This window comes from Panthera uncia, chromosome B4 (assembly GCF_023721935.1).
Source record: "Panthera uncia isolate 11264 chromosome B4, Puncia_PCG_1.0, whole genome shotgun sequence".
Taxonomy (NCBI): Eukaryota; Metazoa; Chordata; class Mammalia; order Carnivora; family Felidae; genus Panthera; species Panthera uncia.
In genome coordinates, this window is record NC_064809.1 from 104805515 (window position 1) to 104949693 (window position 144179).

The 144179-nt window shown below is 35.9% G+C and overlaps 2 protein-coding genes, 1 long non-coding RNA gene and 1 other non-coding gene across 7 annotated transcripts in view; all 4 read right to left on the bottom strand.

The window, feature by feature from the left end:
• Nucleotides 1-9423: 9423 nt before the first annotated feature.
• Nucleotides 9424-54044, bottom strand: SLC6A15 (solute carrier family 6 member 15). Of its 2 annotated transcripts, none has more exons than XM_049626019.1 (12): nt 53898-54044; nt 36411-36878; nt 32259-32416; nt 31786-31912; nt 31097-31278; nt 29617-29727; nt 26344-26585; nt 26048-26240; nt 24851-25043; nt 15614-15773; nt 12098-12260; nt 9424-10776 (listed from the first exon to the last, which is right to left on the bottom strand). In XM_049626019.1, exons 2-12 carry the CDS (start codon nt 36697-36699, stop codon nt 10405-10407), a joined length of 2190 nt encoding a protein of 729 aa, XP_049481976.1. In that variant the 5' UTR covers nt 36700-36878; nt 53898-54044; the 3' UTR covers nt 9424-10404. The 2 variants fall into 2 exon arrangements, with proteins under 2 accessions (XP_049481976.1, XP_049481977.1); XM_049626020.1 differs by lacking the exon at nt 53898-54044 and adding an exon at nt 53174-53265.
• LOC125920570 (U1 spliceosomal RNA) lies at nt 13355-13515 on the bottom strand. Its single transcript, XR_007457146.1, has one exon. It is a non-coding gene; the product is annotated as a U1 spliceosomal RNA (small nuclear RNA).
• Nucleotides 54045-72865: 18821 nt separating the features above from the next.
• On the bottom strand, nt 72866-83205 carry LOC125920440 (uncharacterized). The gene is made up of 3 exons (XR_007457050.1): nt 83066-83205; nt 81561-81615; nt 72866-73047 (listed from the first exon to the last, which is right to left on the bottom strand). It is a non-coding gene; the product is annotated as an uncharacterized LOC125920440 (long non-coding RNA).
• A 40573-nt stretch (nt 83206-123778) lies between these two features.
• The window catches only part of TSPAN19 (tetraspanin 19), a 27981-nt gene continuing 7580 nt past the window's right edge, over nt 123779-144179 (bottom strand). For 2 of the 3 annotated variants that reach the window (XM_049626029.1, XM_049626028.1), the window contains 7 exons: nt 144044-144116; nt 141221-141345; nt 135300-135374; nt 131217-131327; nt 128915-129058; nt 127922-128005; nt 123784-126290 (listed from right to left, as the gene is read on the bottom strand). In XM_049626029.1, coding sequence (XP_049481986.1) covers nt 126222-126290; nt 127922-128005; nt 128915-129058; nt 131217-131327; nt 135300-135374; nt 141221-141345; nt 144044-144116 — 681 coding nt within the window. In that variant the 3' untranslated portion in view covers nt 123784-126221. Of the gene's footprint in view, nt 126291-127921; nt 128006-128914; nt 129059-131216; nt 131328-135299; nt 135375-141220; nt 141346-144043; nt 144117-144179 lie in introns of all 3 variants that reach the window. The other variant, XM_049626030.1, reaches the window with a different exon arrangement.

The following is a 144179-nucleotide window of genomic DNA, read 5'->3' on the forward strand; positions in this document are numbered from 1 at the left end:
TATTCTCTTCTGATGCTTCTTCCTCCTTCAATACCTCCTCCTCTCCTATTCCTCTTTCATTAAAAAAAAAGTTGCATGTCTATTCTGTGCCAAGAATACATAACTTCAGGAAATATAATTCTGAATAATATAAAACATCTAACCTTTGGGAATTTATAAACTAATGTGGGAAACAGAGGACTTGAATGTAATGTGATGAGTGTTGTTCCAAAGGGAAGTAGAACATATAAATAGGGCAAACAAATCCACAAAGGAAAATACCTTCTAAACTGAGAACTGAAAGATGTGTTGATTCTATCCAAAGACAAAAGGAGGAATGGGGAAGAATGGAGAACAGTCTGAATCCGTAAAACAATATGTACAAAGAAATGGGTTAGAAGGAATTTAGAACATTCAAAGAAGCATAAATATAGCAATAATATATGGCTGGGATGTAAAATGTGCTAGGAAAAATATGAGCCAGAGGTAAGGCAGAAACTTATGAAGAACCAGGTCTACCATTTTAAGTAGTTTGTAATTTATCCAAAGGAAATGCAGAGCCTTAGAAGGATTTTTAAGAGAAGGATCAGATCAGGATTACACTTTTACATGCTCTTGTTATCTGCATTTTTTCCAGAAATATGAAGGAAAATAGTGAAGTCTATTCTTTTATTATTACTCATAGCAGTATCAGATTTATATTTCATCAGGGAAACTGGACATAAATGAACACAGCCTCAACCTTCTCTGTTGTCAGTTGAATTGTGTCTCGCAAAAAGATATGTTGAAGTACTAACCCCTGCTCCTGATGAATGTGACCTTATTTGGCAATAGGGTTGTTGAAGATCAAATCAAGATGAAGTCTTACTGAATCAGGATGGGCCCTAATCTAAAAGCGCTGGTGTCCTTATAAGAATAGAAGATATACAGACACATGAAGGGAGAACATCATGTGATAAAGAAAGTAGAGATTGCACTGATACATCTTCAAGTTAGGGAGCACCAAGCATTGCTCAAAAGCACCACAACTAAGAAAAAGGCATGGAGTAGATTATCCTCTAGAACTTTCAGAGTTGAAGTTTCCACAACTTCAAGAGAATACGTTTCTGTTTTTTAAGCCACCCAATGTGGTACTTTGTTTTGGCAGCCATAGAAAATGAATGCATTCTCTCTCCTAGTTCTGCCTTGATACTGACTTCATATACAGAATTTGCCAAGGGATAGTCAGTTAATTGACTTATGTGAAAAGGCCATCATTATATTTTGCAAGGCATTTTTATATAGTATTTTCCCCTCTCTGAATTTTCAATGTGGCTATCTATTTAGGTGAATGCAATTATCTAATCACTCAAAAGTTTTTATAAGTTAAGTCTAGTGTCTTCTCATTTGCCTGCCAAGACAATAGCGTATGAAGAAATATTCCCTGGCCATGTGATTCCCAAGACTTTATACGGACACAGATGAGATATTGTGCATGGATGTAGTTATAAGCCGGCAGCCTGTTAGCACAGTCTGGCCTTCAGATATGTGTTATTCCTTTAGCACATGTGAATCTTAGTTGCTTTCCTTTTTAAAAATCATTTTGAATGATTTAGACATGTAATCCAGTCCCTAACATTCCCTCCTGCTCTGTAGATTATCAAATATGTTTAACTTGAAGTGTCTGAGTTTATCACTATCCAGCATCCACCTTGCTTTCCGTAGATGTACCTGTCATCCAGCTATATTATGCCAATAGAAGGCAAGGAGGGTTGGCACTGATCTGGTTTTTAAGCCAATGCAACAAACCATTGCTATTCCCATAGGAAGGGGACCTTGGTATCTCCATTCACAAAGCTCTGATCCCTCAGACCTTATTTTTTCTTCTGACTCTTAGCTCTCATTTCTTCCCTGGGGCTCTGATTCTTGACTTTTAGGCCACATCTTTAATCTTCAGCCCTGCATTCATTGGTTGGATATTATAACTTATTCTGTATCTCTAATTTGACTATAATTTACATGTGGCATGGGCTTGGGAAATGTATTTGTAATGTAACAGAATAGAAGTATGTAATGCCTTGGCCATTTCCAAATAAAGAAGCCTAATGTGTCTTGGCATCTCAAGACTAGTATTACACATAGGAAAAATAGGAAAATTTAATATATGGTTTGATTTTTAGGGATTCTGAAAAGCCTCAAGCTTGCAAAGGATAATCTTCAGCCTTTGATGAATGCCTAAATATAATGATCATTTCATATGGGCCAGCAACTGTGCTGAATATTGTATCTCATTATCTTCTTTAATTTTCAAAATAGCTATCTGTGGTAGACACTATTATCAATCCCACTTTACAGATAAGGAAACTGAGGTGTAGATTGGCTTGGTAAGTTGTCCAGAGTTACATCATAGTAAGCGGTAGAGCTTGTAATAAGAAAAAGAAAAATCCGACTCCAGAACCATAGTGTTATTGTATATGTGTGTAGTTTGCATATAGCCTCTTGTAAACTTGGAATTCATTTCTTTAATGAAATGTTGTCCAACTTAAAAACAAAACAAAACAAAAAAAGTGAAGCTGCTTTAGTTGAATAAAAGAGGGGAGGTAGAGTTGAGTAGAAGCCCTATCCATTGCCTCCCTAGGCACTAGGGGCTCTACGGATTAAAGGTGGAACTGATTTGGGGCACCTGGGTGGCTCAGTTGATTAAGTGTCCAACTTCGGCTCAGGTCATGATCTTGCAATTTGTGGGTTCCAGCCCTGTGTCGGGCTCTGTGCCGACAGTTCAGAGCCTGGAACCTGCTTCAGACTCTGTGCCTCCCTCTCTCTCTACCCCTCCCCCACTCGCGTTCTGTCTCTCTCTCAAAGATAAATAAAATGTTAAAAAAATAAAATAAAAATAAAGGTGGAACTGATTTAAGACTGTACTTGCTAGCAAACAGTAGGTGCCTATCAGAGTAGAGCTAAAATCTAAAATTTTTCTAGTTATTTATTCCCTGACTGATGGATAAGAGTTAAGGAAAAGAGGAGAGGAAAGAGCAGAGAACACTACCCTGGAAGTGGGCAAAGTAGGAGGAAAAAGCTGAGGGAAATTTGGTTAGCTTTGAGTTTAGGACTACCCAGCTAAACTATACAGATTGTCCCCTACCCAACGATGGTTTGACTTACGAGGGTTCAACTTTATGATGGTGCAAAACCATATGTATTCAGTAGAAACCATACTTCTCCTTTTGAGTTTTTTCCAAGCTGGCAATATGTAGTATGATACTCTCTCTTGAGATGCTGGGCAGTGGCCATGTGCCACAGCTCCCCATCAGCCATGTGATCACGAGGGTAAACTAATCGACACATGACCACTCTGTGCCCCTACAACCATGCTCTTTTTCCCGTTCAGTACAGTATTCAATAAACCACATGAGATATTCCACAGTTTATTATAAAATGGATTTTGTTAGGTGATTTTGCCCAACTGTAGGCTAATGGAAGTGTTCTGAACAGCTTAAGATGGGCTAGGCTGAGTTATGATGTTCAGTAGGTTAGATGTATTGGATGTATTTTCGACATATTTTCAACTTACAATGGGTTTATCAGGATGTAACCTCTTCAAAAGTCAGTGAATATCTGTAAATACCCATTTGAAGTGGTGTTCATAAAGACTAGGGATGCGATAGGTAAGTTCTCTATACTTAGTTGCCCAGGTCTCGATATTAGAGGTCTTACCTGGAATGTTTACACTTCACTGTTTCAAAAGTTTGGACGGTAATTTTCAGTAGCTGAGTCTCTAGCCTTTCAAATCCCTATTACCTAAAACATATTGTGCTTCTTAAAATGTGAGTAACTTGTGGGAGCTACTTTTCCAGAATTTCCATAGGTTATGCTAAGCAATGACCCTGATCTCAATTAGTTCCTATGTGCTTTTTAAGATGCGGCTGCTGTTAGGGCTACATTCCTAGTATTCCCTTTGTGTGAAACCAGCTGGACAAATCTGAAACCTGGACAGCAGAAGCCTCTGAGTTAGCCCTGAGAGTTAATCAATAAAAGCAGACAAAGCTGCCATGCCTGGCTGATCAGTGAAAGGTATCACGGCATGGGAAAGGAAAGCCAAGTCCCACAGTCTGTTCATCCATCTAGTGCGCACCAGGAAGCTCTTCAGCCGGAAATATCTCCCTATTTTCTCTGAACGGACCAGAGGCAATGTCTTTCTTTAATGATATCACATCGGCAATCCTTTTTTTTTTTCCCCCTATTAAAAGACAAAGACTCATTCACAGATAAATTGCTTTCCCCTCTGATGACTGGAACAATGATGTAAAGACAGAGATTCAGAATTCATTTCAGACTATTGTCAAATAATAATCAGCATTATTTTTATTCGGAAATGGGACTGTTTAATGCCAAAAAAATTTTCTCCCTATTATAAGAACTTCCTTTATGCCCTTGACATTACCTGAAATTATTTGATTATAGTAAAGAAATACTTGTGTCTTAATCATAAACAGCTATTAAATTCCAATGAGACAAGCTACTTATGAAATTCTGGGTACTTTTTCATTTAATCATCGCAAAATCAAGACAAATTCTCTGGACTAGTGCTTGTCAACACTGTATGCATTATGAAGTTTACTTTTGTAATAAGAATACCAAAAAAAAAAAAAAAAATGATGCTTCTATCTGTCACTCCTATTCTAGAGGTATTTTGCTTACTCTGCCTAAAATAGAGAACCAGTTTTAAAAGCCTTATTTGAAAAACTCTGAAATGCAAAAGCTTAAAACTTTGAAAAATTCAAGTTTAGGAGACGGACCTAAAATAAAAAGAAGGTAAAAATGTGTGTGCTGTTTTGCTATTGTAATTCATCTGTAAAATTCAAGAGGAAGGCAGCTTAATCTATTGTTTGGGTTGGGATTTGTTTGAATATAAATATTTTATGAAGAGGTGGGAAAAAACTAAAAGTGAAAGAGTTTTGGATGAGAAAATGCTCTCTATTTTTAATGGATATGAGTCATAACTACAAGTTAAAAAGTGAAAATAAAATAGATAAGAAATTCCATATCATGATAAAGGGTGCATTATATCAATAATTAGATTTATTCTATTGAATCTAAGTCTCAGAATGAGTTTATCAGTGACCTCACTTGGACAAGGAAATGGAGAGAAGACATACTTATTTAGAACGGCTGGTTGGATAGTTGTTTGGTTGTCTACACTGATACTGCGTTACTTCATACGGTAACCCAGAAGAAAAGGATTGAGATGATTAAATCTCATATGATTGTTTATAAAAGGCGGAATTGAATGATTCTACCCAACATTGTATTTAAAAAGTACATAATGAAGAAACTTTTATTTGATTAGCTAAGCAGAGAGATTGGGCCATCCGGTTCCCTCTTGCTCGGAGGGGGTATCTTCCTGGTTTAATTCTGCCAGATATTGACTTAACTGACCCTGAATATTCTCGCATTGATCCTTTTAATAATTATTCAAATTACAGCAAAGCTTTAAAATGAAGGGGGAGGGGAAACATAATCTTGATAAGAGAGATACTACGCTAGGGAAAATGAATATAAGCCAGGCACCTGCATCTATGAATTCTGTTGACCTGGTCAACAATGTGGGTGAGTGCCAGTGATGAGCAGATCAAATGAATGCCACCTTGCTACCATGCTTGAAAATTTTAAGCTTTACTCAATCTTTTCAGATTGGTCCTGCTTTTTTGCTTTTTATAAGCATTCCTTTAAATAACAGTAAAATTGGGGCGCCTATGTGGCTCGGTCGGTAAAGCACCTGACTTGGGCTCAGGTCATGATATCTTGGTTTGGTTCATGAGTTTGAGTCCCACTTTGGGCTCTGCACTGACAGCACACAGATACTGCTTCAGACCTCTGTCTCCCTCTCTCTCTGCCTGTCCCCTACTTGCTCTCTCACTCTCTCTCAAAATAATAAACATTAAAAAAAAGAAAGAACAGTAAAATGATGTTTTTGCCACACTTTTAATGGATTTTTCTTAAGAAAATTGTATTTTCAGAAACATTAGTGCCACTCTTCTCTAAAAACCTTTATCTTCCTTACTATGCAACTGAATATAGCCTGAAAAGGCAAATAGGGGGAAAGAAAAGCAGCAGGGATACCACCATTAATTCATCTATGAGGCATGGTTCTTTATACGTACATGGTACCTCACGTGGCACTGCCTGGGTACCACAGGGCATGTTTTTGCCCAGTCATATAAATCAGGTGTTTTGATTGTGTTATTTATTATTGGTGGTTGCGGTGGTGGTGTGTGTGTGTGTGTATTCTTTTTAAACGTTTATTTATTTTTGAGACAGAGAGAGGCAGAGCATGAACAGGGGAGGGGCAGAGAGAGAGGGAGACACAGAATCCGAAACAGGCTCCAGGCTCTGAGCTGTCAGCACAGAGCCCGACGTGGGGCTCAAACTCATGGACCGTGAGATCATGACCTGAGCCGAAGTCGGACGCTTAACCGACCAAGCCACCCAGGCGCCCCTGTGTGTGTGTATTCTAGTGGGAGTGCTAGGAGTGACTGGTGTGTTAAAGCAATAGCAGAGCCCAAAGGGCACTGAATTTAGGACAAGATAATGTCCCAGGCTTTTTTCTCTTTTAAAGAAAACCTCCACATGATAGACATCCTTTAGGCAATGTTTCAGATGGGGACATATGTCCAGTAACTAGACACAATGAGCCAATTTGGGAGTCAGTCATTTGAGGCAAAACAACATATGAAACCTTTTACTTCAGTGGTAATTATAAAGGTAAAGTATGCTATACTCAGTAATGACTAGCTTATGGAAAGTTTTATCTTTAATATTTCCAATAGTTTTCTAGAGTTTTACATTTTTTTTCTTTTTATCAAAACTTTATGGCCCCCAAAATTTATAAGTAAAATTTAGGGGAAAAATCCATATAATTGATATAATCAGTATTGATTTTATTCATATTCAATCGACATAGATATGGATCATTTCTGGGGAGTGTTCAGGCAACAGTGACTGGAATAAACTCAAAAGGAGAAAGATATTTTACTTTTCAAATTATTTTTCAAATTATGAATTCCAACTTCTATCCACCTAAATTATTTTTCTCCCCAGTTATCACAGCTATAGCATCTTCATTTTTATTCTGTTTGAGTGAAGACAATTAGAATTCACATTTACTTGTCCTTCTTCTCATTTTCTTCATATCCACGGTTCCTAACCAAGAATGCACACTGGAATAAGTTTAAAAACAAAAACCAAAAAAACAGTCATTGTCCTGCATCCAATCCCGAAAGAATTCACATTCAATAGGTTGGAAATAGTGTCTTCAGTAACTGTAAGGCATAATTACAGTTAAGAAGCACTACATCTTACTCTTAAACTTTCTGGGATCACTTGCCCATTTGAAGATTCTATAATGTATCTTCCTCCTTTAAAAAATGCACATAGACATAACCACATGGAAATGCAAATATACTTTCAGAAAATTACATCCCAAGACTTTGTCGCATCAAACTATTAGACTCCCTCCTTATGATTCCAACACCTAACAGTGAGTACATCTTCTCCCCTTCTTTTTGTCCCACATTGAACGTTCTATTAGCCTTACTGTTCCACTCCCCAGCCTCCTTTCCATTTAAAAATAGACAACCTTGACTATGTTACATCTGAGCACAATTCAGGCCAGAGCTTACAGACATAGTGAAAATAATACGAAAACAAGTAAACCTCAAATTTTAGGGCACAGAGAAGGATAACTCATACACACTACTGCTTATTGATTAAATACTGTGCTGTCCGGGAAAGCGTGGGAAAGGGGTCTCCCAGACAAACAGGAGAAAATAGGATCAAGATAAACAGTTCACGCTGATTACAGTAGTGCCTTGGCTTAGTACTAAGAACAAATTAGATGCTTGAAGAGATGCTCAAGAAAAAGTGGGCAAATGAGTAAATGAACGAACAGCTGAAGAACTGACGGAATAAAAGCAGCAGAAATGAGAGAAGACCTTGCTCTCTTCACTGTCTAGTTGCCTCATTTGCTAAGTGGGGGCATTAGAAACAGTTCAGATTCTCTTCTGTTCTACAGGATTCCTGCATTCTTCACATTACTGGGTGAATAGAAGAGAGGAGATCTATTCGCCAGTGGAAGGCAGGAATCCAAACTGTAGATAAATGGCTTATGGCAAGAGGGTGAGGAGCAAAGGGGGATGGTGCTATTTGACAATCTATAGTCACGACAAAGTAAAGGCCAGCAGGTAAAATAAGTATTTGGTACAAATTCTTTAATATTGGGGAAGCTTATAAAAACTATTGCTTCAACATAAAAATAAACAAAATTTATTACTTCAGCTTCTGAAATAATCAGGCAGATCTATGTGCTTTCACATGAAACACTGTCCAGAGTAAATTATTCACTGAAATAAGATCCAGAAAACAGAACACAGAATGCTGTTATTTACCTCTACATAGAGCATCTCCAAAAGGACACATAAGAAACTGGTAATGGTGGTGCCTTGAACAATGGAATCGGGTGACTAGGAGAACTGTTGGAAGGGAAATTTACACTGAACTGGTATCAATTTTGAGGTCTTTATAATGTGCATACATTGCCTATCTATAAAATATTCCTAAGTTTTAAAGTGATACAAAATATAATATTTACGAAAATGTAAAAACAAAACCAAAGTTTTGGTCACCGGCGGAATTATATTTTAAATGCTACGACGTGGTGTGATAACATAGTCTATAGCAGACCAAAAATATTTGGCCATAAATAATAGATATGGTAATGTGCCCTACCTCTCCTATTTTGCTGTTGTATTCATTGTTATTTTATAAATGCACTAATCTAGTGGTAGGACAGCTATAAATAAAAGCCTTTTAGTGAGATGGTACTCAGGGGAGCTCTGCTTCATCGAAATTCATATATGCAACAGTTTCATTAAAAAAAAGTCACAATTAGGGGCGCCTGGGTGGCTCAGTCTGTTGAGTGTCTGACTTCGGATCAGGTCACGATCTCGCGGTCCGTGAGTTCGAGCCCCGCGTCGGGCTCTGTGCTGACGGCTCAGAGCCTGGAGCCTGTTTCAGATTCTGTGTCTCCCTCTCTCTGCCCCTTCCCCACTCATGCTCTGTCTCTGTCTGTCTCTCAAAGATGAATAAACGTTAAAAAAATGTTTTTTTAAAGTCACAATTTCTTACATTTCAGAGACAATACTGACCCTGCAAGCGGTCAAGTGTACACATGGTTTCCTAGGAGACTACTTTTTCAAGAATTGTGAGACTGCATCAGAACACCGTTTAACCATAGCATTCTATTTCTCCCTAGTCTCTAAAGTGGTGGTAGCTGTATTAATCAATTTATTAATCCCTCTTGGAATGTGATGATTACTTATTATGAAATGCCTAAATCCTGACTGAAATGCAAGATAATCCAGTATAGGTGATACAAGAAAAATCAATGTGGAAAACAAACATCATTTTTAACTTCATTTATTTGTAGCTTAAAATGTAATGCCATACAATCTTAACAATCACTTAAAAAAGGATTTATATTTGCATAAAACAGAAGCAAAACAGAAAGATATGAAATAAAATGCCATCTTGCTTCAAGTTTTCAAATCAGTACTTAGAGTACTAATATACATATATACATTGCAAGTATATATAAATATACTATGAGTAATCTTGAAACCACAATAAATATCAAGTAGGTTTTTAGGCACACGGCATAGGAAAATGCAGAATCTGCATAATTCTTGAGAGCGCTGAGTGACTCATTCTTAGATCACTTTCACACATATATTTTACACAAAATATACAGCCATCGAGCACATGATCCCCAGTCACCTCTGAATCTAAACTGTCATCCAGCATTAGTGCCTTCTTATTCTTTGATACTATTGCTCTATACAGCTATTACATAAGAAAATATTTGCAGTCTTCTTCAGTTAATTGTCTAAGAAGGTATCAATGCTACCAAAATAAGTACAGCCTATCTACACAATATGTTCATGGAAATGTGCTTAGAGGCACCAACTTACAGAAATGTTTTTGTAATACTGGGATTTACCCTGAAGGCAAACTTATACATTTTAAATTATACCATTTTTGAATTGCCAATACTATTAAACCAGAAATCATTACAAACTGAGGTAACACCTGTTTTTTTTTTTTTTTTGAGATAGAAATGCTTGAAAAAACACCAAAAGTATTTTTAAAAATTCTGACACACATGGACCTCAGTCACTATAAGCTTTATCTGTAACTCTTTCTGCGCAAATGTAAACCAAAGAATCTGAAGGAATGCTCTAGTTGAATTTACATGTACTTAGGATTAAAGATCACAGCCAAGGAACACCTGAGATCACCCTCTGATAAGTGAAGCCCAATGCTTCTCTTAGTAGAGCCCATGTTCATTCATACAAATGAACCAAATAGAACCCGCTGACATTTTCCCCCTGGCTACAAGTCGGATTCTGGCATATCCGGCATATCTGCCATTAAGTATCCTATTCCATATCGTCCATTGGGAGCAGTATCCAGAGTTGGTGATCCACTCTGTTTTCGATAAATATTTTTACCAAAATTTGGAGATGACATCTCGCTGGGTATCTTTCCATGAATGAGGCTTGCATCATCTCCCTCTAAGTTTACAGGCTCTTTCAGGACCCTTCCTCTCTTATAGGTCACAGATGCTAAATTGCCAGAGCTATTGTCTATCAGGTTGCAGCGACGAATGACGAAGACAGCTGGGACAGGGAGTATTGCCAGGACCATCAGCAAGATACAGACAACCATTCCCCAGGTTGGATAGCTCAGAAATTCTTCAGATGCCTGTTAAAGTCAAAAAACCCATTATTGGTTATCTTGCTCTAAAAGTATGTGGAAAAAAAAAACACCTGTATTTATCTTGGGTTTGTAAGCAGAGTCTTCGGATGTGCTTTGACCAACAAAAGTGACATCAATCAACTTTCAAGGCTAGGCATTACAAGCCTTGCAGTTTCTGCCTCTGTTTCTTAGAATGCTGTCCTCAGTCAATAATGCTAGGAAGAAGCCAAGAATGAAAGATTACATGGACAGAGACCAACCCTCCAAGTTTAATCAACTGTATGAGTTAGCTCAGGAAAAACCTAAAGAAGAATTGCCCGGCTCAACTGCAGAACCCTGAGAAATAATAAATCAGCATTGCTGTTGGTCATTAAGTTTGGGGATAGTTACATGTTACATGTGCCACCTGTCTTTCTAAAAACTGAAAATCTAAATTTTGTGGGTTTTTTTTTCTTTTTAAAAGTTTATTTATTTATTTTGAGAGAGGGAAAGCACGAGCAGAGGAGGGGCAGAGAGAGAAGGAGAGAGAGAAGCCCAATCAGGCTCCACGCTCACCGTGGAACCCAACACGGGGCTGGATCTCACAACCGTGAGACTATGACATAAGCCGAAATCAAGAGTCAGACACTTAACTGACCAAGCCACCCAGGCACCCCTAAAAATCTATATTTTGGCCCCAAGATTTTTGTAAGAGTTAACAGACTTGTTTATGCCCCAGTCATGAATTTAATTGTTGTTATATAATTACTGACAATAGAAGAGTTAAAGGTCAGAAATATCTCTGAAAAATAAGGATTTTGGTTTTATAACAGCTAATATGTACCTTTATTATTATGTGGCTAATTTGCACCTTGAAAACAGAAATTGAAATAGTCTGCTAATATAAAGCAATTATAACAAAACTTTCCTTCAGTATTTACTTAAATTATGTGTACACGGCCACTGCATATTCTCTTATTATATAGTATCTGGGATATGATTTAATAAATTTATGTAGGAAAAAATATTCCTGGTGGTTTAGGCAATATGTTTTCTAGAGTCAAAGGCCCCATAATTATTGGTTCATCTGTGGTGACATAAATACAGTTACTTTAATGAGGACCAAATCAGTGTTTCTTATGTATTAAAAAAAAACAAAAAACAAACTACAATGTACAGCAAAATCATACATGTTTGGGGTCAAACAAAATATAAATCTCAAGATCCCTGCATAAAAACAACACCATTTATTAAACAGCAAAATATACTGTGAAGAAAGCAAAAGACAAAAACCCCTAAAATAATATTTTATGTATATTTTTCATAGCTTCCTTATTTTGTATTTTACCTTATCTTCAATCCATGCATTATAGCCAGGAGGACTTAATCCCATATTCACAACACTAGCTATTAGCAGTGATAATAGCATTAGAGGAGAAATATATTTCCACATATAGTAGTAATATCTGTTGGGAGCAAAGCCCAGCATATCTTTCAGGTCTTCCATAAACCTAAATAAAAAGAAAGTATTTAATTATGCCTCAGGTAATTATTTCTATGCCTTAAAAATGTGCATTATCAATAGTTTGACAGAGGTTTCATTGATGATACCCTATGACATTTTATACTGAATCAAAAAATCATATTGGAAGATTACTTACAAATTAAGAACATTTATAAAGTAAAATGGAACCAGTTAAGTACTGTGATTTTCATTTAGCAAAAGCCTTCTTAAACCAATTACTGAAAAGTCTCCTACTGGTGACTTTCTACTCTATAAACACAATATTTGCAATACATTAAAAATTCCTAGTCTCTTTTTTTACTTAGCAATAATAAATTAGTATCATTCAATATTCAGTCAGTCTTTATATAATCTAAACTTTCACTTCTTTTCATAGTCTGTTTATTTGAATTGAAAGAAGGTCCACACACTGTGACTGACTGATGTATTTCTCAAGTCCATTTTTCATCTCTAGGTTCCTCCTACTTCTCTTTTTTGTTTCTTCCAATTATTTGTTAAATCAGCTAGGCACTTTATCTCATAGTACTCCTACAGTCTGGATTTTTCTGATCACATCCCCAAGTGTTGCTTCACAACTACACTTGATCCTCCTGTTTCCTGTAAATTAGCACTTAGACCTAGTAATGATCAGGCTTATGTTGTTTTAAGTAAGGTTGTTGTGGTATCACTTACATGAAATAAAGTTCACCCTTTTAGGTAAATGATGTTACCATTGTCAAAGCATATAATCATTACATATTAGTCCATATCCCCTAGTATTTATCTAGAGATATTTACTGCCCACCCACCAGTCCTTGTAGCAATGTTTCTGCAGACTTTTTGATTTTGTAAAGATAGTTCTCTATTAGATTCTTCAAGGAGAGATCATAGTAGCTATATTCCCCAATTTCTTGTTAAGTTCACAACTGTCTGTGGTCACTACACTTGAATGTGAGTTTTGCAGGATTTAAAATCTTTGGCTTATGTTTTCTTTCCTTGAGAACTGTAAATATTTCTTAACTATATAATATTGTTACAAAAAAGTTTGTTGATTTTTCTCTTATACATAATTTTGATTGTTTTGTTTATTTGTTTGTTTTAAATGAGAAAGTGTGAACACAGTCCCCTGCTACTACAAATTATGCAGTTGAGTTTCCCACGTTTGGGGAAATCACAGCGGTCAGTGCATCCAGAGTGTGCTAAGCCTCTCCCTGGGAAAACAACCTTCATGATCATGGTATCTCCCCAGCCAGGTTAAGTATGATCGTTTTGTTTCTTTATTGTTTTTGCCTGGATAGCCCTTTTTTTTCCCTTCTTTCTATCTTTGTGGGGTTTTTTTGTTTTTTCTTTTGTCTTGAAGTAATAGCCTAGACTACGTCCTAGTGTTGGCTATTATGGGCATTTTTCCAAGTATATCATGTGCCTTTTCAACATTCAAGTTGTCACTTATTTCAGGCAAGTTTCTTGAATTACAGAGTTTGATAAGTTTCAGCCACTGCATTTAGAGGACTTCATTGTACACATGTTGAGTCATCTTTGTATAACTCCTGTCTCTATTCCTTCCCTTTGCTCCTTTGTTATTTCTTGTTGCTTAAAAAAATAAACATTTACTCCTTTCTGGCTTCTAATTCTTGTGGAACTAGTCACTGTGCTTATTGTTCTTGTGTTCATTTTAATTTGATCATCACTTTGGAAGTGTTTTTTTATTGTTATTATTCGCAATTATTTCCTGAGTTCTAGCACCTTGTTTTCAAATCTCCCTTTTCTCTAATTGTCATATTCTTTATTTTTAAAATATTTTGTAGCTTCTATCACTTAAAACAATTTATTTCAACTCATTTTGAAATATGGTTAGTTTTCCATCTATTTTGCTTGTGTATTTTTGTTGTCTGCAGGGATTTATTCTCCTCCTTACCTCTTTAAAAAAAAAAAAAATTTTTTTTCCTAACATTTTACACCACAATCAAGTGAAGTGAATTTTCCTGCGTTTTCATACACTAAGATACACACTAAAAGATGGCAGAGCATTTTTTTTTTCGGCATTTAAAAAAAACAGAATTTCTATCGTGAAGTTATTGTTAGCCTCATAGGCAATGCGTGCAGAGCACACTGCCTCACATACAGTAGGAATTTCGTAGACACAAGTTTAATAACTACTATTACTAGGAGTATCACTTCTCCTTCTGTTGTTAACCATTATTATTTAGGGACACTACTAAAATGAGATATTTTGTACTATGCCTATTGTAAATGACATACTGTGTAAATGGAAATCTACATTATGATCTTAATTGATCCACAGATCAGTGCAATAATAATATCAAATGCCAACACAATGCAAGTTAGGAGTTGAGGGTAGCTTGGTAGAGATACCTAGTTTTAAAATTAAGGTCTAAATTAAAGTCCTGGCTCTATAACCAACATACTGTGTTCTCCTGTATAAATAAGGCCAATTTTCCATTTGTAATATGGATATTAGTTACTACAGGGTATTTTTATGAGGATTCAGATTTTAATGCATGTTAGACAGCTATTACTACTATCGCTATATAGTACATGACTACTAAAAGTCCCTCCCCATGCTTGCCTGGAGCTTTTGACAATAAAAAAAATATTTTCCAACCTTTGTCACAAAACTCCTTCAATACTGATAATATTCTCAACGTTGTTTGAGAGGACTCTGGTCTTCATGCAACACACTCATTCTTACTTTACATATACTTCCAATAACCTAATGATCTTAGTGCCTTAGTCCATATATGTTAACTAGAGGCAACAACTTTAAAAAATACTGTACAAAGCCTCTAGTAACCCTTTTCTTCTGCAATTACTCTAATGCCTCATTTCATGCCAAGTATATATACTTTTGGCATTAAGCAGGTATATAATTTAGAGGTAATTAGGAAGTAATTAGGAAGATAGGATTTAAAGTTAAGCAGAAATAGCTATGAATCCCAGATGTGCTTCTGTCCAGGTGTGTGATGAGTTAGTCACTTGGCGTCTCATAAACCTGAGAAATGTGAAATGTGGACAACAATAATAACTTCAAACAACTTAAACTTGTTGGTTCTTGGACCATAGCCATTACTCATTAATCTTGGAAGTTACTATTTGATAACTAGAATTAAATCAAAGCTACGGAATCCTAGATTATATTACTATCTACACAATTCTATCTAATCACCTAATAGGGGAATATACTGTATTCAAGGGATTGAATGAAAAAAGAGCCTGCAAAAGATCTGATGTTGTTGCAAAGAATTTTCCCCTCTAATCATTCCCCTCCTCTTCTAAATGAAATAGGTATTGATGATTGGTCTTTCCAAAATAGAGATGAAAAATGAATGCACAGATACTTACTTATCTATGCCATAAACAAAGGATACAGCAATATTCTCCAAAATGACTACAATTAGCAGAGGCAGTGTAGCAGAATAATCATCAAACATTGTAACGAAGTAATTTCCAGAACGTTGCACAAATATCAGGCCAATACAAAATGCCAGAAGACAACAGATAACTGTACAAAAGAAATAGATGAAAAAAATTAAGCTTTTATTCACAGGCATCTTTTAAATTTAATTATGAATTACCATGTTCAAACAGTTTTGTTTTCACTTTTATAACTTGTCAATCATATAAACAGGCAACACCTTTCTTGATACTATGGAATATAATACATTGGGAGTTAGTTAGCTGGAGCTACGCCCAGATTTAATAGGAATCCATGGTAAGACTCAATTCATTGCCCTGACTCTGCAGAAACTTACTTACAAGCACAAATAAAAAAGACAGAAAAACTGAGAAGATTTTAAAAGCATAAATCTCTGTAATATACTTCTCTTTATTAATAACAAAGTGACCTTTTCAGGGGCTCCTGGGTAGCTCAGTCGGTTAAGCGTCCTGCTTCAGTTCAGGTCATGATCTCAGGGTTCATGAGTTTGAGACCCGTGTCAGGCTCTGTGCTGACAGCTCAGAGCCTGGAGCCTGCTTCAGATACAGTGTCTCCCTCGCTCTCTGCTCCTCCCCCACTCATGCTCTGTCTCTCTCTGTCTCTCAAAAATAAATGTTAAAAAAAATTATATATAAAAAAATAACATAGTGACCTTTTCAGGCAGCAAATGTTCATAGGTCTTTTCTGCTTTTAATAATGTTTTATAGTTTTGGAAGCTCTGTGGAAGTCTTAAATTAATAATGAGACTAATATAGCTCATAACAAGATTGTGATAACATATATATTTTTATATTTGACTGAAATACAGTTATTTTTAAAGCATAACTGAAGAAATCCGATCAGATCTTGCCTGAGCACCAACGCAAATCTCTATCTTGATATTGCATGAATAGATAAGTTGAGAATACAATTATGACAGGGTTGGGCAATCTCATTATCCAAGTAACAGAGAAGAACCTTCGAAAAGGAGTTTCTGGAGTAGTATCTAAGAAAGAGGCAAAAACTTCTGAGCACCTACAGTTAATATAAAAACTTAGAGAGGGGTGCCTGGGTGGCTCAGTCGGTTAAGCATCGGACTCTGGATTTTGGCTCAGGTCATGATCTCACGGTTTGCAAGTTTGAGCCCCGAACTGGACTCCATGCTGGCAGTGTGGAGCCTGCTTGGGATTCTCTCTCCCTTTCTCTGTCTCTCCCCAGTTTGCTCTCTCTCTCTCTCTGTCTTAAGTAAACAATAATAATAAAAAAAAAACTTTATAAAATTTTCTAAAAAAACTTAGATTTCTGGAATCTATATAATATTCCCATATTTTCATTAGACTATTCTCTCACACACTCAGCAAAGGACCTGTCAAAAGTAAAAGATGACTATGTTGTACTTCTCAACCACCTTTTAGCAGAGGTGAGTGCAAATAATTGAGCAGGTAATGGCAGTTTGGGAGGGGAGAAAACAGACATCCTTGGGTTCAATCAGATGAGGGTTCTCTAACAATCCCAGTAAGTATGAATTAAATGAAGTTCATTACCTCTATCTCTTAAGCACTATGCTAGTGGTATGAGTTACACCATATGGAAATGAGTATTATATATAAACATATAATGTAGAGAAGGAAAAGTAACATTTGTTTGGAGTCTGTCACACACTGAAATAGTTAAATGCTTGCCGTACTATTCTGTACTCAAAGTCTCTGGATGACGTAGCAGGGTTTGAACCACAGCCTGTGTCACTTTCACCCTCTCCTACCTACACCACAGTACACGGTAAATATGAAGAAAGCATATTGTAGGTCGTATAGATGGTAAAAGTTTTGCTGGAGATGTGAGAGGAAAATATTATAAATAATTGACTCATCTAAGTCCTACTGGACTGTCAGGGAAGACAAAAACATGCCTGGCAAAGGTGATGGAGGAACATTTCTTCAAGGCGAAATATGACTTTAAGTATAGGTATGATCCCAAAGGACAGGTAATGGAGCAAGAGAGGACATTCGCTTTGCTCTGAGCAAACAGGTCCTCTAGTGGGATCACCAAATACTACCTTGTGTGCTTTCCCTCTACACTGTTGCTTTTCCCTTAATTGTGCAAGCCCTCTTACTACAGAAGGGTTTAGATACAGGGCAAAGATGACGAAAGCAGCAAAACGTTATTTAGCATGAACACCAGGCAGGATATTGATAGCCTTGAATGAAATAGAAACTTCAGAAGTAGAGACTGCCTTTTGGGAGAAGATAAGGAAGTTTCTCATTTACGTTCAGCTGAGTTGAGGGTATTTAGATATAAATATTTCACAAACTGCTGAAGTTGCTTTACATATACATACACAAACTTAGCAGAGTAGTAAGTGATAAAGATACATACTTGAGAGTTATTTACACGTAAGTCATTACTAAATCTTTCAGAGCTAAAAACTGAACTTTGAGGAGCTTGTATACTACTGCCCAGCATTCAATATCATATATGTATTCTTTTCCCAATTTGTGTTTGCATCACTTACCAACACTGCTCCTGCATTCTGGTCTGGCTGGCTTCCTTAACAGTTCTCTTTATCTCTATTTATATATGCTAACCTAAAGCTATTACTAAAGCTATCCTCTGACCCCAGAAGACCTTCCCCCTTTCCAATTTAACTTCCATCACTTTTACTGATAGTTCCATCATATATTTAGATGACCTTTGTTGCTTCCTTACTCTTACAGCATGTTAAATCACTGTTATGCTATCTATCAGTATATTACCTGGTGTAAGTCTTATCTACCCAAACTTGGTTTTAGTTATCGGTACTATTATTTTTGGAGACAAGGCTCTCCTGTATCTCTGTATCTCTTTTCTAATTTCTCTTATATCCTTTACATTCTTCAAATGCAAGGATGATGCAGTACATAACTGGTATTTTAATAACTGCTTGCAGACTGGACTTATGAATAACTATAAATATTGGTAAACTGTTTTATTATCTTTCTTACTTAGAAGTATTAACTACTAGTAGGCCATAAGGGCTATTTTATATGAGAACTGAATTTAGATTTATCAATTTCAACTATGCATTTTTTGGAAAAGGAATATCAGATCTGAACCTTTAAAAATATTTGTCTTGGGAGGTTCCGGAAGATGGCGGCGTAGGAGGACGCGGGGCTCACAACGCGTCCTGCCGATCACTTAGATTCCACCTACACCTGCCTAAAGAACCCAGAAAACCGCCAGAGGATTAGCAGAAGGGAGTCTCAGGAGTCAAGCGCAGACTAGAGGCCCACGGAAGAGGGGCTCCTCCTGGAGTGGATCACCTAAGGAGAAGCGAGCTAAGCCTGCCCCTCCACCCCCCGTGCACCTTGCCTACCCACCCCAGCTAATACGCCAGATCCCCAGCAACACAAGCCTGGCAGTGTGCAAGTAGCCCAGACGGGACATGCCACCCCACAGTGAATCCCGCCCCTAGGAGAGGGGAAGAGAAGGCACACACCAGTCTGACTGTGGCCCCAGCAGTGGGCTGGGGGCAGACATCGGGTCGGACTGCGGCCCCGCCCACTAACTCCAGTTATACACCACAGCACAGGGGAAGTGCACTGCAGGTCCTCACCACGCAAGGGACTCTCCAAAATGACCAAACGGAAGAATTCCCCTCAGAAGAATCTCCAGGAAATAACAACAGCCAATGAACTGATCAAAAAGGATTTAAATAATATAACAGAAAGTGAATTTAGAATAATAGTCATAAAATTAATCGCTGGGCTTGAAAACAGTATACAGGACAGCAGAGAATCTCTTGCCACAAAGATCTAGGGACTAAGGAACAGTCACGAGGAGTTGAAAAACGCTTTAAACGAAATGCAAAACAAAACGGAATCCACGATGGCTCGGCTTGAAGAGGCAGAGGAGAGAATAGGTGAACTAGAAGATAAAGTTATGGAGAAAGAGGAAGCTGAAAGAAAGAGAGATAAAAAAATCCAGGAGTATGAGGGGAAAATTAGAGAACTAAGTGATACACTAAAAAAAAATAATATACACATAATTGGTATCCCAGAGGAGGAAGAGAGAGGGAAAGGTGCTGAAGGGGTACTTGAAGAAATTATAGCTGAGAACTTCCCTGAACTGGGGAAGGAAAAAGGCATTGAAATCCAAGAGGCACAGAGAACTCCCTTCAGACGTAACTTGAATCGATCTTCTGCACGACATATCATAGTGAAACTGGCAAAATACAAGGATAAAGAGAAAATTCTGAAAGCAGCAAGGGATAAACGTGCCCTCACTTATAAAGGGAGACCTATAAGACTCGTGACTGATCTCTCCTTTGAAACTTGGCAGGCCAGAAAGGCTTGGCACGATATCTACAGTGTGCTAAACAGAAAAAATATGCAGCCGAGAATCCTTTATCCAGCAAGTCTGTCATTTAGAATAGAAGGAGAGATAAAGGTCTTCCCAAACAAACAAAAACTGAAGGAATTTGTCACCACGAAACCAGCCCTACAAGAGATCCTAAGGGGGATCCTGTGAGACAAAGTACCAGAGACATCACTACAAGCATAAAACATACAGACATCACAATGACTCTAAACCCATATCTTTCTATAATAACACTGAATGTAAATGGATTAAATGCGCCAACTAAAAGACATAGGGTATCAGAATGGATAAAAAAACAAGACCCATCTATTTGCTGTCTACAAGAGACTCATTTTAGATCTGAGGACACCTTTAGATTGAGAGTGAGGGGATGGAGAACTATTTATCATGCTCCTGGAAGCCAAAAGAAAGCTGGAGTAGCCATACTTATATCAGACAAACTAGACTTTAAATTAAAGGCTGTAACAAGAGATGAAGAAGGGCATTATATAATAATCACAGGGTCTATCCACCAGGAAGAGCTAACTATTATAAATGTCTATGCGCCAAATACCCGAGCCCCCAGATATATAAAACAATTACTCATAAACATAAGCAACCTTATTGATAAGAATGTGGTCATTGCAGGGGACTTTAACACCCCACTTACAGAAATGGATAGATCATCTAGACACACAGTCAATAAAGAAACAAGGGCCCTGAATGATACATTGGATCAGATGGACTTGACAGATATATTTAGAACTCTGCATCCCAAAGCAACAGAATATACTTTCTTCTCGAGTGCACATGGAACATTCTCCAAGATAGATCATATACTGGGTCACAAAACAGCCCTTCATAAGTTTACAAGAATTGAAATTATACCATGCATACTTTCAGACCACAATGCTATGAAGCTTGAAATCAACCACAGGAAAAAGTCTGGAAAACCTCCAAAAGCATGGAGGTTAAAGAACACCCTACTAACGAATGAGTGGGTCAACCAGGCAATTAGAGAAGAAATTAAAATATACATGGAAACAAACGAAAATGAAAATACAACAATCCAAACGCTTTGGGATACAGCGAAGGCAGTCCTGAGAGGAAAATACATTGCAATCCAGGCCTATCTCAAGAAACAAGAAAAATCCCAAATACAAAATCTAACAGCACACCTAAAGGAAATAGAAGCAGAACAGCAAAGGCAGCCTAAACCCAGCAGAAGAAGAGAAATAATAAAGATCAGAGCAGAAATAAACAATATAGAATCTAAAAAAACTGTAGAGCAGATCAACGAAACCAAGAGTTGGTTTTTTGAAAAAATAAACAAAATTGACAAACCTCTAGCCAGGCTTCTCAAAAAGAAAAGGGAGATGACCCAAATAGATAAAATCATGAATGAAAATGGAATCATTACAACCAATCCCTCAGAGATACAAACAATTATCAGGGAATACTATGAAAAATTATATGCCAGCAAATTGGACAACCTGGAAGAAATGGACAAATTTCTAAACACCCACACTCTTCCAAAACTCAATCAGGAGGAAATAGAAAGCTTGAACAGACCCATAACCAGCGAAGAAATTGAATCGGTTATCAAAAATCTCCCAACAAATAAGAGTCCAGGACCAGATGGCTTCCCAGGGGAGTTCTACCAGACATTTAAAGCAGAGATAATACCTATCCTTCTCAAGCTATTCCAAGAAATAGAAAGGGAAGGAAAACTTCCAGACTCATTCTATGAAGCCAGTATTACTTTGATTCCTAAACCAGACAGAGACCCAGTAAAAAAAGAGAACTACAGGCCAATATCCCTGATGAATATGGATGCAAAAATTCTTAATAAGATACTAGCAAATCGAATTCAACAGCATATAAAAAGAATTATTCACCATGATCAAGTGGGATTCATTCCTGGGATGCAGGGCTGGTTCAACATTCGCAAATCGATCAACGTGATACATCACATTAACAAAAAAAAAAGAGAAGAACCATATGATCCTGTCAATCGATGCAGAAAAGGCCTTTGACAAAATCCAGCACCCTTTCTTAATAAAAACCCTTGAGAAAGTCGGGATAGAAGGAACATACTTAAAGATCATAAAGGCCATTTATGAAAAGCCCACAGCTAACATCATCCTCAACGGGGAAAAACTGAGAGCTTTTTCCCTGAGATCAGGAACACGACAGGGATGCCCACTGTCACCGCTGTTGTTTAATATAGTGCTGGAAGTTCTAGCATCAGCAATCAGACAACAAAAGGAAATCAAAGGCATCCAAATTGGCAAAGACGAAGTCAAGCTTTCGCTTTTTGCAGATGACATGATATTATACATGGAAAATCCGATAGACTCCACCAAAAGTCTGCTAGAACTGATACATGAATTCAGCAAAGTTGCAGGATACAAAATCAATGTGCAGAAATCAGTTGCATTCTTATACACTAACAATGAAGCAACAGAAAGACAAATGAAGAAACTGATCCCATTCACAATTGCACCAAGAAGCATAAAATACCTAGGAATAAATCTAACCAAAGATGTAAAAGATCTGTATGCTGAAAACTATAGAAAGCTTATGCAGGTAATTGAAGAAGATATAAAGAAATGGAAAGACATTCCTTGCTCATGGATTGGAAGAATAAATATTGTCAAAATGTCAATACTACCCAAAGCTATCTACACATTCAATGCAATCCCAATCAAAATTGCACCAGCATTCTTCTCGAAACTAGAACAAGCAATCCTAAAATTCATATGGAACCACAAAAGGCCCCGAATAGCCAAAGTAATTTTGAAGAAGAAGACCAAAGCAGGAGGCATCACAATCCCAGACTTTAGCCTCTACTACAAAGCTGTCATCATCAAGTCAGCATGGTATTGGCATAAAAACAGACACATAGACCAATGGAATAGAATAGAAACCCCAGAACTAGACCCACAAACATATGGCCAACTCATCTTTGACAAAGCAGGAAAGAACATCCAATGGAAAAAAGACAGTCTCTTTAACAAATGGTGCTGGGAGAACTGGACAGCAACATGCAGAAGGTTGAAACTAGACCACTTTCTCACACCATTCACAAAAATAAACTCAAAATGGATAAAGGACCTGAATGTGAGACAGGAAACCATCAAAACCTTAGAGGAGAAAGCAGGAAAAGACCTCTCTGACCTCAGCCGTAGCAATCTCTTACTCGGCACATCCCCAAAGGCAAGGGAATTAAAAGCAAAAGTGAATTACTGGGACCTTATGAAGATAAAAAGCTTCTGCACAGCAAAGGAAACAACCAACAAAACTAAAAGGCAACCAACGGAATGGGAAAAGATATTTGCAAATGACACATCGGACAAAGGGCTAGTATCCAAAATCTATAAAGAGCTCATCAAACTCCACACCCGAAAAACAAATAACCCAGTGAAGAAATGGGCAGAAAACATGAATAGACACTTCTCTAAAGAAGACATCCGGATGGCCAACAGGCACATGAAAAGATGTCCAACGTCGCTTCTTATCAGGGAAATACAAATCAAAACCACACTCAGATATCACCTCACGCCAGTCAGAGTGGCCAAAATGAAGAAATCAGGAGACTATAGATGCTGGAGAGGATGTGGAGAAACAGGAACCCTCTTGCACTGTTGGTGGGAATGCAAATTGGTGCAGCCGCTCTGGAAAGCAGTGTGGAGGTTCCTCAGAAAATTAAAAATAGACCTACCCTATGACCCAGCAATAGCACTGCTAGGAATTTATCCAAGGGATACAGGAGTACTGATGCATAGGGGCACCTGTACCCCAATGTTTATAGCGGCACTCTCAACAACAGCCAAATTATGGAAAGAGCCTAAATGTCCATCAACTGATGAATGGATAAAGAAATTGTGGTTTATATACACAATGGAATACTACGTGGCAATGAGAAAAAATGAAATATGGCCTTTTGTAGCAACATGGATGGAACTGGAGAGTGTGATGCTAAGTGAAATAAGCCATACAGAGAAAGACAGATACCATATGGTTTCACTCTTATGTGGATCCTGAGAAACATAACAGAAACCCATGGGGGAGGGGAAGGAGAAAAAAAAAAAAAAAAAAAAAGAGGTTAGAGTGGGAGAGAGCCAAAGCATAAGAGACTGTTAAAAACTGAGAACAAATTGAGGGTTGATGGGGGGTGGGAGGGAGGGCAGGGTGGGAGGGAGGGCAGGGTGGGTGATGGGTATTGAGGAGGGCACCTTTTGGGATGAGCACTGGGTGTTGTATGGAAACCAATTTGACAGTAAATTTCATATATTAAAAAATAAAAAATAAAAAAAAATAAAAAAAAAAATATTTGTCTTGTTGGGGCACCTGGGTGGCTCAGTCAGTTAAGCGTCCGACTTCGGTTCAGGTCATGATCTCACAGTTCGTGAGTTCGAGTCCCACATGGAGCTTTTTGCTGACAGCTCAGCTCCTGGAGCCTGGTTCAGATTCTGTGTCTCCCCCTCTCTCTGCCCCTCCTCTGCTTGCACTCTCTCTCTCTCTCTCAAAAATAATAAACATTAAAAAAAAGAATATTTGTCTTATTTACAAAGTTATGCATAAACATTCTATGACTTTATTCTAATGCCAGTAATTCATGGTAGTGACATTACTATTAATAAAGAGTGATATAATAAGTAATCATTAACAATCAATTCAACCGATGTTAAATCTATAATTTCCATAGTATATAAATACATAAATAACTAATAATAATATACATATTAATAGATAGGAATGAATAAAAAACTTTCCTAAAATAGCCTGTATCAGTTCAATGACAAGTCAAATGCATAAAAACTCACCAGTAAGAATTTCTTTCCTCACTTTGAAAGTGTCCACAACAGGTGTGATGATCCCTTCAATGGTTCCAAACATGCTGCCAAGCCCTAGATTGACGAGCATGAGGAAGAACATCACTGACCAGAAGGGAGATGCAGGGAAATGTGTCATTGCTTCCGTAAAGGCAATAAAAGCTAAGCCAGTCCCCTGAACAGCCTGTAAAATATATATAAAATAGTGACATTAGTACCAAATAATATTAAGAGATAGCTATATATATATATATATATATATCAGTTACAAAGAGGAGGGAAACACTGAATAATGTTTGGAAATACTGGAAATAAATAGGCTGATATCGTGTTGTTGTCTCCTAAGAAACTGTGTCTCAACCAAACTTAAAGTCAATTGTGTTATCTCATAAAAACAATATACCAGAATTAAAAAAAAAAAGAATGTTTAAAAGTAAGTTGGTAATTAAATCTTTCTTTACAGAACTCAAGATTTTTATATAAATGATGGCTCCTTCCATAATTTCCTGCACATGATTCTTTATGCTTAGTCTCATGTATGGTTAACTGTCTTATGGCAAAGGATTAGTAGCCAAGCTCTCTGTTATATTTTCCTTTTTGGCAATACATGGAAAAGGCAACAACCAATACAATGATATTTATTAATGTTCACCTATATCGTGTCTATTAAAATAAACGACAGTGCCTGAAGAAAAGGACTTAATCAGGACTTGTTAAACATGAATACTAAAATGGCCAAATATTCATGTGTCAAAGCAATTATGCAATATATAAATGATAGTCAAAATTCAAATTTTGTATTAAAATATGATACCAGGAAAAGTATCAGACTAATTTCATTTTCTATGATGAAAGTTTATATTTTATTTTAAATTATTATGGCTTAATCAATGGGATTGCTTTTTAAAGTAAAGCAATCCTTCATGATTTAAGAAAGTATGTTCTTTCTCTCTTGTTTTTTCCCACTTTATTTGTTTGTCTTCTTTCTTAAATTCCACATGTTAACTGGTAGTAAAAACTTAAACAAAAAAAGAAGAAAATATCTTCTCTGAAATTAAAAATGTCAGTTTTGAAACAGCATAATCTTCCACAGGCATTTTAAAGGTCATTTTCCTAAAAGACGTTTTCTGGATAATGCATTAATTAAATGATTGATGACTATTGTATTGCTAAATATAACCTACTAACTTTATTTAGCTCATCTTCAATTTGACAGGAATTGAGATGAAGAGCAGGAAACTCTTCTTCTTTCACTTTTTGAATGATGTCATAAACTAAATGATAATCTTCTGCAGTAACAGTTGACAGGTTGATATGATGAGGAATAATATCCTGACTAATGTTGCCCATTCTCAAAAATTTTACGATCATTTTCGAATTTCTGGAAAACAGAAAAAACGTATTAATGAACATTTATGGGCTTGGGAGGTTATACTTTTCATATGCTTATGCCATCAAAAGCTAAAGGAAATGAATATCCATACTCTGCGATGCATTTCTCATTTATGACATTTGCTTTGAAGCCCAGAACTGCAAACACCACCAATGTTGCCAGGACAGATGTAAAAAAATTAATGAAGGACACCAGGACAGCATCGAAGTGGCAATTGTTGTCTCTTTTGTTGTAGCTTGAAAAGGCGATGACGCCACCAAACCCCAGCCCTAAGGCAAAGAACACCTGGGTGGCAGCTTCTCTCCAGACCTTGGGCTCCAGCATCATTTCAAGCTGTTTAAAATTAAACATAACAGAAGTCAGCTGCAAAATAGTATTTAAGAATGCTCTACATGGAATCAGTTCTACTATTTAAATATATCATAATGATACTTATGATATATTTAAGGTTATTTAAACTGGGGTGATAATCTGTTCGTAAGTAGAAATAATAAATTTTTCACTTAGTAACGAAACAAGAAATATGAAGAAAGACTACACACAAACATGTAGATGGAAATTTTACTTACGTGGAGGTTTTCTACCCATAAGGGAATTTTTAAATATCTTTAAGACAAATAAATCAAAAGGACTATTTCAAATTAACTATCTTCAATCATTTCTTACTTATGCCTTTGTTTTCTTTCCAAAGTAAAATAACTTATCAATAAAATCTAATTATTTAACTAATACCCTACGTTTTGTGTTTTCTGGTGGAAGTCTAATAGTCAAAGCAGATAATAAGCAGATTATGAGCTTGGTTAGAGCTATTTGTACTTTGCATGTTCATATATGTATTGTTGATTCATTTCAACAGTTGCCTGAAAATGGAAGAAGTGTAACTATATCATCTCTAAGACACTTTCATATCCAAAGTTTTAAAGTTCTAAACCTGTGCTGAATATATATTTCAAGTAACCCAGCTTCACTTCTTAGGCAATTATAACTGTATATAACAATCAAACCTTTCAAATGGAACAATTAATATTACCCATATCTGACACAGATGTTAATAAAGTTAAGTTTGATTTCAGTAACAATAGTGTTTAAATTGGTATTGTATCTTTTTACCATTGCAGTGAAATTGTTCTCATTGGGAGCAATGTCAAACATGGCTAAGAACATGAGTTCCAGTTTCAGATCCTGATTCTGCCATTTCATTATCTAAAAACAGTGCAATCTACCGTAAGTGGCTGCTCTCTCTGAGTTTCAGCTTCCTCAACTGCAGACGGGGTAGCAAGGCATATACCACTCTGTCACATTCCTGACCTACCACACTCTAAGTGCTCAATCATTTTGGACAACTATGGACTGTACTGGTAGGCACACTGATAAGCACTTTATATGGATTATCTCATTTAATCTTCAGAACAATTCATGAAATTTGTTGCTACTATTATCTGAATGATAGAAAGATTAAGGAATCTGCCTGAGGTTACACAGCAGTTCTGGAGCAGAGCTGAAATACGAACTCAAGTAGATTCCAAAATGCCTATTTTCTCAAATATTAGGATTTATTGTTCAATTAATTTTAGTGATTACTATTGAAATACAATGTAAATATAATATTCTCATGAAACATAATCATGATCATATGTATAATTTATGAAGACTTCACTAAAATATTCATATTGCTTATTGATTGTTGCTACATTACTATTCTATCATGAATACTGATCTAAAACACACTTAACAATCTATCTCTACTCTTCCCACTAGATGGCAGGCAATACCTGTTTACTAAAGATATTATTCAGATTACTTGTGTCCTTACTTTCTCCCTTGGGCAAACAATGTAAACTAAAAAGTAATTGACAATTTATCATTATCAGAGTAACTATCACACCCACATCTATCCACAGTCAATGGAAAATGAACTGAAGAAAGAATTAACTATATTTTAATAGTGATTCCCCAGTCCTGGTTTAAAATGTTAATAATGTTACAGTTTTAAATATGGAGGCATGTAAAGGTGTCCTATCAAACTATTTACACTCTAAGATATTTATTTAAATCAAATATTCAGAATTATGTCACAAGCAATAGCCAACTTATAAAAAGTGATATTCCAGAAGTTTACACCAAAGTTTGTTGTTTTAAACTCAAAAAGCTTTATTTTTTTTAACATTACACTATAAATGTTTTTAGATATTAAATATGGCCCATTTGAAGCCGATTTAAATTATAATACAGCTGAAATCTATAAATCTTCAGTAGTTACTCACTGAGGAGCCAGGACTTTTGAATTAGTCAATAAAATCAGATATCAATGGCAGCATTTTTGCTACTAGAGAATGAATTCCAGGTTCCAGCTTGGGAACCTGATACCCAAAGAACACAGCCTCTTTTACATAGTATCAAGGCAGCTGCCAGGACTGACAAAGAATTCCAGGGAAGCTAATTTCTGCCCAAATCCCACAGCATGATGCTGGCTGCACATTCACCCTTCAGATAACTTCCAATTTCTGAACTAATTTTGAAACGGTATTTTTGTAACTCAGTGTCTGCCAATAAAAGTGTTAGCAAACTAATAGTGAGGTATAACTTCATTACTAAAATTATGTACATCTCAAAACTTGTTTTTGTTTCCTGCCAAATCAATATATTTAATCCACAAGGATTCATTAAACAGATTCAAAGGGCCCAGCATTGGGTTCAGCTCTAACATGAATTAAAGAACATAAGTTCTGAGCCTTTTATGGAGCCTAATGAGAATTCTTCTGAAATGTATATTCAGAAAACTTCCCAAACTTGCCACTATAAGTATTATTCTAGGAAGTACAAAACCTCAAAACAAGAACACTGATTTTCTCGAGACAGGATTTACAGCACAGAAACGTCCTCAGCCCCCATTCATGGATTTTAGGTAATCTGTCAATCTTCTAGATATTAAGCAAATCATTATGTTCCTTATGTTTTTCTGGTAAGAAGATCTTATTATCGGTTTTTTCAAAGCAGTCAATTACAAAAGGTTAAAAACCACTGACTTAGAGAAGGAAGAAGAGTAAAGACGGAAAAGTCCTAAAATGTCTCAGTGTAAAAAACTGGAAGTTAATTTACTATAAAAGAGGAATTTTTGAAGTTCACATAGCGAGTCTTACTCTAGAACTAAAATGGGACATATAAAATTGGAAATAGATGGATATAATTATAGATACATAAAAGCCATGTTTTTTTCTAGGCTGGTTAACATAACAGCTATAATTTAAAAGGCTAATGTACATATGTTAGAACAATTGTCCCTTAAGTCTAACTGTGGGAACATTTTAACAATGGACATAATGCTTTTATGATCATAAGCCTTGAATAGAAATGCAGTACATACCTTAGGGGTAAACATGTGGCGGATGCCATCAATTGAACCATTTAAAAGGAGTGCTCTGATTAGGAAGCATATAAGTACCACATATGGGAAAAGAGAACTAAAATACATGATCTACAAAGAAAAAAAAAATATAGGTGAGACACACTAACATCTACAGTCCTTTCTATAGTTAAGATTGTATGTCCTCTTCTATACTTTGGCAGTCTGTTTTTACAGCATGATTAATAATACTATTAATACCTTGTATAGCCATCATATTAGAATGGCTTATTAGTCTTAATGCAATGCAACTTAAGATCCTATTTGAGATATAATGAGAAATAAGGACTCTCTTACTTACACTCCTTTAAAATAGTCCATAGTTATCGTTAACTTGATTTCTTATAGTTCACAAAACAAGCAAGATTTAAGAGAAATTAATGGCCACTGACACCCTAATAAATCCTTACTTATATTGTTTTAGGTAAAAGAAACAGCAAAAAAGTCTTTATTTTTTCATTAATCAAAATCCCATTATAAGTCTGTAAAGCTTTTGGAGTAAGGAGCGGCCCCTGTTAAGTCTCCCAAGACTGAATAATTAGCAATGCCAAGGTTGTACTTTCCGCTTCACAAGTTTTCACGTTTAAAGTTAAGCAAATGTTTAACCATAGAAAAGCAATTGTCCTAACCAGACATTTACAGCTTCCTTGACATCTCCATGTAGAAGCCTAACAGGTCTCTAAAACTTTTCAGGTCCAGAAAAGAACTTCTGAATTTTCCCCACAGATGTCCCCACCCGTCTCCGCCTCTACAAATAGCCCAACCATCCATCCAGGTGCAAAAGTCAAACACCCAGAAGTAGTCCTGCACCACTTGTAATATTCTCCTAGTTTTCAGGCTACCACTCAGGGTATCTTATTCCTGCTTAACACATTCCCAGGATTTCTAATATAGCTGCAATACAATGTGAGTTCCTCCCTCTGACCTGCAAAGCCTCACATTACAGCACCTCCCTTCCCTGCCCCATCATTCTTCCTCCAGCTGAGCCCCACACCTAGGCCCTTGCTAGCTGCCTCAGACCCCTCTCTGCAGCTTCAGGACAAAGCAGGGCTGCACCCTCACTCTGCGGCACTCATCTCCTGAGCCTCATGACTCGCTCTCCTGTTATCTATGTCTCACCTCCATCTTCGGTGAACTAAAACATGAGGGTCAAGTGAATGAATAGCAAAAGTAAAGATTGTTTAGTAGTGACACAAATTTCAGGAAAGATCTTTGATGAAATAAGGAGAGATTACGTAACTTCAGATTTCACTATCCAACACATTTTTATGGTCTTTCTTTAAACACATTTTTAAAAGCACCACTTTTTGCCAATCTGTATTTCCTAGAATGACATGGTACTTGTAGTTTGCCCAGACATTTATAGCAGAGCTTGAGGGGTGCGTGGAGGGCATGCAGGAGTGGTGATTAGCATAATCAGGAGGGGCTCTAATATACTAACTTTTCCAGAAGATTGAATGCCTTTGATCATAGCCAAGCAAACTACAACCCAGGCGGCCAGCAAGCAGATGGTCATCTTCCAGTTTAAGCCCCCACTTTCAGAAATGGAACTGGAAATATTCAGGGCTTCTCTATACCAGTAATAGGTGGTGGCAGAACTTTTTTCACATTCCGGCTCTACGACTGTAGAAAGAAAGGTAATACAGTCATTTCAGACTAGAAAGAGGAATGAGGCATTTTTTTCTCCAGTAAGCCTATAAATCAGTTCTTAACATTTCATAGAAAAGTACTACTATTCTCGAGAAGTATTTACATTCACAAGGAAAACACAATGGTGCAAAATTCACAGACATGTATCCTTGTTGAAGTTTCTTTAGTTTTTTTAACGTTTATTTATTATTGAGAGACAGAGAGACACAGAGCATGAGCGGGGGAGGGGGAGAGAGAGGGGAGACACAGAATCCGAAGCAGGCTCTAGGCTCTGAGCAAGCTGTCAGCACAGAGCCTGATGTGGGGATCAAACTCACAAACTGCAAGACCATGACCTGAGCCGAAGCTGGACGCTCAACCAACTGAGCCTCCCAGGTGCCCCTTCCACATTATTTTAAAAGGAAAAAAATCTCAAAGTCTCACACTTTTAGCAACTTTATGATCTTTATATACAAAAACAGTACATGGTACATGTCTTACAAGTGTGTGAAGCATTTTTCACCAAAGGACATTGATCCCAAGGTAGAGGTTGCTGAAAAGACTGAGAAAAATAAAACAAACTCCAGCCAATGATGACATTGTAGTAGAGAGCCACAAAAAAGCACACCTGCAAAACAAAACATTGTAATTACATCTCTCATGCCCCTTCCTTTGAACAAGATGAAATGCATACAACCCCATTCAACATTTTAAAAATCCTCATTTCATTTTTACTTGAAACACATCATCTTTTCTAAAAAGATGACTCCTATAGGTCTTAACAGGCATTATCAAGGTTGAACTGTATTAATATTTACAGCTTGGTTTGCATATTAGTGCAAACTCCAAAGATGTTTTTTAAAAACACGATTAAAGAGTTGAATAGAAATACACAAAGATTTCATATAAATGAAAACTGTCCCATTACAAACCCTGTAAAAATTATATGGCATACACCATACCAGGAAACTTACTACACAACTTGCAAATCCAATGCCACCCAGTTTAGGGCTTATGTAATTCCATACACCAATGCTTCCTCGCCGAATTCTCTGACCCACAGAAAGTTCCAGGAAAAAAAGGGGAATACCTATTACCAGAAGCAGTATTAAATACGGCAAAAGATATGCACCTACAGAAACAAGGACAAATAAAATAGATTACATTTTTAATAGTCACAGTAGACAATGCACTAATTTTGAAAATCTCATAAAAGACAATATTTGAACTTCTATATAGTATAATTCTAAAGGACTTTGAAGAAAACGAAATTTCATCATTTTAAACTTTCTAGTATTTGAAACCCAAACTTGACTGCTACAAAGGGCGTCTGATAAAAAACAATTGTGATTAAAGTAAGAATACAGTTTTTAGTTTCATCTTATTGAAAGGGCATGACTTCATTTTCCAGAAAAATAATTGATTTCTTAAAATTATTTTCTCAAGTAGGTTTCACAAACTCCAAGAAATCTTATTCACACATTGCTCATCAAGTGATTTATTAAATCTTATTCAAACTCATCTAAATCATGCATTCCAAATCATATAAATTAGAGTGAACGAGATTTTCTAGTATTACAGCTGACTTTTCTCCCTAAATAACAACAGGGGAGAAGCGGCTGCCAAGATCGAAAAAGAAAAAACAAAATAGAAAAATAATAAGAACTTCTACCTCAGACAAATGTTATTTTTTCCCATATATACTTCATTTACAAGGTACATTTCAGGAATTTTTTTGTTTTCCAAAATTCTGTGAAGGGATGGTGACATTGACTGAAAAACTAAGATATTTAATATATATTGTAAAATACATGTGCAAATATATATATATATTATCCTTGAAGTAAGGTTTTCATACTTAAAAATTATTTTATAGCAACATCTCAAATTAAGACATATGACTAGTTATTTTAAAATGTGAGTAAGTTTGACAATGTTAATATTAGATCCTATTAATTGATAAAGTTAAATGTGAAACATATTCATTCCTACATAAGAATACATATGTAAATCATTCATTAAATAACCCCTAGGATGGACTTCCTACATTTAAATTTCTTATCTGAAGTTTTGTCCAACCAGATACTGTCAAGTAAATCATGCAACTGGTGGTGTCAATGCATCAAATGCATTAATAATAAAATAAGAATCCATTTGTTGTATTTTCCCATTAAAAAAACAACCTATTTAGTGGAATTGAATAGATTTTGGAAGTTGTTCAAATTGTTCTGGTGGTTATTCTACTGAAGAAGTAAACATTACTTTTTTTCAAATTATTTATCTTAGTATATATCTCTGAAATAATGACCACATACAAGAATTTCCGTAATATAGTGGTCCATAGAAAATCTCTACTTTCTTATGATGGATTTTCAGTCTTTCTGACTTAAGTTGATTCTACAAATGGGTATGTAATGTAAAGCATGGATTCATGAGTTTATAAAACAGAATTATCAAAAATCTAATTCTTTAAAAATTTATTTATTTAAGGTCAAGTTAATTAACATACAGTGGAGTACTGGTTTCAGGAGTAGAAGCCAGTGATTCATCACTTACATATAACACCCAGTGCTCATCCCGACAAGTGCCCTTAAAAAATGAACAATAAAAAAAAAAAATCTAATTTTTAAAATTATTAGTAACATTGAGGTGCTAATGACCTGAAAATGTTTCCCAAAGGACTGAAAGAGAATTTTAATACATGCGCCTAATCCTAGAATGTGAACGCATTGACGTATGTGTGCATGACTAGAGAGGGAGAGAATGAATTAAAACTGGATTCATTGGCGATAATGCCTCAATTATGTGTGCACGACATGCTATTAGATACTTAGCTTTATCTTCTAACTGAAATTAACACTAACCTCCATGTTAAAAATAGTCATAGCTAAGATATAAATGGGCATTTGCTATTTGCCAGGCACATTTCTAAGCATGCTACATGTAGTTACTCATTTTTTCTTACAAGAATCCAATGTGGTAAGTACCCTTATTACCCTTCATTTTACAAGTGTGGGAACTAAACCAGAAGTAAGTTAACTTGGAAAAAGTCATATGGCTACTGTGGGAAAGAGCCAGGCTTCAAGGCCAAATTGACTTCAAAATGTGAGCTGGTAGCTTCTATATTACACTATTTACTAAGCTTACCCATTGTACTTTAAATTTAATATCTTCAAACAAATCAACTTATGCTGGGTTTACCACTTTTTAGTTCTATTATTCATAAAGTGCCTCCAGTGACAGATGAATGAGATTCAACTAGTCTCAGGTTATCTGACTAAACAGCCAGAAAATACAACTCAAATACCTGTAAGGCTCAATACTATACTGCATGTTGGGTACAGCCTTTTGTATTGACAGCCCTTTTGAAATGAAAAAGTCCATTGGCATTTTATATCGCTGTCCAGTATTTTTTTATTTGAAGAGAGGAAACAATGGTAGGAAGAACGTTTTGACTCCTATTACATATGACAATAAGGAGAAGGAGCCGTTCTGTCTAATAATTAATCTCTAAATATGAAATCCTTTGAGTTCTCCACCAAAACAAAATTTGCATTAAATGGATGGCAACCTGACTTCAGGCAGTACAGCCTTCTTCCTCAACAGTATGGCCAGTAAGGCTCATAAAGTGAAAGGCTTAAGATCAGAATTCATCTTCTTCTAGTCTTGGCAAATGGGATGACTCAGGAGAAACAAAAAGCAGGCTAGTATACAGCTACTTATAGCTGATTTGATAAATAATTCCTATGTGATGTTCATGACTGTCTAAGGAGCATACGGTTTCAGTGGAGTGATGTGTAGTGCATCACATCACTGACATCAAGAGGTATCGATTCTTACCTCTCAGGCAGATTTGTCTAACAGGCTACTATTTCCAAACCTGTTGTTTTGTGCCTGGTTGAATTAACTAAGCAAGATCTTACATATATTTTGTCATCAGAACACCTTAGCTTTTTATCTTTTAATCCAAAAAGAAATTTCACAAATTAATGGTTATATTATCTCATTTGATTTGTACAGAAAGTATAAAACCATATTTTTGTCCAGTCAACTAAACTATCACAAATTGGAATGAAATACCAAAATAATCTTTCTACATTTTGTACGATGAAATTTAGTTAATATTTAGTTTTTAACCACATTTATTTTCACAGCTCCCATGTACGTATATAGATAATAAAGTTTCAACTCAAATGTTAGTTAACTTAATATTACTTGACTTTGGTACCCTATAGAGCTTGTGTCCTACATGAACAAGCCATTCCCTTGAATATGTTTTTTACTGATTTTTAAGACAATTTTTGCTAAGTAACCCTTATTATTATATGCACAAATACAAAAAGCTAGACTATTAGGTTGATGGATTTATTTTTGTTTAAAGTTATGGATGCTGATTTCTTTTTTAATTTAAATTCAAGTTAGTTAACATACAGTGTAGTCTTGGCTTCAGGAGTAGAACCCAGCAAGGATGCTAATTTCTTTAAAGTTTTTTTTGAAACTAAACATTGTCCCCAAATACTATAGAATTAGGAATCAAATATATATGGTATCTAAGGATGAAGAATGTCTAGCAATACATTAATTATCTGGTTAAATCCCTTCCACTGGGATCTACAAAGTTTTGGTCAGCATTTGAACACTATAATTACTCTAAATTAAATACAATTTTTGTGTGGTAAAATGAAATTATTTCAAATTCAGAGTTCATAAATTGTGTAGAAAAAATTCTTTGTGACTTGTTTTACCAGTATCGTCTTATATCAGAAACTTTAGGTTTTTCTCCAAAGAGAATAACTGACAGGCATAAGGAATGCCTGTAACATTTGTTAGAAAGTCCAGTAATTTAGAGATGTTTAATAACATCCACAGAAAGAATTTGAGAATGTATTACCCTTAAGAAATCTTTCTTTGAGTATTCATAACAAGCCATCTGCGTCTATGGAAACCTAATCTGAAAACAGAGGTGAGCTCACTTCCAACAAAGGAGTCTCCCTGGCTTTACAATGGAATTCATACTTTCTGAAATAATGAGACTGCAGCAACAACAGGAGCTATTTCAAACAGTCAATTACAATTTACTTAGCAACGTATCACTGAACAACAAAACAAAACCCCCCAAAACTTACCACCTCCGTTCTTCTGACATAGGTATGGGAATCGCCACACATTTCCTAAACCCACAGAAAATCCAACTTGGGCCAGGATGTATTGTAGTTTGCTGTTCCAAGCTGGTCTTTCATCTTCAACTTCTGATTCCTCTTCAACATCTATATCTTTTTCCTCCTGAACATCAACAATTAGTTCACTCTTCTTAAAAGCATCATCAGCTGAGTCTTCATTGGAAAGAAGGTCTTTGACAGACTCAATAACTTCATCATCTAATTCTCTTTTTACCACCTTGCTATTCTTCGGCATTGGAAAATGTGGGTAGTATTATTTTTTAAAAATTCCCTTATGGTGAATTTTTAATTTTTTTTTGAAAAATGTTAATTGATATGAATAAAAGATGGAGGAGGGTATCAATTAAATCCTTTTTTCAAGGTGATAGAGTCTTAATGGATCCTGGATCTGAATGTCCAATATTCTACAGGTACCTGTAAAATTTTAAGTTGAAAAACAATAATATTTAATGAGAAAAAATATTTAAAATACTGAAAACTCTTTATTATTAGTTTGTATGATGAAAACTCTCTCTACCAAGTATAAGACATATGATTGTCCTTGGCCCTTCATAGTTTAATGTTGCCAGAAGTATAAAAATTGTAAAGTACACATGTGCTTCAGACACATTTTCTTTTAATGTTTATTTTATTTATTTTTTGAGACAGAAAGAGAGAGAAAGAGAGAGAGAGAGAAAGAGCGAGCACAAGCAGGGGAGGCACAGAGAGAAAGGGAGACACAGAACCTGAAGCAGGTTCCAGGCTCTGAGCTGTCAGTACAGAGCCTGATGTGGAGCTCAAACTCGCAAACCATGAGATCATGCCCTGAGCTGAATTCGGATGCCTAAGCAACTGAGCCACCCAGGTATCTCTGGACACATTTTCTTTTAACTAACTACTTCCTTCTTACATAAATCTACTTTGATTTCAGATATACTCCAATGTATAATGTATATGGCGTTCATTAGTACTTAAAATTTTTTGACTTTTTTTTTTAATTCTTCCTTTTCTCCTCTCTGACTAAAGTACATCCTTTACTTTATTCCTCATAGAATTACATACACAATTACATGTCATCCTTATAAATTTGTCTTATATAGAATCTCTTCTGTTCATGTATTCATCTGTTCACCCACTTGATATTAATTATAATAGGGCTACAATTAAGGGATACAAACATTCACAAATTATACAATATCTGCTTTAAAGGAGCTTATATTTGATAGAGCGAAAGGTACATTCCAAATAATTACACTACATTGCATAATTTATATGACCCAACATCATTACTATAGGAGAGATCAGAAATGTTGCATAAAAGCAGCATTATAGTTGGGCAGAAATGGAGTTGAGGACACACCAAACATAAGGAGTAGGATAAAAAGATGCAGGAAAAAAAAAAAAAAAGGAAAAAAAAATTAAAAAAAAAAAAGATGCAGGAAGCGGTAAAAATTATTATTTGTGTAAACATTCTCTCCAATGACCCAAAAACATACTACCACCACTTTGGAATTTTCCCTTTATTTCATTTTAGGTTATATCTCATTTCCTTTTCTCTGTTCAAATATAGACCAAGTAAGTCTATAGGGTATGTCTGCAGACCGATCAGATTGTCTATTTCAAAAAGTGTTTAAACATATGAATGCTTCTTTTCAAAATTAGGTCAGAAGACTTAGAAATAATATCCCAAGAAGTCTGTCATTTGTTGCTAGAAAAAAACAATTCTTTGATGGAACTGTATTAGATTTACATTCAAAGTCAAAGAAATAGCCCATCATACTTTAATTTATAAGCTTCATGAACAAGACAGGGGGCTAGGTAACTCAATGAAAAAGAAAAAAAAAAAAAAAAGGAATTCATTAACTTGACCATGTAACTTTTACTGGTTGCCTTTAGGTAAACAACTTTTATTGGAGGTGTTCAGTTGTTTCCCAATTAAAATATATACCCTAAGAGCAAACACTCATTTAGGATTTGGTGAAGATTAAGAGTTAGACTGTGAAGAAAGCTCTGAAAAACAGCATTCCCAAAATACTTTAAATAATAGATACATCTCTAGAATAAGTGAAAAACTTCTCATGGTAACTATCATAAAGAGACCAACAAATTTTTGATGTGGAAATAGTTTTAAGAGGTTAGAGATTATGTTTGTTTAATTTGCTTCATTTTTCCCGAGAGTTCAGTAAATATTAGTTGAGTGAATAAATACAGCCAGTGAAAAATTGAAATAAGCTAATTATCCAAATAATTTTTGCTGAAGAAACAATCTGACATATAGGAAATTGTGAGACAAGAATTATGTAAAGATCTACATTTGTTGAATTACCTAAAGATAAATTGTTGGCCCAGTGATTTAACTGACACATAGATAAGAGTATTGGCTTTAATATGACAAACTAGGAGTTGTGTCCTAGTTCTTTTATTTCTTAGTTGTATAACTTCTCGTAGTTATCCCACTCAGCCCTAGTTTCCTCAATAAACTAAGGTTATCAGCTATTCTTTTCGCTTTTTCCACACAAATAAAAAGGTAAGGAATGTATCAAAGTTTAGAAATACTACTACAGTAAAAACAGCCACCATATCAGAAAAATTTAAGACAGTGTTACTCATGAACCTCTCCCAAATTAATTATCTCGGAAATTGTAGTATTTATTCTATGTATTTCCAAGTCTTTGTGGAAAAAAAAAATACACAAACAAAATGAAATGAAAAATAACAATGTTGGACACTGCTGAATTTTTTAAAAATATTAAATGAATAATCATATCAACGTACAAACAATATCCTTTGGCAAAGTTTACATTTAAAAGTTTCTATCAGAGGAGCGCCTGGGTGGCTCAATTGGTTGAGCATCCAGCTTAGGCTCAGATCATGGTCTCACAGCTTGTGAGTTCGAGCCCAGAATCAGGCTCTGTGCTGACAACTCAGAGCCTGGAGCCTGCTTTGGATTCTGTGTCTCCCTCTCTTCCTGCCCCTTCCTCACTCGTGCTCTGTCTCTGTCTCTCTCTCAAAAATAAATAAACATTAAAAAAAATGTTTTTAACGTTTCTATCAGGGTACCCAGAGTTCATATTTTCCACGAAAAAAAATCGTCAAATATAAACAAAATTTAAATACAATGGTATATTATAAATGCCTAAAATATATCTAATATATGAAACCTATCTAACTATATATACAGATTATATAGTACAGTAGTCCTAGGCAACCTTTATAATATTAAACATACTAAAAAGGATGTTAAACAGGTTGTTTCACTTATTTAGAGCTCTCTTCACTAAGCCATAAGCTCTGCCTGGAGAATGGCTTTATCTTACTCATCTCACATTCTTAAGGTTTAAACTTGTCTGTGAAGTGAATGAACTCTAAGAAGTAGGACAGAATAATATTGTTATGATAACTACAAGTATTCTGCACTACTACACATTTGGTTGTTTTTTTTTTTGGGGGGGGGGTTGATTTTTTACTCCAAGGACCTATACTCATTGAGTCAGAGACATTCCTTTCAGAGGCTGCATAAAACCAAATGTAATGATATAAATTGAATTTCTGAATGGATTTGTAAAAACTCAGTATGTAAGACAACAATTTGGAAAGTAAATTAACTTCATATTTTCAAGACCTAACTTTTCTAAATTATATCATTTTTTATGATGCTCAAAGCTTACCTGAAGATCCTAGTTAATAAAAGTAGGCCATATATATAGATTAAAAAGAGAATAAAAAGCCAGGTTGACTACTGCCAAAAGTATATTGGTCATTGCTACATCTGGGAAAAGAAGAAATGAAGCCGGAATGTCCAGGAAGGAAGTGAGGTAGAAAGTAATAAAGTATCACTACTCTACAGGTCACACAGGAAGGTCACACAGGAAGTAGGATAATCAGTTTCAAGGAACTGCACAGCTTCTGCCAAGCTAGCACCAACCATTCCTGTGACAGAATCAAGCTATCATTTACTGCACTTCACTGCACCTATGAGTTGCATTATCAGTCTATATCACTACTGGGTAAAGGCCTCCTCTCTACCCCTGAGCAACAGATATTCAAGATCCAACATCAATAAAATACTGCCCATGGATCAAATACAACACACTGTCTGATTTTATAAATAAAATTCTATTGGAACATAGATAGCCATGCCCACACATTTACATATTTTCCATAGGTAATTTTGTGCTGCAACAGCAGAGTCACTTTGTATGTACTGCAAAGCCTAAAATATTTCTCACTATCTTGAAAAAAATTGACAACCACTGTTCCAGAGAATAAATCTGAATTGAAGATGTGGAGTTTCCTAGACCACTCAATCTAGGCTCCATTTGAATGACATGAATTTCTTTATAAAATAGTGTGACAAGATAGAACTCTACACATTCAAAGATAAGCAATTACTAAGAATGAAAGGGTTTTATATGGAACCAGGGAGATGGAGTGGTAGTATTTGAGAGGGGAAGAAACATAAGCAAAGACAAAGGTGGAAAATATATGTCAGGAAACAGAATGCTCAAGAGTTTCAAGTAGATTACTTATTAAAAAAAAAACAAACTCAGAGATTCAATAAATTAAAGATTAAAAAGTTCCCTTTTAAAAAAATCAAAGAAAAGATATTAAAGATGAATAGAAATAAAAAGTTAGGTGGATGAATACTAAATATAGAAATTGGAATATTCATTATAGGAATAAAAGGCATATTTGGAAAAAATAAAGGCTGCTACAAGTACATCCACAGACATCAGAATAGACTTAAGGAAACTTCTCAAAAAGAATGAAAAGAGTCAAATATTTTAAAGTAATTCAGAGAAAAAGCTAATGGAAATGGAAGTCAGATAAAGGTGATACAACAAACATAAAATTGGTGTACCCAGGAAAGAAAATAGAATTAATATAACATAAAATACTAACAGAAGTTTTGCTTATACTCATATTTTCAAATAATAATAATACAGAAGGGTCAACACTGAAAAATCTGGCATAAAGATTCCTAGGGACTTCAAGCAGAGTAGAAAGGGGAAATAAAAAGACTTCCCAGTATACTTAATAACCTCTAAAACAAAACAAAACTAAACAAAACTAAGAGGAAAAAATACTTTCTAATTTTTGTAATCAATTATTTTATATTCTAATTATAAAGGCCACAGGCAAATATTCTTATCTATAAGAGATCTGATGATCCCTATTGGGGAGGGAGAGAAACAGATTACATGATCGTGAACTTTGGCCAACCAAAAGAGAAAACAAAGTATCTCAGTAATAGAGAAGGCATGTTAAAGGATAGAAGTGAACATTAATTTAAACAAGAAATAAACTTTAAAATCTATATGAATTATGTTTAGGGGAAAATATAAATTAAAATTTAAAAAATAACTGACAAAATTGGGAATTAAATGGGAGAAGACAGAAAGAAATAAAAGTATGAGGATGTTCTCATCTTTCACATCAGGAAGCAACTCAGGGTACCTTCTAAATATGAAACCCATAGTTGAAAAAAATGATAATGCCCAACCTCTTCACATTTTCATATAATCCTCCTGATTTACTTTTAATGGGATCTTGCCGAAATTAATATTTCTTGCTGTGAAGAGACATGTATTGATGCCAAACACTTATATCTAGTTTCTAGAATCAGATTGAGTTCAAATCCTATTTCTATCACTTATGGTTCTATGAGCTTGGCTAAATTACCCTGTTACCTAATAATAAAGTGCTTGGGTACATGCCAGCACGTTGAGAGAACTCAATATACGTCTTCTTTCATTACTATGATTATCAGTCCTCTTACAGTTGTATTATGTTACAACTGGCTTGTTGCAAATTATTCTATTAAGAATAATGGTAAGTCCAGAGCCAATGCTATATGTTTAAATTGTTGTAACATCACTTTGTTGTCTAGTAACAGTTTTCTATTGCTGCATAACAAGTTACCTCAAAACTTAATAAACAAATGTTTTAGTTGCTTATGATTCTGTGTGTTTGCAATTTGAACTAGGCTTAGATGAACAGTTCTTTCATTCGTCTTGACTCAGGTCATTTCTCTACTACAGTCATCTATCAACTGAAGTGGGGAAGGATGGTCTAAGATGGCCTCAGTCACATTCTAACAGGAGGCAGTCTATAAGCCAGAGCACTTTGGTTCTCCTATATGTAGTCTCTACAAAATGCTAGCTCCAACTTGTTCACATTATAAGCTCAGAGTTCCAACTCTAGCCAAAAGAAGTAAGCCCAACCTGTGGGTGCTAGTAAAGCCTCTGTTTGTTTAGCATTTGCTAATGTTTCACTGGCCAAAGCAAAATCACACATCTAAGTCCAGATTGATTACAGAATGGATAAACACCACTTTTTGATGGCATGAGCAACAAAGTCAGATTGCAAAAGTACAAGTAGAGAGAAGAGAAAAATATTGCCACCATCTTTGAAAATAATCTACACTTGTCCAGTTAGAATTCCTCTCTTTGGATTTTGATTCTTGAGGAGAGGAACAAAGAGATCAAAAGGTTGGCATCTCACTCAATTCCAAAGGCATTACGCCCAGGCTGTAATTACTACTGTAGTCATGGATTCTGGTTCCTATTTTTAAGAACTGTTTTCATTCTTGCCCTTTTCCATCTCATTGCCAAGCACCCCATTGTTCCTTTGAGCCCCTGAGCTCCTGAGCCTTGCCAGTGTTTCTTCCTTATTTTACTTTATTTTTACCTCTTAGCCAGCATCAGTTTCTGCAACTTTCAAACAAAGAACTCTGAATAATACAACATTATAAATGTAAAACAACTGGTGTCTTTCTATTCATCACAATAAATGTTGGGGATGTTACATTACTTAAATTTGGACTTATATTTACATTTTTCTCATTCTCCTATCTTTGTATTGCTTTAATTATCTTCGTATGTAATTTTTCAGAAAAAAAGACTAAATCACTTAAAACAAGATTGAAAACATTTTTATATCAACATAATAAATGTATAACTCAGTGCTTCTCAACCCTAAGCATTTTTAATGTCTTTCTTTTTTGAGATTATTTCCTTGCCTTTCCACATAAATTTTGAAGTCAGCTGGTTAATTCTACACCCCTCCACCAAAAAACTAAAACAAAAACAAAAAACCCCCCCAAAAAAAACAAACAAAAAAACCAGCTTGCTATAATTCTGACCGGGATTGCATTGATTCTATAAACCCATTTGGGGAGCACTGACATCTTAAAACATAGAATTTTCCAATCTATGAACTTGGTATATCTCTTCATTTATTTATATCTTCTTTAATTTCTCTCTGGAAAAAGTTGATTTTAAATACAAGTTTCCTATCCTGCAACAATGCTGAAATTGAGCTGATGTTGTTTTAAGATCCCTTAGGATTTTTATATACACAATATGTTAAAGGTAAATAAAGACAGTTTGGGTCTCTCATTGTTTACCTTTAATTTCTTTTTCTTGACTTACCATACTGGCTGTGACATCCACTAAAATTTTGAACGGAAGTATTAAGAACAGACATCTTCATCTATGCCCCGATGCTAATCGGAAAGTACTCAATATTTTACTAAGTACAATGTTAGTTATGGATTTTTTTTTTCATAGATGCCTTTTGTCAGTTTAGGACAGTTTCTTTTTATTCCTAGTTCAGTGAGGGTCATTATTATTTTTTTTAATCCTGAGTCAGTATTTAATTTTGGTGCATAATTTTTTACCTGTATTAGGATAATCATATAACTTCTTAATCTATCAATATAATAACATCAATTGTTTTTGTATTTTAGACCAATTTTTCATTATGAAACAAACTCACTGGTCAAGATGTATTACCTTTTTAATATGTTACTGGAATCAGTTTGCAAATATTTTGGTAAGGATATTTTCAACTTTATTTATGGGAACATGGATCAAAAATTTTTTCTCTTGGATTTTGCTTTTATGGTTTTGGTAGACTTATAAATGGAGTTTTAAAATGGCCTCTCATTTATTTTCTGAGAGAGTATATGTAGAATTAGTTTTATTTCTTCCTTACATGTTTGGCAGCACTCACCCATAAAGCCATCTGGGCCTGGAGTTTTCTTTCAGAGAATATTTTTAATTAAAAATTCGATTTATTTCATTGATATACAGCTACCGAGACTTTCTTTTTCATGTGTTATTTTTGGTGACTTGTAGTTTTCAAAGAATTTGTCCATCTCATTTAAATTGTCAAATTTGTTTGCAGAAAGTAATTCATAATATTCTGCAGTTTTTTAATAGCTGTAGGCTTTGTAGTCATATCACATTTTTAATTCCTGATATTGTTAATAGAATAGACAATATTCTCAGCATTTGTCTTAATTAGTCTTGCTAATATTTTCACTTCACTATATAATTAACTCAAAGTTTTGTGCAATTCTTACCCTATCTTTCAAGACTTTTTAGCTCCTAAACTATTGTTACAACCTCTTTGGTAACTTAATTAAACTCTAATTAACATTTCCAGTGAAAATATGCAGACTTAAAATAACAGGCAGGCACTTGCATCTTAGAGACAAGAGAGGACTCAAACAGACATGTCTGCACTGGCTAATTACTGGTACTTGCCACAAGCTTAATATTCTATTAATAAAGAACTAGAACAACAGCGAATTATCTCCCCGACTTGGGCAATTACAAATTTTACTGAATAAAATTTTCTTTAAATACGAACCAATTATGAACACCAAGTCTGACATTTATTGTGGATCCAAATGAAATTTACTTTTCTGATTCTTAATATATAGGATAAAAAGTAAAGACTATTCGAATAAAAACAAAATGTGAAACCAATTGCAACACCCAAGAAAAAAATGACACATCTTGAGACGTTTATAGTTAGGGAATAATTGTGAGAGAAAAAAAATAAGAGATTCTACAACACACAGAATTAATGATCTTCATAAGTAATACAGAAAATTTCAACAATACAGAAATCAACCTAAGCATTTCTTTTGCAAATTATATCCCCTTTACATAAAATGTTTGCACTAAGCAAAAAGATGACAAAAATCACAGAGCCAATCAAAAGAAGAGAAACAATTTTTTGCAAATGACAATACAAAATCGTAACTTAAACTTTATATATTTTGCCCCCAAAAAGGTGGACTATAACACACCAATCAGGATGGCTAAAATCGAAAACAAATTTTAAAAAGTAAAGAAACCAAAAGTTGGTAGGCATGAAAAGAGGCTAGATCAATCATATGTAGCTGATAGAAACATAAACTAGGACAGCCACTCTAAAAAATAGCTGGCAGTTTCTTTTAGCACTAATAATAGAGTTATCACACTGACCAGCAATTTGCACTCTTAGACATATATCCCAGAGAAATAAAAACTTATTTTCAAGTAATAACTTGCACATAAATGTTCTTATCAACTTTATTTATAATAGCTCCAAACTGAAAACTACCTAAATGTCCATCAATGAGTGAGTGGTTAAACAAGTTGTAGTACATCCGTGTCATCCAATATCAGCAATAAAAAGGAAAGAATTATTGATACGTGCGATAACTTGGATGAACCTCAAGGAAATGACGCTGCATGGGGGAAAAGCCAATATTAAAAGGATACATATTGCATAATTATTCACTTACATAACATTTGTAAGATAACATAATTATGTAGATGAACCACAGAACAGTGGTTGCTAGCAGTTAGGGGAGAGAAGGGCCGGTGGGTGTGCTATAAAGGACAAAGGAATCTTGTGAGATGGTACAGTTTAGTGTCTTCATTGTGGTTAAGGATCACAGGAAGCTACACATTTGATAAACTGCAAAAAACCATACACATATATACACACACAGGCAGGGACCCTGACAAACTCTCTGGCTATCCTAATATCAATACGCTGGTTTTGATATTGTACTGTACATTTATACAAGATTGTAAAATGAGAGAGCCCAGGTGAAGGGTACACAAGGACCTCCTTTTGTAACTTCCTGTGACCTGGCAATTATTGCAAAATTATAAGGTAATTTCGATAAATTGAAATATATTTTTTGTTGATTTCTATGAATCAAGGACAGGGTTTAAATCTCACTTAAGTATTTTAATAAATCTCTTAAACATTTTAATTTTTTTTTTTTTATTTTATTTTTGGGACAGAGAGAGACATAGCATGAACGGGGGAGGGGCAGAGAGAGAGGGAGACACAGAATCGGAAACAGGCTCCAGGCTCCGAGCCATCAGCCCAGAGCCTGACGCGGGGCTCGAACTCACGGACCGTGAGATCGTGACCTGGCTGAAGTCGGACGCTTAACCGACTGCGCCACCCAGGCGCCCCTTAAACATTTTAAAAATAGACAAAAGTTCTTCTAAACACTTAAATTACATATTGAAAACACCTCAGATTTAGACACTATATTCATTTCCTAAGAATGCTGTAACAAATTACTTCAAATTTAGTGGCTTCAAATAGCATAAATGAATTCTTCAAAGATCTGGAAATCAGAGATACAAAGTAATTTCAATAAACCAAAATCAAGGCATGGGAAGGTCCCTCCCTCAAGAGATCTAGGGAATAGTCTGTTCCTTGCCTTTTCTAGCTTCTGGAGACTGCCAGCATGCCTTAACTTATAGCCACATCCCTCCTATTACTACCTCCATCCTCACACTGTCTTCTCCTCTTCTGTGTGTATCTAATCCCCTTTGACTCTTTCATGTAAGAGGACATTGTGGTGACATGTAGCACCCATCTGTACATATCAGGATAATCTCTTCATTAGAGGATTATGTCTGCCAAGACTCTTTTTCCATATATGGTGACATTCACAAGTACCAAGAATTAGTAGGTAGACATATTTTTTAGCTGACTACAGGCGTAGAATATTATATCACACTTATTTATATAGTTGTATTGTCCTATCATGAAAAATGAATTTGGAGGCAAATGTTTTATTCATCACCATGTTTTATTCATGACCATCATAAAATATCAAGTATGATCTTTCTTAGTTATTTCCCATAGTAGATTGTTTGCAAAAAGAATGTTTTTAGTTCCTCTCAATGCTGCGCATGTCTGCCTGCTACTCCTCCCATTAGGAAACGGAGCCTATTTCCTCTTCTCTTAATTCTGGGCTGTACCTGAACTTGAGTTTGAATTCTGGAAGTAACTGAACCTGCTTGGACCAGTAGAAGGCAGAAGTGACACTGCAAGTTCCAAGGCTAGGCCTGAAGAAGCTTGGCAGTTTGTGCTTTCACTCTTCTGGAATTCAGACACTATATATAAAAGTCCATATGCCCTGCTAGAAATCTCACATGGAAAGAGAGAGATAAAGTCTCAGTCAGCCACCAATTGTTCGGCCATTTAAGCTGAAGCCCTAGGCACAAGAACAAAGGCACGGACATTCTAGCCTCAGTCCAGCTGCCAGCACATACCAAATGGAACAGATGAAGTACTCAGCTGAGCCCAGACAACACACAAAATAATAAGAAATAATAATTCATTATTGTTTTAAGTTATTATAATACCAGAAAGGTAACAGATGCTAAAGAGGCTAAATAAATCATTGTTTCAAATCTATTGAAAAAAAAAAAATGGTGTGTGTGTGGGGGGGGTGCAGTTTGCGATGTAGCAACAGATAATTTAAACATTTGCCTATGGGGGAGATAAACTGAATATTCACTGAATTTAACTGGAAGTATAAATATTTAACTCTACTGAAATTTAAAATATTGTCCAAGGAACTGTTCACAAAGGGGCTAGACCCATGCAAAAGGGATGCAACTTAGAGTTTAAACCCATGCAGTGATTTTCTTTTAACCGTAAGATAAATATTAATCTTAAAAGACACATTTAGTTATTCTTATGTAAAGTTCCATGTGGTCAGCCTTATGTTTAAGGCAGTTATATATCAGAAATGAAACAGGAATTCTAATAACAAAACCTGCAGACATCAAACTGATCATAAGGGAAGAGTAACAAAACACTCTATACACATAAGTTAACAACTTAGATAAAGTGGACAAATTCCTTGAAAAACACGAACCACCACAACTTACCCAATATCAAACAGATCATGTAATAGCTCTATATCTATTAAGGAACTTAAATGCATTATTTAACTCTCACAAAAGCAATCTCTAGGCCTACCTGGATTCAATGGGGAACCCTATCAGACATTTAAAGAAGAATTAACACCAACTCTGCACAATCTCTTCTAGACGATAGAAGTAATGGAACACTTCAGAATTCATTTTATGAAGCTAGTGAAGCTAGTATTACTCTGATACTAAAACTATAAGCAGATAATGCCAGAAAAAAATGTTTAAATGTAAAATATAAAACTATAAAGATGTCTTAAGTAAATCATTGGAGAAATCTTTGCAATCTAGAGCTAAGCAAAGAGCTCTTAGATATGTCATCAATAGCAAAATCCATCAGAGCAAAATTTGGTAAACTGGACTTCAAAACGTAAAACTTTTACTCTGTGAAAGAACCCATTAAGAGGACAAAAAAAAAAAAGCTAAAGACTGGAAGAAAAATATTTGCAGACCACATATCTGGGAGAGGGTCTGTATTTAGGACCTATAAGAAACTCATAAAACTCAACAATTAAAAAGATGGGTAAAAGACATACAGGGGCATTTCACTGAATACAATGCCTGGATGGCAAATGAGCACATGAAATGAGGTTCAACATTATTAGCCATTAGGGAAATGCTAATTAAAACTACAATGAGATGTCATTGCATACCTCTCAAAACAACTAAAATATAGGGATGACAAAATTCTGGCAAGGATACAGAGAAATTGGATCATTCATACTTTGCTGGTGAGAATAAACTAAACAAGCAACTATCATATAACCCAGAAATTGCACTCCTGGGCATTTATGCTGGAGAAATGAGAATTTATCTTCCATAAAACTTGTAAATGAGTATCCATAGCAGCTTTATTCATAATAACCCTAACCTGGAAACAACCCAGATGTCATTTAATGGGTGAATGGTTAAACAAACTTTGGTAAATCCATACCATGGAGTACTACTCAAAAATAAAAATAAACAAACTAGTGACATACACAACTTGGATGAATCTATAGACAATTATGCTGAGTGGAAAAAGCCAACTTCAAAATGTTGCATATTATATGATTCCATTTTGATAACATTCTTGAAATGCAAAATAATAAATATGAAGAACAGAGTGATGTGGTTGTAGTTATAAAGGGTAACACAGGGATCCTTACAGTGATGGAACTGTTCTGTAACTTGACTTTATCAATGTCAATATTGTGATTATGATGTTGTAAAAGTTTTTCAAGATGTTACATTTTCAGGAAATTGGGTGAAGAGCACATAGAGCTCTCTGTATTATCTTTGAGCAACTACATGTGAATCTATAACCCTCTAAAATAAAAATTGTTTTAAAACCCTACTCAACTCACTAAAAACAATTTTCTTTGTATTTTTATGCTAATAAAACTGGCTAAATTTAATGATTCCACTAAATCTCATCTGCTGCTCTAATATAATTTTACTATTAATAATGTTGAAAGTAGAGACTTTCTTATAAATTCAGATACTAAAAAAATCACGGAGCCAAAATACTCATTGGCTTTTATACCTTACTCATTTGGCAGCATCTGATGCCTGGAAAGGCTCCACACCCAATGCCATGGGGCTTGAACTCACGACATGTTCTACCAACTGAGACAGCCAGGCACCCCAACTATTGTTTTTACCTTAGAATATATTTTAATCTATACTTGGAATAAGTAATACAGTTATATAGTATCAAACGGCATAAAGTGAAAAGTATTCCCATTATTTCCCTCAGCATATCAGTTTCACCCCCATCTCCCTGTAAGTCACCAAAGACTTCCACAGGTATTGGTATATATTCAAGCTAATAGGTGTGTTCTTCCACCCACCCAACCTGTTTTTTTTTTTTACACAACTGTCACTATATGTATAACTCTGCCTTTTCGTTTTTCACTTAAAAATTCTTCAAAAACTTTTGCTCTCATTACAATTGCTCGTTTTGCCTTTTGTTTGTTTTGTTTTGTCTTAATAATTATATGATAGACCATGGCATGAGTATACATTTAGGTTATTTCTGATAATCTGAATCAATGTTCAAGAAACTGACTTTGTATATCTGGCATTTGCATATCTACAGAATACGTTGTTAGAAGAGGAACTACTTGATAAGAGGTTATGTGCTTCTATAATTTAGGTAAATACTGACAAGTGGCTCTTTATAAAAGTTGTCTCAACTTGTACTACAACTAGCAATGTATGAGACTGCCTGTTTCCCTCTGCCCTCTTGAAGACAGTGAGTCATTTTTTTTTATCTTTGCCAATCTGACTAGTGAAACAACTCCCAGTGTAAGCATTTCATTCAAAGATAACAATCAATGAATCTTATGTGAAAGGATACCTTAGTGCATTAATCACAAGGAAATAATGTGACCTTCAAGACTGAAAACAGTTCTCCAACAAGTGATACTGTGCATTCAAAACCACCCTGGAGCCCAGTCTCTGGGGCTTGTTATTCACAGAGAAATATAAGTAAATCACTATTGGTCAAAGTTAATATTTAAGTCGATAAACTCATTAAAAGTTTACCATATGCATCCAGAAGAGTAGTTCGGGTTTATTTTAAGTTATAAGGGAAATTGGAAATAAATATAAAGAGTCCTGCCGTGTAACTTTAAATGTTTTCATGTGTCAGACTACGCCCATGGAATTCTGTTAATGGCACCTGCTCAGAAACCATTTTAATATTACTCTGCATAGAATATATTAATATATCCAATCATGCATATGTATGTAGTAATAAAGAGTTAACACATTACCCAAAAGAAGTGGAGAAGTAAATTGAGAAGCAAAAGTTTTCAGAGCTTTTGATAATCAGCAAGGTCTCTTTCAGGTCTATCATTCTAAGTCAATGTCTTTTTAATTACCTGGGAAATAAACCCAGAGTTCAACACAATACAAATTTCTTACCTATTTATACACAAGTTTTATTTTATGACAGGACAACTGTATTTTCTAACATGCACACAGCAAAATTTGAACACTGATCCCTGGGTAAATTAATGATTATAAACATAGAGTTTAGGTTTTAGTAATTATTCTAACTTAAGTTGATAATTGACAAGTAAGGCATTTCATTTGATTATTAGTATCTCAAATAGCTATTAGCCAATTTAAAAATTCTTCTACTATTTGCTATGATTTGAATGTTTGTGTCCTCCATTCCAAATTCATATGTTGAAATTCTAATGCCAGGATGATTGTATTAGGAGATGAGGCTTTTGGGGGTAATAAAAGTAACCTCAGAGAGCTAACTAGCTCCTTCCAACATGTGAGGACACAGTGAAAGTTGCCATCTATGAACCAGAGAGCAGGCTCTCACCAGACACCAAATCTGCTGGTACCTTGAATTCTAAGCCTCCAAAACCATGAGAAATAAATTTCTGTTGTTTATAAAGCTCCCAGGGTATGGTATTTTGCTATTGGCAGCCTCAACAGACCAAGACGGTATTTCTTACTTATGTTATTATTTGGATGACATAGCACTTATTTTCTAGAAACACATAAAAATAGCTTTCTTAATGCCATTAAAATACTATCTCTTGAGTTAACATATATTGGAAGTACATAGTAATTCTGGAATCAAGAATACAACATACAATCAGAGAAAAGAAAACTTGTCAACATAAGAGACTGTCTTCCTTTCAGAATAGTGTTAATTGCTGCCTTCCTGGAAAAAAAGAACACATTACATGTTTCACTTGGATGAAAATGTCCAATGAATTCAATAATATATTTTACTCCAATAAATCAACACGGATCATTGATCATGTGGATACAAAGGGTACGCACACAAAAATAAAATATGATTCTGATGATCGAATATGCCGAATATAATGAGACACTCTTCAAGGAAAATTCATTGCATCAAGTACTTATTAAGTACTTACTACATAAGTCAAAACTAGTAGGAGGCGTCAAAGACAAAAGTAGGTCTGCATGTCAACACTGTTGTTGCGGAAAAGAAATGCGGCGGGGGAGGGGGGGTAAGAACCTCTACAAGGTTGCTTCGTCAGAGAACGATACTTCCTAAAGCAAACAGTTTGTTTCCTGTATCCCCGGAAAGCAACCAGGCATAAACAGTTTTTAAAACTGGGTGATGAGGCTCTTAAACGCAGTACACAAAGCGAAACCTCCAGTCCTCTTGGTGCTTTCGGGCAGTGAACCATACAAACGATGCAGGCTAAGAAAGCCTGGGTCTACCTTTAAGACCTGGAAGGGAACGACCCGACTGGGAGCAACGAACGCAGCCTCATTTGCATAAGCACCCAAACACTGCTGACGTCACCGCGCCGGAGTGCGGACCCCGCCCCGTCTTACTCCAACCTTTCCCTGGGAAGGAAGAGGATGGAAGGAGAGAAGGGAGCGAGACGCCACGGAGCGCGAGCTTGGGGGCTTCCCTCTCCCACGCGCGGCAAACGCCGCTCCTCGGCTTAACGGAAAAGAATTCCCGTTCTTGCGGCCTCTGCGACAGGGTGGGTCCACACCTGTCCCCGGGATGTCTCGGCTCGGCGTTGCGATTCGTTCGTTTTTACGAGGCTGGTATGCCTGCATGTTTTGATCCGGAAGCCCCTCCCTGTACTCCAAACCGTCCTCTGCCCAGGCCACGCACACACGAGCCGAGCGAATGATGTAGAAATGGTCTGGGTTTCCCGTTCCGCCCATCCTCTCCTTCACATCCCCGCACCACCATCTCACCGCCACACGCTCAAATTCCTGGATGCGCAGAAAAACACGCAGGCTGCGCTTTCTTCTGGAGCCACGTGCCCCGTGCGGCGAAAGGCCCGCTTTAGGACCCTTAATCCAGGATGCCTCAGGCTAGGGGGAACGGGGGGTCACGTGAAAACACACAGCCTCGGGGGATCGCGTTCGGCAGTGGCCAAAAGCAACGAGAAGCGAATGAGAAATGAGCCTGGCTCCTCTCCCCGCCCCGCCGCCCACCCGCACGGGGATCGGCTGCTAAGTCCCCTAGAACCTCGGAAGCGCCTCGCTCCGTCCAGACCCTACCAACTTTCCTCTCGGGCTTGCCCCAGTCGGACCCCCCGCCCCCACGTCCAGCCCTCACTGGACTTGGAAGCCACTAGTTTCTCGGGGATGCTGTAGGCGATTTCCACCACGAGAAGGAAGGATGGCGGAACGTTTCAACCCATGTGCTTCCCCTACTCGCGGCTCTCGCCTCCTCCCCCCATTGTGCACAGGTGCAAGACACAGCCTGGAGGGTCGCGCGCCGAGCCCAACTTCACCCTCAAAAGCTTTAGAGCCGCCCGCCCCCCCCTCCCCTCACCCCAGGACCCAGCTCGAGTCCTTCCCGGGATCCATCCATCAAGTCCGCTCGCGCCCCTGTCCCCGGGCTCCGGGGTGGCTAACGGGGAGCCCCGCCCTGCCTAAAACCGTGCCCTTAGCTGTAGGAGCGTGTCATTACCGTTCCCGTGTCTCCACCCGGCGCCTCTCGCTTCTCCCACGTCCCGACAGCAGGGGCAGTGGCCAAAGGGTCGGGTCCAAGTGGCTGCGACAGAGGCCGCGAAGGAGCTGTCCAGAGAGAAGCAGCCGCTGGCCTCGGGCGGGCCCTGGGGCTGGGCTGGAGCCGGGGGGTGGGGGTGTCGCTGCCCGGCGGGCTGGCTGCGAGGGACTCGCGAGCGCCGGTGTGTCGGCCAGGGAAGGAGCACGAGATGCAGGCGCGCGGGTGCGTGCGCGCGGGTGTGTGTGAGGGTGTGAGTGAGGGTGTGACGGAGGCGCCCACGTGCCCGGCCCGCCGGCGCTGCGGCCGCCGACCCGCTGCGGGGGAGAGGGGGAGGCTGCGGGCGACGCGGGGGAAGGGAGCCAGGTCGTCCGGCTGGGCGCCGCACCTCCCCGCCCCGCCGCTCCTTGACGCAGAGGCCGCTGCGGCTGCCCAGCCGCGTCCACCCTGCGCCCCGGGATGGGCCGGCCGGGGCGGCACCGACAAAGCAAGTCCGCTCCGAAGCAAAACCGAACGGATCCCCCCCCCCTCCTCCGCCCCCCTGCCATCCCAGCCTCCCTTAACCCATCCAACGCAAAGGACAGGCACCAGTTGCCCGCCCCGCGCCTTTGTCTCAAAGAGGATAACAATAGAAATGGTCCTGCCTCACACCCTCCAATGTTCTCTTAGAGTCACTGACGGGACTAGAAGAAGTGGGTGACCCAAAGAACCCTTTTCCCTGGCTGTGTCCCCAAGCCGGTCATTTACATCTCTTGCAAAAGAAAAGCAACCTGGGCATTTGCTTCTCCACCAAACGTTGGCCTGATAGCGCTCAGGGATTCTGGCCAGGTTAGGAAAGCTGTTTTAGGGAGCTGGTCCTCACCCTGTGTTGGTCCCTTAGCATCCGACTCTTCCTCTAGGGGGTCTCATTACGACACGAAGGCTGACTCACTTCTTGTAGCAAACAAGACGTACTCATAATTAAGCCACGTGGAGAATCTCTAAAATATACATCAATGAGCACAAAGCTTAGCTTTCTTTTGAAAATGGCTGAACCTTCCCCTAAACGGGGCATATGCTCTAGAGATTAAATTTTATGTCCTTGAAACTTTCAAAATTGAAAGAAATGCAAAATAAGCCTACAACCAATTATAGTGGAAAGGTTCAGTGACTTGATGAAGGACATTTTTTCACTTCCAAACGATTAATGTTACCATTAAAAAATACCTTTGTGCACTTTTGGGGCTTTCAACAATCCCTCAGATTTTGACGGTTTGTATCCAATTAAGATTGAATTAAATAACAAGGCCATTTCAGACAGGTTTTTCATGCAGTGAGAAATCTCCTGGAAAGAAATCACAAGACCTAAATTTCAGGTCAGAACACTGCTACTAATCCTTAGCTTTTATTGCAGCCAAGAGAGCTTTTTCTCAGTCTCTTCCAATCCCACCTTTAAAATATTTTTAAATATTAAATTAGATCTGATTCCCTGGATGCCCCTCTGCCATGGGTAAATAAATACTCTGACAGATGTCCCATTGGAAAAAAATAAAACCAATTCCAATAAACCTCTTATGGAACATCTTGTATAATTTGCTTTTTGCTTCACATACTGGTGACAGGCAAATATTTCTGTTGATATATATAATTTTTTTATATTCTGAAACTGATGCACAGTAGAAATAATACCAATAACAACTGAGAAGAATTTAAGAAAATAAGTAGGGCTATGTCCCCCATAATCAGGATTAGGCTTATCTGTGGGAAAGTTTTTGTATGCTTGCAAGAATGGTTTATATAAGTACAAAGAAGGCCCACTTGCCTACAAATATTCCCTCCTCACATTTTTTTTTTCACTGACAATTGACATCTACCTCAGATACATGTGCAAAGCTACAAGTCACAAAATATTTGTGGAGTGATACCCTCAAAAATGACTAATACTAATTCATGTCTTGAAGCCAATGAGAATAAGAGCAGGTATTAAGTTTCCCACTAAGTACCTGGAGTTTAAACTAGCTCATTTAATCTTCTCAATTAATTAATGAGGTGATTTTAGAGATTAGACAGAGGTGATACTCAAGAGAAAAAAAATTGCAAAAAGCCACACAGCTATTTCAATGACAGAATGGAGATTTTAACCAAGATCTGGTTGGCTTCAGAGTTAGTGTTTTTTAATGCTACCTTGTAAACCTTTAGTGAATGAATGAATTTTAACAGGAGGAAAATCTTGAATTAAAACAAGAGCTAGGCACCTTTGAAAATAAGAAGTGGAGGGGTGCCTGGGTGGCTCAGTCGGTTAAGCATCTGACTCTTGTATTTCAGCTCAGGTCGTGATTTCACAGTTTGTGAGTTCTCACCCCTAGTCGGGCTCTGAGCTGACAGTGCGAAGCCTGCTTGGGATTCTCTCTCCTTCTCTCTCTGTCCCTCCTCTGCTCATGCTCTCCCTCTCTCTCTCAAAAAGAAATTAATTGATTAAAAAAATAAAATAAGAAGTGGAGTGAGAAGTGGAAAGATTCCAAAGGAGAACCTAGAAACTCTAGTCAAAGAGGTAAAAAGTATCTATTTCTAAATTTTAACAATAAAGACACTTCAGTGATCTAATACCCACTTGCTAATATCTTTTAGCTAACAATTATTGAATGCTTTCTTTGTCACACAGGAAGACAAATGACCACATGGTGTTTTGTGAGAGAAGAGGCAGAAGGGAAAGATTAGAAGATTTGAACCTACAAGTAAAGGGAGATTAGTCTTTTTGGCCACACTGTATTTAATATTAGCAAGTATTGATCTGAGGTTAAGTATGTACATTTGCAATGTACAGAATAATTTAAATGCCATATTTTTCTTAATTCTTATACCAACCCTAAGCAGTAGATATAGTTATTAGCCACACATTGCAAAAGAAAAAAAGACAAGACTTTGGTTGTCCATGTTTATAGTTAGAAGGCATCTGTTAGATACTGTAAATAAATACCCACCCCTATCTAGATCACTTTCTGAATTTGATATCTACTATATAAGCACCAAATCCCTCAAAATGACAATATTATATAAAACCCCCCAAAGATATGGGCACCTGGGTGGCTCAGTTGAGTAAATATCCAACTCTTGATTTCAGCTCAGGTCATGATCTCACAGTTCACAAGATAGAGCCCCACATCTGGCTCTGAGCTGACGGCATGGAGCCTGCTTGGAATTCTGTCCCTCTTTCTCTCCCTCTCCCCTGTTCAAGGGCACATACCCTCTCTCTCTCTCAGCCCCTCCCCTCTCCAAAAATAAACATAAAAAAAAAAAAAAACCTCTTGAAGATATAGCACCAGTGCTCAGAAATACAATGCAAATATTTACCAAAAAAAAAAAAGATTTAAATATTACAGTACTAAAAGAAAATATTTAAATCAATTTACACTACAAGTTTATGTTAATTCATTTTCTTATTTGTTACATATGTAGTATATTGTGGAAATTATTTTTTATTCTGATAAAAATTTATTATATTATTTCCCATACTAAAAGTTATTTGATACATAGTTTCAAATATTTATGACACCAAAGTCTGCACAATCCCAAAATATCTGGTGAGTATTCTAGTCATCCTACATTTTCTTGGCTGGTGAAGAGCTAAGAGGCACAAGCAAGGTTACTAGATTAACTGATCTCTCTATAGGTAGAGGATGGGGTAACTAAGTTGACAAATGTCAAAGCAATCAAATCAGTTGGTATGGTTTACAAACTCACAACAATATTGTTTCAACAATTTCAACAATCATTTGAGGAAAACAGGACAAATAAAAAGTTTTTTTCTTTTGACTTTTATGAAAATAAATGCTTGCAATTTTTTTTCCTACATCTTTCATAACTCTATCCATCTTCTTTATATTCTCTTTCTAAATGTTAATGGCTTTGGGGCTCTGTCCTTGGTCCTTATGTCTTTTTTTTTTTTTTTTTTTTTTTTTTTTTTCTTTTCTCTCCGTACTCTCCTTAGGTGATTTCATTCAATTACCTTTTTTTTTTCATGTTTTATTTAAAAAATGGTGATATTAAAAGTATTTAATTTTCTGTAACTAATAACTGTAATTGTCGCTAACCAAAGGAAATTAAGCCTAGAGAGGACCAGTATCCCAGGAAGGGAGCCAGGGTGACTGAAGTAGCAGAAAGGAAGCACTTGGGGGACTTAGGCACAGCTATATTTCCAGCAGTATGAAAATATTTCAATATTTCTTCCACTGGTACAGCTGAGTAATGTGTGATAACTGAGAAATATTCTTCGTATTGAAGTGTGTTTTGGCATATACTATTTCTGATAATAACATACTGAGTTTTCAAATCATGAACTATTTCATCCAACGAATATTTATTCGGTACTTATTATATAGCAGGCATAGTCCTAGGTGCTTGAAATATATCAATAAACAAAAGAGACAAATATCTCTACCTTCATAAAATGTATAATCTAGTGGGGTGGGGCAAGAAAAGGCAAACAATTTACAGTAAACATAATAAATAAATTATATGTTTAAAAGAGCTAAGTGCTATAAAATTTAAAAAAAGGTAACATAGGCTAAGTGGGTTAGGAGATTCAGGGGGAGGAGGGTGAGCGTCAATTTTAAACGGAGTGATCAGGGTTAAGTCTCACTGAGATCTTATTAGAGCAGTGGTTTGAAGGACTTGCATAAGTTGGCCTTGCTTATGTTCAGGCAGAAGAGTCAGTCAGTGAAAAGGCCCTAAGAGGAGTTTACCTAGCATGTTTGAGGAACAGAGAGGAGACCCAGAGATAGCAAATTCTTGCCTTACTACTATTTTTTTATTTAAATCGATAAATCCAACTTTTTCATATTTAGAGTTTTTCATCTATATAAAAAATGAAGTTATTTGTGATTTATGTTCACCTTACATTTTTTTTTAAATCAAGGTTATTCTAGCATTGTAAAGCAAGACACAGAGTTTACACTCTTAGTCTCTCAAATACTCTTACATAAGATAGAAATTGTTTATTACTCATCTGGGAAATTGAGGAGAGTAGGAAGAAGATGGTAAATAGAGACACTTTATTGTTAACTGAATTTTTCTGTTGGTTTATTTCAGTTAACTCTTCCATAATTGAGTATATTTTGGTAATTCCTTTCTTTTAAATTGTTCATTTCACCTAGTTTTTTAGTGTGTTTCAATAAATTTGTTAGTACTATTTTATTTTAAATCCTACATTATACATGCATTGTAAATACATGCACTTCTCCATAGCACTATTTTTACCTTATCTCTTTCTTTTCTATCAATCTTGCTAAACTTTTATCTCTTAGTCTTTTCAAATAATCAATTTTTGATATTGTTAGGAATGTACTTTTTGCTTTCTTGTGAATTCTTTTCTCATTGTATTTATATATTTCTTCTAGTTGTCTTCTCCAGTTTTTGGATTTGAACAACTACTATTACATTGCTTCAACATTATAATTTACTCCATATGTACAACATTAGTTACAAACTACAAATTAATTAAGTGATCTTTTTAAGTAATTTCAATTCTTACCTGCATAATTTATAAGCACATCTTTAAAATTAATTTTACTACTAATCATTTACGTGGAGACTGTAGTGAGATACCTCGATCTTTGTATTGTCAATTCTTTTGGAATTTTTGAGATGTCTTTTGTAGTCTAGTATTTGTTCATTTTTTAAAAAATACTTTATATTGAACTCAAAAGAGTATATATTTTATTTATTAGATTAAGCTTATTAATTATGGATTTTAAGTGTTCAAATATGTAGCATAAATGTTAATGTCCATATGATTGTATAATTCTACTCCAAATAGATTTTTAAGAAACTGTGTGTTTTGTTTATTTTTGTTTAGTTATTCTGGATCATGTTCTTATATCTGAGCCAACTAACATAGCTCTGGGAATGAGATTCATAGTTCCATAATGATCATATTGAGCAGACAAGACTTCTTCCAGTGAAAGAAGACACTATTAACAGAAAAGGGGTATGAATGAATAAAAACATTCTAAGTAGCCAAAAATATGGGCTAATAGAAGAAGCCCTATAAAGCATAGAATGAAAATAACTTCTCTAGGCAATATGGTTATTGGATTCTAGAAAGTAGGTGTTAAAAGAGGTCATTGAGAGTATGTGACTGCTGGTTGACCCATGAACTGGACCCAGGCAATCAGAGTCTCCTTACCTACAACTCTGTCCTTGGAATGTGTTCCCATAGCTGGAGACATCTCAAGAATTCAACCTGGAGAGAGTAGTGTGTTGTTGAGACCATCTGGAGCATATATGACTGAACCTCAGTAAAGCCTCTATAGAAACTTTTAAAATTCTGGTGGGCAGGGGCACCTAAGTGGCTCAGTCAGTTAAGCCTCTGATTTGGCTCAGGTTGTGATCTTGCGGTTCCTGAATTTGAGCCACGCATTGGGCTCTGCAGTGGTGGTGCGGAGCCTGCTTGGGATTCTCTCTCTCTCCTTCTTTCTCTACCCCTTCCCCACTTGTGCTCGCTCTCTCGCTCTCTCTCTCAAAATAAGTAAATAAACTTAAAAAAATATGAAAATTATTTTAAAAAAATTCTGGTGGGCAACTTAGAGATTTACTTATCTTGTAGCAGTCTTAGGCAAGCCTCATATGTAAGCTTCCTTGTTTATTAAACTTGCCCTCCTACCAATCTGGAATAGTCTGCCTGTTTCTTGGGTCTCTCCTTGTACTCTGTGTATGGCAGCCTAGTTTCAGATTTCACCTAGGGAGCTCCTGAAGTTTCAAACCAACAATTGGTGACCTAGCCGGGGTCTGACATATGGGCCACCCCTCCTCACAGAGAGGCCAATGGCTAACCCAGCATTTTCCCCACAATACCTGTTTCCCAATCTGCAGGAAGGGTAAGTAAAGTTGCATTATAACAATCTTCTATAGAGAATTTTCCAGGCCTTCCAATGGTAACTTTGTAAAATAAAGACATGATTATGACAGTCTCTGTTGTGTGAAGAACCCCAAGACAAACACAGGAAAAGTTACTCACTATATGGTAATGAGAGATAAAGGGAGAAGCTTGTATTTAGAAAGGAGCCACATCATTCATGGGCAACTAAGTACGGAGCAAAAACAGTTGAAATCTAAATCAAATACCAAATATTTGAGGTTCAAATATTGTAAATTTGTAACCCCTATAGCTTGAGTCCATACTACTCAGACTTCTCAGACTCAGTTTTGTCGCTGTTTTTTAGTCTCTTTCCTAATATTAGAGAGTATCAGAATCCCTTCTACCCATTGCAGGGGGTTTTGCAAAGCCCTTAAACAGAAGCAAATTCTAGAATCAATTCCAGACTACCCTCCATACGATCCCGTTCCCTTAGAACGACTCTGGTATGAACATTTTTATTAGTCTTATTTTGGTCAGCAGAGCAGAGCCGTTATAAACGTGGAAGGCATTGGGGCAGGGGAGTAAAGGTCTAGATCACTAGAGCCAGAGAATTAGAGAAACACTCACTAACAATTCAGCCTGAAGCAATGTAGCTGCTGGGGGTTTCCAAACTCACAAGGAATTCCAAGAAGCCGCAGCATCCGGCTGGGCGACCTGAGAGTGGGGATTGCCACTTCACTTCTGTTTTCCAAATTACACATGTGTTCCTCCTACTTGCAAACCCTCAGAGTCTTGAAAGAAGGAAATTCTTAGAAATGTAGTGCCCACCTTAGGGAAGTGATGATGGGGTCAAATTGAAAACAGCCAATCTACCATATAACATTTCTAACCATAAATGAGGTGTGTGTGTGCGTGTATGTGTGTGATATTTTTGGTGTTTTTTTCTGTGCCGACTTTACAAAATGAATTGGGTAGGTTTTACATTTTACTCATGTGTATATACCTTCTTGGAAGTATCTCTTCTTTAAAAGACTGAAATGAATTAGCTTGTGAAACCATCTGGGCCTCGTAATCTTTCAGAGGTAATTCATGGTTTTTTCCAAGGGCTTCTAAAAAATCTGCCTATTTAGGTTGTCTTCTTCCTTTTTCGTCATTTTGGAAAAAAATTTTTTCAGAGCCTATTCTTTATTTCAACCAAATTTCAAATCAAGAGTTGGGCATAACATTATTTTATACTTTAAAAATATGTTTCCTAGCTATGCTGGTATTAGTAACCTTGTTGTATAACTAACCACCCAAGAATTGCAGTTGCTTACAATAAGTTATTTCTTTTTTACTCATATTACTTTTGGACAACTGCAGTTAGCTCAGATTTTACTTCCCTAAAGCTTCATATAAATGAAATCATACAGTAGTAATATTTTATTATGTCTTCATTCAGAAATATACTTTTAAAATTCACCCATGTTGTGGAAGTAGTTCATTCCTTTTTATTACTCAGTAGCATTCTTTTGTATGAATATAAATATACAGTGTTTATCCATACATCTATTGATGGATACCTGGCTTACTTCCAGTCTTGGCTATTAGGAATACATTTGCTATAAATATTCTTTCACACTTGTTTTCATTGATATATATTTTCATTTCTCTTAGGTAAATTCCTAGGAGTGAAATTCCTATGCCCTACAGCAGATATATGTTTAGTCTCTTAATTATTATGAAATAGAGTGAAAATGAGACGTGCAAGAAAAATGGGATTTTTCCAGATGAGAAATTTAGGGAAACCTATTTCAGATTAAGAGAATGATATTAACAAAAGCACATAGTTGTGAGAATGAAGTTTATTCCTGAGAGGAAAATGAAATATGTGTCTGATATGGTTAAGAGATGAGCTTGCAACGGTAATTAAGTCATGTCCTGGTGATCTATTTGATCGCAGTACTAAAGATGTATGGCCTAAGGGCATAAAAAAGGGGGGAGGGAATCATGAGATTTTTGGAGAAAGAATAATCATTCATTCGTTCATTCACTCTCTCCAGTAAACATTTGCTAAGTGCTAAGTCTGTGCAAGCATCACAATGGTCTTTGCAGTGTTTTAAGAAGTGCTAAAGGTCTTCTAGAACAATGCCAGGAAAGGGAAAAACATTGCTGAGAAACACTGAAAAGAACAATTCCAAGGCATTTTGTGGTTAATAGACTTAGTTTCCCAAAGGAGAGTAAGGTCTTACTATGAGCCACAACTTGAATAATTGGAAAGTTGATATTGTGCTTCACCACAATAAAGAATTTAAAAGACAATCAAGTTAGGTCTAAGAAGCTGAAAGTGGAATATGTTTTTGAAGACATGCCTTCCAGAGAACACAGTAATTCTGTTACAATACCGAGTACTTTATCATAAAAAGTTCTAAATGTAACAGAGTTTACCTAGCCCAGGTTTTTACATGAAAACAAAACAAAACAAAACAAAACAAAACTTGTGTAAACTACTCTGCAATAAATAGAGGGCAATTTTAGTTCTAAGCTAGTATACCACAGTCCAATTACATTTACAAGTTCTGTCAAATAATTTCTTAGAATAGTATTGTTTGTTGTAGGAAATAAAGCCAAGAAGATCATATTTCCTTTGAAAATAACAATATTTGGGGATTAAAAATTGATTTCAGGGCTTTTAAATTAAATAATGCATAAGTATTGGTGCTGCTTTGGACTTAAGCCAAACTAATTTGCAGAACTTAAAAGTAGAGGGAGGTATAATAGCATATCTTTCAAGGAACAGCAGTGTGCAATCATATTTAATAATATGTTAGTTTAATGTTATGCCTATAAGGATCAGGGAAAATGTATAAAACATGAGTGAGTCAGATGAGACTCTATAGTCTAATAAAAATTCTTAACAGCAATTTTTCTCTTCTATTATTTTCACACACCCTTACTCTAAGTCTAATTGTCATATTTTAATCTCTTAGTTATTTTCACATACTTCTCTTATGAGGAATACTTGAAAATTACATTTCACACCCAGCAAAGTAGATTCTTACATTAAATTAAATTCTGCTTTTTTCTCAACTTCGGATTCTCTCTGTATTTGATAATGCTGGGGACCACCATTTGATGATCTCTCTCTACCTATTTGTACAGCTCTGTCAACTTCTGATTATGAAAAGAAGACTAATGGTCATAATTCAAAATAATAGCATGACAGGAGTAAATGAGAGAGGCTGGACCAATTCACTTGAAAGATAGTGCTAATTCAAGAATAAGTGAGAAGCACTGAGGAAGACAGTTATTGCCACATTAATATTGCAAAAAGCAAATCGTTCCCAAACTCGGTGGCTTAAAACTACAATCACTATCCTCATCACATATCTTTGGGGAGGTTACGTTATCTAGACTGATTTGGCAGCATTGGTTCTAAGCTTTATTCAAGGCTGCTCCACATGTCTCGCACCTACCTTAGACCATTAACTTCCAAGGCATGGTCTTCTCATGGTAGAAATGCAGAAGTGCAAAAAAGTTCCAATAGAAACTGGATTCCTCTTAAAGCCAGAATTAGAAATGGAACACCTCAAAACTTCCCACATTCTATCAGCCAAAGCAAATCACTTGGCCAAACCCATATAATGGGACAGAGAGGTGTATTTCTCCCCTAAGGTTAAGGAAAGGAGTGAAGATTATGAGAAATTAATCTAATAAAACCCAAGCACTTAAGTAATCTAAAGTATTTTCTGTAGTTAAACTTCTCTCTGGTTTTGCACCCATATATTGCCCTATCTAGCTGTCCCCCAGGTAGTTCCACTTCTCTGTCCTTGGCAATTCCAATCTTGCCCAATGGTATGCCTTAAAGACCTTCCATCTGTAGGTGGAGCCTTGCCCAGCCCAGTCCTTGAGTCATTATAATGAAGAAGGCAGTTTATTAGTCATTCCATTTCTATTAAGTCTTGCTATAGAAAGTATATATCATTTTGCCTGAGTTGGGACCTATAGGCTTTCTGAGCATTGACCTCTCTTTCTCTAAAAAAATGCTTGCAGGTGTGCACTAAAACTGCGTAGGTGACTGATGTCAGTCTTCTGTGACCATCTGAACTGACCTCAGGGAGATATTGAAAACAGGAAGAACTGGAAAATCAGTTAAGTGGAGGCATGCAAGCAATGTTTTGGACAATCAGATACGATAGAAACATAACGTATTAAGATGACCTAAGGGTCTTTCACGTGTCTATGTAGAAATCAGTAAACCTTAATTGTTAAAACTGAACAAATTATACCTTGTGACATCCAAATATTTGGAGAACTGCTTGTGAGCACGTACACTTACTTCTTTTCCTTACAGCTACTGAGCTTCAGAGAAGTTCTGCAGAGCGATCTGAAAGACTGTATCTGGGCTATACTCCCTAGTAAGATAACAAATGAAGCATTTACTAGCTTACTTTGAGGTTGACTTTCTTTTTGTCAACACAGGGAAGTGAGTGGCTTTTAAACTCTGACTCTGCGTCAGTTTTCTTAACTTCCAAGAAGGAGGTAACAGTAATTCATCTTAAAGAATGCATTGTATGGTGTCAACATTTTAACACTATTAATTCCAATTCCAATCCATGATCACGGAATATCTTTTCATTTATGTATGCTTCTTTAATTTCTTTCATCAATGTTTCACAGTTTTCATTGAACAGATTGTTCTCTTCCTTGGTTAAATTGATTCCTAAATATTTTAATGCTATTGTAAATGGGATTGTTTTCTTAATTACTTTTTTGTATAGTTTGTTACTAGTTTATATAAATGCAACTGATTTTTGTATATTGATTTTGTATCCCATAACTTTACTGAATATATTTATTAATTCTAATAGTTCTTTGGTGGAACCCTTAGGGTTTTCTTTATATAAGATCATTTAAAAATAGTGACAACTTGGGGCACCTGGGTAGCTCAGTCAGTTGAGCATCCAACTCTTGATTTCAGCTCAGATCATGGGACAGAGACCAGTGTCAGGCTCTGTGTTCAGCCTGGAGCCTACTTAAGATTCTCTCTCTCACTCCCTCTCCCTCTCTCTGTCTCTCTCTCCCTGTGCCCCTCTCCCCAGCTCACTCATGTATTCTCTCTCAAATAAAAATAAATAAATAAATAGATAGATAAAAAATAATTAAAAAAAAAAAAAAAAGAGACACCTTAACTTCTTCCTTTCCTATTTGGATGCCTTTTATTTCTTTTTCTTGTCTAATTGCTCTGACCTGAACTTCCAGTACTATGTCGAGTGGAAGTAGTATGAGAGAGCATTCTTGTCTTGTTCCTCATCTTAGAGGAAAACTCATATTTTTACCATTGAATATGATGTTAACTGTTGATTTGTCATACATGCTCTTTATTATGTTGAGGTACATTCTTTCTATACCTAATTTGTTGAGAGTTTTTTGTCATGAATGAATGTTGAATTTTGTCAAGGGCTTTTTCTGCATCTATTGAGAAGATGATGTGATATGATTTTTATCCTTTGTTCTATAGTGTATCACCTTCATTGATTTGCATTTGTTGAAACATTCTTGCATCCCAAGGATAAATCACTGTTTGTTTAAATTTTTTTTAATGTTTATTTTTGAGAGAGAGAGACAGAGACAGAGACAGAGACAGAGAGAGACAGAGACAGAGTGCAAGTTGGGGAGGGGCAGAGAGAGAGGGAGACACAGAATCCGAAGCAGGCTCCAGGCTCTGAGCGGTCAGCACAGAGCCCATCCTGGGGATTGAACCCATGAACCGTGAGATCATGACCTGAGCTGAAGTCATACACTTAACCCACTGAGCCACCCAGGAGCTACAAATCACCGTGGATTATGGTACATGATCCTCTTAATGTGCTGCTGGATTCAATTTGCTAGTATTTTGTTGAGGGTTTTTGCATCTATGTTCATCAGGCAAATCGGTCTGCATAAAGCTTACAAAAACAAAAATATGCATTTCTATACACCAAAATAGCACATACAAAACTGAAAGTCATTGAAAACTAAAGACTGCATTGTTATTACAATGACAAGGAAAGAAACCATTTTTACTAATTTAATTGCTAAATATATATTAAGAATCTAGCTTCTTATAGGCACTCTTCTAAATTCTAGGTTTCAGAGCTGGAGAAAAAAGCATTTGGACAAGAAGTGCATTTGGGGGCACCTGGGTGGCTCAGTTGGTTAAGCATCTACTTCTTGATTTCAACTCAGATCATAATCTCATGGTTGTGATACTGAGCCCCATGTTGGGTTTCCCACTGAACATGGAGTCTGCTTAACATTCTTTGTCTCCCTCTCTCTCTGCCCCTCCCCTGTTGATGCTCTCTCTCTCAAAAATAAAATTAATTAATTAACTAAATGATAAAGAAAAAGAAATGGATCTTGAATCTGGGAAAAAAAAAAAGAAAAGCAAATGGTAGTGTCATTCCAAAAATAATTATTTGTTTTGGTTTTCAACTCAAACACACTTTGCTCTGCAGCAAGCTTTATATTATTCCACATCCAAATCTACAAAGTCAAAATGCAGATTAAAAAAAATAATGCCTACCAAAAATATCAGTCAAACCCATGCTCTTTTTTAAAACCTCATCTTTGAATATTAGGAATGTATTTAATTATTCAAATTGGTGAGAATAAAATGTTCCTCTATACTTTAATTTAGAATATTGGTGTTTCATAACACACTCAGTGCATATTTGAGATGTCTATGATATTGAATCAAAGATAAATCTTTACCTTTGAATTTTGAAAGTCAAAAGTTATCCCTAGTCACCTTAGAAATAAGTGGATAAAAGGTACAACCCATCGTGTTTTGCAGAAAGATATATATACTGTTTAGGTAAAATATAAATGTAACAATAAACTTTATTCCCTGTTCTGTGGTAAAGGTTGAGTACATTTTCCCATCCTCTCTGAGGACACTACTGTACTCCAGGGTATTAAATCAGGAAAGTAGGTCCATGTACACAAAAATACAGTCAGAGAACAAAGAGCCTATATGTAGTAAGTATTACACTTCATTCTCAAAAGAATGGTCATTTCATGGCATAATAAGGAAGTAACCTGCACTTGGTAAATAACTGGGTACATTTAATAGTTGCTTAGTTTGTGATTTGAAAAATATTGGCTCATAAAATTAAAAAGAATAATTTGCTGCAGCATCAAAAGTAGCATTTTTATTTTGTACTTTGCCTTTCTAAAAAATGATTGATGTGAATATACTGCCTTTAAAGTGGGTACTGCAAGAATATGCCAAACTCACTACATTTAATTAGTAAAAATGTATTATTTTATAATACTATTAGTTAAAAGGAAAAGGAAAGTGTACCTTTAGCCTATCACACCTTTAAAAACAATAGTTCTAAGGGCACCTGGGTGGCTCAGTCGGTTGAGCTACTGACTTCGGCTCAGGTCATGATCTCACGGTTTGTGAGTTTGAGCCCCATGTAGGGCTCTATGCTGACAGCTCAGGGCCTGGAGCCTGCTTCGGATTCTGTGTCTCCCTCTCTCTCTGCCCCTCCCGCTTGTGCTCTGTCTCTCTCTCTCTCTCTCTCAGAAATAAATAAACATTTAAAAAATTAAAAAAAAAACAATAGTTCTGGCAGAAATTTTTTTTCTGTTTCATGGCAACATTTATTCAAATTAGAGACTGAATGAAAAGCGAGCTAAATAAATAGATTTTATGAAGCATTTTGCCATTAAAAAATTTACTCAAAAATTAAAAAAAAAATTCATTTTGTAGTTAAAAATTGATTAGAAAGATCACTGATTTACATAAAGACTGGCTCATTATCATACCAGCTGCTGAAAAATTTGTGAAACAAGTTTCATGTTGCCAAGCAGAGCTGCAGGCTGTCTTAGATGTAAAAATATCTGCAGGCATGAAAGATGTTCTATGCAATTAGAGTGGAAGGTACAGATCCAAATTTTGGAGCATTTCTCTTGTGGGTGATTTCCATTCCCAGTGAAGATGGAAAGTTATAAGGAAAGCTTACCTGACAAATGTGTACGTCTGGCAACTAAATTGACCTATTCTCAGATGAAAGTATTATTGTAGATAAGGGATCACAGAAACTTAATATAAAAATCATATGAGCTTAATGAATTGGCTTGCCACCAGATGTAAATGTGCATTAAACACTTTTCATAATAAGCTGGAATCAATGGGCGTTTCGGATTTTATTTCAAAGTCCGTATATCCTTTATTCCTGAAAGAGTTAAGGGTTTGGAAACATCGCCATGTGGCTCCACTTGAATTATTTTCCACTAGATAGTAAAATAGTCAAAGATTAACATATCTTTATCTGTAAAACTTCTCAGATTATTTTGCTTTCAAATGGTAACACACATACATACATTCACACACATACACATACCAACCACACCAGAATGTTGCTAAAATAGCTTTATGATTTGCATAATGTTATTATCCATTCTGTGAAGGCTACTAAGGTGACTTTTCAGAAGAAAAAAGTGATGGAATTATCCAATGAACTCAGATTTTGAAAGAGCAGATGCTTCACAAGTATTTTTAAACAGAATTATTTTGTTACATGAAGTTCTACAAAAACTTGTTATTAATCATTTTGTCCCGTGCCCTAAATATCTCCAATCTATAATGTATAGTTACAAATGTTGTCATTTTTTTAACACGAAAAATTCTGGTTTTAATCACATTGAAATTTAAATAGGAATGTAAAGGAATATGTAAGCTGAGCTTCTATAGGTAAAGTGTTGTTATCCCAATAATCCAAGCAAGAGTTTTGCTTCTCTATTGGTTAGACATTATGTCAAATGTACTTTCTGCATAATTGTCTACATCCTTAAAATTCTTGGATTAGTCACCTTCACTAATATGATGGGCTTTAGATCAAAATGACGAAAAAGAAAAAATAGATTAACTTAATTTTCATCTTATAAATTCAAATTATACTTTGTGTTGAATATTTTTTTACTTTAGAACAATGTGTATTTTCCCAGATCCAGGTTAAAATGCATATTGCCCTACATAGAGGGTAAAAACAGGGTATGCATCTTCAATTTGTTGTCAGAATTGAAAGCAATATTATATCATTCATCTTGTTATGTGGCTTAAATTATAAGTTTTTGGACATTTCTGTCTGTTTTGTACTAAAGAATAATGTAACCTTATTTATTTAATTTTTAAAAATGTTTATTTATTTTGAATTTGAGAGAGTACCAACGGGACAGGGCAGAGAGAGAGGGAGAGAGAGAGAATACCAAGCAGGCTCCACACTGTCAGTGTAGAGCCTGATGCGGGGCTTGATCTCATGAACTATGAGATCTCAACCTGAGTGGAAATCAAGACTCAGACACTTAACCGACTGAGCCACGCAGGTGCCCCAAGAATAAAAAAACTTTAAAATCAGTAGAGACCAATAAATTATATTTATTGCACTAATTTTCATATCTTTATGAAAAGAACTATATCCAAGCATGCTGTGTTAACTGCTACCAGGAACTTCTCATGAACATAAATATACATCTCTTTCATGGGGCAAATTTGGACTTAAACTAATATTTTACTCTTTTTTTTTTCCATGTTTCTTTTTCACTGGTAGGTCTCCTTATTGATTGCATATTTACATGAAGAATACAAAGAATATTAAATTCTGTCACCATAAGAATATTACAATTGATGAAAAGATTAAGTGAATTAACCTTTGTAATCACAATACTTTATAAAATAATGAGTATCTATTGCCATAAAACATATCCTTAGATCTCACATGTTTTTTTAAAAAAAAAATTTTAATGTTTTTATTTATTTTTGAGACAGAGAGAGACAGAGCATGAGCAGGGAGGGGCAGAGAGAGAGGGAGACACAGAATCTGAAGCAGGCTCCAGGCTCTGAGCTGTCAGCACAGAGCCCGACGCCGGGCTTGAACTCACAGACTGTGAGATCATGACCTGAGCTGAAGTCGGACGCTTAACCTAGCCACCCAGGCGCCCCAATAGTTTTGTTTTTGTTTTTGTTTTTAATGACAGAAGACTTGATAAGCCAGGGAACTACACAAAAGTTGACATTTTTATTAAGCTTTCTCAAATCTTCATTTAAGAAAACTAATCCAAGAATATTTACTGAGTACTTAGTACAATTAAGGCAGAGTTATACTTAAAATTTGTGTCATATCCTCAAGCAACTCACCATCCACATGTGAGATAATACAAATATACTTGAAAGGAACAGTAAGTGCAAAATTTTGAGGGAGTATTTTAGCATTACATGAGCCTTTTAAGACTTTCACGTCTAGCTGAGTTTATATAAGAACAAATTAAACAAATTAAACAAATGAAATCAAATTAAAATATGGATAAACCTTCAAAATATTTCCAGAAACTGGCTTCTTCTGTCTTCTATCCTTCCATCTCCCTGGTGTGAACCACCTTCTGTCTCTCGTCTATGCTACTCAAATAGCCTCCTACCTGGTTGACTTAATCTTGCTCTATCCCTCTACACTTCATTTCTAATAGTAGCTGAAATAGTACTTTGAAATATAAGTCATAACCTGTCCCTCTCATTCTTAAAAATCTGCAATTTCATTCAGAGTACAGTCAAATTCCACAAAATGTCCTACAAGGTTCTCCATGATCTGCTCTCCATCCCTGAACACACTGCACGAGCTTATGTGCAATTCTTGTTCATCCCCTTTGCTCACTCAGCTCCTACCATGTTGGCTTCCTTCATGCTCTCGAATACACTAAACATGTTCCACCCTTAGGAGGGACTTAGCAATGGTTGTTCCCTCTGCTTGGAACACTTCACACCAAATATCTGCAAGTCAATGTCCTCATCTCCAACTCTGTTCAAGTATCCTTGATCATTCTGTTTTAAATTGCATCCTGCCCTTCAGCACTCCCTAATAATTCTCCCTAATTATTCTTTTTCCATAGCATTTATTGTGTTCTAGTGAACTATAATTATTTGTTATATTTATTGTTTTTTTTTCTTTACGCTCATAAGGTTAAGATTCTTTGTATTTCCAGCTGATGTATCTCAAGCCCATAGAGCAATGCAGGATTCGTAGTGGGAACTTCATAAAGATGTGTAGGGTAAATAATCAAATGACTATGTAAACAAATAGGAAATACAAGAGTTTTTTTTTTCCCCCTGAAAAGGTCAATTTTTACTAAAATGGAAGTTACCTATATTGTGTTTGGATTTTGTTTATTTTTTAAAAATATTCTTTCATTTCCAATTATAAACTTTTGCTAGAAAGGCTAAAACACTTGCACCAATGCATGTAGAAAGGGTAAGAAATCATAGAAAAAGTATCAATGAACTTCTCTTCACTATTATTGATCAAATTCAGAAGTTCAAAGTTAAAGTCTAATTATTTTGCTATTTACTATTCAAAAAGAAATATCTCTTGTGATGCTATATTAGATAAATTATTAGTTTGATTTTCTAACAGGTAGATCAAAGCTTGGGCTTTGGGCCACTTTCAGAGAGGAGACACCTTATGTAAGTTTATGGAATGAAGAAACTGAATAGCTTCTTCTTTTTGATGAAAACAGACTTCTGATACCTGTTCTGTTCCTATTCCCCTTTCAGTGGTGCTGGCACTTCCATTTTTTTCCCATCAGGACGTACATCATGGGTATATGCTTAAGGATATAAACCGAATTATATGAAACACATCCTTATGTTAACTAAAACTCTACTCCTTTCTCTTCTACCAACCCCCCCCCAAACCCATATTGGAATACTAGTATAGTAAATAATTTTGTAGCTAATCTCATTTATTTTCATAAAAATATTTATAAATTCACAAACATTCGTTCTTTGCCTACCTGTGAATACAAGGGAGGGATATAGAATAGATGCCAAAGCAGCAGTAAAAAATCACTACTTGGTCAAATTCTGAGCATGTCTTTCAGAAGAACAAAAGTAGGTGTTGTGTTCAACTGCTGCATACTGGCAGCTGACTAGAACTTTGATTAATTGTTTGATTGATGCATTTATTCAGTAGTTACTGATTTTCATGACTCAATATATTGTTTAACAGAGTGCAAATATAAGACAAGACATGGTCCTTGTTTTATTTAAATTTTTTTTTTTTTTTTTTTTTTAGAGAACACGAGCCGAGGGGTAGGGGAGCAGGAGGGACAGAGAGAGAGGGGAACAGAAGATCCAAAGAAGGCTCTGAGCTGACAGCAGGGAGTCTGATGTGGGGCTCGAACCCACAAACCTTCAGATCATGACCCGAGCCAAAGTAGGACACTCAAACGACTGAGCCACCCAGGTGCCTCAACATGGTCCTTGTTTTAAAAGAGAAAAAAAAAAATCATTAACTATTAAAAGAGGGGGGGACATAAGAAGCAAAATTAGAGTATAACATACTAATTTCCAACATGTAAGCAAAAATTCCATAGAAGAAATAGAATGAAAATTTCTCCCCGCTGGAAACAAGGAGCCAATGCTCACTAAAGTTTAGCTCCATGGGTACCATATTCTGAGCATTTTATTATTTTGATTTTGTGATACCTTCTTTGCCTTAAATTTACATAAGAATATGCACTTGTAAACCAAACCTTCCATGCCGATATCAATATGGCATTTCTGGAATGCACACCTAAGTATGTCTGTGTGCTTAGAACCCTCCAATTCCTCCTCCTCCTACCAGTGACTACAGGCCTGTTCTAACTCAAACCTCAGCCTTTATGTCTCTTATTCCTCTATCACACTTTGCTTTTCTAAGATCAACCAGCTCACTTTTCCAAGGACTGTGCTCCTTTTCGGTTCAACAATATGGAAAACCTTATAGCTCCCTCCAAAACAAACCATGCTTTTTCGAATCTTTGCTTATGCTGTTTTTCTTGCCTAGAATAAAATCACAACTTTTTTCCCTAGTAAACTCTGTTTATCTTTTAAAACTTACTTATGTCCGTATTTTACGAAGCCTTCTCTGAGGCCACAGTCACGCATTTCTACTTGCACCCCTGGAATTGCATTTAAGTTTTTCTTTTACATTCATCATAATGTACTTTAAATGCTTTTTTTTTTTTTTTTTTTTTTTTTTTTTTTTTTGAGAGAGAGAGAGAGAGTTCAGGCATGAACACACTAGTGGGGAGGTGAGAGGGAGACAGAGGATGGGAAGGGGGCTCTTTGCTGGATTCTGAGCCGGCACTCAACAGTGAAATCATGACCTGAGCCAAAATCAAGATTTGGGCTCTTAAACGACTGAACCACCCAGGCACCCCTCATCACAACACATTTTAAATGTTTGATGATTTCCCTGTGTCTGGAGCACCTTGAGAACAAAAGGCATAACATTCATTTATATTTCCATTATCTCTCACAATACTGGCATACACTACCTGATCAATAAATACTAAGTAATTAAAATAAGTATAACTTGGCCATTTCATAAGTTGTTGTTGGTGCCAATAGAAATGTTTTTAAATCATCTATGTTTATCATTTACCTCTCAATAAGAGCTAGTTTACCAGAATCTCCTGACTTAAACAAATTCATGATTTTATGTTAGATTCATAGGAAAAAAAACACATTAGTACATTAAGGTTACTCTTTAATTTTTTTTAAATTTATTTTTATTTTTACATTTTTTTTAGTGTTTATTTATTTTTGAGAGAGAGTCAGAGCACAAGAGGGGGAGGGGCAGAGAGAGAGGGAGACACAGAATCCAAAGCTGGCTCCAGGCTCTGAGCTGTGCACAGAGCCCAAAGTAGGGCTTGAACCCAGGAATTGTGAGATCATGGCCTAAGCTGAAGTTGTATGCCCAATCAACTGAGCCACCTGGGAGCCCCAAGTTTATGTTTTATTTCTGAGAAAAAGAGAGAGAGAGAGACAGACAGACAGGGAACAAGTGGGGTAGAGGCAGAGAGAGAGGAGGCAGAGAGCCCCAAGCAGGCTTTGGCTCAAAGAACTGTGAGATCATGACTTGAGCTGGAATCAAGAGTTGCCTGCTTAACTGACTGAGCCACCCAGGCACCCCTAAGTTTACTCTTTAAAACAGGAATTATACCTTAGAGAATGTGATCTCCGTGTAACTAACTACTTTTCAAGCTTACAACTTTGAAATATGTTATACACAATTAACTCTCTTCTATTATATCTTCATCTGGAATCACTTTTCAAAACTATCAACATTTATCTAACTTTCATTCACAACTCCCAAGTCAGGTAAGTATGTATCTTTGTTTCCAAGTGAAGTAATTGCTAGGTACCCCATGAAATAGTTTCCAAGTGATGGAGTACCCAAGCTGGCAAAGAAAATTTGTTACTTTAAAAGGTGTATATTAGGGGCGCCTGGGTGGCTCAGTCAGTTAAGCGCCCAACTTTGGCTCAAGTCAGGATCTCAGGATTCCAGAGTTTGAGCCCTGCCTTGGGCTCTGTGCTAAGAGCTCAGAGCCTGGAACCTGTTTCAGATTCTGTCTCTCTCTCTCTCTCTCTCTCTGCCCCTTCCCAACTCACACCCTGTCTCTCTCTCTGTCTCTCAAAAATAAATGAACATTAAAAAAATTTAAAAAATAAAATAAAAGGTACATATTAACTTTCTATTTGTAAGAAAGATTGACACCTGAATTGCCTAGATTGTTATTATTTCAGGTGGGAAAGGAAATATAAAAAAACCCAGTGATATTACAACAAAAGTTGATTCTACTGCTCTTTGTGTATTGACTTATTTCAGTGCATCATATTTCTCTAATCTCACTGACTTAACACATTGGCCCATTGGTCCAGGTTTACAGATCTTTACCTCTTGAGAAATGATCCCATATTTGTTGCCTGACAATATGTGAACCATTACTATTAAAGTAATTCATCTGCTACTGAGAATTAGTTTTATAGTCATCAGATCATACCAGCGAAATAGTATGATTAAATTAGAATGTTGATTTCTAGGTCAGAGGTTTCTTTAGTTATTGTAGTGATTTGTCTGGGGGTAGGGAGATAAGTTGAAAGGAAGAATTCCTTACTGCCCTCATATTTTAAAAAATCGGGGGCAAAATCTTAATATTCCTAAATTACAGATTAATTTTAATACAAATAATAAAGTTAGTTTATAATACAAAGAAAGTGACACACAAAATCTATAGCTGGATGACAATATCCACTAGACGAGTCTGACAGGGGTGTAGGTCTAGTATTAACTTTAAGAGACAATTTATCTTACACTGGTTCAGTTTGGAAACTACAAAGTCGGTAGCAATTATGACTTCAACCTACTTTTGAAGACATGTATGAATCTACAATCAAGGTATAGCAAACATCAGCACATCTTTTTACCCTTAAACATGGTCACATTGGTGTTTGGAATTGAAAGCAATGTTTTGTGATTTTGGACGTGTGGCTGGGAAAAGAAAACAGAAGACTGTGTTAAAAAGCCAGTTTCACTGATCAACATATTAGTACTAAACAACGTCTGGACTCCGTGATTTTGTGTCCTTTCCTGTGTTAATATCACGATCTCCAAAATCTGTATTTGTGTCTGTAATTGTCATCATCCACCACCCAATTTCAAAAGCAATCTCTGCATATTCTGTGTTCCTCACTTTGTATTCTAAACCCAGATGCTATACTAATTTTACAATCCCATTTCCCAATAATATTATTGCCTAAAACTGGACACTGAATATGATGTTATATACAGATATTTATAGGTAGAATTAAAAAAAAAAGAGGCTAGCGACATAGAGATGTTATTTATCTGGGCAATACAATAGTAAAAGATGGACATTATAAATCCAGCTTTGTTACCAGCCCTTAAGTCAGTATTGAAAAATGTGCAGGTCTTCCCATATACCCAACATAATTCTCCATAAACATTTCTGCACATACATAGATGTCACTCTGGTAGGGGTATGTGTTGTCTATTAGAAATTAAAGCCTGTAAATGATGTTTGATGGAAGCAAATTAGGTAATTGATAATTAACCAGGAGCAGAGGGAGGGATAAAAATTGCTACAAATTTGTTGCCAAGTTCAATACCTCTGAAAAGGATGGATTTGTTAACACTACTACCTAGTGCTTTTTGCCACAATTATTTGTAGCCAAGCTTTCCAAGCATAGTTAAATAGCCCACTGTTGGCACTTTAATCCAGTGTTGTATTTTCTCAGCAGCCAAATGTGTTGGGTCTATACACAGATGCTGGCAGTAACCAGAGGCATTGGAAACAGTGAATGCATAATATCCTTCCTGATATAACCTCATAAGATCATCAAATATGGTTATAATTTTCACTTTAGAAATTAGGCCATTCTTTAATAACTTAAGTTAAAATAACTTAAGTTAAGTGCATTGCTAAGGAGATTAGTGCTAATAGAATACTTTGTATAATCAAAAAACACAAATGATCAAATGATCATGTATAAAACCACATGAAATCATTTGATCTCTATAGTGATTTTCATGTTTATACCATTTATATTATATATTACATTAAAAGTGATTGACCACATGAAGAAATAAAAAATACTATTGTAGTAAAGTTAATATAGGTTTAAAATGGAGCAATTAATGTGTTTGTAATATTGTGCTGGTACTTTTTTAAAATTTTATAAATGCATTTTCTTTTTATTTTAGTTAAGTTATAACCCAAGCCATCAAATATGGTACACATTTCTTTTAAAATACAAATCATGCTTCCAGGAAAATTTGTACAAGCTCAAAAATTTCAGTTAAATGTTAGAAAAGATAAAGAAAACCATAGTTGGGTAAAATGAACTTAACTATATTTCTATTACATGGCACTTATGTGAAACAAAATTAAGATTTTTAAATGAATGGAATAGTCAAATATTCTTATGGTGTGGTGTACTTTCTTCTAAGACATGCCTCCTTTTTTCAGTTTAGTGTATACTTAATATTGCACAGCAATCACTTATGTAATAGAAATACCTTTCTTTATTTACCTATTAAGCTCATATTTATTCATTCCCTTCTATATGCCCTACATTGAATTTTTTTTAAGGAATGAAGTACATAGTGTGTGTCTTATGTTTTGTTTGTAGTTAGCATCAATTCCTTTGAGAAAAATGCTCATTTCTTATACCACGAAATTCTGATAAAGTGGCCCATTGAGGAGCCCTACCTCTCCCATTACAGTGGTGAGCATGTGATCCAGGCCAATAACAACAACAACAAAAAAAATGATTTCATTTCTCTGGCTAATTGGTGTTCTTTTTAGGGTTTGATATAAGTGCTGAGAGAGCGAGAGAGAGAGATGCTCTCTCTCTCGCTCTCTCTCTAGGAAAGTAAGCTTCATAGATGTAAGCCCAAAGGTGCTAGTAGCTGAGAGAGGTTGCCTCGGAATGAAGTCTACACAGAGGTAAGCTTAGACAAGATGTGCAAAAAGCAACTGCAGCCACTTGAGAATGATCAGAAGAATCAAAGAATTAGTCAAATTGGAACATGATCTTGAGCAATAAATAGGATACTAATACGTATAGATGAGTGGGAATATTTCAGGCTTGAAGGAAAGCACAGACACGTGTGGAGAAGTAATTAAGTTCCTTCCTTGTTTCCTTCTCTCTTTGCTGTCTGCCTTCCTGCCTTCCTTCTTTCCTTCTCTGTCTTTTTTCTTCCTTCCCTTTCTCCACTGCCCTATACATTCCCCCCCCCCTTTCTTCCTCCCTTAAGTATTTTGGGGATAACCATAAACCATAATGGATATTGAGAACAAAATTGGAGAATAAAATTGAGAATAAACTTGGAGTCCCTAACCCCCAGGATTGTAGGGTCCAAATGCAATACTTCTGTATTTCTTTGATGGAAGTGAAAATGATTTACACAAATCCCCCCCTTTTTTTTCTGTCCCATCTAACATTCAGGTAATAGAACAATTCTAGAAATAGAAATATATATGTTTTTAAAAGAACACATTTTGTGGAAAGTGGTTTTAAGTCCTTGAGCTATGTCAAGAAACCACAATTTATAAATTATCTATTTAGAATAAGATAATTTAGATAAGCAGAAGATAAATGAATTGTTTTTTACATAAAATGTCTAGATTTCTTTGAAAGTATAATATAATTAATAAATGCTAAGTTCTTCTGACTCTACTGCTATGCCACATGACATGCATCTTGAAAATAACATTTTCAGAAACTTATTTAAAAACTGTGATACTGATGATTTTTAATATGACTTAACTAATTACCAGATGAAACTTGTGAGTAGAAAGTCAAGTAGAAAGGTATTTGTTTCCAAAAAGTGGATAATTTGATGAAAAAAAGAGAGGAATAATAGATAAAAAAATTTTAAATTACACACACAGACACACACACACAGACATACACACACAGTGGAAATGTTTCCACACTGTTAAAAGATCAATCTCACCTTAATGTGACAAAAATTTAACTTCAATTAATTTTAACAATTCTGAGAAATTAAATTAATAGCCAAACTAGAGAGAGAGCCCAAATGTCCATTAGCTGATTAATGAATAAAGAAGATGTGGCATATATATATATATATATATATATATGATGGATTATTACTTAACCATCAAAAAGAATGAAACATTGCCATTCGCAACGATGTGGATGGAACTAGAATGTATTATGCTAAGCAAAATAAGTCAGTCAGAGAAAGGAAAATACCATATGATTTCACTCACACATGAAATTTAAGAAACAAAATGGTAAACATATGAAAAGGGGGGGGAGAGGAGAGAGGGAAGCAAGCCACAAGAGACTCTTAACAATAGAGAAAAAAATGAGGGTTGATGGAAGGAGGTGGGTGGGAGATGGGCTAGATGGGTACTAAGAAGTGTACTTGTGATGAGCACTGGGTGTTGCATGTAAGTGAGGAGTCACTGACTTCTCCTGAAGCTAATACTTGCACTAAAATTTAAATAAATAAAAAAATAAACAATAAAAACAGATAAATAGATCGATGATAGATAGATCTTCAAAATAGTGGAATCTTCTTTTTTTTTATATTCCCATCTATGAAATTGCTTGCATTTTATGGCCAGAAAATACTGACAGATAATCAAAAATGTTAATTTCATAACTCTTTATGATAAAATGGAGAATGGAATTAAGATTTAGATATTCAAAGTTATTTCTATTCAATATGCTTTGGTTTATTGTTTTCCCAATTTGACCTTGGTCTATAGCTAAAAGTATTTTTTCTATTATAAACTGTATTCTTAAAATATGCATTTCACAAATTTGCCTCTTAAAATAGAAAATAAATTTCCACGTAAATTACTCTACTTACTTATATTACCTAAAAATAAGGACAGTAAAGTGAAAACTTTGCAATTAACTATTTCATTTAATATGAAATTTACACAATATTATTTTAACAGATGTTTGCTTCACCATTTACACTGTTTAAGCACACAATAACCAATTTTGTCAGGTTTGAACTGAAGTGTTTTTAATAAAAATTTAAGATAAAAATGATGTTTGACTATAGTAGAAATACGCATTATTCTATTATTTAATGAAGTGCCCATAATTATACATATATAGGTAGTTCATAAATTATAAACATAATTTTTCCAAAACTTTACTTATGCAAAGAAAAACAATGGTGACTTTCCTAAACAACTCCACAAATATTTCATCCACAAATCAGATGTCCTAGAACACATGAATACTGTATTACTCTCTGTGTGTAAGGCTACTCAGAGAACATAAGATTAAAAATTGAAACTGTAATGGGGCACCTGGGTGGCTCCACTGGTTAAGCCTCTGACTCTTGATTTTGGTTCAGGTCATGATCTCACAGTTCCTGAGACTGAGCCCCGCGTTGGGCTCTGTGCTGACAGCATGGAACCTGCTGGGGATTTTCTCTCCCTCTCTCTCTCTCTACCCCTCCCGTGCTTGCACACACACTCTCTCTGTCTCTCAAAATAAATAAACATTTTATAAATGAAAATTTAAGAACAATGTAGTTGAACAAAATGCAATAGGAATTACTGATGAGAAAGAAATTGAAAGGAGCATTTTATTTGGTTTTTCAAACATTTCTCTGGGTAAATACATACTATTAAAGCAAGGATATGTTTTTACAACAATATTACAGTATTGGACATTGTGGTAACCTCTAATTATCCATAACTTTCTTTCCAAAATGTTAGCCCAGTGGTTTGTAAGACTGATCTCAGCTCTAGTTCTGTGATCTGATTAGTCTAAGCACTTGTCCTCAATGCTGCCAGCACATTAGAATGAACAGGAAGGGTTCTTAAAACTGCTGATGCTACAGGCTCACTTCTATGGCCTCCGATTAGTAGCTTTTGCTTCTCAGGTCTCTATTGTGTAGCCGTAAATGAGAATCACTGGTCTAAGTTAATCACAATACTATTAATCTACCCAGTGAATGTTTTGGGAATCAGGATTGGTTCAGATCTGGATATGATTTGTAGGTTCTTGTTAGACCGTGTCCCTTTGTCTCTCTGGGCAAGTCAGAGACCAGATGGCCATTCCAGATGAAAGCTGTAATGCACTGTCTGTGGGTGAGGCTTAGTGACTACAGATAAACTGCATAAGACATAGAAAGGTACATTTTTAGAAAATACATCTGATATTCACATTTTAGATCCCAATGTCATGGTTTATTAGAGCCAAATTTGGTAGTTTTGTAAGTTAAGGAAATGAGAACATCAGAGTGAGCTGGAGAGGGATATAACTTGGTAGGCCCACCCTCAGGACTTCCCAAAAGCTGGAAGGACTGTAGTATTGCCACAACATGACCAGACACGACTAGGAAAACTAGAAGACATCACTAATTACATATCCCAGCTGATATCTCTCCTCAGTACGGGCGTTCTTCCTTGGTGAGCTGACTTACCTGACAGAGATGTGATGTGAAAGGTATGCTTACGCAGGACACGACCTTTTCCATCCTAGGAAGAGTTAGAAGAGTAAGGTGGAGTTTAAGACAATACCTTAGTTACACGGAAGACTAAGTAGAGGAGGCCTAATTTATGATGAGCCCTAATCTTAAAATATACATTTTAAGATTTCTTCCCAGGTGCCTGGATGGCTCAGTGGGTTAAACGTCTGACTCTCAGTTTCAGTGCAGGTCATGTTTTCAGTTCGTGAGTTCGAGCCCTGCATCGGGCTCTGTGCTGATGGTACAGAGCCTGTTTGGGATTCTCTCTTTCTCTGCCCCTCCCACGTCATTCTCTCTCTCTCTCTCTCTCTCTCTCTCTCTCTCTCTCACCTCCCCCTCTCTCTCTCAGGGGGAAAAAAAAAGAAGAAGAAGAGAAAGAAGAGATTTCTTCCCCATGTCCTATGATTAGAGTTCTTGCAGGTCAGCTTGTGACTGTTCTCAGGGATTTTTGAAGTGCCCCAAACCTGGTCTCCCAACTTCCAATGTTTGTCAAGCTGTTGGTTTTAACAGCTATCATAGTTGGGAAGCTGTTGGTTTTTCAAGGCTACTGTGGAGTTGGGAAAGGGAAAGATAAAATGCTGCAAAATTCGCTGTTTTTCATCAAGATTCTATAATTTCTCTTGAGTAAATACTCCTCAGATTACTGCAAGCCTTTAATTAATCATTGAAAATGTGATTTTTAATAATTATCTATAGTTTTCTCATTGCTCTTATGGAGAAATAGATTTCCATTGTCTTTACTGCACCACTCCAGAAATACTGTGTTCCACCCATTTTGAAGGACTTTTATCTACTTTATCTCCAGTGGGAATTTGATATAAACATAGATGCTATCTCCTTACTCTAGATAGTTAGAGCCCTTCCTGTGGTTATAATTAGATCAAGACGGAAAATCTTTGTGTAGCTTCTGGGGTCAATTATAAAGAATATTTCAGTGATTATGGCATTAAATGTGATAGACTAGATATAATTTTATATTGCACTGACAGATGATGAATTTCTTTTTTTTAAATATTTTCGGAGAAGAAGGAATTGAGATAAGTGGGGAATACTATTTGTCAGAACACATATATAAATCAAGAATTCTAAATGAGAGAAGGCTGAAGTCTAGAGCTAACAAATTAAATAGAACCCCATATGATGTCATCAGAGCATTTCTTCCTGGAACTTATTAAGATGAGTATGAAAATTTGTGGGAGGAGAGAGCTACTCGGCACTAATCATCTAGAACGAATAGAACGAATAATCAGAACCTACTGATTAACAAAAATGACATAAAGAAATCATATGGCAGTAGTAATGTAAAGGCAAGGAAGGAAGTTATAATCAGAAAGGAATAAAAGCTTTCCCCAGGAGAATCCTGAGACGTGGACTAAAATAAATGATAATATCCTATATATTAACCAGAGTAATTAATACCAGTTTCTGCAACAGATCACCCCCAAAGTTTAGATACTTACCACAAGGTTTGTTTCTCATTCACATCATATCCAGTGTGGCTCAGGTGGCTCTTCTACAAGAACTTTGCTCTAACTAAAGTCTGAACAATCCAGACTGTTTCCGTTTTGCAACTCCACCTTCTCAAATTGTTTCCAGTGACACAGAGTAGAAAAAAGATGAAGTGAAGACACTCATGCACTCTTGGCTGCCTTAACATAAAGTGACCCATATCTTTTTTTTTTCCCTCACGGTAAATTGGTGGCAAGTTATCCCATTTACCCTTTACATGTGAGTTTTCTGAAATATAGAGGGACACTTGGATATTCGATGAACACTGACAATCTCTACCAGACTTTTACAATCTAAAAACTGAACACTCAACAGTGCAACTAACTCTTCTATTGTCTTGCTGGTCTAATTTGATGTTTCTACCTTTCACCTTGTCATTTCTATTAGTTAGGGTCAGTTTCTGCTGACTTTCTCTTCTTAGTTGTTAATTGCTGAAACTTAAAAAATGTATCTACTTAATGCAGCTTGATTTTTTCTATATAAATGATTGAAATGATTGTAATTATATATCTGCTCCTACTCTATAAGAAAAGTTATAGGAAATTAGATATCACTTTAAAGTAGGGAAGAAAGTAAAATAACATTTTGAGCATTTGATCATGTCTCTTATAATCTTTTTTATGCTACTGTCAATTGTTATTTGACCAAATCTACATTTTACACATGCAGTACAATCTTCTTTACCCTCCTAAATCTAAAGGATGATTTATACATTATACATTTGCTGAGACTCGTTTGTTCAGAGAATTTTTTTCTGTATATAATACTGTAGTAACAAGTTATTTCAGTAGACATTAACTCTTTAAGCTGAACAGATTCTAGACACTAATGACTCGCAGTTTCTAACTGCAGTAGGAAAGGTTATTTGATTTGAGCTTAATTTGTCATTGATACAAATCTGGATTGTAAGACTTAAAGGGGCAGGGACGGTGCCTCTTTTTACATTAAAAACTTCTTTTTACATTATAGTAAAAACACGTAACATGATAGCTACTCTCTTAGAAAATGTGAGTACACAACAGAGTATTGTTAACTCTGCACAACAATGTTGTACAGCAGATCTCTGGAACTTATATCTTACATAACTAAAAGTTTATACCCTTTGAACAACAATGCCCTACTCCAGCCCTTGGCCACTATTACATTCTTGTTTTTTTTGTTTTTTTTTTTAATGAGTTTGACTATTCTAGAAACCTCACACAAATGGAATCACGCAAGATTTGTCCTTCTGTGACTGGATTATTTCACGCAACATGATATTCTACAGGTTCCTTCATGTTGTCGCATATGTAATAATTTTCTTCTTTATCAGGGATCGGGCCTCTTTCCATTACTGTTATGTCTAACATAGTGCCTGCCATGTAAAATTCATTCTGTAAATACTTGTTGAACAAGTTAATTAATTCTAGATTAAATATGAATACCATAATCAGATCTATTAATTCTATGAGTCATTGTTCACTTTTTTATCTCATTAATTAGCTAAAGGTACGTATTTTCCTTTTTCTAGCTCCAAGTTTCCTTTGTCTTTTCTCCGAATCCGGCTGACACTTTCTATCTGTGTCTATAACGTCACGGTGGTGAACCACAAATATTTGGTGTGATAGAGCAGGAGCAGTAGTTCACATACACACCCCATTTACTCTCTGTAGGCACTGAACTTGATGTACATGAACTCATTCCTCCAGATGAAGATTGTTCTTAATATGCCCATTTCACAGGTAATATATCTAAGGTACGGAGACACTAGTAATGTGCTCAAGGTCACATAGCTAGTAAACAGCATGACTAGGATGTTAATCTCGCCTATCAGACTCCAGAAAGTGTATTCTAACACAAAGGTCTAGCCACTGTAATGTTATGCTGCCTCACTCCTACGCTGTGACTAAAACCATGATTTACTTTCAGTCAACATAATTCTCACGGGTGTCATAAGGGACTTTTCTTGGAGAGATGCCTATAAAGAACTGATGTTTACATTTCAATTTGTTTTCTTTAAAAGTTAATGCCTCTATTTTAAAAGTTACGTTTTCTCTCTACGAAATTTGGAATCAGGCTCAGATTTAAAGCTTTAGATTTGCCTCATTTCAGCTATGCCCTTTTCAGTAGTTACTTATTTTTACCCCTTTTAGCACAATTTTTTTTTAACCTGTGACATAGCTAACTTGTAGGCTTTCTATGAGGTTAAATAAGACAAACAAACAAAAATGCCTTAAGTTTTAGCAGTGTGTGAAATGCAGCCGCCTTTCAATAAATATAAGTCATAATAACAGTTCTTTAGGACTTCATCAACAAGTTTGGTTTTACAGTACTAGGTAGGAAAGTGGTTTTCAGCAGAACATAATATCCATTCCCATAAGGATTATAACATAATTATTATTTTTGCAATGTTTGTGCCAAATATTCTCCCATATTTAGTTAAGGTTTGTGGTTCAATATCCTGAGTAGCCTTCTATAAAAACTCATGGTTAAATAAATGGGTAGCATAGAAAGGTTACATAATGCTTTATTATTAAGTTGCAATGATACGCTTTTATTTCAAGGCAGGTGGATAAAAAGGCCTCTAAGTAAGCTTGTCTTTAAATATGCGATATTTACATGAACACATAGTATTAAGTATCACATGAACACATATACTGAGATCATTACATTGATTCTTTAAAAGTACATATGCATCAACAGTGCACTTCTAGTTTTATTTCCATTGGTAACCTTGTTTAATGTCAGATTTCTTCACATCTTTAAGAAAAAGGACATTAAAACCCCTTAATTCCATTTTATACTAAAAAAAAATGTCAACCAAAAAGCTGTCTCCTACAGGAAATAATAGCATGTTTAACTTGTAAATGCCACAGGATTTATTTTAGAATTGTAGACTAATGTTCAGTTATGAATGTACACTTTGAGGATTAGCCTGTGGGTACAGGAAACAACATGTTCAAGAGATCTCCTGTTCAGAACAGTAAAATACCTAGAGCATTATGAGGCTTAATTGAATAAAATTTCACCATAGACACACATTTATGAGCTTACAACTCTTGACAAGTTAAAACTTCATCAAGAATTCAACGTCAAATAGAAATTAATTTCTACCAGCAACGTTGCGTGAAACCCTAAGCTAGACAGGACGATTTTACTGACACCTACGTTCTTTGTCCAAGTTGCAGTTGCCCCAAAGCTAACTTAAAAATGAGTCTCTGTTTTCTTCATTCTTTTTTAAAGGAGGTATCATAAATAACTGACACCACATTCTCAGGAGATTGTTTTCCAAAGGGCAAGATTTTTAAATTCTATCTTCCTAGAACAGAATCAGGATAGTAAAACATCCACATAGGTAGTTCCAAAATACTCTTAGTTCTTCATCAATTAATAGTAAGGAATGTAAGAATAAATATATTAGCTATATTAAAAATATTTTTTTATTTAGACAAATTTAGTCCTTATTCAAAATCTCCTCGAACAAAACATGGCTTATAGGTTAAACAATCATTAAACGTCAGTTGTGTATTGATTGGTCTAGTATGTAAAGTGCATATTACTTTCTTATTAATTAAAAATCCCAAATGTCCATCATCTGATGAATGGATAAAGAATATGTGGTTTACATATACAATGGAATACTACTTGGCAATGAGAAAGAATGAAATCTTGCCATTTGCAACAAAATGGATGGAACTGGAGGGTATTATGCTAAGTGACATAAGTCAGAGAAAGATAGCATATGTTTTCAATCATATGTGGAATTTGAGAAACTTAACAGAAGATCATGGGGGAAGGGAAGGGGAAAAAATAGTTTCAGAGAGGGAGGCAAAGCGTAAATGACTCTTAAATACAGAGAACAAACTGAGAGTTGATGGGTGGGAGGAGAGGGGAAAATAGGTGATGGGCTTTGAGAAGGGCACCTGTTGGGATGAGCACTGGGTGTTGTATGTAAGCAGTGAATCATGGGAACCTACTCCAAAGCCAAATACACTATATACACTGTATGTTAGCTAACTTGGCAATAAATTATATTTCAAACAAATAAATAAACAAACATTAAAAAAATATTATTCAGCCATAAGAAACAAGGAAATCCTGCCATTCGTAACAACATGGATGAAACTTGAAGGCATTATGTTAAGTGAAATAAGTCAGGCAGAGATAGAAAAATACTGTATGATCTCAGTTGGAGAAAGGGGGGTCAAGATACAAACTCCCAGTTAAAGGACAAACAAATACTAGGAATATAATGTACAATATGGTGACTATAGCTAACAATGCTAAGTGATATACATGAAAGTTTAAGAGAGTAAATCCTCTCTCATTATAAGAAAATTTTTTTTCTTTTTTTGCTTTCTCTATATGAGATGATGAATGCTAACTAAACTTATTACTGAAATTATTTCACAATATATATAAGCCAAACCATCATGCTGTACATCTTAAATTTATATGGTGTTGCATGTCAATTATTTCTCAATAGAACTGGAAAAAAGAAATAAGGATAGTACAGACTAGGGCAGAGCCTATTGAGTTTATGAGTTATAGAGCGTGATTTCATAGTTTGAGGTTTTAAAGACTAAGGTATTTTACTCAATCATATAATTGCTTCTAAACAATATAATATCTACCTTAAGATGGATTATTATGAACTAAAACTACTCATGTCACTATAGTTTTAATAAGTGCATTCTGTGTCACCCAGACTATCCATGAGGGGCAGGTGATGTTAAATACATGCAGTTGTTTGTATGATAGAGTTTTTCTCCCTCTTGCTCTGTTTTGAATGTGTATTCAGCTTGATATGATACTGAGAGAATAGAGTTATTGTGACTTCACCTGTCTTACTTGTCAAATGATTTAAAGCAGACAGCAGGTCAACAGCACTTAAAATTCCAATTGAATAATGAACGGCTGAAGGAATTTTCTGATTAGGATGGAAAGAAATGAGTATACTCATGGAAAAGGCAGGCTGTAGAAAATGTTCTTTATCTTCCTCATACCTTTTTTTCTTTCTTTCCCCTATAGAACCTATTAAAAAATACGACTTTTGCTCTGTTTCTCTGTTTTTTAGGAAGAACTGTTTTTAGAATAAAAATAAGTCACTTATTAAGTCACTAAATCTCTCAGCACCTCAGTTTTCTTACCTGTAAAATAAGGTGGTAGGATTAGAACATGTGACCCACAAACTGGAGTGTGTGTGAGCCAACATGGGGAGCTTGTTAAAATGAAGATTCCCAAGACCTGCCTCAAAAATTCTCTTTCACTAGGACTGGGTAAGTCTCTGAATTTGCTTTTGTTAATAACCCCGTAGAGATTTTTGAAGCCTGTAATCTGAAGACCCCACTGTGAGATCCTGAAAATATGACAAATTCTCTCCAAGGCTCCTCCCACTTCTCACAAATCCCCAAGACATTGTTTCATAGAGATTCCATAAAAAAGAATGAGAACTGATTTTCTGGCTTGCAAAGGTAGACTAAATAATTTTCACCTATTATTAAAGTGTTCCAATTAATCCACTCAGCTTTTTAACACTTTTTTGAAGGACTTTCTTCAAGTCAACAGAATATTGCAAGATAAATATATCTTTGCACAGTGATTATATTGTAGTTTGTGAAGGATTTCGTTGAATATTACAAAACTATACAGGAGTGCTATTATGCTATCCAAGCAAGCAGTCTTTTTGAAAGTGCGTTACTCTCTTAATAGTGTCTGGGTTATAAAAGAAATAAAATTAATGTGTAGCTTGTCCTTTTCATTTTGAATTTCAGTTTGTATTGGAACATCAAGGGGAATCCAAATTACAATGTTTTAGAGCTAAAGTATACTCTGGAGATTATTGCAAACATTTCTGTTCCTTTAAAGTGTTATCAGTCCTATCATACCAACAATCACAATGTATTCATGTTTATATTCTCATTGTACAGTGCCTGCTCATTGTGGACACTCAAAAAAGTCCACTAGTGAATAAATAAATGGAATAGAATGAATGAATTCCATCCTTGAAGTACTTAAGGAGAAGCTAAGTAAGGGATCTGATATCCCTCATTTGGCAAGTGGCAGTTTTAGGTTTAGAGTCCACTCTAACATCCCGAATCCTAAGTGAGGCCTTTAAATGTTGGTGCGTTGCTTCTATGGATGAAGAGTTCTTAAGTCTTCAAAAAGATGTGTTGAAACCTGCTTCTCTTCTTCAACTCATTTCCACCTCCCACCTTTGGTAACATAGACTGAAATACCCAGGGCGGTGACGTTTTACATAAAACATCTTCCTCCTCGTAGCCTGCATAATTGAAAACCCAGACAATTCCAGATTATAGTAGGTCTTTCTGTTTACCAGCTAATGTAACTCTATCATGTGACAATAATATAAATTCAGTTTGTAAATCATAGCTAGTAGCTTCTGAAATCGTGTGATTCTTAAGATTCCTTTTTATTTCTGGGATTTGTATTATGAAATGAGGCTTCGTGTTTTACATCACACTAGCTCAAATTTGCAGGATTCAAAGCTGCACAAAACGTAACCATGCAGTATCATCATTTTAATTCTGGCAGTTTCAAAGCAAATGGGCTAAGTCTTTCTTGGCTGTCTCTTGTCACTCTACTGGTTTTCTACAAGGCCTTATTTTGATAGCAACATTTTTTTTAATGTTTATTTATTTTTTGAGAGAGAACAAAGCACAAGTGGGGGAGGGTCAGAGAGACTGGGAGACAGAATCCAAAGCAGGCTCCAGCTCCGGGCTGTCAGCACAGAGCCCTATGCAGAACTCGAACCCATGAACCGTGAGATCATTACCAGAGCCAAAATTGGATGCTTAACCGGCCGAGCCACCCAGGCACCCCTAATAGCAACATTTGTAACTGGAGTGGATAGTTGGTTAATTTAGTTATTTGCCTCTGAGGAAAGGGGAATACTGTAGTCCATTTTGTCATGGTGTATCAGGGATGGGATTTTTCATGTGATATGCTATAGACAGGTGACACTCACATGTGAGGTAAAAAGTCAAGAACCAATTTAAAAAGTGATTTTATTTCTTTAACAATGGTAGAGCTGTTTATTTGTTTGTTTAAAAGAAGAAACTGAAATTCAACATATACAACAGGAGACAAGATTTAGGGGATTCTTACTGTTTCAGTTATCTACTGGTGTGTAAAAAGCCATCCCAAAATATAATGACTTAATATAATAACCGTTTTGTTCTCGCTCAGATTCTGTGGGTTACTTGGGGACCAGTCGTGAACTTTCCCTACTGATTCTTCTTAGAGTCTTCACATAGCTATAGTCAAATGGTGGCTGTGACTAGATGTCTGGCTTGTCATTGGTTCTCCATGTGTCCTCTCACCCTCAACAGACCTACCTAAACTTTGTTGTGGGGATCAGTGCTCTAAGAGAAGGAAGGGGAAGTTGCAAGACAAGTTGTTTAAATTCTAGGGTTCACAAGTCCTAGAGCATCTCTCCTCTCATATATTGTTGGCAACTTTGGAATTGTTTCATGCTATCTTTGGAAACTAGCCACCTCACTCTGTGTTCTTCCAGCTAAATATATCGATATAGTCAGATTATTGATGATCTGGAGACAGTTGTTGAATGTTCTCCAAAATTATTTTTTTGATTTTGAAACAGGCTATTGCAACTCTTTCTGGCCCACTTCTGTGGTGAAACTACACTATCCAGTATTAACCTGTGTATTTTCCCAACAACAACAACAACAATAACAACAACAACAATGGAGAATAGCTTTTATTGGTTGCATGGAGAATGTAAAGAAGAAAAGCTAGGAATCCCATTACCATACACATAAAAAACTCCAACCCATGCTAATTTTGTTTGATCCCACAGTGGAAGATTCTTGTGGGTAAAGGCACTCTTCCTATTTGAATTTATATACTTTATAGAGATGTGATATGAAAAAAAAAAATGCTTACCCAATTCTTTCATCCTAGAAAGAGTTAGAGGAATAGAATAGAGATTAAGACATCATCTATCCTAGATAGATGGAAGAATAATTAGAGCATTCCTAATTTGTGGTGGGAACTTATACATTTCTTCCCCATCTCCAAGCAGTCCTTTTTAATTTTATCAAACCTACTTTATTTATTTTTTTTTAACGTTTTTTATTTATTTTTGGGACAGAGAGAGAGACAGAGCATGAACGGGGGAGGGGCAGAGAGAGAGGGAGACACAGAATCGGAAACAGGCTCCAGGCTCCGAGCCATCAGCCCAGAGCCCGACGCGGGGCTCGAACTCACGGACCGCGAGATCGTGACCTGGCTGAAGTCGGACGCTTAACCGACTGCGCCACCCAGGCACCCCTATCAAACCTACTTTAAATGGTCCTCCTTCATCAGAGCTATACCATAAGAAACTACATTTCTTTCCCTCTCTGTCCATCCATCCATCCATCCATCCATCCACCTATTTCATAGGTTTGCTTCTGTCTGAGACTAATTTGGAGATATTGGATGTATTTTGTATTTACTCAACTCTTGCTTCATAATAGGGAGATTAAGTTTAATATATCAGAACAATCATCTGGTGAGGTTTAGTTTACAAAATTGCCTGATTTAAAACACATTTCGAAGCAAATCATGTTCTTTATCTAATACCTAATCATTAGCATTAAGTTTTCTTCCAAAGATATCTTCCAAAGATAACAAATATTGTAGAGGAAAAAAATTCTCAAGGTATAGGCTGACAGCTGCTTTACTTAAAAAAAAAATCTTAACTACCAAGAATACATAATCCAAAAATTACTTTAAAAATATGGTGTCAGTCCACATACACCTGAATGTAATCCTCTCCTTGAACCATGGAAGAGAAGAAAATAGCATGCTTGTATGTCTACAGTAGAAAAGTAAAAAGCTACCAATGTGCTCTGAAATCTTGGTGCTGTGATAGAACTGCACCACATGAGCAGGAAAAACGGCTGGAGCATGACCTCAGGAAACCCTGGATTTTTTGACGTCCTTCCTTATAACCTGTACATTGAACGAGTGGGTGTTATGAAATGTAATCAGAAAGCAGATTTGCTTTTGCTTCTGTGGGAGCATTCTTTCTTGCTTCTAGGTAAAAATGTTGGCAGTCTCATGATTTTACACCTTGCTCTTAGGTAATTACAATTTCCTTGGCTTCTTTAAATCACAGAAGAACATCAATTCAATATTTAGAACATCTGGTCCTATGTCTAAGTCAAAGCTGTTGGTTTCATTCAAGGATGTAGCCAATCTTCTTCTTGCCTTCGGCTTCTAAGTCTCTTTTTATTACAGCTGATTCCCCAGAATTGAAATAGGAGGAAGCAGGAAAGTGAGGGGAGAAAGCCAGGTGTTATTTTACCCTGGTTTCATTCTTTATGGGCATACCCGGTATTTAAAGCTGACAATATCCTTTTTAGCTGTGTTTGCACATTCTTCAGAGTCTCCCTTGTTTTTATGCGTTCCTTCCATCTGTTTAATGCTTCTCTCTCTCCCTCCCTCTCTGTCTCTCTGTCTCTCTGTCTCTCTCTCTCTCTCTCGTGACTTCTTGCTTACTCTTGCAACCCCTGAGAATATAGTGATATTTGTTAGCCATTACTAAGGTTCTTTTGCTCCTCTAAAACTATCTTACTGACCAAGCCCTGAGATTATTTCCACACCAAATCTCTTTTACACGTGGTCCATGTGGCCCTCAAGAAACACATACACATTTTTGTTCCTATAAGTAGTGTGAGGGAAAGTACGTTCTAACTATGTGGCAAAATCCTTTTACTCTTGCCTTTGGAGCAGCTGCCCAGCCCATTTCTGCCATTTAGGTTTACGTCGGAGAGGCTGGAAGGCTTTCCTAACTCTAGGGGACAAGTAAGATTTCTCAGATCCATTGAAGCCTCTCTGTCTTGACTTGAGAGAAAGGGGACCCCAAACTAACTCCTGATTCTAGTCAAGATCTAGTTCCTCAGTCCTTTTATGTCTATTTGCCCAAGGGGTTAGGGGCTTCAAAATTCATATAACCTTGTTTTTGGTTACAGCCCCTTTGAAATTCTTCATCACATTTGCCTTACTTCGGCATCTGAGAAGCAGAATAGTGTAATAGTTAAATAGTTAAATAGTTAAAGATTCTGGAACTCGATTCTTCAGCTTCAAATTCCAACTTATTTAACCTGGCTAGCTTCAGTTTCCTCTTCTATAAAATAGGCTTACCTGGCTGATATTAATAATGACTACTTGCTAAGTTCATTGCGATGATTAAGTAAGTTAATAGGATAGGACACTGAAAAGAATGGCCCGGAAATCAAGACAAGATGAATATTATTTTATCAACCTGTTAATGGTCTCTTTATCCCTGGAAATGTCAATTAAAAGCTGGCAAATGCAATACATTGGAGAATTTACCTCTACACGAGGTGGGAAAGTGGGACTCTAAGAGTATTCCAACTTTGAGACTAAAATTCAATTAGTCAGGAGACTGACCAGGGATTCAATACTGGCCAGAAATTTAATACTGCTCATGAGTAACTTGTGAGGACTTCAGTATGTCCTTTAGTAACTTGTATGTTTGCTTCTCTCGTTTATATGTAGGATTAAAAATTTTTCCCGTTTCAGAACATGAAACTTCTTTGTCAAAGGAAATTTATTCCTTTAAAAAATACTTATTGGGGCGCCTGGGTGGCTCAGTCGGTTGAGCGTCCGACTTCGGCTCAGGTCATGATCTCACAGTCCGTGAGTTCAAGCCCCACGTCAGGCTCTGTGCTGACCGCTCAGAGCCTGGAGCCTGTTTCAGATTCTGTGTCTCCCTCTCTCTCTGACCCTCCCCCATTCATGCTCTGTCTCTGTCTCAAAAATAAACGGTAAAAAAAAAAAAAATACTTAAAAAAAAATACTTATTAAGCATATTCCAGGTTTTCTAAGTACTGAAGATACGGCAGTGAACAAAAACTGAAAACAAACAAACAAACAAAAAACAAACATCCCTGCCATCATGGAGCTTGTATTCTGTTAGTAGGACCCAAAAATTTAACTATGTGTGATGTCTTATAGTTGCCCCCCTGCCAATAGAACCACAAGGAGACTTGAACCAGGAAGAGGAGGGATGGTCTGGGTGTCCTCACCTCCTTGTGACAGAAGTAATCTCGTGTTTAGGGCATAATAAAATGAGTTCCGATCATCCCCATGCGGTCAGTGATGGGGAGGCTGTGAATAGTATTCAGCAAAGGAAAGAAGGAGGCTTTTGCCAGGAACATGCAGAATTTTGGATTCCCACTCTTTTGCTGGATGGTGATGATATTGAGGCTAGCAAGAGGAGGTCTTACGCGGAGTGCGCAAATATTCCGACCTCCCTTTTGGTCTCCCAGTGGAGTCTAGAGACTGAGAAGGGGCAGCCCTACCTAGAACTCCCTTATCCTATGTTCCCGTGTGATTCTTACAGCAAGAAATCTCTGAGTCGCTGTGGTGTCTTGCAGATGGTGGCATAAGGAAAAGGAAAAAGAATAATCAGTTTAATAAGATTATATGTGTTTGGAAATTCTTTCCAACTAGAAGGAAACATTGTTTCTGTGACCTATAAAAGAACCTAGAAATACAAGTGACATTTAAAAAATCTTATATTTATCGGAATGTCGCACACTAAGAAAGACTGACAGCAACAAATGTGGATGAGAATGTAGATCAAACTGAATGCTCACCAGGGGAGTCCTGGGTGGCTCAACTGGTTAAGCGTCTGACTCTTGATTTCCACTCAGGTCCTGATCTCACAGTTTGTGAGTTTGAGTCCTGCATTGGGCTCTGCGCTGACAGTGTGGAACTTGTTTGGGATTCTCTCTTTCTCCCTCTCTCTGCCCCTCCCCCACTCATGCTGTCTCTGTCTCTCTCTCAAAATAAATAAATAAATTTAAGAAACCCCTGAGTGTTCATATATTCTTGGTGAAAGTGGAAAGTGGTACAATCACGTAACAAACGGTCTGGCTATATTTATAAAATTAAGTCCACAACCTCCCCTGTGGCACAGAATTTACTCATGAGAAATGAAAGCATATGTTCAAACACACAAACATATACAAGAATGTTCATAGCAAATTATTCAGAACAGCTCAAAACTAGACACAGCCCAGATGCCCACCAATAGGAGAATAGATAAACTGTGCCTTACTCACATGGTGGAATACTACTCAATAATAAAAAGGAAGGCAACAGCATAGAGAAATCTCAAACACAGAGTGCTAAGTGAAAGAAATGTTATATACATACTGTATGATCTATATGAAGTTCTAGAACAGAAAAATCTAATCTATAAAAAAAATTAAGACGAAATTGTTTCTGGGATGGTGGGAGCAAGAATGGATGGAGAAGGAGTATGAAGGAAATTTCTGGGGTTTCAGTAACCTGTATCTTGATAGGAATTTGGAGTTGCACAAGTGTATGTATCTGAACTTACTGAATGGTACACTTAAGGTATTTGCATTTCATTGTATGTAAAATTTAGCTCAAAAGAAAAAATTCTGTAAAACAGTAAATTCTAGTTAATGTTATACATGCTTAAACATTTAGGGAAATGTACTGATATCTGCAAGTTATTTGGAAAACCATAAAATAAAATGGTTTGATAAATGGATAGATAATTATGTTATCTAGCAAATATAGTAAAGAGTTTATATTAGAATCTAGGTGGTTGGTACATGTTTATATACTATAACCTTAATTTCTTTAAGCTACATAAGTTTCAAGATAAAGGTTTAGGGGAAAAAAGTCTAGTTTGAGGTGGGAATAGGATATTTTATTATCATGCCTCATGTATTATAAAATTTCAAACATCATATTTCATAGTTTTCTCACTGAGATGGCAAAGATGAGAAGATATGCATTTATTCGCTCAATAAGTTATTTATTCAGCAATTCATTATCAGTCCTCAATAGGACAGGCAAAAGGTAGTCTGTTCCTGCCCATAGAGTCTTTCTTTTTGTAATTTATTTCTGATATTTTATCCAAATATGTAGTTTGTCCTTTTTATCATTTGTTAAAAAATAATTGACTCACAACATTGTATTAATACAATAGTGATTTAATATATGCATTACGAAAAAATCCTTAAAAAATATTTAGGGACACCTGGGTGGCTCAGTCAGTTAAGTGTCTGACTTTGGCTCAGGTCATGATCTCACAGTTCGTGGGTTCAAGCCCTGAATCAGGCTCTGTGCTGACAGCTCAGAAGCCTGGAACCTGCTTCGCATTCTGTGTCTCCCTCTCTCTCTGCCCGTCCCCTGCTCATGCTTTGTCTCTGTCTGTCTCTCAAAAATGAATAAACATTAAAAACATTTTTTTAAACAAAAAAAATTTATATACATTATGAAATGGTCACCACAATAAGTCTACCTACCTACCATCTGTTGCCACACCAAGTTGTTAGAATATTGACTATATTCCCTATGCTGTACCTTACAGTCCTGTCTCTTATTTATTTATTTTATAACTGGAAGATGTACCTCTTAATACCTTTCACCTGCTTCGTCCATCTCCCACCCACTTCCCCTCTGGCAACCATCAGTTTGTTTTCTGCTTCTGCTTTGTTTTATTTGTTTGTTTGGTTTGGATTTTAGATTCCACATATAAATGAAATCGTAGTATTTGTCTTTCACCGTCTGGCTTATTTCACTTAGCATGACACGCTCTAGGTCCATCCATGTTGTCACAAATGGCATGATTTCATTCTATTTTATGGCTCCGTAATATTCCTTTTTATCTATATACACCACACCTTCTTTATCTGTTCATCTGTTTAGGTTGCTTCTGTATCTTGGCTACTAGAAATAATGCTGTAATGAACATAGGGGTGCATATCTCTTTTTGAATTAGTGTATTTGGTTTTTTGGATAAACACCTAGAAGTAGAGCTGAATCATATGGTAGTTCTTGTAACAGAAGAAGAATAAATCTTATTTTTTAATCAGTCTGTTAATAATATAGCATTTTCCTTTAAAATCCCCAGTCCTGCTTAGATATGTTACTTGTATTTGATTTGAAAATTTTAAATAAAGAATAATGAATTATTATGAAAACCAGCTCTAGCAATAGATCTTATGGTGCTTTCTATATTTAACCAATAGCTAGCAAATTATCTCCAATTAATATTCTTCATGCCTTCATGTAAAGTACAGCCATAAAATATTAGTTTTGGAAGTGAATTAATCCAAAGTAAAACCAGTTGAATAAGTAACTGTAAAAAAATTCTCCCTTTCTCTCTTTTTTTCTGAAACATAAGCCAGCAACATCACAAGGTTTTTTCTTAATACCTACATAATGTAAATTACATCTGGCATGTCTCCTTACTAAAACCACAGTGCCCAGACATAACTAAAGTAAATAGCTTTAAGCAAGTTAATTTATAATCTCATCCAGTGAGTGTATATGCAGCTGTCAAAAAACATTATTCTTCTAGTTACTGACTTTAAATACAAATCCTATTATCTCTATTATCGAAAAGCTAGAAGCAGACTTTGGGCCAGTTAAACCTTGTGTCCAGTCCTCAGTCTTCTTTCTGTTCTTTCCTTCTGTGAATCTACTTACCTGACCCTTTCCCTCAGCAATAGTTTTATTTTTCCTATAAAATACTGAATATTTTCTTTAAACATTCCCAGCTCCAAATTTTTAAGAAGTCATGCAACTTTCCTACTTTAATCATAGCTCTACTATTTCTCATCATCCACGTGCTAAATATAATCCATTCTTCTCTTAATCTAGTGTATTAAGCCACTGAATTTTGTTAGTTTTCCCCTCAAAAATTTCTCATCTCTTTCTTTCTCTTTATTCTCATTGTCAGCCTACTTCAATATACTTAATTAAACTATGGCAATAGCTTTTATTTTTAAATGTATTTATTAATTTCTGAGAAAGAGAGAGAGAGAGAGAGAATAGGGGAGGGGCAGAGAGAGAGGGAAAGAGAGGATCCCAAGCAGGCTCTGTGCCATCAGCACAGAACCAAACACAGGGCTTGAACTCAAGAACCATGAGATCGTGACCTGAGCTGAGATCAAGAGTCCTGCACTTAACCAACTGAACCACCCAAGCACGCCACAACAGCTTTTAAAAGTAGAAAGTAGAATTTATTGTTGCTTTTTCTCCAATTATTAAAAAAAGTCACAAAATAAAAAAATTAAAAAAAAAATAAATTTAAAGCATAATTTTTGGTGTCGTTATGAGCTAGTTAAAAGAACTATCCACATTTTGTTTATACGCTTCTGGTTGTTTATCACATGTTTTTCAAAAACATGTTTTAATTATGCATATTACTTTTTCAAAAACATACCCAAATTCATGCATTTAATCCCCACATTTGCATATTTATTTCATTATTAATTTCTTCTTGTTATAAACAGCACTAATATGAGCATCTCTGTATATACGTTTTTGTGAATCTCTGATTATTTCCTACAGATAAATGCCAAGAGGTGGAAATAGTGAGTTAGATAGTATAAATTATCAAAACTTTAAAAATAATCTTTCCAAATGTTTTTTTTCTAAACCTACTTGCAGCAATGTATGAGTATCTGTTTTGTTACATTTCCAAAAAATCAGCATTATCATTTAAAAATTATCAGTTTTAGGGGCACCTGGGTGGCTCAGTTGGTTAAACGTCCGACTTCGGCTCAGGTCATGGTCTCGCTGTCGGTGAGTTCGAGCCCCGCGTCGGGCCTGTGCTGACTGCCTGGAGCCTGTAGATTCTGTGTCTCCCTCTCTCTCTGACCCTCCCCCGTTCATGCTCTGTCTCTCTCTGTCTCAAAAACAAATAAACGTTAAAAAAAATTATTTAAAAATTATGTTTTATACCTTACAATGGTATCTCAATTCTCAGCCCTATTTGGTAACAGATAAAGTTAATTTCTTTGTAAGAAAAAAATCTTTTTTTCTTGTCTTCACCCTATTTTCTTATTGGAGCCTTTATCTTTTTCTTATTCATTTTGCCATAATTTTATAATGTGTTTTTGTCTCCATTTTCTCCCAATTCCAAATACCCCTCACTCTTGCATACCTCCATTCCAGAGAAATATAACGAATACACCATTTGCTTGTCCAAATTGTAAACGGTTCTTCAATCCCCTACAGAATCAAGACTGACATTCAATGTTTTTGTCTGTCTACCTAAGCCTATCAATAACTATCATCATCCTCAACACCAGTGATGTGTCCATCCGTACCAAGGATGTGTGCAAAGATATCCTTCCCTGATGGTTTCTCTATCTCTTATCATCTGAAGCCTATCACTCCGGACTCCCACCCTGCACAAATCTTATCTATTTACCCCAGCTCACACCTATCTTTCCTGGCAGAGTTTCTATTTACTTTTCCAATATTTTACCTACATGCTCCTGCCAGAAATCTGGGAGCCTTTGCTGACACTTTCCTCTTTACCTCACATACTTGATCTATAACCAAGTACAGTTGACCCTTGAACAACATGGGTTTGAACTGTGGGGGTCCACTTATATGCAGATTTTTTTAACAATACAGTACTGCCAATGTAGTTTCTCTTTTTTTTAATGATTTTCTTAACTTTTCTTTCTCTGTAGCTTAATTTATTATGAGTATAGTGTACAATACATATAACATACAAAACATATGTCAAGCAACTGTTTCTCAGTAAGGCTTCCAGTCAACAGTAGGCTATTAGTAATTACGTTTTGGGGAAGTCAAAAGTGATATGCAGATTTCTCACTTAGGGGGGGCGGTGTGGGAGGGTTGGTCGTCAGTGCTCCTAACCCCTGCACAGTTCAAGAGTCAGCCGAACTCTTAATTTCCTTCATAAATACAGTTTAAATTCTCTTGCTTATCGGAACCAACACTGCCACCATCCCAGGCCACGACTTAACCCTGCACTACCTAGAGTATGAAGAGCCCCTCCACTACCTATCATTCATCACTTTTTAGTACGCCTGTGGGCATTTCTGAAAGGCAAAATCGATCACTGTTCTTACCCTGGCTTAAAACTCTATCAATAGATTTTTATCGCACTTGGGATAGAATCCAAGCCTGCTCTGTGTAGAGCAGGATCTGGTTGCTCTTCATCATCACTTTTCACTACTTCCCCTCCGGGCAACCTTGGTCACTGTCTTCTCAAATACAATACAGCTTCCTTCTCATCAGCACTTTCCTATATCCTTTGTTCCTCCCTGTTACTTCCTTCCTTGTACCCACATCCTATTCCTCCTGCAGTTACCAACTTAAATGTTAACTTCCTCAGGGCATAGCTCTCAACTGTCTAGATGAGGTTAAGTTACTTTCTTACTGAGTTTTACAGCAGGATGCTTTTCCTCTGCAGTGCTTATGATCATTTTAATCACTGCCGCAGTATTGCAGTTTAATATTTGTTGCCTTTCACAAGGGCAAGGACTGTGTCTGGATTTTTCAGCATTCTATGCCAAGTATTGGGCAGAATGCCTTGCAAAAACAAGAAACTCAATAATATTTGTGGCCTGGAAAAAAAAAAAGGAAAACCTGATTTATTCAATGGACACAGTACTTACTTGTTATTCCCCAAATTATCCTTGTGGTTAATTTTTATTTCCCCAAGTATAGTTCATATTTTTCAAGTCAAAGACCAGGTTCTATACTTCTCTACAATCCCCATAACAGAGAACAGTTTTGCAAAACAGCAGATGTTAAATATATAGCAGTTGAGATAAATGTGTGGTTGAATAGTCACAACACTGACCTCTTCAAAAGAAATTGAAGGACAGGTAGTCAAAACAAAATTTGGTACTGAGGGAAAATAGAAGAAAGGGGATAAAAACATCACTACTGGTCAACTGGAGGTTGATTGATAATCAAATTATGAGTATTGATGATGTTCTCAGTTTTCTAGTTGCTTATGAGGAAATCTGTTAATGCAGAAAAATCAATTTGCTTGAATGCAATTCAAATAAGAGTTTGACTTAATTCAAAACTTGCCATTTTCTCTTACATAATGATAAGCATTATTAGCTGTTTCTCATTGTCCCATCAAATGATTCTTTTAAGGAGCAGCTGAATCAGGTAAAGAGGCATCGGAGAGTAGGTAATAAGGTCAAGGAAAACCCAAAATCAAATTGTAAAACAAAAATACAGTTAAGTCTGAATTATTTAGCAGCAACCTAATCCAGTTAGAACATAGGACAGATCTGATACCTTCTCACTGCCATAATTAAGCATAGGCAGGAGTCCAGGGCGTTACCTTCGTTTAGAACAGAAAGGCCAGGGGCCAGCCTCAATCCTCAGATCCCGGGTGGAACCTAAAATCAGCATCAATTAGCCACTGCCAAATTATTCACTATCTCTGGGTGTGTATTTTCCCCAGGTTGTACCATGTCTCAGGTTGGAACTTGCCCTTTCTTCCTGCCATCCACATCTACCTCAAAGAGTTTCTTTGTAATATGTGGATACAGTGCGAACCCTTCTTTTGAAACAGTGTAGTCATATGAACCCTTGACCCCAGTTGCTGAGTTCCTTGCAGGGTGTCAGAATGCAAATTTGAGTCCAGGGGCCAAAGAGAACTGATTTGCTCTTCAGAATTGAAGAAGAATTAAACACTGTAGGAGGGAACTTGAGGAGTAAAAGAGAATGGCCAAGCTGGCAGTTGGGAGGGTAGAGTATGCAGGTGTTTCGGTGGCGGGGGAGGGGAGGGGTTTGGAAGACTGCCACCTGCTTCAGCAATGGTTCCTCCCAAACCTCTAGTTGAGTGTACCAAAGCCCATAAAACATGTCATCTAATGGGCTGATTGTGCAAACTATGGAAGGGCCTGAGAGTCACATCTGAGAGAAAACAGGGAAGCCAAAAGAGACAGAGTCCCTAGCAGAGAAGAAGAGAGTGTGTAAGCCTCCACAGTTTACGCTTAGTTTCCGTGGCTGCACAGGGGTCAGTGTCTAAAACTGACACTCCTCACTGAAATCTGTGTTTCTTTTCCTTTGAGAAAAAGTAAGACAATTTCTTAAGGGAAGCTCGGTGAAACTCAGTGACATTACGGGTAACTTAGTTAAAATAACAAAGGAACTGCATAAAGAAGCAAGTTAAAATCATGTAAGTTAATTTTAAGGGAAAACAATCCTATGAAAAAGTCAGTGTTTCATTGAAATATTATGCAAATTATAAAAATATAAATTATAATCCTATTTCTTCTGTTAAAGGTTTGATCTTGAACCAAGTTACTCTACAATCCTGTTCAGACTGTTTTATTTATAACACGTGATTGATAATATTTGCAGCATTGTGACAGGGCTAGGTGATCTCCTGAGACCATTCTCTCTCTCAGAATGATGATGCTTATCTGCATAACTGAATTGAATCTTTAAATGTATATTTTGTTTCCATTACTAGGAATTCAATTAGCTAAAACAAGCCATACTGATTACTAAAACGAATATCATTAAATAGTTCAATTTTCTTAATTTTAGGAAAGAACTCATGAAAAATGGTATCTGGGAGGGCAAGGGAAAATAAAAGCATGTTTTCCAAGAGTTCTGAATTATAATATTATTTCCCATAAATAGATGATTATTTATTCTATCCTTATTTAAAATAGCTTTGCTATATTTTGAAATAAATCAACTCTGTCTAGCAGCAAATACATGTGCACTTTTATCTGTTCAATAATATTTCAAATTATGCTTTTAAGCAATATTTTTCTTTCAAAACTTAGATAATGTTGTTAATTTCCGGTTTTCTGTTTGTTTTTGTTTTTTTGTTTTTGTTTTTGTTTTTTCATTTTGATCTGATCCTATTTTTCTCTGAATGGAGCTACCTCTGTTAAAGTCCTAAAACAGCCAGTACTTAACAATAATACATGTGTATGTGAAAAATGTATTCTTTAAAAATATATTTACATGTAAGTGTTTCAAACCCATGTGTTATTGGGTATTTTTATTTACAGAAAAGGAAATGGAGAGAGGTTAAGTGAAGTTCAATATCATATCGCCGTCAGTGGGAGAGTAGAAATTCAAATCCTGATTTCTAACTTAAGTTCATCTTCTTCTGACTTTACCAAAAAATGGAGAACACAGACGTGATGCAGATATACATAAATGGCACCACAAAATCATTTTTTGTCCCCAAATATTTAGAGGTTTCAGATGATTTATATTTTCATAGTATTATTAATTCATATCTGCAACAGCATGTGAAAACCAAGTAACAACTCCGTGGGTTAGATTAGGTAATGTGCTCCATCACTCTCTCTTTAATTAGCTGAATAATTGCTTCAGCTTTTCAATTCTTTGTCCATAGAGACCTGAGATTCAACTTTCATTGCATGAAAATCACGTTCAGATTTTTCAAAGGTAAATTTGTTCAATTTTGTTCACCAAAATGATTGACAGCTGTTCAGAAAGAACAAAATCCAGACAAAGCCAAGCACTGAGAATCACTGATCCATGAAATAATTTTTTTTTTTTTTTTACTCTGGGAAACACCTACCTAGATTTATAATTATTAATATTTTATGTTATTTTGTATATTCATATACTTATATCAAATGCTATCAACTTGCTTATATTTTTATTTTTATATATCTACTTCTGAATCATAATTAGTAAGTGTTTTTGAAAGACATACAGGATCACCAAGACTGAAACATATTTAGTCAAAGTAAAATCAGAAGGAAGGCAGCATGCACAATGGACTATGCAGAGATACAGAAATTAGAAATTCAAATGCAATATAAACTTGACCATACCCTTTTTTATACATGACCTTGTCTTTTATGTTTTTTATATATTCTTATTGTCTTTGAAATGAGGTTCAGCTTAATCATAAAGGCAATTAATTGATTCCACAATAACAAGAGAGGAAATAATTTTATTTAACTGGATTCGGCTCCATATTTGAAAGGTCGTATAATCACATAGCATATAAAATCCTAACACTTAGAGGCAAACTGCCTTTGAATGGTTTAAGCTGTTTCAAACCATCATGTGTTTGTGTGTGTAACATGTGACGTACAATAGCCAGTTTTGCCATCTGTAGTGTTGCCCTTAGCAACAGAAAAGCATGTGACAGTGCTTATGTGACTCTGCTGGCCTGCAACAGTGTGTAGAAGGATTTAAGCAAAATGAAACAGACTGAAATATTGATCCAGACAACTGGAGTTTTCAAGTGTTAGTGCAATGATAATGCAGACTGTTAAGAGAAGTAAGGAGCAAAGAAAACAAGCAGGGAAAACTGAAGTGAGAGACTTTGGCAACAAAAAGGGATACGTAATTGTAAAGTTAAATTTAAATTATGTACCTGTAGGGCAATGTGATCATTTTATTCCTTTGTCCCCATCGTTTTATAACTTATACTCAGCAAATAAGGCCAACCTGTATTCTGCTGCTTGATTTGAAATAGGGTAGTTCTAAAATCACAAACACCTTCCTCTGTTACCACCATAGTTAAGTATAAGACTGAGGATTCCATTAACAACAACTATGTTCATTTAAAGAAATCTAGGGAAATACATTTTCAGGGGAGATTCTTTTTCTAGAGTTCATAGAACATCTTAAATTGAATAAAATTATGAAATTGCATATAAAAAGATATGTTATATGTATTGTATAATCATGCCAAATGCAAAACCATAAGATGTTTTCAAATGTAATCTTCTAAAAAATTTTTTTGAAACAACAAAACTATGAAAGGGAAGATTTTACAGTGCACATGATAAACTCAATTTTACTCTATTAAGACACTCTGGTTGGGGCGCCTGGGTGACTCAGGCAGTTAAACGTCCGACTTCTGCTCAGATCATGACCTCACGGTTCGTGAGTTTGAGCCCCGCATCGGGCTCTGTGCTATCAGTTCAGAGCCTGGAGCCTGCTTCAGATTCTGTGTCTCCTTCTCTGTCTCTCACCCCACTCACGCTTTTTTCCTCTCTGTCTCTCAAAAAATGAATAAATGTTTAAAAAAATTTAAAAAGAGACACTCTGGTTATATATCTTTAATCAGAAAGAAAAAAATGCAGACATAATGACGTAAGGACCAATGTTAGATACATATCATGTAGACATATAGGCTTCTGTGCTCTGTAATCCTTCCGTGTAAGTTTCAATACATTTAATATTCTACCTTAAAGAGAATGGCATTGTGAAGAGAACTATTGTGAAAAGAACAAATCTCAAAAGGAAAAATACCCTCACTTTTACTCTCTTATGTTTACTGTTATAAAGAGGACAGGAAATACCTGAACTTTACACTTAGCAAATAGTTCAATGGATGGGAAAACCAACAAATACTGAGCACGTGTGATATTTACATTTCTTTATATGATCTCATTGCAAAAGCAGTATGAAGTACGTGGTGTTATACCCATTTTATAGACGAGAAACTTGAGACTTTAATAGCTTAAGTGACTGTCCCAAGGCTATTACTTAAGAATCAAGTCTATATTTTCACCCAAGCCTTATACCACACCCTTGCTTGCCACTAAGCCACTTAGAAGGAAGTCTGTGTGTACTCACATTCAACATCATAAGGTTTTGTACAGATACAAGAGGTGGGCAGTATATTTTAACTCTGAGCTTCCAAAAAGTCAAGCCAGTAACATAAATACGTCATCAGTTATAATTCTCTAATTTTTCAAGAAATATTTATTCAGTACCTACTCTATGTGTACAGACATGCTACTAGGTACTAGATATACAATGGAGGGAAAGCAGACCGAGTTGTTCCCTTCTATACTAATCAGGGCTCTCCAGAGAAACGGAGTCAATAGATCTATCTATCTATCTATCTATCTAATATATTATCTATCTATCTACCTATGTATCTATGTATGTATCTATCTATCCATCTGTCTATCTGCTGAGATGTCCCATAATCTGTGCTTTGCATGCTGGGAACCCGGGAAGGTGGGTGATAGAGATAGTCTGAATCTAAAGACCTGAGAACCAGGAGCACTGGGGCAGGAGAATACCATGTCTAAGCTCAACAGTCAGAGACAGCAAATTCAACCTTCCTCCACCTTTTTGTTCTAATCAGGCCCTCAAGAGATTTCAGGATGCCCATCCACATAAGCAGGTGTGTGTGGGGGGCTGGATATTGGAGGGCATCTGCTTTTTTAGTTCACCAATTCAAATGCTAATCTCTTCCAGACACACCGTCACAGATACACCCATACATAGCATTTAACCAGGTATCTAGCATCCTGTGGCCCAGACAAAATGACAAATTAAATCAGCCATCACACCTTTCGAGCTTTGCCGCATGGAATCATGGCCTCATGGAATTACCATGCCCTGCCTTCTTAGTCCTCGCTGAAATGATGAAATAAAACATTAATCCAGTGTTTTATTTCTATCTCCTCAGTAAGAATACAATTGCTCTAATTCACCACCCAAAACTCTGACCCCATAATTATAATTCAGTGAACGATTACAGTAATCACACCTAAATACATCATTATAATCTATGGAAGGAACCATTTTGGTTTTATAAAGTAGGGAGAAGGGGGTGGGGAAGAGAATGCCAGACAGCTGTAGGAATGAGAAAGAGGTATGAAAACAGAGATGGATTGGAAACAACACTTAAGAAGTTTGGCTACAAATGGGAAGAACAATGAAGTGAGACAATAGCTGGAAATTAGAGACAAGGCAAGCATTTTAAATGTTTTTGTTTAATTTTGCTTTGTTGTGACTTTTAAGGTGGGAGAAACTTGAACATGCTTACTTACATGTTGATGAAAGTGGGGCAGACTGCTAATGGGCCCTCAAAAGTTATTCTCTCCTTCCGCAGAAATAGAATTTTATAGAATTTCCCTACAACCCAGCAATTGCACTACTGGGTATTTATCTCAGGATACAGGAGTGCTGATTTGAAGGGGCACATGCACCCCAATGTTTAGAGCAGCACTATCAACAATAGCCAAATTATGAAAAGAGCCCAAATGTTCATCAACTGATGAATGGATAAGAGGTGATACATGCAATGGAATACTAGTTGGCTATGAAAAAGAATGAAATTTTGCTATTTGCAACAATGTGGATGGAACTAGAGCGTATTATGCTAAGCGAAATAAGTCAGTCAGAGAAAGACAGATATCACATGATTTCACTCCTATGTGGAATTTAAGAAACAAAACAGATGAACACCAGAGAAGGGAAGCAAAAATAAGATAAAAATATAGAGGGAGACAAATTATAAGAGATACTTAATTTTTTTTTTTTACTGTTTATTCATTTTTGAGAGAGAGAGAGAGAGGGAGGGAGAAAGCATATTGGGGGAGGGGCATAGAGAGAGAGGGAGACACAGAATCTGAAGTAGGCTCCAGGCTCTGTGCTGCAGGTACACAGCCCGATGTGGGTCTTGAACTCACAAACCGTGAGATCACCACCTGAGCCGACATCAGACACTTAACTGACTGAGCCACACAAGTGCCCCCATTAGCGACTCTTAAATACAGAGAACAAACAGGGTTGCTGGTGGAGTGTTGGGTAGGGGGATGGGCTAAATGGGTGATGGACATTAAGGAGGGCACTTGTTGGGGTGAGCACTGGGTGTTATATGTTAAGTGATGAATCACTAAATTCTATTCCTGAAATCATTTTTACACTGTATATTACCTAACTTGGATTTAAATTAAAAAATATAATTAATATATGTATATATATTTTACAAAATAAAAACAATTAAAAAAAAAAGAAGTAGAATTTGGCTGGGCACATGGTGACTCAGCTGAAGATTACGTTCCTCCCCTTGCCTTGCAAGCGTGTGGCCATGTGACCAAGCTCTAGCCAATGGTATATGAGTGGAAGGGATTTTTGCAACCTCTGCAAGCCTTCCTTAAAATGGAATTTTGTGCTCTCCACTTCTGATCTTCCCCACTACCGACAGGGGGCAACATGGAAGATGTGGTGACTTAATTCAACCATGTGGGACAGCATCAGCATGAAGGGAAGCCAGGTCTGTGAATGGATCAGAAACACTCTGCACTCCATCTGCAGACAAATTAGGGAAGAGAGAAATAAGCATTTATCTTATTGTGCCCGTTTGTGCTGGAGCCTCCTTTCACTAGATGCATAGCCTACACTTTAGTACTGAAAGGATTAAGTAAAGAGAGAGAAGTTAGAGGGACCACAGTAAAAAGAAGTAGACGAGATTCATAAGAAGTTACAAGAATTAAGAATTTAGAATTAAGAATGACACTGTATATTACCATATGAGTATTTTGGTACTCATAACACATAACAAATATATACCTTTCCGGGCTCTGGGACTTGAAAGAAGTTTTGGGGGAGATCTTCATGTTTTCATATATTAACAAACATTGAAAAAATACACATGTTGCATTTGGTACAACTGCTTATCGATCATTTCTCAGTGCCTATATATGAACTAATGTCAAAACCCTATTTAATAAATATTACTCTGTGAGGTTCCGAATTAATAAGGGTATAGATCTTTGATAATCTGGCTTGATATGACATATATTTGGAATATTTAGAGACACAGGTGATTGCATCTTTTTCTTATAAACAAGCTTTTAATAAGAATTAGCAAAATATTAGAGTGCTTGGGTGGTTCAATAGTTTAAGCCCAACTCTTTTTGTAAAAAATGTTTATTTATTTATGAGAGAGCGAGAGAGAAAGAGAGAGAGAGCGGAGAAGTGTCTGACTTAATTTCAGCTCAGGTCGTGATCTCATGGGTTCATGAGATTGAGCCCCACATAGGACTCCTCGCTGACAGCAGCTCGGATTCTTGGGATTCTCTCTCTTCCTCTCTATCTGTTCCTCCCTCCTCCCTCCCTCCCCCCCCCCTCAAGATAAATAAATAAACATTACAAAAAAAAAAAGAATTAGCACAATGTTTAAGGTTTTATCCTTAATAAAAAATTAAAATAATTGAATTCTTATTTGAATACCAATTCAAATACCTATCTTCTTAAATCAAAGAGCTATCCAACTCAAATTTTATCTAATATACTATCAAGAAGTAGTTTAAAGAATATACTAATGGCATACCAACTTATAAAGGATTGCTTATTCTATCTCGTGCTTGTGGTTATAGCGAATTCTGATTAAATAGGATCCTGACTCAAGACCAAGTCCTAAATCTAATTGTCTGTTTGCTTGACATGTTGCCCCAGGCAGCAGCCTCTAATTTGTTCGTTAAAAATGTCATAATCAGAAGCTCCTTTTTTAAACAAACTTCTCCAACTTGCAAAGTTGCATAAATTTGAATATTCTGTCTATCACAAAAGGATGTCATCTCTGCCTGTCCCAGGTTAACAGCATTAGCATTCGCTAGTATGGTACTTCTATGGCACTAGAAACAAAGGAATGAGGATATAACCTTCCATAAGCTTTCATTTACCCTGTTCAAGAGAAGATAAGCTTTTGTATACTTGACAGTTTGCTACAGTGTTTCTCAAATTTTAGTTGGTTACATACAAGTTCCATGACCCGTGTCTGGCTGGCTCCAGGCAACATTCAGCACATAGAAGAAGCAGGCTTACTCTATAGCCAGATTGCTTGTTCAAATCCCAGATCTTTTCTCTTCCTAATTACAAGTCATTGTGCAAGTTAACTTCATGGCTCCCTCCCTGCCTCAGTTTCCACATCTGTGGATAGGGAACCTACTAGAAAAATCTGTGATGAAAGTTAAACAAGATAATTTATAGAATTATAGTTGAAGAATATTCAAGAAATAGAGTGGTAAAAATATACAAAATTTTTTCCATATATACTGTCATTATTCATTCTACATATTTGTTTTTTCCTTAGGAATAAATATTAGCTCACTCATGCTACACTGTGGTTACCAAACTTTGTAATTTAAGAAGCAGTGTTAAAAATACCTTTGAACACATGAAATACTCCCCTAAAATCTTAGGAACAGGTTTTAAAACATGTAGAAAGCTGAAAGGTCACATACAAAATAATATTTCTACGGGGTACCTGCGTGTCTCAGTCAGTTAAATGCTCTACTTAGACTCAGGTCATGATCTCATGTTTCATGAATTCAAGACATGCATCAGGCTCTCTGTTGTCAGTGCAAAGCCCACTTTGGATCCTCTGTCTCCCTCTCTCTCTGCCTCGCCCTTTCAAAAAATTGTTTCTATACTAAGCTTTAGCACTATCATACCTTTGTCATAATTTAAGCTTTTAAAATAATAATTCTAGGGGTGCCTGGGTGGCTCAGTCCGTTGGGTGGCTCAGGTCATGATCTCGTCGTCCGTGGGTTCAAGCCCTACTTCTGGCTCCATGCTGACAGCTCAGAGCCTGGAGCCTGCTTTGGATTCTGTGTCTCCTTCTCTCTCTGCTCCTCTCCCATTCTCACTCTGTCTCTGTCTTTCAAAAATGAATAAATGTTTAAAAAATAAAAATAAATAATAATAATAATTCTAGGGGCACCTGGGTGGCTCAATCGGTTGAATGTACGACTTTGGCTCAGGTCATGATCTCACAGTTCATGAGCTCTAGCCCCGTGTCAGGCTCTGTGCTGACAGCTCAGAGCCTGGAGCCTGTTTTGGATTCTGTGTCTCCCTCCTTCTTTGCCCCTCCCCTGCTCACACTCTGTCTCTTTCTCTCTCTCAGAAATAAATAAACATTGAAAATAATTTAAGATAATAATTCTAATAAATGTATGTAACATGTAGAATTGCATAAAACTGGGATTTTAGCTCAGTGTTCAATTACATCCATTGAGATTACTTATTGCTGTTTTGGGTGTGAAACAGTGCTTATGTGTGCAATTTTTTATTCTCATTTTTTCCAAACAAACCAGCTAAGACTTATGTAGAAGTGAGGAAAAAAATTGCAGGCACTAACGTTGGTCTCTATCTGAATTTGGCAAAGTTTAATCCATTTGAAATCCACAGGTTCTAAAATTGCTGAAAACCCGTAGCTATTTTGCCCACCTCGTTTACTCGTTCTGAAAACTGGGTTTGTGCACAGACAGATGACTTAAGGCTCAGAAAAAATATTTTGGAGTTTATTCTGTCACATATCTTTTAACGCCATACTGCATTTTTGCTCTCTGGGGTAATAAAAGCTTCATTTGGGGTTTCAGCCTGGGAAGTTCCACAGGTAGGGATGGCAAGAAGTTATTGTGGGCTTACAGAAGAAGAGATAGGAAATAATTCTCAAGGCCTTTTCAGTATTGATAGGAATCCTTAAAGAATGTGTTGTGTATGACATCATGCTCTTTTTCCTCTACTGAGATCAACGTGCCAAGAGAAACATAGCAAAAAACAAAAAACAAACAAACAAAAAAAGATAAAATGATGCAAAAGTACATGGACAGAGAAAAATGTAGTAGATAATTTGTGGGTGTTTTTTTTTCTGGTTGAGAAAAAATGCAAGCCCCCCTTTTCTCTCTAAACAAACAAACAAACAAACAAACAAACTGTGGTGCTTTTAAAAACCATGAGACTTCTGATCAACAGTTTCTAGCACTAATCCAGACCCTGAAGTTCTAATGTTTGGTAGAGTAAAACAGAGTAAGTTTAACCTTTTCCAAGTTTTTTAAAAGACTGCCATGTTTCTTTAGGACTTGGATGTTACGAATAATTTTATAGTTGACTTTTATTTTAATTTCTTGATCTTGGACTTTCCAACTTCCAGAACTGTGAGAAATAAATTTCTATTGTTTATAAGCCATCCAGTTCATGGTATTTTGTTGTAGCAGCTCAAATGGACTAAGAAATTGGATTAGGGCTCCACTCTTATGATCTCATTTAATCTTAGTTACTTCTCTAAAGGCCTTCTCTCCAAATGTAGTCACTAGGGATTAATGCTTAAATATATGAATTTTGTGAGGGGACATAATTCAGTCTGTAACAATGGCTAATATATATTAAATTTCTTTAACATTTTAGTTTTCCTTTTCTTTCAGGTTGAATAAATGGAAATATTGTTGGTTTTAATCCCTCTACTATTAGTAAATTGCCCTTAACTATGAACTAATTTTTTATAAAGGACTCTATGTGCTTCTGTTATTTGGTGAATTTTTGATATCTATCTATCTATTCATTCATTCATTCATTCATTCATTCCATTCTCTTTCCCCAATCCTATTTCTTTTTCTTTTTTTAAGTTTATTTATTTATTTTTGAGAGAGAGAGAGCACGAGCTGGGGAGGGGTAGAGATGGAGAGAGAGAATCAAGAGCAGACTCCATGCTGTCAGTATGGAGCCTGATGTGGGGCTTGAACTCACGAACCATGAAATCATGACCTGAGCCGACCCCAAGAGTTGCACCCTTAACCAACTGAGCCACCCAGGCACACCCCCCCCCCCCCGTTCCCCAAATCCTATTTCCATCCATGTTGTTTGCAGTTGTTCATCCTTGAAAAAAAAAAGCTTGTTATTTGTGAGCATCTAAATGCAGTTTACGTAAGTGGTATTGTGTTATATACCTCATTCTACTTCTTAATTTTTTAAGTTCAACATTGTATTTTTAAGTTCCACCCCTGATTCTCAATGGCATTGTTCTGCCTCCTAGGAACTACTTGGAAAACTGTGGCAACACTGTCATAATTGAGAGAACCATAGTGGTTTTTAGTAGGTAGGGTTCAAGGATGACAGATGCCATTATAATTTGAGGACAACCCACACAAAAAGGGTCCTATACTACTTTTGAATGTCCCATGTTTATAATTATCTGAACCAGAAAATAACTGAGTTTTTATATAAGCTTGAGATATTCTATGTAGTTTTTTTTTAAAATTTTTTTTAACATTTATTTATTTTTGAGACAGAGAGACAGAGTATGAACGGGGGAGGGTCAGAGAGAAAGGGAGACACAGAATCTGAAACAGGCTCCAGGCTCTGAGCTGTCAGCACAAAGCCCGAGGCGGGGCTCGAACTCACTGGCTGCGAGATCATGACCTGAGCCCAAGTCGGACCTCAACCAACTGAGCCACTCAGGTGCCCCTATGTACTTTTAATATAAACTGATTATTATTATTATTATTTTTTAGGAATGCTACTGCCACATAAATCAAAGGATATCTGTAATTGTGTTGATTAGAATTTACCAAGATTTGGTCACCATTTTGTAAAATTCTCTCATGTCAGTGCTGTCCATGGTATTTGAGTTACCAATGCAACAAGCCTATCAGTATGTGTTTGTATCTATCACATTCACAGTAATTGCAAGCATCTGACTGCTTTGTTATGTCTTCTCTTGTGGTCATGCATAAACATTTTCATATTGAAATACGTATTATTTTTTTGTAATAACTTTCCTGTCATTTCTTCTTTATTTTGTAATTAGGGAATAACATAATTTTCAAATAGTGTAGATGGATTTTCTTTCTTTCTTTCTTAGGTATCATGAACATTTTGTTACAAAAAGCGATATTGGGTCTGATAGGACTGCGAATCATTTATTTAATGCATTATTTCAAACTGTTACATAGTACTCTAAGGTGTGCATCCACCATGTTTGCTTATCACCTCTCAAGTGATGGACACTAAGCTTGTCTCCCAACTCTCCAGAGACCCAATCCATGCTGAGATGAACATCTTGCTAATGTCCCCTTGTGCAGGCATGTGGGGGAAAAAAAAAAATATATATATCATATTATTCTGGTCAAGACTATGTAATTCTAATTTTCATATCATCCTTTATGCCCCCTTTTTAAAAACAATTTTACATTTTCTTTGTAGAGCTTTTATGCATTCTGAATTATTTTATTTGAATCATAATTTGTAGTTATTTTTGCTATAAAGGGTATCTTTATTAGATTTTCTAATTCATTATTATTGATGAAGCTGACAGTGCCCATTTTGCACCTAGAAAATTACCTCAACTATCTTATTCTAAAAGTATTGTCATCGGTTCTATTATTAAAAAAATTTTTTTTAACGTTTATTCATTTTTGAGAGATAAAGAGAGACAGAGTGTGGGCAGGGGAGGGGCAGAGAGAGAGGGAGACCCAGAATCCGAAGCAGGCTCCAGGCTCTGAGCTGTTAGCACAGAGCCTGATGCAGGGCTCAAACTCACAGGCCACAAGATCATGACCTGAGCTGAAGTCTGATGCTTAACTGACTGAGCCACCCAGACACCCCTGTTCTATTATTTTTTTAAGCAGGTGATCTATCTTCTACAAATTATGAAAGTTTATCCCAACCCTTTCAATTGTTGCATTTCTGTTTGGCACCCAATAAACACTTTACATTTTAGATATTTTACTCCGTTGAGTTTCTTCTCCTTTTGTTTCTCTGGGGCTATTTTCTGATGTTGGCACTTCTAGTTTTACCTTCCGTATTTCTCAGGTTTTTTCTCATATGATATTCTTCCCTGCTCCTTCTCCAGTTCCTCAATCTGAATTTTCCAATCCTCTGCTTCATTTTTCAGCAGCATGTATCTTGTTTTTTCCTCCATTGATTCTGTTTATTTCAAAGACTGTATTTTTTATACTTAATGTAATGTATCTTAACTTGGAATTTTAGGGGGATATTTTGTTCTAGTCTCAAGGTGTCCTTATCTTTTTTTTTTGTCTCCTTAAGTTTACTACCAAGCTTATTTTAAATTCTCAATTTGTCTGTTCTGATAATACTTTCTCAGATGACAAATATTATTCAGCTTTTGTCTTATTTTTGCTTGTTTGTTTTCCTTCATATTGTAGTAACTGTTCTTTTTTGGTTTCTGGTTATTTTTGTCTGTGAGGTCATATTATTCAAGAAGGCATCACTCTGTTTGGTAACAAATATAGGAAAGGGCCAAAAGCCAGGCCCTGGTCTGTGTCCACCCTGGTGAGTTTAATGAGATTAAAGTACATGACACCAAAAGTAGAATGCAAAGAACAACTGTTGTCCATTCCTAGTTCCTGATATTCCATACAGCAAATCTTTTATACTTCCTGATTTATCACCTTGGACAATCTCTTGTCTATGTCATTGCTTCCCATTTCAATGTAAAAGGGAAAATACTGATTATTTAAAGGAAATTTGCACATAGAAAAGAGCAGAACTAGTAATCAAAATGAGAAACCCAATCAGTGTGAAAAAAATAGAATCAAGAAGTAATAGTTCAAGAAGGAATTAGTGAGCTGGAATGCCAGATTGAGTAATTATTTCAGAGGTAGCAAGAAACAATAATGAAAAAATTTTGAAATTAGTTTTAAAAGCCCTGAAATACATGGAAGATATAAATAGAAATGTATGGGATATAGAATGGATAAATCACTTAGCTTATGAGCAGGCCAGCCAAGCACATCTAAACAAATATCAGAGTATACTTTAATTCACATGAAATTATAAAACTGCATTTCTTTGTAAAAAAAAAAATGAACAAGAAAAAAAGAAAATTCCAAAGGTCAATGATAAATATAAAATGAAAGTCAAGAGGTCAAAAAAATGGATACTTTTTAAGCTAGAAAATTTAAGTTTAAAGAATGGCATATCAAATGCCACTTCATTTGGGTGAGATTCAAAGAACTGTTTCAGAGAGCATTTCTTTCCTTGCAAAAGATGTTCAGCAAAGAAAAGATAGAATTTTAGTGATATTTAAAGTGTGGTTAACTACCTATATGAGGCTACATTAAATTTTAAAAGAAATGCATGAGTTTTCACAAATAATTCCATGAGACAACAAGATGCTAAATTTACTTGTACTGCCACTGAACTTTACTGTAAGTTGGTTTGAAATTTTTAATTGCTTTTGAGTAGACAATTTAAACCATAAAGAACTGGCATGTTGCCATGGTAGCGTTTCTTCCCCAGCTGAAGAAGTTACAGAGAAGAAAAGATATAGGACAGAAAGTGTTTACACTGAAAACAACTGCATTTTGTAAATGCTTTTGTAAATGTCATATACTAAAGGAGATCTGTGAATCCTGGTTTCAAGTTACTAAAGACAGACTGATTCATCTTTGGGAAGGTATACCAAGTTGTTCTGTGAGACATGGGCCATTCAAGTTCAAAAATATTCTCTTCCCTGCATATTGGTAGTTCAATAAAAAAAATGGTGGCCATGATAAACTTTTTGCTACTGGTTTCATCTGTGTTCCTTGAAATAGAGATATATCCAATTGAAGAACTCTCTCAGAAGGCAATTCAGAAGGATCAGCTCTATGATCAAGAATTATATGTTGGTTATTCATTCTGTACCCTGATTAATGCCCAAAATTTTGGAAATGCAATTGAAGCAAGATATAACTAAAGGGAAGGAGGGAATAAGGGTGAAAGTTGCAGAAAGAAATAAAGTGAAGTTAGTCAATAATCCAGAGGCAGGAAAAATGAAAGAAAGACATAAAAATAAGAAGGAAAGAAGTTTAAAAAATGGCATATCAAATGCCAGTAGGAAGTACAAAATAAAAAAGGAAGGAAAGAAGGAAGGAAGGGTGGGAGGGAGGGAAGGAGAGAAGAAGGAGGGAAGAAGGAGGGAAGGAAAGGAAAAAGAACATTGGGAAGTATCAAAATCCCTCTAATAAAAGAATGAATATAGCATTTGCAAGACAGTGGCTGAATGGAAATGTGTAGGCTACCTTCACAGCATCCATTGGTTTCCACAACACAAGACAACCATGACTTTTGTCATGGGGGAATTCACACTTTGCAGTTTTACTGAATTTTGTTTGGATAAGGTTAACTGGATGCCCAGTTTGAAGGGTAGAGTCTGATTGGCTTAAGTTAGTAATATATTCCATTCTCCACTGAACGAAGTGATTCATTCCAGGATGGGCAGATGATCCAATCTGAGCCAGTACTTACACATACTTTGAAGTTTCTAAAAAAGAAAAGCTCTTTTAACCTCCTAAAGTGCAATATGAAGACATGAGGTCTTTCTGCAGCCATCTTGGGACTACCAGGAAAAGGTTGAAGCTAACAGAAGCCACCAGTGGAAGCTGGGGATAAAGATAACCTCAGAGGAGATTGAACCAAGACATGGATTAAGTGATATTTCAACGTTGAACCAAAGCACACTAGAAGACAGAACTATGCAGAGACTTTTCAGTTGCAGGGGCAATTACATTCTTGATTTTCCCTAAGCCCTTTTGAACTGGATTTTCCAGTTTTTGCTTTTGGGACAGAATTCTGATAAAATTTCCTGTAATTCCAAAGTATTTCCTTTCCTTCAAGCCAAATGGAGATAACTGAAGTAAATGAAACACAAAACGCTTGTTATATCCTTGGGTTCAGAATCCATGAAAATCTCTGGAACATGCATTTATGACCTCCCTTGTGCAAGGCACTAGAAAGGATATAAAAATGAAAAAGACAAAGCCTGTGACATTCAGAGCACAAAAATGAACATGGGACTAGAATAGGTAACATATCATTAGCAATGAGGTAGAGATTTTATTTTTATCATTTACAAATAAGAATAAATTTAATTTAATTTAAGAATTAAATTCAGGCACTGAATTTAAGTACTTGCCTCAGGATGTGCACTAAAACTACAGTGGGTGGCTGATGTCAGTCTTCTGTGACTGTCTCAGGTGACTTCAAGGAAGTATCAAAAACAGGAAGAACTGGAAAACCAGTAGAGCAGAGGCACGCAGGAAATAATTTTGAACACGCAGAAATGATAGATACATAATGTATAAAGAGAGCCTAAAGGTCTTTCTCCTATGTGGAAATCAGTAAACCTTAATTTTTACATCCAAATTATACCTTACAACTTACAAGTATTTAGAGAACTGCTGCAAGAATGTTTACCTCTCTTCCAATTTTGTATATATAATCCTCTGTGGCTAACAAGCTTTGGAGCAGTTCTTCAGAGCAGTCTGATAGACTGACTTCTGGGCTATAATCTTCAATATGACAATTAATAAAGCATTTACTAACTTGCTTTGAGGTTGACTTTCTTTCAGTCTGCAAAGAGGTGACAGAGCTGATGAGGAATGGAGCTGTGAAGCAAGGCACTTTGACGTACAATTGTCGGCCAGTCAAATGTAGTCAATATTATGTACTGTCTATATTAAATTCATAATCCACAATTCCATCTGTTTATTGATACGTCTATCACTAGTAATAACAGCGTAACCTTTGTTATAAAGAATTTGACTGGTTTTTGTCTCTGGTTCCTAAGAGGGGAACTAAATCCCGGGGATTTCCTCTGTGATAGGACTTCTTTGTGATGCATAGTGAGCCCTGATAGTTATACCAATGAGGTGACTCCTAATGGGCCTCTAGTTAGTTTTTGCTAACAAGATGATTTAAGATAGGGCACTAAAGAAAAACCAACCATGTGATTAAAGGCTTGAAGCTTGAGCCACATAATAGCCAAAGTCCTTGACCTCTAGGAATGAGAGGGAGGCTGCAGACCAAGTTCAACCAGGCGGCCAATTATGTAATCAATTGTGCCTCTGTAATGAAACTGCAATACAAAATCTGGGCACCGGGTGCTTGGGTGGCTCAGTCTGTTGGGTGTCAGACTTTGGTTCAGGTTGTGACCTCACCGTTTGTGAGTTCCAGCCCCACATCTGGCTCGCTGCTGTCAACACAGCTTCGGATCTTCTGTCCCCCGCTTTCTCTGTTCCTCCTTCACTCATACTCTCTCAAAAGTAAATAAACATTAAAAAGAATAATTCTGGGTGCCAAAATCCTGTGGAACTTTCTATTTGGTGAATACAGTGATGTGCTGGTTGGGTGATTATACCCTGATTCACAGGGAGAGGACACAGATGCTCTCTGTTCCTTCCCAGATCTTACCCTCTGGGCTTTTTCCATTGACTGGTCTTCCTAATTTGTATCTTTCATAATAAAACTTAATCCAAAGTACAGTACTTTTGTGAGTTCTGTGAGTCATTCTAGCAAACTACCAAACCTGAAGGAGTCATGGGAACCTGCAAATTTATAGCCTTTCAGTCAGAAGTGTGGGTGGCCCCTGGTGATCCCTTAAGTGTGCTGGCATCTGAGGTAAGTTCAGTCTTTTGAGAGACTGTGCCCTTTAGCTTGTGGGGTCTTTGCTAAGTTTATGTGGCTAGTCCCACAATTGAATTACAGTATATTTGGTTAGTTTTAGACCAATTAGTTTGACATGGAATAATAACATAACACCATAGTGAAATTTCAGGGCTAAGAAAATACTGTACCTCAAATAGTTTAATGCGTTAGTATTTAAAGAAAACAATAAGTGTTCCTTAATCTTTTATTCAGTAAGGCATAGTCAGGGTTCCAGAAGACCTTGAGGGAATGTCTGGAAATTTTGAGAGATAATATGATGAAAGATTTCTGAAGAGGGCTATATTTCAGCCGCTTCTAGGTTGGAGCTAATGTTGTTCAAAGTTAATAGTTGGAGGAAGAGAGACAAACAAAGGAATTACAGTTTCACATGAAGGCAGCCAGACATGAATTCCCTTCTGCAACTCATTCTGTAATGGGGACAGAATACTTTCAAGGTATTTTGCTTACTGTCAAAGTTAAATGAGGTAGGTTGGGTGGGAAAGGAGCTTCTGATGCTCAAGTGATTATGTGATTCTAGAGACTATATGGAGTAGATCAGAGCTAAATTTCAAGTTATTTAATTCCTAACCCTGTGTTTTTTTCTGCCATAACATAGTGGTCTAGGAATTAAGACAGGCTTGTGCTAAAGTCATAAACAGGGAACATGTATTTACACATTGATTATTTATGATCATTTGTATAGTTACTGAAAGAGTACTTCCTCCCTCTTCCATTCCATAATACCCTGCACTCAATCTTACTCCCCATGAGAGAGGGACATTACCAGAAAACCACTAGGCATTGCCAGAAAGTACTGAGTGCTGATTTGATGTCAGTGATCATGATTTTATAGTGTTCTGTGCCATTATAATATTTTCTCCGGCCAACTTCAATTACACTGAAGCCAGCATAGACTTGGGTTCTGAGATTAAGATAGAGACAAGAGTGATTGTAAAAAAAAGTTACTAATGAATTATGAATATGATGAAATAAAAAAGAAGGTGAGGACAAGAGGTGGCTGTGAATAGTGGGGACATGGGGGTATCAATAGTCTAGAGAACTGCAAAGGTAGAAGAATTGATTTTATGTGACACTTACAGGCAGAGTGGCTTCAAGTGTGGGGCAATGCCAAGATATTTTTCTAGTCTCACCTTAAGTCTTCTGAGTTCGGAGTGCCAAGAGGCCCAAGCACCCTAGCTTGTTGCCTTTAGGAGAAAAGATTTATAACTAGAAGTCAAGACTGATGGACCCCGAAGTAAAGACTAAAACTCAGTTTATTTTCAATATTTTTCAGACTTGAAAAGCAAACTTCTTAATTCTATGACTGTTTTGTTCACAATTAATTTTGAAGTTATTGGTAGTGTTTGATTTTCATGTAAAATTATTCTAGAGCTTTTAAAACAGTGCCCCCCTGAGGCATTTCTGAAATCAGGCCCGGAACCACTTATTTCATTCTACCTGCTGCTCCAGGAGGCAAGGAAGCCAGTTCAGTGACTTATCAATGAAACATACTCTTTTTTTCAACAAGTCCACCCTATCACCTTAGCTCCATGGTTCTTAGCTGGAAGCACACCATGTACATTCTTTAGAGCAATTAGGAAGTTATTAGAATATGTTCTTTATAGTAATTATGAAGACAGTATCATTTATTTATCTTATAAATACATAAATAATGTTCATTTACAGTGTGTTATGTAAAGTTTTACACACTCTACAAATGTTGAATTATTTAATCTTAACATAGTATTACCACTTTTTTATAGGTTTATTTTCTTATTATATGCATCCAAATAAGGAAACTGAGCTACAGAAAGGAAAAATAATTTGCTCAAGGTTATAGCTAGTAACTGGCATGATTTGAGCCCGGAGCAGCTAATTCCAAAACCATATATTTTAACCACTCTACCTCTCTCAGTGGTCCTTAAAGACATTAGGTTTTTGCCAAAGGGAGAGTTGGAGGAGGCACTCAAGGTAATGGGAACAGAATGAATAAAGATAAAAACAGGAGTGAAAGAACTTATTTGAAAACTGCAGTATACTCAGACTGATTTAGTGACTTATTTTATAATGGTATAAAATAAAGCTGGCAATTAAAAAATAGTTGTATACTAGTAATGATGTTAGCTGTCAGAATAAACATACAAAGCAAATAGTTTGGATGAAGGTAATACATTTCTGTGTATTGACAGCATCATTGCTGAATCTCTGGCCTCAAGTCCTTTGCTAAAATAGAATTCTCCTTTTCAGGGAGTGTGTTGATGTTCACCAAGACCGATCTAGGTTCGGTGATTCAATAAATGGATTCACAGGACTCAGTATATAATTTTACCTATATCTAAGCTTTGTTACAGTGAAAAAATACAAAGCAAAATTATCAAAGGGAAAATGTGCATGGGACATAAGTATGGAGGAAACCAGGCACACATTTCCAGAGTCCCCTACCTGTGGAGTCACAAAGGACACAACTAATTCCTCCAGCATTGAATTGTGATGACACATGTGAAGTATTTTTTCTAGAGAAGCTCATCAGATGCTCAGCATTCAAGGTTTAAACTGGGGACTGGTCACATAGACACATTCTGCCTATCATGTATCCAAATTCTAGAATTCCAAAGCGAAAGCAGGTCTACAGCATAAACCACGTTGTTTACACAAACAATGAGCCACCCTTATCATTTAAATAAAGTTTTGTATCAGTGTAGGAAACCATTTATCAGCTGAGTCACCAGGTGCAAGCCAAGGGTAACCTTGCAAGCAGGAATTTCTGAGGATAGGCAGTCTCAGGCCTGTTATGTTAACTCTTTTTTTTTTTTTTCACAAAGGGTCTCCACAAAAACGTTCTTTATAAGTAAAGGATATTGCTTTTTATTCTGAGGCTGAGATGTCAAGTGAAAGAGGCATCCATATTTTTTTTAATAAATTCGTTTCTTTGATGTATGCTTGTGAAATGATGGAGACACTAACTCACAATGCTCAAAGCTGGCCTACAAGTAGACTGAGGCCTCAGACCGAGAAAAATATCTGCAAAACACCCTCGCACTTAAAAGTATAATGCAAGACATTCTTGCAAGTCTTGTAGAAGAGGGTGGCTCAAGTGGATTGGGCAAACCTTAGCTTATCCCCACCTCAAGAGTTTATGGAGTTGTGGTGATAGAGGGCTTAATTAGACTTGGATGTTCTTTTTCATTCTTTGGGCAACACATGGGTCTCCCTGTAGAGGCCTAGGGAATGGGAGCGGCAATCCAGCAATGGCTGTGATATTGAGGCTCACGGGTTCAATTTAGAGAAAATGAAGATAGGTGGTGTTTCTGAAAGACTGAATTTTCTGATGACAAATCTACATCTGGTAGAATGAAGAGAAATATCAGAGATATTATAGAAAAAAAATTGGTTGGCTTTGAAATAGATTAAAACTGAAAGATGGAAAGATGATATTGGTAATTTTTTAATGAACATGAATGAATATGTGATATGTAAATTTATAATATAAATATAAATGTATAATAAATTGGCATGATGGGATTCAGGGTTATCTGTTTCTTGTGTTTAGTAAGAATTTGTAATTAAATGCAGTTTCAGGCATCTAATAATAATTCAAGCAGATTGGATTTAAAAGATAAATTTTATACCTGAAAAAGCCAAACACCAATAGACATACAGACACCAATAGACATACAGATAAACACTAAACTCAGTATCCTCATATCAAACAAACTTAAAAAATAACCTTCCCGATGTTGTGATTGTTTTGCTTATAGTTCACTTTGAGGTTGTTGGTAATGTTTGACAAACTTTGTTGTAGAATTATGCTAGATCTTTTAAAATATGTTGTATTTTTTAATACAGAAGAAATTCTTACAATCTCAATTGGTTTAAATTTGCAGTCCCTGTCATGCTACATTTTGATTTACTGGTATTTAGAAACACTAGTAGTGTTATACTTAATATAGTATGAGGACTGCTGATTTTATTGTTAAATCTGATTTTGTTGTTTAAATATTTCCTAATATTTCCCATTTTTTGAATCTTAATAGTAATAGCAATACATTACAAAGTGAAAAAAATAGCATTTTCTCCTGAATGAAATAAAATAAGTGATTAAGTAGTATGAATAAAGAAGATGTGGTATATATATATATATATATATATATATATATATATATTTATATAATGGAATATTACTCAGCCATTAAAGAATGAAATCTTGCCATTGGCAATGGCGCGGATGGAACTAGAGTATATTATGCTAAGTGAAACAAGTATGAGCAAGACAAATACTGTATGATATCACTGATATGTGGAATGTTTTAAAAGTTTTTTATTTTATTTTTTTTTTATTTTGACAGAGAGATCATGCACACAAGAAAGCTGGGGAGTGGCAGAGAGAGAGGGAGAGAAAATCCCAAGCAGTTTCTTTGCTGTCAGCACATGGCCCAATGTGGACTTGAATACACGAACCATGACATCATGACCTAAGCTGAAATCAAGAGTCTGAGGCTTAGCTGAGTGAGCCACCCAGTCACCCTTTATATGTGGAATTTAAGAAACAAAACAGATGAGCATAGGGGAAGGGGGGGTGGGGACAAAGAAGGAGGCAAACCATAAGAGACTCTTAATTATAGAGAACAAATTAAGGATTGCTGGAGGGGAGCTGGACAAGGGATGGGCTAAATGGGGGATGGGGATTAAGGAGGGCACTTGTGTGATGAGCACTGGGTGTTATATTGAAGTGATGAATCGTTAAATTCTACTCCTGAAACCAATATTACACTGTATGTTAACTAACTAGAATTTAAATAAAAACTTGAAACAAACAAAAATAATAATAAACAACCTACATTAAAATATCAGTTACAAAAATCTGATTTGCTCACATTTTAATGTGTCTAGACCTTAGAAAATTAATCATAAAATGACTGAGTTTTTCATGTAATATCTTCTAATCCCACTACGTATGATAATTTAAATCCTATTTACACACATATTAAACAAATTTTCATTTTCTTAAAATACTGTAGAGATCTTTACAGGCATTCTGTTGTCCAGTATCTCTCTGATATAAAATCTGCAACTGTAATGAACTATTAATTCAGGAAATCAGAAATTCTGTATCTTTCATTCCATAAATCTTTTCAGACATTCAGGAGAATTTCTTCTGTACTTGAATGCAATGAGTAATAAGCTTTAATATTTTTAAAATGATTACACATTCATTTCACATTACAAAGCTCTCGTACAAAATTACTTCCTTTTACTTTGTCCCAAATATTCTGAATACTAGCAAAGGCTTAATCCCTATAATTTAATTTATCAAGGAGTAGCTTCTGCTCTCCCAGGTTTTATTGTTTGTATAGGGTTAAAATCCTACATGGCTCAATAAATATTTATAGATTTACTGGATATATGACATTATCTTCTTTCATCTAATAGGTGACTTCAAAAATACAAAGGGATACAGAAGAAAAATAAATAACAGAGGATAAACTATGATAAATAACAGGTGGTGTGAAATGTGTTTTTAAAATTTATTTTTATTTTAATTAAGAACATTTTTTTTCCAGCCTTATATCATGGCAGCAAAAAGATTAGATTTTTGTGTTTTCCTTTTGCCAGGGACTCTTATGCTGAAGAATTACTCCTCTAAGATCAGAAAAATAAAACAAAGGTATAAAAATATTACACAGATGTTGCAAACATTAAACAAACACTTAGGGCTGCCTGATAGTATTTCTGGTGCAATATTTTTTTAAAAATGTGTTTCAGTGAAAACGTTTTACAGGAGATTTTGCACTGCCAACATCTCTTATTCAGGTTCCTGGAGAAATGAAATGTGGGTAGCAGTGACTAATTAAACTAGCAGCTACTGTTTCCCAAACCAGTTTGGACAGATTATTTTTACGATGCGATGGCCAGATGAAATCAAAACCATTGAGTATAGTCAAAGTGAGACAATCTAAGAGGGCAACTGAGTTTTATCTGATAGCATACTGATTAACCTGACTTAATAAAGTTCAATGGCCTTTGGTGGCCACCTACATTGTCAAGTGCAGAGTGAGGCCTTGGAGTTGCAAAGAGGACTCAGTGACAGATGGTGACTACACTTACCCTGGTGAGCAATGAGTAATGTACAGAATTGTGGAATCACTATATTGTACACCTGAAACTAATATAACACTGTATGTTAACTATACTGGAATTAAAATAAATAAAAATGAAAACATTAAAAAAATAAAATATAAAACATTCCCCAAAGAATCTCTCTCAAAGAAGTGAAGGCATGTGCATTTACAGGTTGCTTTAGAGAAAATGGTTATTCTGTTTCTTTTTGCACTGCCTTGTAAAAAGTTCATAGGTCTCTGAAATATGAAATGTACTGAACAGATGGATGAAAAGACAAATGACTGAATTAGTAAATGACAGTGAGCCTTCCATAGGATTGAGAGCGATGCAGGATCTTCAGTTAATTTATCTTTTCTTGATTTCCTCAAGGTCAAGGTAGCCTTTTTGCTATAAAGAACAACAATGATATGGTAATGCCTTTCATTTGTATAGCACTTTTTATTTGTCAAAGGATTTTTTCTCCTGTTCTCACAATATCACTTTTAGGAAAATAGAACAGGTAGGCTATTTTTATACCCTTCAGAGAATTGTGCATGTAAGCCTGAACAAAATTTAAGGAAAAAGAAGAAAATGAGTAGCAAGTTGAGTATGGGAATCCAGTGATCATTTAGGACATTTATGCTACAGTTAAAAATTGTGATTTTAATATTTTATTACTGCCACTAAAGTATACCCAAATCTCTAAAATTTTATTATCCACTTGCAAGCATTAATCAGAAGACAGAAATAAATGGTTAATTCAGTACAGAGGTCAGTGACATGAAGATTTTCAATCTTTTTTTTTAAATTTCCCACAAATCAGTATCGTTTTCTTAAAATTTGCAAATGCAAGGTAGATATTATAATTGTTTACTTAATTAGTATTTTCTAAGCATCATATATGTATCTTTTCTATATAGGAAACTCAAAACATATAGTGATACTTCACATTTTGAATTCAGTGTATATAATGACATCCTTGAATTCAGAAAATAACTCAAGGTAAAGTTCTGAACTGCAGAATTTGATATTTTGAAAAACAAAATGAGAATTTCATGGAGTGATTTCTTATAATATTCCATAATTCTATGTTACATATAACCAATGACGAATAAGTTCTAAACTTAATTAATGTAATTCAATTTTTTTTTTTTTTGGAGTAAAAGAACACAATGTGGTTATTTTGAGAATTAGCTGGTTTCTTCTGGGTAAATTAAAGTCCAGAGATCACATTTTTGCATATACTCTATTCTTGATGTGTCTGAAGAAAGAAACAGTTAATGTGATTTGCAAAACCTAGAAGAAAAGGAAATGATAAGATATCAAAATAATAAATAAGAGTAATTCGCAAAGTTAAAACTTACAATACAATCCCCTACATGCATGTTTTATAGGGAAAGGATCAAAGAGTGGCCAAGTTTTGAAGTAAGGTACATATGGTTGCCAATAAGAAGTCTGCAAAGTGAGTCTTCTAGAGTAACCCAGGTGTCACCAAGTTCATTTATGAAGGGACTAACGAATAGACTTCAATTTTAATTACATGAGCTATCATTGGGCTAGGTGTCATGATGAACTGTGATCTGGTTTTTGTTCATCATCTGTGTCATCAGTCCTACAAAACTGCTTCATTTTGGTGTAGAATCATTAAAGGTGGTGTGCAAAGAGTAGATGATAAAATGGACCACAGGTACTATCTCCCATTCAGTCTTGTCTTAAATACCCAAGCATGAACACAATGGGGCATAAACATTTTGAAAGAACATCATTAATGCATATAAAAATGTTTTAATCACCATTCTGAGACTAGTTGTTACCAGTTGAAGAAAATTTATGGAACCTCGGGTCAATGCCTTTTTGGATCAGCATAAAATTAAACGCGGTATCCTATTCTGAACAAACCATGCATTATATATTCATTGCAGTGTTTTAGTCTACACTGTGATAATACATTCATTCTTCACAGTTTTGTTAAATCCATAGCCTTAACCTGCTTTCATCAGTCTGCACTGAGACTGGAGAATGAAGTTCTGCTTCTGAGTCTCAAATCTGTAGTTGGCACCCTACAGGTCAGCAGGTCATGGAATGTGTCTGTTTTGCTTCCCATTGAATCTCTGACCATTAATACAGTACCTGACACACAGTAGACGTTCTCCCTCCTCCAAATTTATTGACTGACTGAATGAATGAATGAATGAATGAGTATATGAGTAACTAGTACATTTACTAATGTCAAACATTGGTCTAGATTTCCAGAGTCTGCCAACTTGAAGACTGCCCAATGTGGGCTCTCACTGTTGAGATATGAAGTATTTTATATATTTTTATATATATATATATATATATATATGTTATATATATGTTATATATATAATGTTATATATATAAATATATATATATGTTATATATATAAATATACATAAAATATATATAAAATAAAATATAAATATATATATAACATATATATAAAACATATATGTGAAGTATATATATACTTATATATATTTATTATATAATATATATTTAATATATAAATTTATTATATATTTATATATTTATTATACAACACATAATAAATATATAGAATATGTTTATTATATATTATTATATATTTTATACATATATAAATACTTCATATCTCTCTCTCTCTCTCTCTCTCTCTCTCTATATATATATATATATATCACAAAGCAATGAAGTCACTACCTTCCAGGATGACCATTTATTAACAGGTCATCCAACTTGGCTGATTTAAGGGTATCGCCCCCCTAGTTGGGACCCATACCTCTCTCAGATGTGAATAGTCTCAAGGTCCTGACTCCTTTTGTATAATTTGTCTGATTAGGACTCCAGCTGGTTTTTCTGCAGTTTGTTATGTATGGTTTATACTCAACTATTTTTTATCTTTAAACATATGAACAAAAGCTTACCTCTGAAGCCAAAAGTCCGAAGTTAATTCCAGTTATTGTTAAAGCATTAGCGTTATACCATGTGTTGATTTTATTTTCACAACCCTAATGAAAGAAAAGTTATTTAGACTGACTTGGGAGAGGAAAATGGTCTTATATAGAATTCTATCACAAAGAAGAAGAAACATAATACAGTAATTCACAAACTCTAAAAAGTCATTGTCTAAGTGGAGACTAGACTTTTTAGTCCAGAGAACTTCCTCTCATAGCAGAACATCTCTGTTACTACTTTTTAAGTTGCTAAGATGTTGTGATGTAATTGAAATCAGAAATTTATTAAGTTTAGAAAGGGCTCTAATTTTCTGCACACTACTGTAATTCAGCAAGGTATGTACTATGACCGAAAACGATTATTTCCCAAATAGGAGAAGCTTAAAAAAAACCATAATGCTCTATTTATCTGTGAATGAATTATGTAAATAAAAATGTGTCTTACAATTAGAATAACATCAGTGTGTGAACTATATAAAATATTAGAAGTTCTTGGGATGGAAATCTTGTTGATCAGTATCCCATACCTGTAAGTAACAGACGAAACCCTGTTCTTGCTTCTACTACATTTATCTGAACACTTGTTCACTGCTGGGGTCCCCTCACTTCAGTTTTTGCCAATGCTCATACCTTCTTACTTTTGGTATTGTAGCTCCCTTACCAATCCTATATGCCAGAGATTGGCCAAAAGTGCCTCCCCTTTCTGCAGGGATTCAGTAAGGAGGGTTGGGGAGAAAGGTTGATGGTATCTCAAGTTCTAGGAGCACTTAAATAACATAATCTCAGAAAGTTAAAATAATAATTATTCATTAATTATGAGTTCAGTTTCATAAAGTAGCTTAAGAACTTAATCACTGTAAATAACAGTGTTTGTATATAAAACTTTTGTTCAGCATTCTAAATTGACTTGCAAAAACAAAACAAAAAAAGGCACTGTAAACACTTGGAAAGCCTTATCTTTACCTCTAGGTAAGTTGCATTCAGTGGCTCATCACAAAACCACTTTCTTAATGTAGAATTTGTGCAAGAACATGGCACCTGTTCTGAATTTTCTTTATTTTTATTCTTTATCCAGTCTGTGTAATTGTACTGGCCACAACACTGCAACTAGAAAAGAAATCTATAAATTTTACTATAAAATATTCAAAAGGCAGTTAATTGTGATTCCCATGTACGTTAAATGTTTTTTCTGAAAAAGCTATTAATTCATTCTGCATTGAAATGCAGTGAATTACAAATATAAGTATAGTTTTGTTTGTTTAATCCATTACTTTGTTACTGCTTTTGTTGATGCTAACCAGAACTAAAGATCTTTACAATATAAGTGGGCTATGTTTGGATGAAATTGTTAGATCTGAATTTATCATAAAGGAACCCAGGATGGAAGGTATACCTGATTTACTGAAGCTACAAACTATGTTTGGGACTGAATACAGAAAAGGAAATCACTGTAGGCATATCTTTCTCTCCACTATAGCAGTAGCTATATTTTTTCTCCAGAATATGCTGCCATTTTTATTTAATTATACATAAAGAGATTCAGTGTTATTTTTACTCTCTTAGGACTAATATGTTAACTTGCAATTTTGTATTGTGTGAAAATTTTCCACAGAGAGTCAAAAAAGATGAAAAGGCAAAGAGCCATAGAAATGATAAAACATTGGAAAGATCTCATTTCCAATCCCATCAAGTTGAAGAGGGAAGATGTGAAAGAATCAACATATATATTTGTCACCTAGAATGTAAGACAGAGTTGAAGTGAATACTTCATTGTTTTCTAAACTTGTTGTTGAATGTTATAACATCAGTACTGCCTATGTCACAATATGTACCAACCATCATGGAAATGTTGAATGACTGAAATAATGCTTTAGAGTGTGAGTACTGAAAATGAGTTCAGTCAAATCTACATGTCTTGTTTCAATTATACTCAGGACTAGGAACTGTAAGCTTGATTCTCATTAATAATAGCAATGTCACACATAGAACTTTTTTCTTGTTTATCAGTTTATGACCATAGGAAGGTTTGGTTCTCTGCCATCAGTCCTAATGCAATCTAGAGAGGCAATACATGTACACATCATATGCATCAGGGGAAAAACAGTACGACTAAAAGCATTTATAGTTATATTTCAACTCTCCTAAAATGCCTTTCTGTTATTACATATACTAAAAATAATAGCTATTTCTTTTTTTAAATTTTTTATGTTTATTCATTTTTGAAAGACAGAGACACAATACAAGCAGGGAAGGGGTGGAGAGAGAGGTGGGGGGGGGGTGTGGTGCACAGAATCTGAGGCAGGCTCCAGGCTCTAAGCTGTCAGCACAGAGCCCAACAGAGCGGGGCTCGAACTCACGAACCGTGAGATAATGACCTGAGCCACCCAGGCGCTCCAATGATAGTTATTTCTATGTGAGGCACCTACTATAGTAGTTAGAGTACAAAATCTAGTGCTACATTGTCTGGAATTGAATCATGTTTCTGCAACCCAATTAGCTCTATGACCCTGGGTAAGTTACTCAATTTCATAGTCCTTCATCTATAAAACGAGGATAATAGGTCTTACTTCATTGGGTTCAGAGGAGTAAATAAGTTAATACATATAAAGCACTTACAAAAAGTAAATACAAAAATTATTTTCTTTATCAAGCATTTACTAAGTTCCAGCTGGTGATCTATTCCTGTAAACCATCTGGGCAACCATACCCATTCCTGTACCCTGCCTAGAAATATTTGATGTGCAAAATAAGAATCCTAATAACATTAGCTAGCAAGTATTAATTGCTCACTATTTTCCAGATCCAAGGCTTTCTGTACATTCTATATATTATTTCATTGATTCCTGCCAACCAGAGGTAAGGGTTATTCTGTCCATTTTAAGAATATGGAATCTGAAATTAATAAGGATACTTGTCCAGGGTCAAAAAGCTAATATGTAGCAAACCTGACATTCAGGCTTAAATGGTAACTACCATGTTTCTCTGCTGCTGGCAAGAACTGTGCTCAGACTTCTGTCCCACAGGTGCAGCAGGGAAGATTACCCCACCAACACTTTTATAGGTGAGACCAGGTTAAAATGCACATCAGTTAACCAAGAATCGAAGATCTAATTTACAAAAGGAGGATAAAACTCAAGATTTGTAACTGGGAACAGTGCTATTCCTCTCATTCCTCTGTCCCATCTCCCACCCTTCCCCGTCTCCCTTACCCTATAGTGATCATGTTTGACATCTAATTTTTAGTTTTATGCTAATTTTCTCTTACTGTTTTCTGCAAAGCATTCAGAAAAGTCCACTTGGGTATATCTTCAGGCATATCTTTAGATCCATACTCAGCAATGATTAAGTCAACTTTATCATGCCATACTTGGTGAATCTGTTGAAAATTGCATCAAAGTCAAAATCTGAAATCCTATGGGATTTGTCTTTCTCTGATTTCGCTTAGCATAGTACTCTCTAGTTCCATCCATGTCATTGCAAATAGCAATATTTCATTCTTTTCGATGTCTGAGAAATATTCTATTGTATATATAATCACTAATTTGTACACCTGAAACTAATATTACACTGTATTTTAACTAACTGGACTTTAAATGAAAACTTGGAAAGGAAAAAAAGTCCAAATCTGAAGGAAACTTTCCTTATGGTTCCTAACAAAAGAGTATTCTAGTCATTTTGCTGTTCTCTGATTATTCCTGTGTTTTCTGTTTCTTTAACTACTTTTAGCAATCTCAGTGAGTGCTGAGGCATTTGGTCTTTTGCATTGTGACCTATAAGAGGAATATATGAGACTTATTTTATGACTGAAGAGAAAGTTATGTGCTATTCTCCTGAATGTCTAAGGATTCTGCTTTTCTTCTTGTACTCTCAGGAAAAATTGTGAAAAACTCTGAAATGGGCCGAAAAAGATTACTGAGTATCTTTTCAATGAAAATTAGGCTTTCTTTAGCATAACTTCAGGGTCTTCTTATTTCATGAGGGTCTGTATCTTTCTCAGTTTTTAACTTATTTAACAACTTTGTAAGTTGTAGGAAACTACTAACAACTGATTCTTTATCAGAGAAAAGCAGATGAATTTTTCCTGGTGGGGGGCAAATGGTATCTCCTTTACCAACTGTGTTTTGTATATGTTAAGAGATAGCCTTTATAAGTGTCTTCTCTTTGGACTCTCCTTTGAACTGGTTTTTATTTCTTACTGATTCCCACATTAATCAAGATGTTAAATAAAATCACTGATCTGTGCTTGCTGTATATTTATACAAGAATTATGATTTTTAATTTAAAAAATTAAATTATGTTTTCACAATGCTATAACAAAAACAATCAGATTTGAAAGAATGGGGTGAACGCGCTATTTCAAAACGTAGATATTGCAGAGGTAAATTTTAATAGTAATCTACTTAAATATTTAAAAGTTCAGGTGACTTTCATAACTAAGGTAAAACGTAGAAAGAACAGATACTATTCCGTTTTATGAACAAGGAGAAAGATAGAGAATTTAGTTATTTGCTCTGTTTACATGAATAAGGATGTGGAGATGAGACTTTTAAATATGGTTCATTTGAATTCTAGTTTAGTGATTTCTCATTGTATCTTTTAATAATGCTATCTTTGAATAATGAAAACTAATTAACTGGTGGGAATACTACAACCATTAAACCATGTGTACAAGTTAACTCTAATGTAGTCACTTATATATCTATGCTTTAATGCATTTAAGAAGATTAGAATAATGTAGTGTTATTTAGATCTGTAAGTTATTTAATTTATTCTCTAAGTTAATTTTTATTTATTTTCATTTTTTAAATGTGCTTTTTTTAAAAAAAAAAGTGTATTTATTTTAAGAGAGAGCATACGTGTACATGAATCAGGAAGGGGTAGAGAGAGAGGGAGAGAGAATCCCAAGCAGGCCCCATGCTGCCAGCATGGAGCCCTACCCGGGCCTTGAACCCACAGTGAGATCAAGACCTGAGCCAAAACCAAGAGTTGGATGCTTAACCAACTGAGCCACACAGGCCCCCTAATTTTTATTTAGACTAGAAAATATTTTTCCATTTTATATTGTTGTAGGAAGGGGCAGGCTTATGTCCTTATTTACCCTCTGAAGCATTATTTGGGAGATCCAGAGAGCAGATAAATCACATCTTAGTACACCAGAGTATCATATCTAATCTCCATGACTTCTGTATGAAGAAAATCCCCTCACACATATTTATTTTGACAAGGATCCTTTGTAGCCCTAGTGCACCTCGAACACTGTTGGGTGCTGTAAGTGGCATAAAAGACTTAGAAGCCCCTAGGAGCTTATCTAGTGTGAATGTAGAAGGAAAATTGATGTAAACAGAGCTGTTACCTCTAGATTCAGTTAATAAGTGTTTGAGTCCAGACTCTGTCATTTGGCCATGATGCATTTTAGCAAACATTTCTCCTCTCAAAGCCTCAGTTTCCTGTTCTAGAAAGTAGGACTAACAATGCCTCTCTAGGGGTTGTTGTGAGAATCAAAAATCTAATGCCTATAAAGTGCTTATCACAGTCTCTGGCACATGGTAATTATTCTCAGGTGATCATTTTTATTCTTAAATTAAGTAGAGATGAATATGTGAATAATACTTAAGAGAGCATGGACAACACTGATAAACTAAATTTAGGTGTTAAGGATCCTGAGGTGTTATATTCAAGTTCTATCACCAGATCCAAAAGTTACAGGCCGATTGGTTGGGATGTAGTGCTTTGCCACCATTACAGCTTTACAGAACTCACATACTGTGCACACACATATATACACACACACACGCACACACAAGAAGACATTTTAGCTCTAAATGTCAGGCCATTAACAACAAGTCCTGGGTGGCTAGATATCCAGGATAGATGCCAAGCACAGGAGAGCAAATGAAGTTGGAGGGTGATGGTGTTCTACAGGAATGAGGTTTGGTCATTACTTAGGACTCTACATATAGAGAGATTTTTGAAGGCCAGGAAGTGTAGGAATTGATCAGGGGTTCCTTTGAAATTAATTAAGGAAAGAAAGGGAGTTCTTTTTTAAAATATTTAAAAAAATTTAAAGTTTTTTTTAATTCATTTTTGAGAGAGACAGAGTGTGAATGGGGGGGGGGGAGGGAGAGAGAGAGAGAGAGAGAGAGAGAGAGAGAGAGAGAGAGAATCCAAAGCAGGCTCCAGGCTCAGAGCTGTCAACACAGAGCCTGATGTGGGGTTTGGACCCACGAGTTAGGAGATCATGACCTGAGCCGAAGTCGGACACTTAACCAATTGAGCCACCCAGGTGCCCCAGAAAGGGAGCTTTAAGTAGCTACTCAGTGACAGAAACTTTTGAAGTTGTCAGTTAGTGGTGACTCTCTAAGGGAGTTGGGTATTAACCATGCTGTACAAATTAAGACATAGGCTTAGGACTGCTAAGTAGCTTGTGGACCTCTAGTTATCTGCAGATCTGTATGACTTCAAGTCCATGCTCTTTCCTACAGGAAAATCTCCCATAATACAGAGACAGAGCATGACTGCACTGAAACAATGACATTTCTTTTTCTTTTTTTGAATTTTTAAGTTTATTTATTTATTTTAAGAGAGACAGAAAGTGGGGGAGGGGCAGAGAGAGAGAGGGAAAGAGAGAGAATCCCAAGCAGGCTCCGCACTGTCAGTACAGAGCCCCATGTGGGGCTCCAACTCACGAACCATGAAATCATGACCTGAGCCAAAGTTGGATGCCTAGCTAACTGAGCCACCCAGGCACCCTGAAACAATTAAATTTCTTTAAAAATAGAGGGTAACCATTGACCTTAGTAGGCAATTTTTGTTACCCAAAGGTTTTTTTCAGGCAGTTTACTATATGGTTTTTTTTTAAACTTAATTTGATAAATATAAATCTCGTTGTGATTGATTATATCACTCATGACCATACCTGTACCAAATATTTGAATTATGCATTTCATTTCATTTAAATAACTAAATTTCAAATTCATACAAGTCTAAAGGTATTTCTTGACAAAAATAGAATATAGTAAGTCTATATAGAAAAATAGAATTGGGTTAATCATGGGAGCCAGGGTTGGCCGGGAGACAAATTTTGGATTCCTTACACCCACTATTACCCCCTCTTCACCCATGTTCTTTGTTATTTACAACACTGTCAATATTCTGCTGAGTTAAAGACAAATTTCCTTATAGTCCACCTTTTTGATATGACCTTATATAGAATTCTGTAATATGTCCATTGAATCTTTTTACCCACAAAGACATTTACTTTTCGCTCTTAATATAGATTCATAGGTCTTAATAATTTAAGATGTCTGATTTTCTTTAGGTTTCAAATAAAAAGATGATCTTTCCATACCTTTTTTTTCTTTGTGAAGATGAATCCTGAAAGTACAACTTGAACACCAAAGGCCCACATTAACAGTGCTGCATACTAAAACAAAAGAGACATAGAGATGGTAACTGTGCTTCTACTAGGTACTTTAGATGTTACAATGATGGGGAAATGCACATTATATGAAATATCCTGTCTTAAAATACACACAGGTATTGCTGGTTTCCAGCCCTCATATACATGAGTGATGTTGTTCAAACAAAAAGGCAAAGAAAAAAATCATGGAACATTTGGATTAGAGTAAGACAGAAGTGATAGTATTCAGTGGGCACCCTAACAGACCACTTGGTCTAATGAAATTGTTGATGATCTTCCTTCATTTGGATCTAAAACTGTCCTAGAGGGGAACTCACTTAGCTGGATCTCCACTTAACGCACCATGACACTCACACTAGAAAACTCACTGCATTGTGACCTATTAGGCGAATCCAAAATGGACAAAGTAACAACAACAACAGAAAATAACAAAAGTATCTGCTACAATAAGATTAAATTTGTATGTACATTTAAATTATTCCTTTGAAAACTGAAAATACTTCTCTTCAAGGCCAAATGAAATTATTTGCACATTTATTTAACTATATTTTTTAAACTTATGGCCACTGCAATCTTCCTCATCATAGCAGCCATAGTAGTATATATTATCTAGAATTTATAATGATCTAAAAAAATTAGCAGTCTGAATATTTTACTAACTAAAATATAAGAATGACTCACTGTTAGTATTCTTAATTTCACATATTTTAAACATTAATACTTTAAAATAGTTAAAATTGTTTGATATAAGTTACAAATCTTATTTTTAGAGACAAATGTTTCAGAGACAAAAATACGGTCTTTAGATCTGTTTGGAAGTTTAGATTTCTAATACTTCTACATACATCATCTCACTTAATCTTCACTAAAAGGAGATTTGTAGAGACAGGAAAATTGTAAAACAATACTTCATTATAAAATATTGTAAGACAATATTTTAATGTAAAACAATAAAAAAATTACTGGGCTTCTTTTTAATGGAAAGCTGGTTGTGGTCCAGTGGACCTTCCCAGTTTTCTGATCCTATGGACATATGCAATGTTACCTTTGACTAAACTATTATTCAACTCTGTATGGGGTAAACTTACAGAATTCTGGTAGTAATACAAAAGTTCCTCTTCTTCAATATTACTTTGGCTATTCGGGATCTTTTGTGGTTCCATACAAATTTTAGGATTGCTTGTTCTAGCTTCGAGAAGAATGCTGGTGTAATTTTTATTGGGATTGCATTGAATGTTAGATTGCTTTGGGTAGTATTGACATTTTAACAATATTTATTCTTCCAATCCATGAGCATGGAATATTTTTCCATTTCTTCATATCTTCTTCAATTTCCTTCATAAGCTTTCTACTGTTTTCAGCATACAGATTTTTACATCTTTGGTTAGGTTTATTCCTAGGTATTTTATGATTCTTGGTGCAATTGTGAATGGAATCAGTTTCTTTATTTGTCTTTCTGTTGCTTTATTATTAGTGTATAAGAATGCAACTGCTTTCTGTACATTAATTTTGTATCCTGTGACTTTGCTGAATTCATGTATCAGTTCTGGCAGACTTTGGGTGGAGTCTATCGGGTTTTCCATGTATAATATCATGTCATCTGCAAAAAATGAAAGCTTAACTTCATCTTTGCCAATTTTGATGCCTTTGATTTCCTTTTCTTGTCTGATTGCTGATGCTAGAACTTCCAATACTATGTTAAACAACAGCAATGAGAGTGGACCCCCCTATCGTATTCCTGATCTCAGGGGGAAAGTTCTCAGTTTTACCCCATTGAGGATGATATTAGCTGTGGGCTTTTCATAAATGGCTTTTATGATGTTTAAGTATGTTCCTTCTATCCCAACTTTCTCGAGGGTTTTTATTAAGAAAGGATGCTGAACTTTGTCAAATGCTTTTTCTGCATAGATTGACAGGATCACATGGTTCTTACCTTTCATTTATTAATGTTATGTATCACATTGATTGATTTGCGAATATTGAACCAGGCCTCCAGCCCAGGAATGAATCCCCTTGATCATGTTGAGTAATTCTTTTTATATGCTGTTGAATTTGACTTGCTACTATCTTGCTGAGAATTTTTGCATCCATATTCATCAGGGATATTGGCCTGTAGTTCTCTTTTTTTGCTGGGTGTCTGTCTGGCTTGGGAATCAAAGTAATGCTGGCTTCATAGAATGCATCTGGAAGTTTTCCTCCCCTTTCTATTTTTTCGAACAGCTTGAGAAGGATAGGTATTATCTCTGCTTTAAATGCCTGGTAGAATTCCCCTGGGAAGCCATCTGGTCCTGGACTCTTATTTGTTGGGAGATTTTTGATAACTGATTCAATTTCTTCACTGTTTATGAGTCTGTTCAAATTTTCTATTTCTTCCTGTTTGAGTTTTGGAAGTGTGTGGGTGCTTAGGAATTTGTCCATTTCTTCCAGGTTGTCCAGTTTGTTGGCATATAATTTTTCATAGTATTCCCTGATAATTGCTTGTATTTCTGAGGGACTGGTTGCAATAATTCAATTTTCATTCATGATTTTATCTATTTGTGTCATCTCCCTTTTCTTTTTGAGAAGCCTAGCTGGAGGTTTATCAATTTATCAATTTTGTTTAATTTTTCAAAAAAACCAACTCTTGGTTTCATTGATCTGCTCTACAATTTTTTTTTTTAGAATCTATATTGTTTATTTCTGCTCTGATCTTTAAACAAGCAATCCTAAAATTTGTATGGAACTGCAAAAGACCCCAAATAGCCAAAGTAATATTGAAGAAGAAGACCAAAGCAGGAAGCATCACAATCCCAGACTTTAGCCTCTACTACAAAGCGTTAATCATCAAGACAGCATGGTATTGGCACAAAAACAGACACATAGACCAATGGAATAGAATAGAAACCCCAGAACTGGACCCACAAATGTACGGCCAACTAATCTTTGACAAAGCAGGAAAGAATATCCAATGGAAAAAAGACAGTCTCTTTAACAAATGGTGCTGGGAGAACTGGACAGCAACATGCAGAAGAATGAAACTAGACCACTTTCTTACACCATTCACAAAAACAAACTGAAAATGGATGAAGGACCTGAGTGTGAGACAGGAAACCATCAAAACCCTAGAGGAGAAAGCAGGAAAAAACCTCTTTGACCTCAGCTGCAGCAATTTCTTACTTGACACATCTCCAAAGGCAAGGGAATTAAAAGCAAAAATGAACTATTGGGACCTCATTTAGATAAAAACTTCTGTGCTGTAAAGGAAACAATCGACAACACTAAAAGGCAACCATTGGAATGGGAAAAGATATTTGCAAATGACATATCAGACAAAGGGCTAGTATCCAAAATCTATAAAGAACTCACCAAACTCCACACCCGAAAAACAAATAATCCAGTGAAGAAATGGGCAGAAGACATGAATAGACACTTCTCTAAAGAAGACATCCAGATGGCCGACAGGCACATGAAAAGATGCTCAATGTCACTCCTCATCAGGAAAAAAAAATCAAAACCAGACTGAGATACCACCTCATGCCAGTCAGAGTGGCCAAAATGAACAAATCAGGAGACTGTAGATGCTGGAGAGGATGTGGAGAAATAGGAACCCTCTTGTATTGTTGGTGGGAATACAAACTGGTGCAGCTGCTCTGGAAAACAGTGTGGAGGTTCCTCAAAAGATTAAAAATAGATCTACCCTATGACCCAGCAATAGCACAGCTAGGAATTTACCCAAGGGATACAGGAGTGCTGATGCATAGGGGCACTTGTACCCCAATGTTTATAGCAGCACTTTCAACAATAGCCAAATTATGGAAAGAGCCTAAATGTCCATCAACTGATGAATGGATAAAGAAGTTGTGGTTTATATACACAATGGAATACTACTTGCCAATGAGAAAGAATGAAATATGGCCTTTTGTAGCAACATGGATGGAACTGGAGAGTGTTATGCTAAGTGAAATAAGTCATACAGAGAAAGACAGATACCATATGTTTTCACTCTTATGTGGATCCTGAGAAACTTTACAGAAACCCATGAGGGAGGGGAAGGGGAAAAAAAAAGTTAGAGAGGGAGGGAGGCAAACCATGAGAGACTCTTAAAAACTGAGAATAAACTGAGGGTTGATGGGGGGTGGGAGGCAGGGGAAGGTGGGTGATGTGCATTGAGGAGGGCACCTGTTGGGATGAGCACTGGGTGTTGTATGGAAACCAATCTGACAATAAATTTCATATTAAAAAAAAGTTCCTTGTCCATAGCAATGCAATTCCTATTAATGGAAATGCAAACAAATACAGTCTATAGAGAATATAAATCTCCAAAATCTTATTCTCATTCAAGTAGTTGTTACTTCTTACTGGTTCCCTTAATGATTAATTATTTAAATAAAGTCTCTGACACATGTTTGTGCACATATATATGAGTCATGATTTTTACCTTTGAAAATTCTCTTCTAGTAGTAGTTAGATATTTATAATAATAAGAAAAATTCAGTGTTTTTTATTTGTTTTAGCACTTAGAGAGTACAGTGAGAGACTGCCCAAGAACTTCTAAAAGAGGGAAGTAAAACTGCCCCTAAGCCTTAAATTGTGAAACAATATTTATTCAATTGGAGTAAAGGTACGCAAAATCGCCATTAAGCCAAAGAAAGTGCTTAGGCGTATAAAATTTGCCCATAAGTTGACTGCATGAATTAACATGGTAATGTATCCATCAGAAAAGTATTGGTAAATTCAGAGAATAGTAAACGTGACATGATTTCAAAAAGTAGTAGTGCCCTTCATTGGAGCCTCCAGACAAGAGTGTGGTGTCTTGGCTTCAGGACCTACTTTGTCCATTCCTTATGATGGGGTCTATCAGGCTTTCTCAGTTATAGGCCATTAATATCACAATCCCATAAGGCTGAAACTTATAAGATGTTTGTTTCCCTCCCTCTAGATTCCCCCCTTCTTTTGTTTTGTCAAACAAATACAATATTCAACTGCAGCCATTGTGTCTCTTACCAGGAAGAATGCAGAAATACTTAGCTTTTATGTAGCACTGAAAGGCTGGGTGGTCACTCTGGACACTTGTTATCAATCTATACTGGCTACCACAAAAACTCTCACTTTCCCAGCTCACGTGATCCTTCGGGGTCTACTCATTCTGCTGTTTGAATGGCCTAAGGTGGCAAAGGCAGATCTGCTCTTGTTTGGCAAGAGAGCTCCTGTGAATTAAAACTGATTTGATTTAAAGAAAATGGCAAAAGCCGTATTTCATCTGAGCCTGTGAATTGTGATCTTTAGTTGCCACATATGTGGTAAATGGCTCATGTTCAGGTCTATATTCCTAATTATAATTTATCTTTCCACATATATGGCTAGGGAGAGATAGTGTGCCAGCCAGATGCCAGAGTCTGGCCCTCTCAGCAGTTATATTTCCCTTTGTTAAATAATAAATTGCAATCTCAGTTATAAGTTAGCTTTCCACATGGCAGTCCCACAGAGAGATGTGCTAACTGAAGGACATGGTTTCTTTCGTCTTGCTAAGCTACATTGCTCATTGACTTTAATCGTTTATTTGGATTTTAGTCTTCAGATTGTTATGTTTGGTTAATTGTAGTTCACCCCAGGAGATGGATTCCTATTGACTTTGTTTGGAAAATTAACATCTAAGGGTGCAAGGGCAGAGGTCCAGATCCATGGAAAACTCACCAAGAACATTCTATCTAGAAAAGTTTCTTGAGAGGAGGTGCTTAATTTACCTTATTCCCTGGGAAACACTATACTGAGGTGTTATGGTGATGTAAATGATTATTGCTCATTTCGTGACTTGGACACTCTAAATCGAAGATACAGATTAATTCAGGCTGTTAAAATGAAATACATACCAGGATTAGGAGCCATCTGATTTCATTGTGAATTCCCAAATAACCCAAGAGACAAAGAAGAACAATAGCAGATCCAGTTCCAGTCAAAATTTGAAAAATATATACTATCAGATGATTATTTTTATCTGTGGAAACCACAAAATAAATGATTATCAAGTGGTATTAAAATCCTACTTAACAATATATGCAGTAACCCAAGATTTCTGTAAGCAGTTGTCGCCAACCAGTAGGATTCTCTCTCTCTCTCTCTCTCTCTCTCTTTCTTTTACTTCATTCTGGAACCTCTTATTTAGTCTTGGCGACTTTTCTTCCATTAATGACATGATGAAAAAATTCTTCAATCTCAAAAGATCTCTTTCCTTTTATCTTATTGATCTTCACTGTCTTCTATGAAAGAATTTTTTTTTCCCCCTAAGGTGAAACTCTTTTATGTTTAATGTATATCCAAACACTTATGAACTTATTTGAGTATCTAATATGTGTGGGTCAATTTTCTTATAAGAAACTGAGTTTATTGGTAAATATGACTGCATTGAAATTGTATTTTATTCTCTCTCCACCTAGACTGAGCTCTCTGTGCTAGAGACTATATATATTTATACAGTCAACAGACTAACTGTTAAATGCTTAGTGTTATGACACAGACTGTGGAACACTGAGTGCTTACCAAATATTTGTTAAAAAAAAAAAAGGAAGAAGAAATAAATTAAATATGCCCTAGGTTTTATGGGAGAACAGTGGAGGCAGTGGTGTGCTGGAGCCAGTTTGTTCTGGCTCATAAACGCCAACTGTTAGATTTTCACAAAATTTGTAAGCCAACTTAGCTCACGGTGACACTGTGAAATCAGCCATCGTGACATTACGTATTTAAACCACAGAAATCAGTAAATACCATAAATCAAGACTTTCTCTCCCAGAACTGGTTTTTAAATATTTACCAGCACACCCCTGGGTACATGAGCATCTGATCCAGAAAGGGGAGGAGGTTGGAGAGTAAAGGTAGGCAAGATTGCTGGAGAAGGAACACTGAGCATGGGCTTTAAGTGATAACTGAATGTATCTAGATTGGAATGATAGAAGCACAGTATGTGTAGGAAATTCAGCTTTGCTGGCACTTAGGGTTTGAAGCAGGTGAAATTGGGCAGGTTTTCAGGGGCCAAATTATGCACACTTTGTATGCTCTAACCCAGCCTTTCTCACTGAAATTAAACTCCATGAGGACAAAGTATTTACCTTTCTTGTACACTACAGTATCCTCAGCTTACAGGATCATGCCTAACATGTAGAAGACACTCTGTAAATACTTGTCATATGAATAAATAAGTGCAGTGGGGAGCCAGAGAAAAGCTTTTAATGTTGTATGGATGGATTTTCATCTTAAATTATTTCACGGGCCTCTGGAAGATGGTTGAGGAAAGAGATCAGAACACAAGGCTATTGGATGCTATTACTATGGCAGAGGGAAGATGGGAACCTCATGTAGCATGGTGTTATTACAAATGGAGAGGTGAAGGCAGAATAGTGTTTAAAAAAGGGTAAGTTAATTTAAAGTTGCAGATAAAAGGGAGGGGAGGACCCAACCAGTTTCTTGCCACAAACTGGTTATTTTCAGTTCCATGTCTTGAAACCTTAACTGAGATTTCACTAAATACATACTTTCAAATATATAATTTTTAAGAGAACTATCTCTCAATTCCATAATGGAGGGAAAGAAAAAAGGAAATGACTTTTGCTCCACTGTAACTACTGTGTTACCAAATTAGATGCTGTATGGGAAGTGCTTAGCCCAGTGTCTGGCACAGAGTCAACATAAATAAGTGGAAGCTATTATTGCCTCTCTTCTGGGGAAGGAAAGAAAAAGACAGAAAGGTTGTCGTAAGATCTCCACACACCCCTTTACTCTGAGCAAACCACTAATGCACTCAGACATCATGAATACTTTTCCATAAGCAAAGTATGCAAATGGAAGAGAATAAAGTTACTAGGCACTTAGGTGTAGCTGAAGTTTAAATTGTTCAATACTTTCTAGCACTTTATTACCTATTAAACATTTTTACTCAGCTTTCATTTTCCTAAAAACATATTTTATCTTACTTGAAATCCACTAAGAAAGACGTTGGCCTGCTTTTTGTCATATTTTTAAGGATTAACAGTACTGTTTAATAAAACTCACTGAGGTAATGGATATAATCTAACTCTGAACTTGTCTCATAAGGTAGCCATACCCAACAGCCACATCTGGCTATTGAGCACTTGAAACTGTGGCTTCCTTCCCTCCCACCAAAGATATGTATATAAAAATAATCTTTAGCCTATTAAACTTCAGTCCATAGTGACCACAGCATACCACAAAATGGCAAAATAAAGATTTTTTTTTATCAAGTTACCTGCATTTAATTATTTTATTCATTTTGGATAATATTATATTTTATTTGTAACCATGTGATGGTGAGAGCAGATGGTAATTGAGTTTTAAAAGAAATTATTTAACCTGGGCACTATCAAATATGTGGATCTCCATTATCTTTTCATCCAGAGTTTATTAGAACAATCCAGTCTTCCATTTCTCTCATAGCTCTTGTCCAGCCAAAGTTCCTAGTTCTCTCTCACCAGATTTATTCTCCTTTATGGTCTTGGTTTTAAGTCCTATTAGTTAGAGATGTTTCTAAAACCAATTGGCAAAGAGCTTCATAGGGAAAAAATTGAACAATACTCAATGAAGTTTAGAGAAATACTGCCACCTGCTGAATAAATCATGTATGCAATTATTTAAAATGGAATGCCTGAGTTCACAAAGAGAGCAAAAGAAAAATAGATACATACCCAAAGCTGTGAAAAAAATATTTCTATCTAATAAAAGCCATGCACCAAATCCCAATAATAAAAGTCCAAGAACCTACAGAAAAGACAGTTGATTATATTTTTGGGATTGCCAATAAAAATGCATTATATTTTCTTT

Coding starts and splice junctions, on each gene's coding strand:
- SLC6A15 (XM_049626019.1), bottom strand. CDS start 36,699: ATGCCGAAGAATAGCAAGGTGGTAAAAAGAGAATTAGATGATGAAGTT. Junction 32,417..36,410: donor ATGTCAGAAGAACGGAGGTG/GTAAGTTTTGGG, acceptor TTGTTTCTGTAG/GTGCATATCTTTTGCCGTAT. Junction 25,044..26,047: donor TTGAAGATGAGCTAAATAAA/GTTAGTAGGTTA, acceptor TATATTTTACAG/GCTGTTCAGGGGACTGGCTT.